The sequence below is a fragment of the Callorhinus ursinus genome, unplaced genomic scaffold (assembly GCF_003265705.2).
Source record: "Callorhinus ursinus isolate GAN/ISIS: 27379988/994484 unplaced genomic scaffold, GSC_fseal_2.0 scaffold1, whole genome shotgun sequence".
In the NCBI taxonomy this organism is placed as follows: Eukaryota; Metazoa; Chordata; class Mammalia; order Carnivora; family Otariidae; genus Callorhinus; species Callorhinus ursinus.
The window spans coordinates 5172228-5315713 of record NW_027397063.1 but is presented as its reverse complement, the minus strand read 5'-3'; the positions used below and the strand labels follow the sequence as shown (position 1 = coordinate 5315713).

General features: G+C 47.2%; 1 protein-coding gene across 4 annotated transcripts; it reads left to right on the top strand.

Annotated features, from left to right (window-relative positions):
* The first annotated feature begins 26002 nt into the window (after nt 1-26002).
* HUNK (hormonally up-regulated Neu-associated kinase) lies at nt 26003-127050 on the top strand. 4 transcript variants are annotated; one of them, XM_025872169.2, is made up of 11 exons: nt 26003-26297; nt 66945-67237; nt 79118-79173; nt 84205-84340; nt 97023-97150; nt 103089-103224; nt 107893-108055; nt 112001-112084; nt 117167-117214; nt 120993-121173; nt 123852-127050. In XM_025872169.2, the coding sequence occupies exons 1-11, from the start codon at nt 26037-26039 to the stop codon at nt 124508-124510; spliced, it is 2145 nt and encodes a 714-aa protein (XP_025727954.1). In that variant the 5' UTR covers nt 26003-26036; the 3' UTR covers nt 124511-127050. The 4 variants fall into 4 exon arrangements, with proteins under 4 accessions (XP_025727954.1, XP_073747340.1, XP_073747337.1 ...); XM_073891239.1 differs by lacking the exon at nt 112001-112084; XM_073891236.1 differs by lacking the exon at nt 117167-117214.
* Nucleotides 127051-143486: the final 16436 nt, after the last annotated feature.

Sequence of the window (143486 nt, the reverse complement as noted above, 5' to 3'; positions counted from 1 at the left end):
CCCCACTCCTCATCTCGCCCAGGGACTCAGCACCTATCCCCCCATGAACACTGAAACCCAAGTCCCTTGGTCATGTGGACCAACAACTACCTTCCATTCTGCTACAGTGTCAGTTCCCCGGGCAGTTTTCAGCTCTGTCTTCTATGTGGCCCACTGGGATTTCTACTTTCTTGTGAGCACAACTATAAATTTTTAAAAGAGTTTTACAAAACCGGTTTTATTTATTTTTTTAAAGATTTTATTTATTTATTTGAGAGAGAGCATGAGATGGAGGAAGGTCAGAGGGAGAAGCAGACTTCCCGCCGAGCAGGGAGCCCGATGCGGGACTCGATCCCGGGACTCCAGGATCATGACCTGAGCCGAAGGCAGTCGCTTAACCAACTGAGCCACCCAGGCGCCCAACAAAACCGGTTTTAAAAAGGCAGTGTATCTAGGATTTTACTGAGGGAGGTTTGCGTTATTTTAGCTTGCCATCTTGCCCCTCCCCACCATTGTTTTTAAAAAACTTTTTGCTAACAGACCACTGTTACTGGAATAATATAAGCATTAGGCTTACCATGTCTAGCAGGCAACCCTTATGGAGGGAGAGAGAGAGAGAGAGAGAGAGAGATCGTAAGGAGGAGAATTCTTGTTACTTGATTCAAGTAGCCAGCAGGGCTGTTCTGATTGAAAGAGTGAGGGCCGGAAACTTATTATAAAATATAAGTATATAATATAATTATACTTGAAGGTATAATTTGAGCTAGTTCACTAGGGCTTATTGCTTTTTTAGTCTTCCCAAACATACAGTCTGAACACAGGGGGTTGAATTATTGTCTTAGGACTAATCACTTGATGGGTGAATTATTAGATCTTTTGTCTTCATTCCTCTTCTCTATTTAGCGTCTCTACTGTTAGCGTCTCTACTGTTGGCTGGACCATGGAAAAAGGAGTCTTTGGGAACATTTAACAAAACTATTTAATAACAATTATTAACATTAAAAAATCATTTTATTTTAATTCCAGTGTAGTTAACATACAGCATCGTATTAGTTTCAGGTCAATCATTAAGATCTTTTTGTTGTTGTTGTTGTTTTTATTTATTTATTTTTTAAGATTTTATTTATTTATTTATTTTGTTGACAGAGAGAGAGACAGCATGAGAGGGAACGCAAGCAGGGGGAGTGGGGGAGGGAGAAGCAGGCTCTCCACCAAGCAGGGAGCCCGATGCGGGGCTCGATCCCAAGACCCTGGGATCGTGACCTGAGCCGAAGGCAGTCGCTTAACCAACTGAGCCACTCAGGCGCCCCGTGTTCTTTTTGTTTTTAAAGATTTATTATTTGAGAGAGCAAGCACACAAGCAGGGGGAGGAGCAAGGGGAGAGGGAGAGAGTCTCAAGCAGGCTCCAACTCCCCGCTGAGATCATGACCTGAGCCGAACTCACAGGCGCCCCATCATGAAGATCTTTTATGGAACCGTAATTGGAAAGACACAGGAACGATGGGCTAAAATAGGATCTGAATCTTCACCATCTCTGCTCTTGTCCTGTTAGTCTATATATGTGGATTTGATAACTGAACCTGAAACCTCCTACAGGACTATACTATTACTATGGGAATTTTAAACTCTGTTCTATGGAACTACAGAGCTCTCCAGAGAGTCCTTAAAGAATCCTGCAGGAAATAATCTGTTTATTTATTCAACAAATATTCACTGAGTGCTGGCCAGATGTCTGGCGCTGGGTTGAATATGGTCTTTGGGGAGATAGAACCGCCAAGTTTCTGGCCCTCACTCTTTCAATCAGAGCAGCCCTGCTGGTATCTGTTTCTGGGTAAGGTGTTCAAAGAAAGTTCGAAATCTTCTGTGACATAGTACACTTATTTAAAAGAAATTTCTAGTAAGCAAAGCTATTTTGGGACTATGGCCTAATAGTTACATGTATAAACAAATTGTACATCCAGCACAGTGATGAGCACATTGTGGGTGTGGGTGTTATTCGGGGTGGCTATCTTCAACTGCTATAAAAGTGACCCCAAACACAAAAGGTTTATTACTTGTTGATATTAAATGTCCCTTGTACATCTGTGGCTTTGTTTCATATGTCATCCTCCTTTGGGACTCAAGCTGACAGAGCAGTCTCTATCTGGAACTTGCTGGCTCATGGCAGGGGGGAAAGGACATGGTAGAACTTACATTGGCTCGTGAAGCTTCTGCCTGAAACCACACATGCCACTGCTATGGGTTCTTCATTGGCTAAAGCAGGTTGTACGGCTTTGCCTGATGTCATTGGCACAGGGAAATATAATCTTCCCATAGGGAGGGGCAGCTGGTATTTGAGAGTGATAATGCAAAGTGTCATAGTACTCAGTAAATATTTGTTGGTTAAACAGCTCAATGCAGTAAATAATCATGTACCAATGCAGTCTCAAATCCCAGCCATAGAAGTCAGTCTCTTTGAGTAGAAGTCCATGATTGTGCGCTTTTGTGAATTGTGAGAAGAGATGAAATTAGGTTAAAAATCATCTCAAGATTTTCATGAACACAACACAGTAACAACTACTCTTCCACACTGGGTAACAAAACCATAACATCCATTCGCCCAACCCCACATCCCTTCTGCCTTTTCTAAATGAGTTCTGCATATGAGGAGGAAAATGGTCTGGAACTTCTAAGGATCAAGAAGAAATTTGCAGCAGCAGAAGGTCAGCCTGTAAGCCCCAAGGAGTTGAAGAGCTTAGTTCGAGAGCCAGATTGTATAAGACAGGGCTTAAAAAGTAATCTGGAGCCATCCTATGTAAAACAAATCGTCCGCCAAGAGGAAGCCTCAAAGAGTTGCAAAGTATGAAGGAATGAAATGATTTCCAGACTACCACGAGGATTTTCTTGATTGAACCAAGACCAATTTATGAAATCATGTTCTCTGTGAATCTATGATTTTCCCCTTTTGTGCAAAAATATGAAGGAAAGCATCTAGAAAATTTTAGTGTAACCTGGACTACATAGAGGAAACATGCTTCTCTGTGCAAAGAGATACCGTGAAGGAAAGCTATGGTTGGACTCGGTAGGTGCAAGTGATTGAAATTTGACTCATGATATCTTTAGCAAAGGGGACTAATAGTGGTTCTCAAAGCTGAAAAGCGCAGAGGTGGATTTGGCCTTAGGTACAGCTGGATGCAGGAGCTCATGCAATGATGTGTGGTCTTTGTCTCTGTCTCCCTATCTTCTTTGTTTCTGTTTGGCTTTATTCTGCAGGCTGGGTTGCATCCATCCAGGTTTTCCTCACCTGGGCCTTGATCTTTGCAGAACACACCTGTCTCAGCTGAGCATTCAAACATATCTGGAGCTAGTTGCAACAGAATTAGGTCTTAGCCTGCTGGCTTGTCTCTGTCCTTCCTTCGCAGCATATCTGGACCTCTTTGTGAGCTCCCACCAAAGCCCTCTGGCTCTTGCCATCTGCCATTTGCTGCAGGTGACCAGCTATCCTATTTCCTATTTCTTATTGTCTCCTATCTCCTTCGGTGGGGCGCTAGCATGACTTAGTATCACCCAGCCAATGCTGCCCTCTCTGTAGGCTTTGTCCCCCAGATTTTTTAAAAAAGATTTTATTTATTTATTTATTTGGAGGGGAAGGGCAGAGGGAGAGAGAGAATCTTAAGCAGACTCCACTCTCAGTATGAAGCCCGACTCAGGGCTCGATCTCACGACCCTGAGATCATGAACTGAGCCAAAACCAAGAAGTGGAGGCTTAACCAACTGAGCTATCCAGGCACTCCTGTCCCCCAGATTTTTAAAATGCCCACATCATGGCACCTGTCACAAAGCTCCCTTCCACTGGGACATTTTCCCGGGCCACCACTCGTGATATCTAGCAATTGAGCTGCTAACTTGTGACAGGGCTGTCCTTCCCCCACCTACCAACCCAGATAGCATCCTCTCTGCCCACCAAGGGGGAAGTTGAGGGAGTCACAGATTCCCACTTTCCATCTGTATTGTCTGACCTCTCTGGGCACCACTGAAGCTAGCTTTGGTCTTCCAAGAAGTAGACATTGAAATGGGTTTAACATGCAAAGATTTTATTAGAGCAAATGCCTATGGGAAAAATGAGGAGAGAGATCAGGGAAAATTTGGGAGAGCTTGCAGACCTTGAGAAAAAGGAGGAAAGATTGGGTGGAAGTGTCCCAGACTGACTTGCAGCTTAAGGAATGTTCTGCAAGGATGCCTGGTAGTTCTCGAGCCCATATGAGAGTTGTCAGTCTCCTAGGCAGGAACAGCTAAGTGATTTGTGGGGCCCATTATGAAATGAATACACAGGACCTGTTGCGGAAAGTTGTTAACAGTGGGACGCTTAACCAAGCACAGGACCCTTCTGAGTGTGGGCTCCCAGGGGACAGCACGAGTCTTGTGGCCATGAAGCCAGCCCTGCTCCCGGGAATTTTCTCTTAAGAGCGCTGAGGATGAACATATTATCCTCCCTTTCCAGCTAATACTTTAAAAATAGGGCTTTAATCCTGACACAATTTATTTGTATTAATGGTGTGAAGTGGGGATTTAATTTTTTCCCTTAGGTGATAACCATATGTCCCACGACCATTTCTTGAATGGCTGGTCTTTCCCCTTCTGATTTAAACACTCATTGTGTCAAATATTAAATTTCCAACCGTACGTAGGTGACAGGAAGTGATAATGGAGCTCTTTTGTCTTATTTTAGCCGCTCAAGAGAGCAGATGCCATGTTTCCTGTACCACGTAGGAACGCCATGAAGGGCAGGCAGAAGGGTGACTCGAGATAGGTTTGTGACCCTTAGCCTCTCAACAATATAGGGTGGAGAAAGAAGGAAGATCGCAGCTCGGAGAGGATTTTCCGAGAGAAGTTTGGTGAATTTGGAGTCTCTCTACCCTACAAAGGTGGTGGGATGCTTGCTCCTCTTGCTAAGGCTAGGGAAAGGGGCTCCCGTGGGACCCCTCAGAGAGCTTGCTCTGGATATCCCACAGCTGGAGAGACACAGCAGGCTGATGCTCAAGACAGAGCAAGCTGGTCCCCCAAGAGGGCACCTCCCTGATGGGTGCTGTTGGCGGAAGGGTTGCTGGTCTCCGCCTGCGGCCACAGGGTGATAACCAGCCCCCCTTCTTGCTCCTTCAAGCCTGGGCTGAGAGCTGCCCCCACCTTCCCGAGCCCAGTGGGCTTCCCTTGCTTGTCGCTTTCCCTGCCCACACTTGTACTGGCCGGCCTCCCTTCCTGGACTTACCTTCCATTTTCCCCTCCCAGTGTGCCAACTGTTTCTAATGGGAAGGAACCTGGGTGTGATGCACTTTGATATTTTAGAAGATGATATTTATTCCTTTTCCCCCTAATTCAAACTGTAATTTATGCTGAGTGCACAAAACTTGGAAATGGGAGCCCAGTGCAGAAACGCAGGAAGGCTTGTCCTGGCTGTTCTTCCTTTCTGTGAGCTACCCTCAGTTCCTAGGGGATCCCAACTTGGCCTGGAGCTCCAAATGCATCTATGTGCTGACCCTCCAATTTACATCGTCTTCCAGTTCTTCTCTTCTGAGCTCCGGGTTTGTATGTCCAAAAGCCTATATATATCCACCTGGCATCTGATGGAGCTCCTGATCTCTGCGCCCCACTGTCTAGGCTACCCTCCACCTGACACTCTGCTCCTTACCAGGCTGACCTGTGGTGGTCAGGCACCCCGCCACTTCTCCCCCTGCTCCCTCCCTGTCTACACTGAACCTATCATGAAGTCCCGTCAGCCCAACTTCCAGAGTAGATGTCAAATCTGTCCCCCTCTCCCTGCTCTGTGGCCATGCTCTTCACCTAAGGGGCCTTTTCACTCACCTGCACAGAAATCTTTTTAGGGTCTTCCTCCTTCTGTCCTTTTCCAAAAAGTCAGACTTGCATTTATGGGCTTTGATCGTGACTCACTTTATTTGTATTAATTGTGTGCAGTGGGGATTTAATTTTTTCCCTTAGGTGATAACCCTATGTCCCATGACCATTTCTTGAATGGCTGGCCTCCTGGGTCCTTGCATAAAAATCGTCACTCTCACTGGCGCTAGGACAAAGTCCAAACTCCTTACAGTGAGCTGTAAGCTGAGCCACTGGGTACAACTGGGCGGTTTGCGTCCTGCTTGCCCTGCTTGGCCAACATGGTCAACGGGCTGACGTCCAGCCTCGTCTCAGCTTTGTGTCCTGCCACAGGGTGAACTTCTTCTCCCGAGGACAGGGTGCCTCTCTCTAGCTTGTGCCTGGTGCCCTGGCACCACGCCTTAATGGCCTGGTGTCTGCTCTCTCTCTGGCCTCATCTCTCATTGCTCTGCCCCTTGTTTCTAGGACTCCCGCCCCAGTGCTCATTCCCACCTCTGTGCTACCGCAGCTGTGGGTCTCTTTCTCTTGAATGCTCTTCACGTGACTTACTCATTCCCAGTCTTTGGGTCTTGGTCCAGATATTGCCTCCTCTGAGAGGTCTCCCCTAACCACCCTAATAAAAATGACTGCCCTAGTGTGCACACTTACTTACACCATACACTGATGTGATTCCATCAATATTTAATAGATGCCCACCATGTGCTGGGCATGTTTTATGTGTTGAAACAGTGAATCCAACAGACAAGAATTGCTGTCCGCATGCATGTTCCTTTCTAGTGGTAAGGGTCAAATAACAGATGTGACAGTTAATTTTGTGTTACCTTGGTTAGGCCGTGGTGCCCAGATTTTTGATCAAACACCAGTCTAGTTGTTGCTGGGATAATATTTTTCAGATGTGATTGGCATGGATATCTGTAGGCTTTGAGTAAAGCAGATGATCCCCCACTGTGTTGGTGGGCCTCACCCAATCAGTTGAAGACCTTAAGAGAAAAGACTGACCTCTGTCACGGAAGAAGGAATTCTGCCTCCAGCCTGCCTTAAGACTTGAGACTAGGATGTCAACTCTTCCCTGGGTCTCCAGTCCCCCGCAGATATTGGTATGCTTCCACAATCATATGAGTCAATATCTTTTCTTTTTTTTTTTTTTTTTTAAGATTTATTTATTTATTTGAGAGACAGAGAGAGAGAATGAGTGGAGGGAGAGGGAGAGAGAATCCCCAAGCAGACACCCCATCAAGCATGGAGCCCTCTTTGGGGCTCAATCCCAGGCCTTGAGATCATGACCTGAGCCAAAATCAAGAGCTGGATGCCCCACCGAATGAGCCACCCAGATGCCCATGAGAGCCAATTCTTTAAAATAAACCTCTTTCTTACACACACACACACACACACACACACACACACACACACACACACACACTGTGTTTATTCTGTTTCTCTGGAGAATCCTGATGAATACAATAGACAGGATAAATCAGTAAAATAAATGATCTAGCACACAGATCGTGATAATGCAATGGAGAACCCCCCTAACCTTCTCTGTTTCCTTCCCTGCAAGCATCTGTAACTGTCTCATTTGATGTTTTCTTTGTTCCCTACCTTGTCTACCAGGGTATCATTCACGGTTACTTGCTGTTCTGGTTATCTTCACTGCATAACAAAGTGGATTAAACAGCAATCACTTCATTGTGCTCACACATTCCACGGGTGAGGAATTTGGAAGAAAACTCCATGGGGATGAGCGTTCTCTACTCCATCAAGCATTGGCCTCAGTTGGCAAGACTCAAGGCTGTGGGCTGAAAGGGCGGAGGCTGCAGGAGACACTTCTCAAGAGGCTTCACTCATCTGCCTGGAGCCTGGGCTGGGATGGCTGAAGAATGGGTCCAACCAAGACTTTGCCAGCACCACCTATATTGCCTCCCATGTGACCTGGGTGTCTCCCAGCACAGTACTTGGGAGGGAGAGCTCTCTTTCTCTCTTTCTCTCTTTCTCTCTTTCTCTCTTTCCTTCCTTTCTTTCTTTCTCTTTCTTTCTTTCTTTCTTTCTTTCTTTCTTTCTTTCTTTCTTTCTTTCAAGATTTTATTTATTTATTTGAGAGAGAGTGAGTGAGACAGAGCATGAGCGGAGGGAAAGGCAGAGGGAGAAACAGAGACTCCCCACTGAGCAGGGAGTCCGACACGGGGCTCAATCCCAGGACCCTGGGATCACGACCTGAGCCGAAGGCAGACGCTTAACCAACAGAGTCACCCAGGCGTCGCGAGAAGGAGTTTTCAAGGGCAGGCTTTGGACAGGAAGCATTCAGAGAGAGTTAGGCAGAAGTGGCTTGGCCTTTTACGACCTAATTTCAGAAGTCACAGCGTACCACCTCTGCCATCTTCCAGTGGTGGAAGCAGTCTTCAGCCCAGATTCAAGAGGCGGGGACACAGATCTCCCAATCAGAAAAGATTTAAAAAATGGATTTAAAAAATGTGGCATATATATAACAGAATGGTATTCAGCCATAAAAAAGAAGGAAATTCTGCCATCTGGGGACTACATGGATGGACCTCGTGAGCACGATGCTAAGTGGAATAAGTCAGACGGAGAAAGAAAATACTGTATCTCACATTATGGAATCAGAAAAAAATCCAAACTCATCCAAACAGAGAGTAGATTGGTGACAATTGCCAGGGGTTTAGGGTTGGGAGAAATGGGTGGTGGTAGTCAAAGCATACAAACTTCCAGTTCTAAGAGAACTGAAAAGAAACATCAGGAGGCTTTCTAAAGAGAACAAGTTTTGGGGACCTCATGTACAGCTTGATGACTAGAGTTAACAATACTGTACCGTATACTTGAAAGTTGCTGAAAGAATCCATCTTAAGTGTTCTCACCACACACACACACACACACACACACACACACACACTCAAGGTAACTATGTGAGATGATAGAGGTGTTAACCAACATTATTGTGGTCATTATTTCACTGTTATACGTATACCAAATCATCATGTTGTACGCCTTAAACTTGCACAGTGTTACACGTCCAGTGTACAAAGCTGGAAAAAAAGTTTCAGGTGATGTTTTTCAGACTATCTCATGTGCTCGGCACCTACCCCAGTTCCTAGCGCATAGAAGATACTCAACATATATTTGTTGATTGCACACACAGAAAAACCCAAGCCAAACAAAATAAATGTTACTTATTCTCCTCTATAGAGATAGCCACTATTAAAATATGATTCTATTATTTTTTCAACATATGGACCGTATCTGCATATATTCTTTTTGCTCAGTGACTGCTTCTATAAATACCACTGACATTATAATATTTTCCACTTAATATTATGACTTTCCCATGGCCACAAATTTTCTTCTACCCCACAATAGGGCTGTGTAGTTAGTTGCACATTTTTGGAGGTACCATATTTTATTTATTTGATCTGCTGGTGTGAGGCAATTGGATTTTTCCCAGTATTTCACAATTAGTAAATACTACAATGAACATATTTGTTGCATGGCTTTGAATACTTTTCCTGGAAATCTTTTAAAGATAAATTCCTAGAGGTAAGATTCCTGGGTCAAAAGGCATGTATGTTTCCAAGATTTCTGACATATATTCATACAATATGATTTTCTCATTTTTGAGGAATCAAAGCTGAACATTCAACAAAAGTCATGTTGCATGTTTTGAAGTAGATTTATTTTCTTTAAAACAGTAAAGCATAAATGTATTTTCATCTATTCTAAGTGTTTATGGCTTTTGCTTTTTTTATAGTCGGTGTTGCAATAAATTCAGAAGTGCTTCTGAAAAGAAATATCAGGAGGCTTTCTAAAAATATCACATCTTTGCAAAAATGCTCAAATTAAAAATGGAGTGTGTCTCGAGCAATTGAATCCCACTGCAAACCAATTCATCTCCATTCTAAGGAGCAAAGAAAATTGCGTGGTGAGAGGCGTGACTGTAGCACATTACACATAGCTTGCAAACTTGTTTGAACAACACCCCAGAGTCTAGATGTACATGAAGAGAAAATTCAAGTTTTTAGTTTCATGACAGTGCTATGACACTCTATCCCTTAGAACGTGATAGCAGTCCATGAGTTTTAATCTTGTCAGGGATTATCCAATTTCTTTCATTTGTGCGCACCTTTAGTTATATTAATGATGGGTGTTATACTGATGCATAATCTAACTTTTATAGTCTCACTAAAGTTGCAGAGTAAAGAACCATGCCTTCAAATATTGTATCGTATCATATGTTATATATCATATCACGCAGCTGTACTTGCATTTACAATTTGTGATCTATGTGTAATCAAGTTCTCCTTAAACTTATAAATTCTACATGCTTAAAATTTGCACATTCTATTAATCAATTGGTTTCACAGTATGTCATATTTAACTTAGCTAGTGTGATGTCTAACTTCTTTAATGTATCAGGAGGATGGCCTCTAAAACATACATCTATCTGTTTCTATGTCTATCTCCTTTTGAGCAAACGATACTAGTGGAATAAAATACTAAAGGCTCCAAGCTTTATATTAAAAATAAAATGATTTATAGTAATTTTCCTTTTCCCAAGTTCTAGTAAAAGGTAATTGACATACAACGTTGTATTAGTTTAAGGTGTACAACGTAATGATTTGACATATGTATGTATTGTGAAGTGGTTACTACAATGAGTTTAGTTAATATCCAGTACTTCATATATGTATAGTGACTTCTTTTTCTAGTGATGAGAATTTTTAAGAGCTTCTGTCTTAGCAACTTTCAAATATACAATATAGTCCTATTAACTGTAGTCAATGTGGTACATTATATCCCCGGGACTTATTTATCTTATAACTGGAAGTTTATACTTTTGATCACCTTCAGCCATCTCCCACCAACAGTCCCTCTCCCTGCCTCTGGCAACCACCAATCTCTTTGTTTCTATGAGTTTGTTTGGTTTTTTTTTTTTTTTAGATCTCACATAAGTGAAATCATATAGTATTTGTCTTTCTCTGTCTGACTTATTTCACTTAGCATAGTGTCCTCAAGGTCCATCCATATTGTCCCAAATGGCAGGATTTTCTTCTCCTTTTCTCCTTCTCCTTCTCCTTCTCTCCTCCTCCTCCTCCTCCTCCTCCTTCTCCTTCTCCTTTTAAAAGGTTTTACTTATTTATTTGACAGAGAGAGACCGAGCACAAGTAGGGGGAGCAGCATGCAGAGGGAGAGGGAGAAGTAGGCTCCCGGCTAAGCAGGGAGCCCAACATGGGGCTCGATCCCAGGACCCTGAGATCATGACCTGAGCCAAAGGCAGATGCTTAATGACTGAGCCACCCAGGTGCCCCAATTTTCTTCTTCTTTTTATGGTGAATAATATCATATATTATTATATAAGGATTATATAGTACATAATCTCATTTTTATTCATTCATCTATTAATAAACACTTAGGTTGTTTCCATGTCTTAGGTATTATAGATAATGCTGCAATGAACATGGGAGTTCAGATATCTCTTAAGATAGTCATTTCATTTCCTTCAGATATAGAGCCAGAAGTGGATTTGCTGGATCATAGGGTGGTTCTAGTTTTCATTTTTTGAGGAGCCCCCATACTGTTTTCCAGAGTGGCTGCACCAGTTTGCATTCCCACCAACAGCATGCAAGGCTCCTTTTTCTCCACATCTTTGTCAGCATTTATCGTCTCTTGTCTTTTTGATGATAACCATTTCTAACAGGTGTGAGGTGATATCTCACTGTGGTTTTGATTTGCATTTCCTGATGATGAGTGATGCTGAGCATCGTTTCAGGTACCTGTTGGCCATTTGTATATCTTCTTTGGAAAAATGTCTGCCCAGTTTCTCTGCTCATTTTCAAGTCAGTTGTGTTTTTTATTGTGTTTTGTTTTGCTATTCAGTTGTATGAGTTCTTTCCATATTTTGTATATTAGCCCCCATCAGTTATATTGTTTGCAAATATTTTCTCCCATTCTTTAGGTTGTCTTTTCATTTTGTTGCTGGTTTCCTTTGCTATACAAAAACTTCTTTTAGTTTGATGTAGTCCTATTTATCTATGGTTGCTTTTGTTGCCTTTGGTGCCTTTGCTTTTGGTATCAAATCCAAAAAAATCATTGCCAAGACTCTTGTCAAGGAGCTTACTGCCTGTCTTTTCTTCCAGGATTTTTATGGTTTCTTATCTTCAAGTCTTTAATCCATCTTGAGTTGATTTTTGTGTATGGTGTAAGATAATGGTCCAGTTGCATTCTTTGTGTGTGGCTATACAGAACACCCAACACCATTTGTTGAAGAACCTATCCTTTCCCCATTATATATTTTCTCCTTTGTCATAAATTAATTGATCATATATGTGTGGGTTTAAGTCTGGGCTCTGTTCTGTTCCATGGATCTATGTGTCCGTTTTTATGCCAATACCATACTGTTTTGATTACAAGAGCCTTGCAATATACTTTGAAATCAGAGAGCGTGATTCTTCTAGCTTTGTTCTTCTTTGTCAAGATTACTTTAGCTATTTAGGGTCTCTTTGCAGTTCCATACAAATTTTAGAATTGTTTTTTCTATTTTTGTGACAATTAGCCTTGGAATTTTGAACGGGCTTGTATTGAATCTGTAGATTGTGTGGGGTGTACACACATTTTAACAATATTAATTCTTCCAATTCATGAGCATGGAATATCTTTCCATTTATTTATGTCTTCTTCAATTTCTTTTGTCAATACCTTTTTTTTGTCAATATCTTTTTTTAAAAACCAACTTTGTGATTTTCACTGATGGGCAACGACTTCCGTACTCCTAGAGATCACTAAACTGTGTACAATTAGAGATGCACCGTTATAGAAAAGCAGACAGCAGAATTAAATAGAGCAACTTAGGGAAATATTAATCTTCATTATTTTGCCCATTTTTCATTATGTGTACACAGAAGCATGAATGCAATTAGAAATCTTTTAATGGCAATAAAGTTTGCAACCACCCATCTATGTGCATCTTTCATCAATACCTTAAGGTTTCCATTGTACAAATCTTTCACCTCTGCTTAAATGTATTCCTAGGTATTTTTTTTATGCAATTGTAAATGGGATTATTTTCTTAATTTCTCTTTCTGACAGTTTGTTGTTAGTGTATAAAAGCACAACTGATTTTTATACATTAATTTTGCATCCTATGGCTTTATTGAATATTTTTTAGTTCTAAAGTTTTTGGTGGAGCCTTTAGGGTTTTCCATATATGAATATATCATCTATATATAGTCATCTGCAAATAAACACAGTTTTACTTCTTCCTTTCTGGTTTGGATGCCTCTTATTTCTTTTTTCTTTTTCTTTCTTTTCTTTCTTTCTTTCTTTTTTTTGCTTATTGCTCAGTCTAGTACTATGGTGTGTGGATATTTTTGTCTTGTTCCTGATCTTAAAGTAAAAGCTTTCAGTTTTTCATTGTTGAGTATGCTGTCAGTTGTGGGCTTGTCATACACGGTCTTTATTATGTGGAGATATGTTCCCTCTATACCCACTTTGTTGGAAGCTTTTGTCATGAATGGATGTTGAATTGTGTCAGATGCTCTTTCTGCGTTCATCGAGATGATCTATAGTCATTTTCTTTGGCAGGATCATTGCAGCAGCAGATGACTATTCTGTAGCGGGGTTCGTTTTCAATGGTATTGTCACCATTCCTGATGCCCGCCTCTAATGAACAGCATTGAGATCTTTGTTGAGTAGGGGTTTCCTGCCATGTCTTTCTAAGTTCTTGCCCTTTTAACGTGTCTTCTTTCTGTGTCAGTTATGTGATTCTTGGCATCGTGAGGAATCCTTTGACATAGTTTGAACATGGGTTCAGCTACAGCTGTCCATGATTGCGGTTGTGACTACGGGCTCAAGTCTTGCTTTCTCATTTTCCTCCCCAGTACCTGAGGGAAACTGGCACTTTCTCCCAGTTACTTCTCTGAAAATTTGTGCACAAAGGGGGTATAACTTGAGCTTAAAAAGGTAAAATAATTAATGATTGAAGATTTTTTTGGGAATCTCTAAATTATACCTCTGAAACTAATAAAAATATATTATTTAACTAGCATAAATCTATAAATAAGATTAATAAAGATTTGAAACATAAGAACAGAGATAAAAATTGATATGATCTTTTTGTAAGTTAATACAATCATTAATAAAATAGGTCCATGAAAGAAAAAATAAATAAAAAATTTAAAAATAAACTTTTTTTTTCAGATTAGTTCAAACTAGTTCATTTACATTCATTCAACAGTTCCAGGCAACAATTTTTTTTGTTTTGTTTTTGTTAGACCAAGCAAATTTCTGTTATACCAAGGTATTTGTACTTTGTATCAGTGAGGACTTTGGGACTAGAATAATTCAACAAGTACGCATTTGAAACAAGGTGTCCTAGCTGGGTGAAGTCACCAGGGTTTCTGGGATGATGTTTGGGCTCTGAAGGATAACCTTGGACACTTAAGAGTGTCTGTATTATTTCCTGTCATTTTTATAGGATCCAAAAGTCCCTTGGCAAAGAAGTTTCCCTATGTAGTGATAATGGCTTATATCCATAACTCATGATGCCATGCAACACTGCAACTGAGTGTGTCTCCTGCCACTTGTGATGAGTTCCACACGTTTCCAGGGTCCCCATACCAAGTTTCAGGCCCATGTCATAGTTGTCTGATGCTATTTAGGGCTTGCAAAAATTGTGAAAAATACTTCCAAAATGTCTTTATTCTTTCTTTTTTAAAAAAGATTTTATTTATTTATTTGGCAGAGAGAGAGAGAGACAGTGAGAGCAGAAACACAAGCAGGGGAGAAGGAGGCTTCCCTGATGCAGGACTCGATCCCAGGACCCTGGGATCATGACCTGAGCCGAAGGCAGACGCTTAACCGACTGAGCCACCCAGGCACCCCCAAGATATCTTTATTCTTGACTAAAATTCCAGGAAGCCCAGAAACTCATGGATGGCATAAATATATTGAAATAGAAGTACTCCACTGTCTCAACTCATGAATGACAACTCCTTCTCACATTTCTTTTACCTGAGGATTAAATTGGGGAAAAGTGCCCAGCATTTCCTCTCAGCATATTTCCATTGAGTTTTTGCTTTAACCTTGGTGCTTGGGTATTTATTTCTCCCTCGGTAATCTTCAGCATTCTCTGAGAGGCAAATGCACAGCATTGGTAAAGTCACCAAAGCTTTATTTTATGTCTATTTTCGTTTGTACTGTGTACTGTATCACCAAAAAGTTATAATTTTGACTTTAAGCAAGGTAGACCTCATTTAAATCTTTAATACATTTTTTTTTTTGCTACAAGTCTGGACTCTGAACTGGCTATTGTGCATTTAGATTTGTTTGTATAACCATCTGTGTACCTATTTTTATTGCTTCTCTTTTGAGATTGGTTGTTACGTTGAATTTTATGCTTTTGATCTAAAAACGGCTTTCAGATTTCTGGTTTTCAGATTTCTTTTACTTTTCATGTCCATCTTGGCACTAGAGAACTCATTTATCTTTACTATTGTAATCACATCTCCCTGTTAAGGGCTAGCACCTCCCTCTTGCTTGAGGATGACACAGAGCCTTGGTCCAATCTCCCCTCCTCACCAAGCAGCCAGTAGCTAGGGATAAGTCACAGCATGATGACTGGTGAAGTGCCGTTCTGAATAAGGGAGCAATATGACCATATGTTGAAGAAGCTGTAGGACCTAGCCAATGTGTGCTGGCAGAAGCCAACAAAGAATGGAAGGTCTGGATTTGCAGGTGCTGGATCAAGGGGAGTGGAACAGAAAGTTGGATAAGGAAGAACTCATCAATTTGGGAGCACTCTCCTGGGATATTGGGTCTAACAAGTTGGGCAATGATTTTTTTTTTTGGATCTGACATCAAAGGCATAGGCAACCGAAGGACAAATAGGCAGATGGGACTGCATCAAACTAAAAAGCTTCAGCACAGCAAAAGAAACAATCAACAAAATGCGAAGGCGACCTACGGAATGGGAGAAAATATGCTTTGTGTATCTAATAAGGGGTGAACCTTCAAAATATTAAGGAACTATGCAACCCAATAGCAAAGAAACAGATAACCTGATTTAAAAATGAGCAAAGGTAGCAGTGCCTGGGTGGCTCAGTAGGTTGAGCATCTGACTTTTAGTTTCAGCTCAGGTCATGATCTCAGGGTAGTGAGATCAAGTCCCACATCGGGCTCTGGGCTCAGCACAGAGTCTGCTCAAGGTTCTCTCTCCCTCTCCCTCTATCCCTCTCCCGACTTGTGCTGGAGCTCTCTCTCTTTCAAATAAATAAATAAATAAATCTTTAAAAAATGAGCAAAGGACCTGAATAGACATTTCTCAAAAGAAGATGTACAAATGGCCAACGGGTACATGAAAAAGTGCTGTTGCACTCATCACCAGGGAAATGCAACTTGAAATCACAATGAGATACCATCTTACACCTGTTAGAATGGCTATTTTCGGAAAGACAAAAGATAACAAATACTGGGGAGGATGTGGAGAAAAGGGAACCTGGTGCAGTGTTGGTGGGAATGTAAATTGGTGCAGCCACTGTGGAAAACAGTGTGGGGGCTCCTGAAAAAATAAAAAAATAGAAGTACCTTATGATCCAGCAATACCACTTCTGGTTATATATCTGAAGGAAATGAAATGATGATCTTGAAGTGATACCTGCACGCCCATGTTCATTTCAACAATACTCACAATAGCCAAGATATGGAAACAACCCATGGATGAATAAAGAAAGTAAAGTGTATGTATGCAATGGAACATTGCAAAAAAAAAAAAAAAAAAGGAAATCCTGGCATTTGCAACAACATAGGTGAACCTGGAAGACATCGTGTTAAGGAAAATAAGCTAGATGCAAAAAGACAAATATTGCATGTTGTCATTTATAATGTGAAATCTAAAACTGCCAATGTCATAGAAACAGAGAGTGGAATGGTAGTTACCAGGGGCTGGGGAGGGGAATATGGGGGGAAATTGGTCAAGGGGTACAAAATTTCAATTATGCAAGATAAATAAGTTCTGAAGATCTAATGGATCACAATGTGACTATAGCTAACAATGTTGTAAACTTGAAATTTGCTGAAAGGGAATATCTTCACACACACACACACACACGCACAAAAGGCAAGTATGTGTGATCATGGGTGTGTTCATTAACTCGATTGTGATGAACATTTCAGTGTTTAATATATAAAACCATCAAGTTGTATTCCTTAAATAGATACAGTTTTAAATTGTTAACTAAAACAATAAAATAGAGGAAAAAAGATATTAAGGTTTCCACCTTGCCCTTTCTTAAATATCACTGCATTTGGGGGAAGCCAACTGCCTTGGCAGGTGGATAGTCAAACTACCCTTTGGAGAAGTCCTACGTGACCAGGAACTGAAGTCTCCTGCCAACCATCGGCATGAACTTCCCAGCCATGCATCTTGGAATTGGATCTTCCAGCCTCAGTCAAGCCTTCAGCTGACTGCAGCCCCAGCCCACATCTTTCCTGCAACCTAAAGAGAAACCCTGAGCCAGAATCTCCCAGGTAAGTCACTCCCAAATTCCTTATCCGCAGAAACTCTGAAAGATAAGGAATACTTATTGCCGTTTTAAGCCACTAAGTTTGGGGGGCAGTTTGTTACACAGTAATGGATAGTTAATATAGGGAAATGCCCAAATATTTCAGTGACTCTTTAGGTCTGAATTGATCTCCAGACACCTAGAGCCTCATCATGGGTCCTCTGTTAGAGTGGAGGCGTATGGGAGTAAGATCATAAATGGAGTCTTGGCCCAGCTCCAGCTCGCAGTGGGTCCACCACATCCGTGGACTCATGTGGTGATGCTTCCAGTTTCCAAATGTACAGCTAGAGTGGGCATATGTGGTAATTGCCACAACCACTGCCTTGGTTATTTGGCCTGTGGGGTAAGAGATATTGTAGTGGGGAAGGCCAAGATAGTTGTGCCTCCCAAGAAGGATACGAGAGATTAGTTCCAATTTAAGGACTTGAAGGATGCAGATATGATGGCCCCAACATATCTCATTTAATTCACTAGCCTGGCCCCAGCAAGAACCACTGGATCCTGGACCATGACAGTGGATCACTGTAGACCGAGCCAGAAGTAGCACAAATTGGTGTTACTATGTCTGGTATGGTATTTTTTACTAAAGCAGATGAGCATAGTCTTTAATGCATAGTATGTGGCCCTTGTTCTGGTGAATGTATTCTTTTCCATCACTACAGGAAAGGAGGAGAAAAACACCCAATTTTTATTCATTTAGAACAGATAATAGTATATATTTATAGTTTTCCTTTGGGCCAAGCTAACTGTCCCGCTCCCTGTCATATATGGTCTGAACAGGACACCCTGAAGAGGACTATATCAACGCCTCAGGCCAATCAAATAGATGAGCAAGAAGCAGCAAGTGTAGTGGAAGCATTGATCAGTCACATGGGCTCCAGATCATGGAAAGTAAACTCCACATTTCAGGGGACTGCTACATCACTGTAGGAATCTAGTGGTCTGAGGACTACTGGAATGTGCCCTCCATGATAAAGGACACATGATTGCATCTCCCGTCTCCCATCACAGAGAAGGAAGCACAATGCTTATAGGTCCTATAATTCCTGGAGGTGGCATTTTCCATGTCTGGGAATACTCTTCTGACCCTTAGGCTGGGTTACACGGAAGACTGCCAGCTGCCAGGCCCAGGGGGAGGGCTCTGGAGGAGATCCAGGATATAGGGCAAGTGTGCCAACTTGCTTGGGCTGTAGGAGCCCGCAGACCCTAGGTTACTAGAGACGTCAGTGGTGGGAAAAGACCACCATGAGCAGTTGACAATAAGTCCCAGTGGGAGAATCCTAAAGTAGACCCCTCGGATTCTGGAGTGAGGCCATGCCATTGTAGTGGGGAGTTTCGCATTCTTTCGAAAAGAGCTCGTGGTGCGTTGCTCCTGGACCCCGATGAAGATAGAGCATCTGGACCTGGGACATCCACTGACCATACCTCCTGAGCTGCTCCTTACGGGCTGGATTCTGTCAGAGTCATCAGGTTAGAAGACTGCCTGAACTCAGCAGCCTCCACGGCGAGATAGAAATGCTGCCTCCGGAAGCGACCGTGAGCAGGGTGAGGGCCAACGCAAGCTACGTAAGCACGCAGCTCAGACCTCCACACCCTGCCCCATTGTCTCTGCCACCAGCTCTCCACCAGCTCACACCCGTGGCTACATTGGGAAGGGAGATCCCCTTATGACACACTGACGGAGGAAAAAGCAGGAGCTTTGTTCTTGGATGGTGTGTGGGTGGGGACATGGCAAAAATAGTCAGCTCTGGCTGCCCACGGGTTGGCCTTAAAGACACCAGTGAAGGGAATTCCTTCCAATGGGTGGAGCTTCCATGGTGCAGCTGGTTAGCTCCCTGGTCTAGATGGAGAATATCTACCATCTATCTCTGTACGCGCACAGACCCATCGGCAGTAAGAAATGACTTGGCCGGTCGATCAGATGCCTGGGAGGAGAAAAGCTGGAAGATCAGGGTTAAGGGTGGTCTGAGGTAAGGGCAGGTGGATGGACCTAAGACAGTGGGCACAAAGTGTAAAGACATTGATAGCCGTGCCAATGTCACCAGCAAACTACCCCCTTGAACAGAAGAGGGGCTAAACGACCCCATCTCTTCAACTGTTTTTATTTATTTGTTTGCTTGTTTATTTATGAATTCGTTGTTTTCTAATCTATGTTCCAGACACTTTCCATGTTGACTTATGACAACAATAACCAAGACCATCTTTATTTTTGCGGCACCTTCACTTATGTTTGCCTTATTTTAGCCCTGCACCTGTCCTGTGAGCTCGGAATGACAGAGAGGAGCTACTCCCTTTAGAGATGGAGAAAAACTGATGATCACAGGTGGTAAGTGCCCTGCTCAGGGTCACAGAGCCAGCCGGTGAAGAAGGTTCTGGTTTCCACACTCCTGTTCTGTTTGCTTTGGGCCTGGCCTCCGGCCGTGGAAGGAAACCAAAGCTGAGTCAACCAGCAGGGGGCGCCTGCCTCTTCTCGGCCGCAATCAGCCTGCCAGAATGCCCCCCTCTGGTGACCAGGGACTCCGCTCAGTTCCAGACTGCCCTTCCTCCCCACCCGCTGGTCACAGTTTAGAGTTGTCCCATTGAGTGTGCTTTCTCTCCAGGTCCCGCTGCAGACCCGGTGATGCAGCCCGGTTCTGCCCGGTGCCCAGCAAGAAATGGATAGGCAGGAGCACCCGTAAACTGAGGCCATACATTTCAAGCCTTTAGTGCTAATAATAGCCTTTCCCTTCGGGCCATAATACAAATGTGGAGCTTGGTATGGAGGTTTATCTTTGTGGCATGAATATTGATTTTTTTTCCAAATATGTCTTTATGACGCATGCTTTCTTCAACACAACTCTGTGTTTTTTGTTTTTTTCCCCCTACTTTCCCATGTATTATGGTCTCTTCTTCTGCAGCGGGAGACCCTGTGAATTACAAATTCATTCAACCACAACAAATTTGTATGGAGTTCTTCCTAAGTGCATACAGCATGTCACAAAAAGCCCAGCCTTGATGGAGCCTCCATCCTATGGGAAGGGAGGTAGAGAGCAAACAAAATAAATAAGGGAGACATAGGTTTTGTCACGTGGTGTTAAGGGCCACGGAGAAAAATCAAGCAGAGAAGGGAAAAGAGGGAGTTGGGGGAAATTCGCATTGTGAATGAGGAGGTCAGCCGTAGGTTTGCAGAGTAGGTGACACTTGAGCAAAGACCCAAAGATGGTGAGGGAGCCAGCTCTGCAGGTGTTTGGGAGAATGGATATTCCAGGGAGCGGGCTGGTGCGTGTGGGGAGCAGTGTCTAGGAGGGTGTGGCTGGGTATCGTGAACAGAGAAACTGAGGTCAGAGACGTGAAGAGACAAGGGAAGGAGAACGGGGCGCTCATAGGGCAGGATGCTTCACAGGTCATGGGAATGATGCTGCTGTTGACCCGACGTAAGCTGGGAAGCCACTTCCAAATATAGAGAAATTCATGCAAGGAGAACCGGTCCAGAGGATTCTGTGTGAGGGCCTCTTCCTACAGAAAATTTTAACTTCCATTCCTTCTCGATAGCCTCTTTCTGAAGTTTGGGGGAAGGAGGCAAACTTTCACATGTGGAGTCCTGAAGCCTTGGGCTCCCCTCTGGCTGGGAGGTGGGGGATACTGTTTTCTTACTGAAATAGCCGGGACATTTTCCTCGTGAGGACTGATGGAAATCAATCGTGGTCACAGCCCGGCTCTTGTAGGGGCAGCCATCAGCATTTTGCTCAAACAATAGACTTTTCTGGTCCGGAACATCAGCACAGTGCTGCTGGGGGGCTGTCGCAGGAGGGCGGGCTTGGTGCTACCACGCATGCCCCACCACCCTCCAGGTGCCATGCCAACCAAAGTCCAGGGCTCTCTCCTTTCCTGCAGGCAAATCAAGAGTTACAGGAGGTTCCACAGGTGTTGCTGAGCAGGCGTGCATGGGGGTTGGGAGACAGAAAAGTCCTTGCTTCATGGATCTGAAATTCTCGAGGGACTGAGAGACAGTAAACACATAAGCTAATGTGTGCTCTTCTGTCAGCTCCTGATGAATGGCATGAGGAAATACTGAGCAGGGTGGGGGGCGGTTGGAGGATGGCTCTCTGATGAGACAGCAGAGCCCTGAATGAAGTGAAGGACAGACCATTGCAAGTTGTAGAAGCAATGTGTTGCTGGTGCAGGGAGCAGCAAGGGCAAAGGCTCTGGCGTGGAAAAGAGCTCAGTGGCTTGAAGGAAGAGCAAGAGAGAGGTACAGCTGGACTCAGGAGGCCAGGTGCTGAAGAGGGAGGCACCACCAGGATGAGTCACTTGGGGTATCTTTTCGTGGTGGTGGCCCATTAAAGGGTTTGCAGTGGGGAAGGGATGTGAGCTGATTCCCATTTTTAAGAGATGGTTTTGGCTTGGATGTGGAAGCTACACAACTCTGGATTCAGGGAAGAAATCCAACCTGGAGGAAATGCTTTGAGTTCCTCAGCAACAGGGACAACTGGGTTGGGGGAGTTCTGGGGCATTCTCGAATGACTTCTCTCAGTGTTGTGATGAGGGTATAGAAAGAAGTATTGATCAAGGTCACGCTCTGCTGATAAATGCCAGGCACCAGGCTGAATGCCTTGTGTGCATCACCTCATTTAATCTTCGTGCTTCCTTAATGTTCACAGCTGAAGGAAACCAAGGCACAGAGAGGTGGTGAGTCACGATTCGTTTTCATTGCCGGGTGTTGCCGGCAGCCTGCTCACCAGCACCACACCAGGCTGCTTCCACACACGCCTTTCCTTCGGGGGAATCCTTCCTTCCTCAGCCTTGCACTGTGCCATTCAACAGCGGGGTGTCGTGAAAGAAGAGTGGCGAACGTGAACTCTGGGGACATGGGTCCAAGTCCTGCCTCGAGTGTGTATTGGAAGCTTTGTCTGGGGAGAAGTAATGAGAGCAGAGTTCACAAAACGTCTTCCTGGCAGCGTGTATTCATGCCTGCTGTCTTCGCTTTGCTCTCTGTCCCTTCCCCGAGTCACCAGCCACGGTCTTCCTGTCTCCCCCGCCAACTTCCATTTCCTGCCCATGCCAGCCTGATTACTTCTAATTGTCTCTGACTGCTTCCAGCTGGGTCTCCCGAGCTGGCTGTTCTGTGGCCGCACAGAGATAGTTGCTAGCCATCTGGAGGGAGGAGATGGGACAAGAAGATGGGAAGGAAGTGGCTGGGACAAGTCAACGGACAAAGCTCTCTGTGGCTTTCCAGCCCGCCATAGCTGGTCATGTTTTTTTAAAGGGTTAACTCATCCAAGGTAGACAAGAGCTCATCTTGGGCACGACAGAAAGGTTGTTTTTTTTGCCCCCCCCCCCCCCCCCCCCCCCGCCAAAGACAACCAACGATATAACGGCAAAGGCTTTTGGAAGCTTATTAGAAATGTTCTTCCCCAGGACAGATGGAGTCTTGCAGTCAGGAGCCATGAAACTCTACTCACTGGAGAATCAGCAAACTCTTACTTTCATTCATTTAATCAACAAATATTTATTGGATGAAGACCATGTCTTGGGCACTGTATTAGGTGTCCCGGGGCAAATAAAATGTAAAATAAGACACAGCTCCTGTTTTCAGTGAGTCTAACAGAAGAAAGACCCTCATGGTAAGTAATGTAGGACACAAGGAGAATGTGAAGTGAATGATCCATAGTAAGAGAGAGTGGAGGTGAGCGATGAGGTGAGGAAGCCGGATCCTGGATGAAGACAACTGAAATGTAGTGCCCAAGGAGATCCCACAGGAGGATGAGAAATCTAGTTTAGGACAATTCATAGCGAATCTTGAATGCTGGACTACTGCTTTTCAACCAGATGTTTTCTGCATTATCTATTATGAGGGCAATCGATTTTTTTGGGTACTAATTTGTCTTACATAAAGGAACTTCTGGGGTTATTCCTTCTTAAACAAGACCATTTCAAAGAACAGGACTGGTGTAGTTCAAACACCAGTTCCTAAGCCCAGGCAAGCATAGGATTTGGACTTTTCTTTGGCATCCATCCCAGCTGATGGAATTAACAGTGAACTTGAATCAAACCCAGGCATCAGGCTTGAAAAAGATTTAATGGGCCTGGATTTTCTCTCTTCTTCACCCCTTTTCTGACCTCTACCCTGAGAGGATAATTAAAAGGAAAGAAAAATCTCTATTTTATTGTAAACATCTTCCACCATTTTTGTGCCTGAAGCTAACTTTTTTCCCCCTTAGGCCATAAAGAGACTTTGATGAAACCGACTCAGAAATTTGCCATATACCATAAAAAAAGGAACTTCCAAGTTTTCAGATAGAGCCAATGTCCTAAATTTTTTTTTTAAATCACACTCTATTAAAACAACATTGGGGAAACTCCCAAATATTTTCTGAAAGAAGATTCAGTGTGGTTATGACCCCAAAGTGAGTTCCATATTTCTCGTTCACCAGATATTTGTTGACCATTTTACTTTGCAGACACCAGCCCTGGTCATTCAGCTCCCGCCTTCCCTCTACCCGGTGTTACTGTCCTCAGATCTGATTGTTGAATCAGACCCATTAAAGCGTTTGGACTGGCCTTGCAGAAACTGTGAGAGTGGGCTGTCGGTACAGCCCCTCAGCACAGTAAGAAAAATATTTGAAAAACATGTCATGTTGGGGGGCGCCTTGCGGGGGCGCAGTGGCTTAAAGTGTTCCACTCTTAGTTTGGGCTCAGGTATGATCTCAGGTTGTGGGATAGAGCCCCTGGGCAGCACACCCCTCAGCCAGGAGCCTGCCTGCTTAAGACTGTCTCCCTCTCCCTCTGCCCCTCCCCTCTGTGCTCTCTCTCTCTCTCAAAATAAATCTTAAAAAAAAAAAAAACCACACATGTAATATTGGAAAACAGGGACAATAAGACTGACAGAAAACACAAGCTTAGTCATAACGAGGCTGGTGACTCCTAACTTGTGAGTAGTTGACTATAGCATATTTAACATTTGATCTATTTAAGAGAGACATTTCTCTGGGTCGCTTTTCAGATGGGTCAGAGAGCCCCCAACTGGATTAGTGACAGCTGTGTACCCCCCGCTCCCCCCCCCCGCCCCCATCTCAGAGCACTGACGGGGATCGTGCCACACTCGTTCACCGAGGAGTCAATAAAGAAAGGAACTAGGTTAGGACCGAATCCTCCTTCGACTCGGATGTAATACCAGGGGTTAAGTACGCATTAAACGCTGGCGCCTTTCATCTGGCTGCTCAACAGGTAGTATTTTGTAAATGCTTTCCCCTTACCTACCCCCCTCCCCCCAAAATCTTCTGCCTCCCGCGATTCCTCATTCTGGGTTCGGGAAGACGTTGGGGATCCTGGGGAAGAGCAGAGTCGTGAGAGCAGCCGCGCTTGTTTCTGCGGGATGAGCACAGTCACGGCGCGCTCAGAACAAAAGCCCCGACGAGCAGGGAGCGCGGATCGACCCCCTCCCGCCACCGCGCGCCGTGTTCCAATGGAAAGCGGAGGTGTGAACCTCCGAGCGGAGACAGCGGGCGCCCTGGTTCCTACGGTGCTGCCGCCACTACTATTGTTGCGGGGCTCCTCCTCCAGCACCGCCACCGGGGCTGCGTGCGAGCCGGGACAGACGCCCCGCCACCTCCCCGTCCTTCCTTCCACGCAGCGTCTCCCCATCCACCCAGGCTCCACAGGGCCCTACTGTGTGCCGGGCCCTGGACTGGACACCCACCGCCTAAACCCCCATCCACCGGGTTCGAGAGCCCTCGCTCCGCCCTCCCTTCGTCCTGCCCCGGGTGGGTGCGGCCGGGGGTGCATTTCAGCGCCGAAAGGTCCAGAAAGCCCGAGCCCGGAATCCGGGCGAGAGGCGCCGCGGGGGGCAGCCCGACTGGGGCGGCCCGGGAGCGCGCGTCTCCGAGGCCGCGCGGGGTACCCCTGTCTGGCGCTCAGGTGACTCCGCCGCCCACGCCGCCGCTCCCCTCCCCGGGCCCTCCCCTCTCCCGCGAGGGGCGAGTTCGGCTGTTGCGCGCGGCGAAGGAGGGGCTACGAGGGATTTGAAAGTGCACAGACTGCGGAGTGGAGCTCGCATCTGTTCCCGCCGCCCGCGACCGGATTGAATTTCTGCGAATTCAAACTGAATGGGGCTTTCTTCTGCTGCCTTCCAGAGGGCGCCTGCAGCCCGCCGCGCGCCGCTCTCGGGCGGGAGCCGTCCCCCGGCGCGCAGCTAGGACGAGCGAGCCGGCTCCGAGCCCGTGCGGGCCAGCCGGCGGCGGCAGAGCGGAGGCTGCGGACGCGCCGGGGCTCCGGGACCCGGCACCCGACACCCGACCGCGCCCCCTCCCCCCCCCCCGCCACCCCCCGGCTCCCCGCGCCCGCTAGCGGGGCGCGACTGTCATCAGCCGCCGGACGGGACCCGGTCGGGGTCCCCGGGGTGCTGGCAGGGGCCCGGGCGACCCTCTGAAGAAGAACTTCTTGGGGGCGGGTCCCCGGTCCCCGGTCGCCCGCTATTGTCTGCGCTCGGCGCTCGGCGCTCGGCGGCGGCCCGGGGGCGCGGGAGACGCGGCCCGGGCGGGGCCGGGCCCAGGGCGGCGGCGGGAGGAGCCCGGACAGCCGGAGGCGGCGGCCGAGGAGCTGCGAGCGCGGGAGCCGAGCGGAGCCGGCGGGCCGCGGTCGAGCGCGATGCCGGCGGCGGCCGGGGACGGGCTGCTGGGCGAGCCGGCGGCGCCCGGGGGCGGCGGCGGCGCCGAGGACGCGGCCAGGCCGGCGGCGGCCTGCGAGGGAAGTTTCCTGCCGGCCTGGGTGAGCGGCGTGCCCCGCGAGCGGCTCCGCGACTTCCAGCACCACAAGCGAGTGGGCAACTACCTCATCGGCAGCAGGAAGCTGGGCGAGGGCTCCTTCGCCAAGGTGCGCGAGGGGCTGCACGTGCTGACCGGAGAGAAGGTGAGCCGCCCGGGGCGCGGGGTCCCCGGCCCTCGGGGCGGGAGGAGCGGCGGGGGACCCTGCCGGGAGCACTGCACCGGGAGTCCGGCTGCGTCGTCCCGGCCCTGCACGTCCCCTCCACCTGCCTTTCCTTGCGGGTTGAAAGAGGGGACGAGGCCAACGCGCGCGCACGCCCCCGCGGCCGGCTTACTGGCTTGGCCCGAGGGGCGGTCTGGGGTCGGCTGCCCTGGGGGGGCGGCTGGTTTACCCACTAAGCCAGCCGCCGCCTTTTTGCTCCTCGAAGAGCGCCGCCTGGTGGACACCAGCGCGGGGGATGGTGGAGGTGCTCTGTTCTTGGGGCCCATAGGAGCCCCACGTCAGTCGAGGGGCTGGAGCCAGACCATTGTGTTGCGTGGGCCATTACGTTTTGGGTGGGGGAGCCGGTTAGCCAGCCCTTGGGGAAGCTTAGAATCTGATTCCTCTCCCGGGCTTAGGAGGTGGGGGAAGGCCGAGACCCCGGGGACATTTTCCACCTGTAGGCTGGGGCAGCTAGGGAAGTTTTTCGTGCTCAGGTGAGGGTTTTCCGGCCCCTCTTCCACCCACGCATTCCCTCCCACCCCTGCTTTCCGATCTCACCCACCTCTCCATTCCCTACCCATTCCCGTCTCCTCCCCTCCATCCCTCCTCCACTCTCTTCAGCCACTGGGTAGGAGCTGCAGTAAGGCCCCTGCTCAGGCCGGTAGAGAACTACACACTGATATCCCCAAGCTTCAGGGTTGGGAGGTGCCTTCATATCTTCCTGGAAGAAGGGAAAGCAAAGGAAGATCCCCAGAGACCCAAAGGGGCACCCTCTCCAGACTTGTGAGAAGTTAGATGGTTGTGAACCCTTGCCAGGCGTTGCTGAGGGAGATCTAAGTTGTAACTTGGATCTGTGAGAAGAAACTCAAGATAGGATGACTTATTTTTGCAGGGGAGTGGCCCAGACACTGGGTCATCCCAAGTGGTGAGGCTGCCTGGCAGCTGCCCAAGTTTGGGGCAAACTTCTGGTCATCTCAGACTCAAGGCTCCCCCTCCTCCCCTGCCCCCCCCCACCTCCAAGGCTTGGAGTCTCTCGGCACTGGCCAGGGAGTAGCCCCTTTTGGTGACTCATTCATCAGGGAGGCATCAGCACATCCGGGGAGAGGGGACTGTAGGCTTCCTACCTACCCTTCTGCCCACTGACCTGAGATCCTCTACCCAGCCTGGGAGTTCCTGGGAGTGCCGTACTGTGGAGCTCTGATTCTGGGGCGAGCTGCCCTGCCCTCCCGTCCCCAGCCTCACCTAACTTTGGTTTCCCTCCTCCTTTCCCTACTGGGTCCTGAAGCCCCTCGCATTTGAGTGCAGGTCCCTATCACCTTGTCATTTGTCCTCTATTCCTAAGCTGCTCATGCTCCAGTGGGGTACCTTTGTTTAGGTAGGTGGAATTAGAGCGAGTAGTTTAAAAAGTGCCTCTTGCTTGAATTTCCATGTAAAAAGGGAGTGTGCAGAATGAACTCACTGAATTAAGTCTTCAAAGAAGAAGGAAAAACACTCCTAACCTCATTCTAGTCCAAAGAGAGCAAGCACAGCATACTTTCCAATCCTTTGGTTTTGCAGTGGGCTGGCCAACTTACACATCCGGCCGGGGTGCACGGCCGAGGTCCCCCTCGCTAACTACAGTGGGCTCACTTCCCCATGCCTGGGTAAATTCCTGTTGGCATGGGTAGTAGAACTTTGTTTTCCTTTGAAACGTATAGGGTTCAGTCTGGTTGTGCATGTTCCCGCTTGAAACTTAGCAAAAAAGAGACGAGACTTTATACTGACGGCATATGGCCAACATTACGAGCGCATGCATCTCGCCTGCCCCGCCGCTCAGCCTCTCCTGTCTTCTCTCCACTTTCCCATGCCCTGTTGGGTCTCTGGCTCCTCACCGGTGCAGTTTGGCTTCATAACACAAGGCTGTTGGCCTTGGCTGAACTGGGCGAGGATGCGCTCCGAGCTCAGGCCCTACTTGGGGCTTCTAGAGCTCTGTGCTGGGCCCACAGGACTACCTGGAGAGCAGGGAGTTCTTGCCCAAACGGGGTCCAAATGAGGAGCCTTTTGCATCCCTAGGTGTCCATGTCCTTTCTCTCTCGTCTTATCTTTCTTTCTTTCTTTTTTGAAGACTTTATTTTAGAAAGAAAGAGAGTGCAAGTAAGCTGGGGGGAGGGGCAGAGGGAGGAGGAGAGAGAGAATCTCAAGCGGACTCCCTGCTATGCAGAGCCCACGGGAGGCTTGAACCCATGACCCTGGGATCATGACCGGAGCTGAAATCAAGAGTCAGACACCCAACTGACTGAGCCACCCCAGGCGCCCCTTGTCTTATCTTTCTTAAATGAATCTCACCTCATCTCAGCCAGGGGAGGGGACCATTAACTGCCTGTCAGGTTGTCATTCTCAACTACTCGATTGGCTCTAGCCATGAGAATCAGTGCTTTAGGGAGTACAAGCATCACGAGAAACCTGGATTTTAGTTCACTTAATTGCCAGCTTTAAGGAAACAATGGGTGTCATTCATAGCTTTTATCTCCCAAATCCAACACCTTTAACGCTTAACCTAGTAGATTAGGGTTTTGGCAGAGCACAGAGATTAAAATGTGCGTGTGCGTGTGAGCGCGCGTGCACTGCATGCATGACTTTGGGAAGGATGACCGAGTTCATGAGCCCCCATCCACACTTGTGTTCTGGATATTGTCTTACTGAACCCAAACAGAGGTGAAGTCAATCTTCTGCTATATGCAGCCCTCTTTTTACAAGGGGAGCTGGTAAGAGGGTTTTCAGGCTGGCGAAGGGGTACTTATGTGAACCTAGCAAGGGGAGACCTTGAGGTGACAGTACCCCGGGGGAGGGGAAGTGAGGTGTCCCTCCCAGTGGGTGATATGAAGGGCCCGGGAGAGCCTCTCCCCCCAGTAGTGCCCCCTTTTTTGGGGTGCATACTTTAGATAGAGCCCTTCACTTTGATCCTTGTCTTCCTTTTTTAAAGGACAGAGACCACAGCGGGAGGGAAATTAAGTCACGGACACTGTAGTAAGAAGTGAATGCATGGCCCTGTACCATCCCCCAAGTGGCAGGATCCGGGGCAGCTTGTGGTGGGGAATCAGTTCATGCAAAAGCTGAAAGGTGGGATGGAGAAAGGGAAGAAGAGAGGGTCCCCATGTTTGGCCTGCCTCACAGCTGCAGTCTCAAACTATGCAAATTTGGGTGATTTGTGCCCAAATCTAGAGTACCGCTGGTTTAGGACACTGGGTGTGTGTGTGTGTTACATTTCGACTCAGTGCACATTTCCAAAAAGATCTGGACCACATCCTCCACGGCTTGCTGGGAATTGCAGTTGGAGATGACAGAAAACCACTTTTTCCTGACTTTCATCTCAGGCTTCAATCCTACCTCATCAAGAAGCTTCCTTCGGTCACCGCTGTCTGCTGGACAGTATTTTCGCCTGCCTGCCCTCTGAAGTTGCTTGTTTGAAAGTCATTTGGATCTAGATGGTCCTGTTGCTGCTTGAAAAGAGAGAATGGATTTGGGTGACACCTATTTTTGTCCTCCTTTAGCTTTGAGTGGATGTCGTCTCTGTTAATATGGCTTTAAAAATAAATAATTCCCTCGGTCATGTGAGACTCTTAACGGGTATGTTCTTAGGTCAGAGTGTCTGCGACTACAGGAAACTGATGATTGGAGGAGGAAAAGGCACCACAAAATCAGATTTTGAAGAGTATTCACTGTGGCTTTGAGACAAAGAGCAAAGTTGCTGAATGGGGATATTGAGTGATGACTTTGAAAGACCCAGAGAGGTTGTGCTTGCTGCCCCTGAAATTGGTCCATGATACCTATGAAATGCATCGTTTATGGCACATAATTGGTTATTGTTACATTTTTAAAAAAAAAAACGTGCTAAAAGAAAGTTGGAAAGGCTGACAGTGAAAAGCAAGGTACATCTCAGGTAGGGGGCTGGTTTCAGAGGCAAAGCTGCAAAAAAAGGGGCAGGGGTTGATGCCACAAAGGACCTCCTTTTGTGATTAAGTCTTTCTGAGATGCAAAGTTGGGTACATAAATGATTGGTTAAGAGGTTTAAATATCTTGTTCTAACCCTTGGTTTAAAAAAAATAAGCCTGTTTATCACTTTTGTTGGAGCTATTTTGGGGCTAAAAATAAGGGTTGCCTGCTTAGTAAGTTGCCAATAATTATGCTTGGAGCACGACAGTGCCAGATACCTGGAGTGAAGGAGTTACTAAAAATACGATTTACTATGTTTTGCAGAACAGGAAATATGACTAATTTTAGAGATGGCCTTTTGGCAGATCTGTTTTTAGAAAGTATTTCTGAAACAAACAGGTGCTAAATCCTGTGTGTATATATGTATATATATATATATATATATATAAATTTTTTTTGAAGTGCTAGAAATGTTGGGGTGATAGCTCCAAGGAACAAGAAATGATTAGAGAACTGGAAATTCCTATTAATCCGCAGCAGGAATTTCTTGGCAAGAAGGAGGCGTTTGGCAAAAGCACCTGCTCAGTGTGGCGTGCGTGACAAGGCAGTGCCTATAATTTCTGAGATTGCATGCTGCAGTTGCGGGCACATCCTTTTTGAACTTCCTGCCCCGTCTCATCTTTTTGAAGTACGTGTGAATGGTGGAAATTGGCACGTAGGGCTCAGTTCTTAGTGTTCACCGATGCACAGGTCCCGTGGACTTCAAAGGGAGCTTAGGAATCGGCACAACAGGGCTGCGCGGGGCCCACGAAGAGCCGTACAACCCTAAATTTTCTCTGCAGGTGTTGACTCACCATACAGGCTGGGTTCGACGACAGCGTTCTGCTCCAGGGAGGCATGGCAGTCAGCCATCCTGGTGGGGATCTTCCAGAAGGTGGGGGGAGGGGGAGGACGGCGGCAGCTGCATCTGCCTGGAGAGATGGGCAGGCCAAGTGCCTTCGGTGACCAGGTGGTTTGGGCACAAACTATCGTTTCCCTTGGGACATAACACCCCTGTCTCAATTATTCATGGTAACCCAGTGACCTGCTCTCTTGGCTGATGGAAATGCATAGAGAAGTGTGCAAGCCTTATTTTTAGCAAACTGGTGCGAGCTCTTTAAAGATGCTCTCAAAAAGATGACCAGTAGGAAGGAGGTGAGCCCCGGGGCCTGAATAGGACCCGAGGAGGCTGATAACCTGTACAGAGGGAGGGAGGGCTACTGCCTCTCCTTGATCACAAGGACCAGCTCTCAGGGGGGTGGTGTAGTGTGTTTTGTGGTTTATCCGGGGTCCTCCCTGCATTTTCTTACTACAGGCTTGCAGTGGCGCTGGGCAGGTGAGAACCCACTTGCTGGGGTTCTTACCTGTAGGGATGACGTAGAGGAGTGCCTTGGTAGATTTTCCTCTCTGACCTTTACTTCTCTCCTGTTAGAGCTGCGTCACAAATAACCATAAACTGGGTGGCTATTCCCTCCCAGTTCTGAAGGCCAGGAGTCCCAACTCCAGGTGTCAGCAGGGCCGTGCTCCCTCTGGAGACTCTAGGGGAGGATCCTTCCTTGTCGCTTCTGGTTTCTGGTGCTTACCGCCAGTCCTTGGCATTCCTTGGCTTGTGGCTGCACCGCTCCAGGCTCTGCCTGCATCTTCACGTGGCCTCCATCCTTCTGTGTGTCCCCTCTGTCTCCAAATCTCCCTCTCCTCATAAGAACACCAGTCATTGGATTTAGGGTTGACCATAATCCAGTAGGACCTCATCTTCACTTGATTACATATGCAAAGGTGCCATTTCCAATAAGGTGCCACTCACAAGTACCGGGGGTAGGACTCGAACATGTGTTTTGTGGGACACGGTGCCGCTCGCAGCGCCTCTGAAGACTGTTAGGCTTGTGTTGCTTGCGGTTTCCTGGGAAGCAGGCCTTGAGCCGGAGAAGAATATGGTCTCGGGGAGTATACTCACACCGGTACTTGGGAGGGGAGGGGTGGGGAGGGGCACAGCAGACCCTGCCGCTGAGATGGTCCTACACAGGGGTCCAGGTTGGAGTGAGGGGACCCGTCATTGGATGGGGGCTGCCCTGGGAAGGGGGCACGACCTTGGGCACTTGCTGAGGGCCGTTAGGGGCGGGGCCGTTGCTTGCAGCTAGAAGCTGGAAGCTGGGAGGCAGCCTCGGGTCTGCAGCTCACTGGCTTTACTGGGGGAGACAGGACCAGGGCCCAGCTGGGAGGGAGTCTTAATCTGAGTCCAGGCTGCTTCCATAAAGAAAGTGGGCAGCTTCCCCGCCCCACCTGGCTGACCCAGTTGTGATCCCTCTCACCCTGAAATGAGGGTGCATCAGCAAGGTCTACACACCAAACTCCGTGTCCTGGGAAATATTCTGGCCTCATGTTTCTCTTCGGTTGGAATTCTTGGGGGCTCTGATGTGTGTGGGGGGTACTTTTAGGATACTTTTATGTGTTGTTTTCTCTGGAGAACTTGGTGTCAGCGGAGTTTGACTAACTTGTTGACCAGTGCGCCTAGTTCAGAGACAGTAGGAGGGACCCTCCCTCCCCTGGGTCGTGGGAAAAGTTCTTGAAGCAGTTGTGGGAAACTGGGCTATTGTCGGTTAGAGTTAATGATTCGGGACATTCCGGTGGACAAAAGACTACTTGGGTCAGAGCTGTTTCTTAACATGTTTTGTGTTTTTTTTTTTAAAGATTTTATTTATTTGACAGAGAGAGACATGGTGAGAGAGGGAACACAAGCAGGGGGAGTGGGAGAGGGAGAAGCAGGCTTCCCGCCGAGCCGGGAGCCCGATGCGGGGCTCGATCCCAGGACCCTGGGACCATGAGCTGAGCTGAAGGCAGACGCTCAACGACTGAGCCACCCAGGCGCCCTGTTTCTTAACGTCTTACTACCTCACCCTGCTGGCCCTGCCCTCCTTAGCTATGCACTTCCTAATTACTGGCTTCCTTTTGGTTTTTAATAATTTTTGTGTGTTTTAGGATTCGTTTGGTTAAGTTTTGGTGTAGTTCATACAGACCCAGGTTCTTAAATTCAAAGGTTTCGAGAGGGTATGTAGTAAGAGGTCATTCTGCCCCTCACCGGTGTGCCTCAGCAGCTGGTTCCTTTCTCTCCCCGGAGGCACCCCTGTTTCTAGTTTCCTGTGTATCCTTCCGAAGATGCTCTCTGTGCCTGAAAGTATTCATACACATTTGTAAATGTAGGTATAGAGAGGGGTACACCGTACATGCTGTTGAGTGTCTTGCTTTTTTTCACTTAGTAATATATGTGTTGTGCATCCTTCCCCCAAAACTATATAGGATTGCCTCATTTTTTTTTAAAAGATTTTATTCACTTATTTGAGAGAGAGAGATAGCAAAAGAGAGCACAAGTGGAGGAGAGAGGCAGGGAGAAGCAGGCTTTCCGCTGAGCAGGGAGCCTGATGTGGGGCTCGTGGAGCTCCATCCGAAGACCCCGGGATCATGACCTGAGTGGAAGGCAGATGCTCAACCGACTGAGCCACCCAGGCGTGCCTCATTGTTTTTAATTACTGCATTTTATTCATCAGATGGAGCTAACATATTTGCTGTATCATTCCTTGTTGGTTAACTCAGAGGATGTTATTTAAAGAATTAAAGACATTTAAAGAAGGGACATTTAGGTTGTATGGAATTTTTTGTCATTCTCAAACTGCAGCAGTAAACATCTGTGCCCGTTGGTTATTTTGTAAATGTCTCAGGCATATCTGAGGGATCAATTCCTAGCCTTAGGTAAAAGGGTATGATTGTTTTAACTATCAATAACTGTTGTCAAATTGCCTTCCATAGAGGTTATCCCAGTTTCTGTACACGTTAACCTGCTGTGGGGGTATCTTTCCATAGCTTTGTCAATACAAGGCCCTCTTTAAACGTTTGGATCTTTGCTGGTCTTGTAGGTTAAACATGGGTATCCAGTTTTATTTATAGCTCCTCTTATTTACAAGTGAGTTGAGTATGTTTTCATGTTTGACAACAATTTGCATATATTTCTGTTCATTGATCCTGTCTGTTCACCATTTTCCCCTGGTCTTTGTGTCTTTTTCTTATTGATTTCTAGGTACATATTATATATTAAGGAGATCAGTCCTCTTTCAGTGATCTGTTTTGCAGCCTTGTCCATCTTCTCCTGCTCCCTGTTTATTCTTTGTCTTTGTTTCTTGGTGATTCTTGCCACTGCAGAAGTTATTTCCCTGGATCCCACTAATTAGAGAGGGACCATAGATGAACTTTGTAGGTCCATGACCCCTTACAAATTGTATGTGGATAATTATATATTTCTGGGGAGAGGGTCCTTGGCTTTCATTGGATTCTAAAAGGAGTTTTTTTACCCCCAGAATGTTAAGAGCCACTGCTTTGTTTGCTCTGCATTGTTGGGATGAGGATTTGGGCTGCCTTGGTTTGCTAGCACCTGTGCTGATTGGGCTAAAATTGCAGATTACACTCAGATCAGGCAGGCTGGTTCTACAACCATGACCTTCGACTGGGCGTGGCATTCTGACATCCGGCTCCTACTATGCTTGGGTCATGGGCATCGGGCATGATAGAGTGTGGACGGATCTTTGGAAAACCTTGACTCTTGCCCGGACAACTCTGAATCCATGTCCCATAATCTCAAAGGGAGTAGATAGAATTTATGGTGGGTGGTTGAGAAGAAGAGGAAAGGGGGAATATCGAGGGAAATGAAAATCTTTAAAGGAGCAATATAGTCCGCCACTTGACTTGGACATAAAATGCACTAAGTGTAAGCACCTGTGTAAAAATATGCCTTGGGACCCTCGGGATCTTTTGTCTTCCCTCAAAGTGCTTCTCATCACCTCGATTAGTTTGTGGGGCTGTTGTAACAAAGTACCAGCAACTGGGTAGCTTCAACAGAAATGTATTGAGCACAGAGACTGGAAGACTGGAGACTGGAAGTCCAAGATCAAGGTGCCGGCAGGGTTGGTTCTTCCTGAGGGCCGTGAGGGGGAGTCTGCTCCGGGCCTCTCTCCTTGCCTCGCAGATGACTGTCTCCTCCCTGTGACTCTTCTGTCATCTTTCTTGTATGTGTGTCTGTCCCTGTGTCTGTACTTCCCCTTTTTAGAAGGACACTGGCCATATTAGATTAGGGCCCATCCTAACGACCTTACTTTAACTTGATTACTCCTGTAAAGACCATATGTCCAAATAAGGTCACATTCTGAGGTCCTGGGGCTTAGCACTTGCTATGGTCTGAATGCTTGTATCCCCCTGGGATTCATATGTTGACACCTAAGCCCCAGTGGGATCCTGTTTGGGGGGTGGGGCCTTTGGGAGGTGATTAGGCCCGAGGGCAGAGGGCCCATGAATAAGACTCGTGGTCTTATAAAAGAGACCCCAGAAAGCTCCGTTGACCCCCGCAAGAACACAGCAGGTAGACATAGCACCAGACCCCAAATCTGCCAGCGCCTTGCTCTTGGACTTCCAGCCTCCAAAACTGTGAGAAGTAAATTTCTGTTGGGTGGATTAGGACAAGACTTAAACATATGAATTTGGAAGGGGGGAATGAAATTCAACCCATAATGTCACCTGACCGCATGGTATATATTTATGTATATTTATATGTATTTATGGGTTGACGTGTTGTCTGTCTCCCCACTGGACTGTAGACCCCATGAGGAAGGGCTCACTGCTCTCTCCCTGGTGTCTGGAATAGTTCCTGGAACAGAGAAGGTGCATCAAAGAAAGCTTTGACGTTCCCAGGACAGGAGGGCAGCCTCAGAGCTACAGTGTCCAAGTTAGCAGGGACTGGTTCTGCAGGCACTGTGTCTCCCCTCCTTGCAGCTCCTGGGTATGCCTGTGTGAGTGACGTGTAGAGGGAACAGGTTGTCCAGGTGGCGTTCTTTGGGAAAAATCTCAGCCCCGAAACAGCTGTGCCTTCTGCAGGGATTTGCTAAGGAAGGCATCTAGGTATCAGAGTGAAAGGTGGCCGGCCAGAAGCAGACAAATATTTTGCAGTGTCATGGGACTTTTAATGGACCCTCAGCTCTTTCCTGAGAAAATGTACCAACACTGCAACAGATGGGTGAAGTTGCTATTTGCAAACATACATTTTTTTGGATGTTTCCCATGGAGATATATGGAGGTTTGGATCTGTCTCTTTGACTATAATTTTTTAATAAGTTTATCAGTCTCCTAAGCCAAATGGCTGCCAAAACATTTGGCAATCCTGCTTGCTTCTCTCGCCTGTTCTCTGAGCCATTTGATTCTTTCTCATCTCCCTGTTTGCATTATTTCTGCTGTTTTTATCCCGTAGTGAGTTCGTGTTGTCTTACATCCCATCCCATGGCTTTTTGGTGAGGTGTCTGGCTTTCTTTCTGCCTCTGTTTAGCTACTCTTGTTCCGTGATGCTCCTCTCTTGGTCACTTCCTGCCCTTTGCTGGAGCTCTGTGAATAGAACATGGGAGAATGGACAGCAGTGATGGGCACCCCGGAGCACGGAGCGTGGTGCTGAGGGACAGAGGGAGCACCTGCCCTCAGGGAGTCTTGCTATTTCTGTGGAGGGATGCTAGGATGAAATTACACTCCCAGCGAATCCTTTGTCTACCTAGAGCAACACGAGGGATTTCATGAGCTCCTGAATCACCGAAACCCAACAGGAAAGAAATGAGTGCCTGCTCTTTGCTTTCCCCATGTGGATGTAATACTGATAACAATAATAATCACGAACATTTATGGATCTCATACAGTCTGCTAGGCTGTGTCCTGGGTGCTTTGCTGCAAAATGGAATTTCTTCCTTACAGTGGCCTTTTGTGGTAGGTCCTGTTGTGTTACCTTTGCAGAGCCACCAGCCATCCGGTTGTGCCCAGGACTCTCAGGCTTAGCAGTGAAAATCCCACGTTTTGGGAAACCCCTCAGATAGTGGCAAAACCAGATTCGCTCAAGAGAACATTTCGTCAGAGTGGAATCCTACCGAGGGTTTTCAAATAAAAGTTTTAGTGAGCAGCTAATCGGGTCATGAATCAGCAAGGAATAAACCAAAGCCCAAAGTCCTGGGCATGGCTGGGGTGCTTGTTGTGATGACAATCTCTGTGTGTGGTCCCGGGGAGTGAAGGGTGCCTTTCCCACCTCCACCACGCTCCACCATGCCAGGTTCAGTGGTCTGCCGCCTTTTATGAGTTCACTAGAGATGAGGACCTTGAGCCTTGTGTGCATGCGTGTGTATACGATACACACATAAATGTATTATGTATATACATATACACAAACGCGTGTGTATCTATATTAAATAGAAATCATATCATATTATGCTAAACATAAATGCATAACTTTTTGGCAGCAGATTTTGTTTTTCAGATTTTATTTATTTCTGAGAGAGAGAGAGAGAGAGCGCTTACGTGTGCATGGGAGGGGGCAGAGGAAGAAACAGACTCCCCACTGAGCAGAGAGCCTGATGCTGGACTGCATCCCAGGACCCTGGGATCATGACCTGAGTCAAAGGCAGATGCTTAACCGACTGAGCCACCCAGGCGCCCAGCAGCGAATTTTCTTAATGAAGGAAGTGGTGGGGACTGGTAGCTATGTTGAGTAGGTCTGGTTAGCATTAGTCTTAGTTTTGTTTTGTTTTTTTTTTAAGATTTTATTTATTTGTTTGAGAGGGAGAGAGCATGAGAGGGGGGAGGGTCAGAGGGAGAAGCAGACTCCCCACTGAGCAGGGAGCCTGTTGTGGGACTCGATCCCGGGAGTCCAGGATCATGACCTGAGCCGAAGGCAGTCGCTCAACCAGCTGAGCCCCCCAGGTGCCCTAGTCTTAGTTTTGGTAATTTTCTTTTGTGTTGGAGAGAGAAAAATCTCTATGAGGGGAGAGAGAAGTTGGAATCAAAGCGTAGGACTGCATGTAAGTCCATGTCTTCTGTAGCCCACCAAACAGTCCCGTAGAGTCTTCTTGTTAAACTGCCCTCCTGCAAGAATGAACACAGATTATTTATTAAAAACAAAGCAAAACACCAAGTGCCTTCACCTTACTTATTATGCAGACTAGCTGGAGCTTGACCAGTTTTTCCAAGCTCCATTTGGGCTGAGAAGGGGCATGGGAGGCAAATGGAATGAGGAAGTGCCCAGGTGAAGAGAGGTGTCAGAGAAAGCTGGCTGTCGAGTCTGGGATCAGAATATTCTAGCATTTTATCTGAGCCTTATGTTAGTGGAACCAAATGGATAAAGATAAGTGTTATCACTGATGTAACCTGGTTTTCAGTTGGAATTACTGCTGCTCCGATTAGAAGTCTTGCTTTCTAAGTCTAGTCTTTATTCCGGGATAAAAATTTAATTAGAGAATGTAGTCTCTGACTCAGTTCTCAGATGAACATTTATATTTAGTAATACTAATAAAAAAAAAACAAACCTTGTTTTGAAAACACTTCTCCAGGTTTGTAGAGTGTCATTCCCACAAGATGACATTTTATTCTATTAAAAACTAACATTTGTGAGCAGTAGTTGCAATTTCAAGCCCAATTTGATGTAATGAAACTTGAATTTCCCTCTGGAGGGAATGGCCATATGACTGTTGTACTCTCACCTAATTCATCACTCTGAGATGCTCTTTTCCTAGATCAAGGATGCGCTTTTTTTTTCTTTCTTTTTTGTCATAGAAGGCCATTAAATTAAAGCACCTGAGAGTGTGTGGAGTAATAGTTTCTTTCTAATCAGACTTAGAGTAATGTCTTACAGATTTCAAAGGGGCATATTTATTTAAAAATAAATACAAATCATCTAATATAAACCAGTTTCTTCAGATGACCGACTATACATATTTTTAAAATAATTTTTAAAAGCATTTTTAGGGGCGCCTGGGTGGTGCAGTTCGTTAAGCATCTGACTCTTGGTTTCGGCTCAGGTTATGATCTCAGGGTTGTGAGATGGAGCCTTGGAGTTGAGCTTCCATGCTCAGCGCAGAGTCGGCTTGAGATTCTTTCTCCGCCCCCCCCATCTCTGCCCCTCCCTCAGCTCGCGTGCACGCATGCGGGCACACACACACACACACACTCTCTCTCTCTCTCTCTCAATAAACAAACAAACAAATAAAAACTTTAAAGATAAATAAATAAAACCATTTTTGACCAGGTATTTAAGTGTTTTAAAATTCTTTAAACCAGGCCAGTTTCAGGTGTGTTCCAGAACATCTGAGGTTATTAATCAATTAGGTTAAGTCCCGGGCTAATATTTGTTCATTGCCATGCCTTTTTTCTTGCATAGCTACTTACATACACTCTCTTCATCATTAACTCAGCCACTTGCTACCACACTTCACTAATCACACTTCATTGTCTACTTCCATTTTGTTTTAGATACCTTAAGACAATTGTCCCTTTTTTTGAATAATTAAACATGAGTTTTTATCTGTGGTTCCTTGTGGAAAAAAAAAAAGAAACACAAAGAGGAAAATAAAAATCACCTGTAATCACACAATCCAGCAATAACCACTGTGAACATTTTTAGGTGTTTGGGCTGGGTTGGTCTGCGTACACATGATTCAGAGATATGTATACAGATACATATGCACATCATTGATTTTTCCCCCTTTGAACCCATTTGCTAAAAAATTGAGATTCCAACCTTCTTAATACTTCCCCCCCACCTTAATATATAGAGAACATTTTCCCATGTTGTTAAATAGTCTTTTAAAATGATTTTTGGTGATAAATAGCCTTCCATTATTTAGAGTTACTGTAATTTTACAAATTCGTTCCCAATTGTTGGCCATTGAGATTATTTTTAACATTTCTCTACCTAAATGATATTGCTGTTACTATCCTTGTATGTACATCAGGAAGCCATTCCTTAGGACAAATACTTAGAAGCCCTTTGACATATTGCCAAATTACACTTTAGAGAGATTATGCCAAGTGATACAACGTATGGAAGTGACTTTTAAAAAGTGCATTTTGGTAATTAGTAGGGGTAAACATAATTTGTGTACTTGATTGAAAATTTGTATTTCTTCTACTAACTGTTAATGATTTTTCCCCATTTTTTTCCTGTTTGTCTTACTGATTTGTACACACTTTTTACATGTTAAGGATATTAGTTGTTTATTTTTGATACATTGCAAATATTTTCTTCCAATTGGTCATTTGTCTTTTGATTTATTTTGTGTCTCCTTTTTTGAGGGGGGCAGGTAAAAATTTTAATTTTGTGTAGTCCAACCAATTAGTCTTTTTTCCCCCTAGTTTTCTCTTATTTTTTGTGCTTAAGTAAATTAGAGGGTTTGTTACTAGTTTTGTTTTATAAATTTATTATTGCTAAATAGAGTATGAATCTTGCCAGTGTTTCACTGTTGTCTGCAGAAAACTCTTTGTGTTGTTGGGTGGCAATTTTTGACTGTATTTTTTTACCCGGTTGCTGTTGAATCTAATGGTATCATGTGCTCAAGCACAGGCTTTAGGGGATGACAGTCTTGGGTTCCTATCACCTTTCTGCTACTTATTAGCCATGTGATCTTGGGCAAGGTATTCAAACCCTCCAAACTTCAGTTTCTGTGTCTATAAAATGATAATAGCTCATGGGTATTCAGTGGGGGTTTGATATTTTTTATATATATATATAATATATAAAATATTTTAATACTTATATATTATATCATATATCATATATAATATAATATTTATATTTTTATGTATAATATATAATATAAATAATATTATGTGGTATATAAAATATGCAAATATATGTGTAATATATATAAATGCCAAAATATATATAAATTTGATATTTTATATATAAAATATATATATATGCACCTGTGCATAAGAACATATATATATACACATATGTACATATAATGTACATACATATACATGTATGTGATATACATGTATATAATGTATGTATATATAATATACATATATATAGTGTACACATATATATTTTATATATATGTGTAAAGTACATATTTATCCTGAAAATATATTCAATATTGTGTTAGTGAACAAGTAGCAGCTGGTTATTCTCTTCTGTTAGACTTTCACGTTTATATTTAACTCTTAAGGTAGGTGCGAATGAGGCTTCTTCAGATGATGAGAAATAGATACTCACTGAGTTTATCATGGGTGATGGAGTTTTATTTTAGGCATAAAGGGAAGTGAGGAAGATTAGGGCTGCACCTCTCAGCCCTGCAGTTAACACCTCCCTGAGGACCTCAAGGGGCACTTGGCACCCCAGGGGGCCTAGATGCCTGCATTCCTAGAATCCCACTCCCCTCCTCTCTCCTCTGCCTGGAGCTTCCAGCAGCTTCTGTGGCTCATCGGGAATATTCCTTCATCCGCCCTCTGCTCTGGCTCACAGCTTCGTACTTTTGGTGGCTTCTCTGCTGACTGATTTTTACTTTCAGCTCTTTCTAAGTATTAATGGCTCCCTTACATTTCCTAGATTGGTGACAGAGTGCTAGGAAGGTTTGATCATTGAGTCCTTCCTGGCCTCACCTTCTGGTCACCTTCTCGGCATGGAGCATCCTTTAACAGTAGGAAGTTGTTTTAATGGCGAAAGAAAGAGGAAATCTAGCGATAATTCCCCACCGAGTTACCAGATCAGTACGGTGTGGAAAAATTTATTGGACAACTTAATTCCCCATGTTTTGGTTTGGTAGCCAACTCTTTACTCAACACTCAACAAAACATTTTCCTGTCTTTGGGGGTTATGATTTCTTCTACATTTGTGGTTTTGGAGATACGGTGCTACATTTGTTCACTGGCTCTCTGCTAGAAGTCCCCATTATTTCCACTGTGATCTAAGACCTCTTTAGATTCCAGGACTGGGTTGAGGATTTTGTCTTGGACTATTATCGCCCAAATTTCTGTGTTTCCGGCTCTTATAGTGTCCCCCAAACCTCCCCCCACCCAAAGGCTACTTTATTCATGTACCTTTTCAGCTACATTTGGCTGCCGGTTTTGTCCCAGGATGTGAGAATAGACTACTGATTGTTTCCTGCTGCCTTTGGGACAGGAGTACTTCTTGAATTAGGGCTAATTTTGGAGTTTAAGTATTAAATGTCAAATTTTGAAGAAAGCATGTCTGAGATCTCTTTGTTGTGGAAGAGAAGGTCATGTAAGGCTTAGGGGAAGGGAGAGGAAAACAGAAACAAGCTGATGACTTCTTTGCTTTTCGAAATCATGCCCTCTATACCCGTGGAAAACCCTTCCCATTTTCAGAATGTCCTTTAATCTAAAGCCATTTGCTAGGTGTACGGTGAAGTCAGAATGGCCACTCCTGGAGAAATTTTCCAGTTGTAACCAGTTTTTTAAAAACGTGTTATCTCGGGGCGCCTGAGTGGCTCAGTCGTTAAGTGTCTGCCTTCAGCTCAGGTCATGATCCCAGGGTCCTGGGATGGAGCCCCGCATCGGGCTCCCTGCTCCGTGGGAAGCCTGCTTCTCCCTCTCCCACTCCCCCTGCTTGTGTTCCCTCTTTCGCTCTGTCTCTCTCTGTCAAATAAATAAATAAAATCTTTAAAAAAAAAAAAAAAGAAAGAAAAACTTAAAAAAAAAAAAAGTGTTATCTCCGGGCACTCCGTGGCTCAGTCAGTTGAGCATGCCACTGTTGGTTTCAGCTCATGATCTCAGGGTCTTAGGATCGAGCCCCATGTCAGGCTCCGTGCTTAGCGGGAAATCTGTTTGAGATTCTCTCTCTCCCTCTGCCCCTCGCCCCACTTGTGTGCATGCTCTCTCTCTCAAAGAAATACATCGTTAAAAAAATTAAAAAAGCATTATCTTGGGGCGCCTGGGTGGCTCATTCGGTTGAGCAACGAACTCTTGATTTTGGCTCAGGTCATGATCTCAGAGTCGTGAGATGAAGCCCCATGTAGGGCTCTGTGCTGGGTGTGGAGCCTGCTTAAGATTCTCCCTCTCCCTCTCCCTCTCCCTCTGCACCCACCCCCCTCAAGCTCTCTTGCGTGCTCTCTCTCAAATAAATAAAGTAAATCTTTTTTTAAAAAAAGCATGATCTTTACTTGGCTATTGGAGATGATCATGTGTCTTTTCATTCAAACATTTACTGATTGCCTTCTTTATGCAGAGCTGCTGGTAACCTGTATGGGCTTTTGTATGAATTAGAAAAAGGTATGACTAGGCAGACCGTTTAGAAAAAGGCATCCCCTCTGGGTAGACCGGTTGGAAAAAGGGGCTCCCTCTGAGTGGCTACAGCTCCATGATGCATGATTTGGTGAGCAGAGCATTTCAGGGAAAAAAAAAAGTACACACACACACACACACACACACACACACACACACACACCCCTTTCCTCCAGAGCGCACAGGATGGCAAGCCAAGTGAGGCCTGGGTTTCTGTCCCAAACATCGCCCTCCAATGGATGTTTTTGTGTGAGGCACCAAATGCACTGTGAACAGGCACCAGAATCAGATCTGCCCTCAAAGAAAGCCAGGTCCCAGAATCAGAATCGAGCTGTGAACCACAAACAGAACTTACGGCGTTACAGTGAGAATTTTTCCTTAAAGAGTGACAGATTAAGTGTCCTAGGGGGTTTTAGAGGATCTCAAGTAAAACTCTGCAGCCTCAGTCCTGGTTCCTGTCTGGAAAAGTCCACTTGGTTGTTTTGCTGGAGAAGAGAAAGATAAGCAACACAAGAAATAAATTTAGGTCTGTTTGTGTCACTCCCTGCCCAGGAGACACAAGACGTACTCCAGCATATGTAACGATTAAGATCTTGGGGGAAATGCCCTTCACTGGAGCCTTAAGACCTGTGACCCCTCTGTCTCCTGAGTTATCATTCAGCCTGTTGGAGGGGCCCAGGGCTGAGACTTCCTGTGTGTCAGGAGCCTACAGCAGCTGTTCAGCTGGGGTCTGAGAGCCCCCTCTCTGGGAGCTCAAAGAGAAAAATCCCCCCACAATGTGCTGATTGCTCATCAGTCCCCTCTGCACAATTCCTTCCTTGGAAGGGTAAATAGTGTGACAGTTTAATAAGGGGTCGGTGACCATTACTTGCAAATGGAGAGAATCAAAAGCAAGTGTCTTTGAAAAGAGGTGTCTCCCCCCCCCCCCGCCCTGGGAAAGGAATGTGATGGTTTTGGGTTTCTCTGTGTGTAATCTGAGAGACTCATCCATCTCGGTGTGACAGAGGAAAATTTCAGCATTAGGAAAGTAACTTCTGATTTATCACAAACAGCTGGGTGGGCCATGCCTCACTGATGCACAGGCAGAAGCAACCTTTTAAATATCGTTGCTCAGCGTGGCTTCTGCCTCCAAAAGGGCTCGTGAGCTGGTGCCTGGTGTTTTGCAGTGTTTGTCAAACCACTGTTGTCCTGAGCATCCTCACGTGGAGGCTCATGGCTTGTGTTCTGTGTAGGCATTTGTTTAGGCTGAATTGGGTCCCCCCCCAAATTCCTGTGTTGGAGTCCTAACTCCCAGTTGCTCAGAATGTGACTGTATTTGGGGCTTTTAAAGAGGTGATTATGGTAAAATGAGGTCAATCTGACTGGTGTCCGTCTAAGAGGAAGAGATCAGGACGCAGACACACGCAGAGGGAAGACCATGTGAGGGCACAAGGACAAGACAGCCATCCACAAGCCAGGGCGAGAGACCTCAGGAGAAACCAATCCTGCTGACACCTCGATCGTGGACTTCCAGTCTCCACAACTGTGAGGACACGAGTTCTGTTGTTTAAGCTCCCCAGTCTGTGGCATTTTGTCACGGCGTCCCCAGCAAACCAACACAGTGTTTGTATATCCGTATATATGGTGTCCTGAGAGCTAGGGCCAGCCTCAGGAATCACGCTGGGCAACTTCGCTGTAGTGAATTGCGTTATATCCAGAGAGTATAATACCTGCGAACAGCCCCCTCTCTCAGTAGGGAAATTAATATTGCTGATTGAACCCCGGATTTGTGTTTGTTGAATGATGCTGCCTGCTGATTCCATGTAGGAACAGTTCAATCAGTCAGTCAACCAACCAACCAACCAACCAGCTAACCAACCCTCTGAAAATATTCAATGCTGACAGAATTTCTATTTTCCTGATATATTTACTTTCTGTCGCCTTCAGAAGAATAAAGTGTTTTAAGTTTCTACTGGAATTTCTTTTTTTTTTGAGAACGAGAAAGATCACAGTGGGGAGGGGCAGAGGGAGAGAGACAGACAGTGTGGAGGTAGAGCTCACAGGAGCTGCAAATGACCCGGAGGGGCTGAGGAAGACGGAGGACACAAGCTGGCGCTAAGACTGGACAGGAGCAGCAGGGAAGGACGGAGAGGGCAATCAGGAGGCACCGTGCGCAGTGGCTCCAAACTGAGCGTGGAGCCTGCTCAGACACTTGGGATTCTCTCTCTCTCTCTCTCTCTCGCTGTGTCTCAAACAAACCAAATTTATTTGGTTCTGTCGGCTGGAAGTCTAAATCAAGCTGCAGCAGGTTCGGTTCTGTCCGAAGGCTGTGAGGGAGAATCTGTTCTAGGTCTTTCTCCTAGCTTCTGGTAGTCTTAGCTATCCCTTGGCTTGTAGATGGCATTTTCCCTGCATCTTCCCTCTGTGTGTGCGCCTGTCTCTGTGTCCAAACGTCCCCTTTTTATAAGGACACAGTCATATTGGGTTAGGGCCCTCTCTACTGACCTCCTCTTAACTTCATTATCTGCACGGACCCTAGTTCCAAATAAGGTCACATATCCATAAGTGCTGGGGGTTAGGACTTCAGCATGTTTTGGGGAGACACGATTCAACCCATAACATCCTGCTAGGATTTTTCTCCTTATCCTTAGTCATTCACTAGCCCCGAATGGCCTCTGGACTCTCCAAGCAAAGAGCAAGAGACAAAGTCAAGGGCACAGTGAAGGAGGTGGAGCGGTTGGGACCCAAACACCCGGGCACTGGTGTTCCCTGGGCTTTGGGTGGAGAGGGCTGCCTGCACCTTCCATGGGGCTTCATCGCCTCTGCTCCCCATCTTCCAGCTTTCTGGGACACTGAGCTTGCTAGGGGTGCTTGGGGCTCATCCCAGAGCGACAGTTCACTTGGGGAGAGAAACGTGGGAGGCCAGGTGGAATAGAGAGGTGTTGTAGAAATGCAGATGGTTACGCTGATGTTCCATTGAGGAAACACCGGGCCCTGGACACAGACTTGAGCCCTGAGCCCTCCAGGGGGGCTGGCTTCCATGGGAAGGCAAAGGAGGTGAGTAACATAGGGCCTCACTGTTTACCCACCTGGCCGTGGTAACACCTGGCACCCTCATTTTATGTTTTGTGGTTATTATATTTCAGGGTGTTATTAGGGCAAAGGTAGGTGTGTTGAATATGTGTCTTGTGAGCTCTCTTTTCTTCAGGACTCTCAAGGCCTGTCTTGGTCGCCCCCACGGAGAAGTCCAGCATTGAATTTTGCTGTGCGGTGGGATAGAGGCTTCCGGAAAGTGTGAAGAGAGGCGGCTTGTCAGAGTAGCTTGGTGTGCAGCAATGAATTTGGGAAGGCTGAGAGCAAGGGAGGTGTCTGCCCGTCTTGAAAGGCTGGTTTGAAAGCGAAGCCCTTAATATCCACACAGCGTTCAATCAGTATGCCTCGTTAGTTTGTCAGGAGCCTTGTGAGGAATACCGTTTGTGAACTGACTGTCTTTTATGGCTTAATGTTACACACATTTATAATGTATGTTATAGTGGAGACAGTTTTAATGATTGTAAATTGCTCTGAAGTTATCAGCCCCCTCCCACTGCTCTATAGGTATGTGAGCCTAGGGGGAGAAGCTTTTTCCGAACTTGCTGGTATGGGGAAGTGATTTGGAGGCTGACAGCAATTTCCTGGTGAACCAACCTTACTTAGATCTTCTGTTCTTACACTCTGTGTTACTTTCCTGGGCTATAACAAAGCGCCACAAACCAGATGGCTTAGAATACTAGTAATTCCTGGTCTCACAGCTCTGGAGGCTAGAGGTCTGAATGGGCCACACTTAGGCTCCTTCCATCTTCCCAAGGCCTTCTCCTTGTGTCTTTTTTTTTTTTTTTAACATTTTATTTATTTTATTTGAGAGAGAGCGAGCATAAGAGAGGGGAGGTCAGAGGGAGAAGCAGACTCCCCACCGAGCAGGGAGCCCGATGCAGGACTCGATCCCGGGACTCCAGGATCATGACCTGAGCCGAAGGCAGTCACCCAACCAACTGAGCCACCCAGGCGCCCCTCCTTGTGTCTCTTCTTACAAGGACACTGGCCATACTGGGTTAGGGACCCTTCCTACTCCTTTCTGATCTCACCTTGCTGCAACTATGACACCGGCAATGAGCCTGTTTCCAAATCAGGTCCCGTTTAGAGGGACGGAGACTTAGGACATTCACGTATCTTTTTGCAGGGACCTAATTCGACCCCTAGTACATTGCAGACCTAATTCATTGTCTGCCACCACTGAGCATCCTCTCCATCCTCCCCTGCTCCTGTCCAGCCTTAGCACCAACTTGTGTGCTCCGTCTTCCTCAGCCCCTCTCGGGTCCTCTGCGGCTGTGAGCTCTACCTCCACGTTGCTGTTTGATTTCATCTCCTGCTGACCCGTCCCTTGGCCACTTTCAGGCTGAGTCCTTGTTAATCCCCCGCATCTCCAGTGGCTTGCGGCCGTAATACATCTTAACCACTTCGAAATGAACTTGAATCATGCTACAGCCCTGCTTAAAAAAAAGGAAAAAAAAAAGGCCCTAGACTGCTTGGTTCCCTTCTTAACAACAAAGTGAATTCCCCCTTCCAGCGCCTGTGTTCAGGGCTGTCAGCTCAGTCCTCGGATGGTGTTCTTGTTTCTGGCCCCCTTCGTGTTGGTCCAGGTAAGGCGGGTTCTCTGTCCTCTGAGTGTCTTCTTCGGGGTTCCGCCGGCCCCCTCCTGGCTGCCTGTCCTTCGAGCCCCACCGAAATACCCCCTTCTTCCACGGGGCCGGCCCTGGCTCTGCCCAGCCTGAAGCATTTTCTCCTGCCTTCTGTCTCACCTGCCGCACGTCACCTCTGACGTTCGCCGTGACGTTGGGGACATTAAGCAAGCAGGCGTTTGCTTCCTCGCCAGTTTGATTATTTAGGTAGAACCAGGTTCGAGGCATGAAAAAGCAAACATTCTCATCGGTGCCTGTCCTGATGTTTCGCCAAGGGTGGCCCTTGGGCAGCTCAGTAGAACAGAGGTCTTCCTGTAGAAGTTCTGGCTCCATTTCTAAGGCTTTGTCACGGTCCAAAGGTTTCCTCCGGACAACATCCCTCTGCCGAGCCCTGCGCGACACCTAAGTTAATCAGTATTCTGGAAATACGCCTTTATCCAAAGTCAGCCGCCAGTTTATGTGGTTTATGTGGTTTATGTCTAACTTCCTGACGGATTAGATGCAGAGTGGCTGGAAAGAATTTCCCAGGTGTCAGAAGAGAGGGGATCCAGGTAACCTCAGAGTCCTGTGTTTGTTTTCCTGGGGCTGCCTAACAAAGGACCACAGCCCGGGTAGCTTAGAGCAACAGAAACGTCTTCTTGAACAGCCCTGGAGGCCAGAAGTCTGAGCTCAAGGTGTGGGCGACGGGGGCGCACTCTCTCCGAAGGCTCTAGAAAGGGTCTGTTTTCCAGGCCTTTCTCCCAGCTTCCAGTAGTTCCTTGGCTTGTGACAGCATCGCTGTAACCGTCATCTTCTCCCTGCCTGTGTGCCTCTGTGTCTCCATTTCCCCCTTTTAAGGACACCGGTCATATTGGATTGCCCCCCCCCCCCATGTCCTCCTTTTGCCTGATTCCATCTGCAGCAACTCTATTTCCAAAGAAGGTCACATTCTGAGGTACTGGGGGTTAGGACTTCATCATGGAATTTTGGGAGGGGGGATGGGATACAATTCGACCCGTAAGTACTGAGTGTCAGCTCTCTTGTAGAGCCTGGGGCCTGTCTGACTTGGGTGAGGCGCTGAAGCTTGCCAGGTCAGGGGGGTTGTTTCTTCAGAGAAGATGGAGGTGAGAAGAAGGGGTTGACCGTTCTGTCCACACTGTTTCCCTCCTGTCCCCAGGAAAACCATCCTGGGTGTGCTGATGATGGGGTCCCAGCTGTTCTGCCCCGTAGGGGCGTCAGGCTGCCGGTAAGAGTGACTGGCCTGGCCTGGGGAGACAGGCAGGGGTCAGGCCTGCTCGCCTGGTCAGAAGGGATTGTTAGGACCTCTCGGGGAGAGCTTTTGAGATCTCAGAGATAAGGGCCTACCATCAGTCACATCTGTGTTTAACTAACGTTTAAATTTGTAACTCACTCTTCTCAGTTTACACTGTCCCCCCTGGGCTGTTTCTTCCTCTCTTCACCAAGTTCTGATAATCGGTGTGATTGAGCTACGTCCTTGATGCCAAGCAGGTCTCATGAGGCAGTGGAAGGATGTAGAGATTTGGGAATTATGCTTTTATATAGTGATCAATGTAGATAGTAAGATCAGTTTTTGTTTTTCTTGGTGACGCAGAATTTCCTGATGGAGCTGTTTACATTAATCAGCCCACTGGGTTAGCCCAGCTTGGGCCCCAACCCCCATCACCTGGTCCCCTCTACACAGCAAGAAGCAGCTTCGCTGTGGATTGGGAGTCAAATCCAGGCTGTACCATGGCCCGGCTGGGCGACCTATGTGCAGATTTCTTAATCTGTGTGAACCAAGAGCTTTCCCTCCTGTAAAAAGGGAAAACAAGAGGATCTTCTTCATAAGGTTGTGGGAATTTCAAGGGACGATGTATGTAATATGTCTTGCAGAGTCTTGCTTGTCAAGTGCTTACTATAAATGGGAGTAGTCCCAAGTTGAGATTTATATGGCTTGGTGACTGTGGCCCATATGTGTGCCTTTTTATTTGTTTTCACACTATGCAGTTGACAGAGAAATGGCAATTGTCCAAATAGCTCATTAATTTTATGCTTATAGGTAACTAAACTGTAATTTAGATCGCTAAATGGATCCCCGGTCGCCTTGATTATTTATGTAACTTAAGTTATTCAGACAGTTGTCTACCTTGATTGTTTGATTGATCTGGATCATGGAGACCTGTGCCTAATTACAACATGAATTTTTAATACTATTCCTACTATTAATCTTTTCTTTATGTAATGAGAAAAATGTGTTCAGTATGAGATTATCACTATTGATCTACTTTAAAAAGCTATGGTGGCAATCAAAGTGTCTAGCTTTTTGTTTGCTTGTTTTGTTTTTTTGATGGAGGGGAAGAGGTGAGCTTTGCAACCAGTCTATCTTGTCTCCTATAAAAGACACTATTAAAGTCTTTCCAGCCTGATTTTGACATAACAAAGCTCGATTAATTTTGATGGAAGAAGTAGATAACTGGCACTTGACCCAAAATCGCAGTAGGGACCCAGTAGCGTAGGAAATCACAAACTGATAATAATCCCCCCAATCCCAGGAACCTGTCCGTGAAAAATTGAAAAAGGTACCTCAGAATTTAAAATGTATTTTCAGAGTTAGCAATCACATACTTTTAAGTGGGAAACATCCTTTTGAAGTCAGTGATTGCTCTCTTGAAATGATTTTTTTTTACTTGACTATATAAATATTCATGTTACTGTACGTGTATATTTAATATTGTTTCATTAGTTACTTTTTTTTGCCATTGGAATAGGGAAAAAATGGGAGGTACTGGAAATACTGTTAAATTGAAAATAATTTTAATTCTTGGCCGAACAGATGAACTTATTCTTGCCAAAAAAAAAAAAAAACCCACAAAAACCTTTTATAGCAGGCAGTTGACTAAATGATGAATAAAATGTCTATATTTTACAAGAATTCTGAACATCGATGTCCTGGATAGAATCAGAATGATTGTCCCAGTCTGGGAATTGCCATACTGTGTCACCCCAGGCAAGTCCCAAAGCCTCTGTTAAATACAGTTAACCCCCTCTTGTTAATGGAAACAAAATGGAACTCCCAATCCTTTCTTGAATGGTCACATCTTCAGAGGGATTGGCTAAGAAAAATGTACTTTCACAAATGAGGGGTTTTAGAGAAACTAAGAGAAAGGTTTTAAGTAAACTCTTTAATTTTTTTAAAATTTTATTTTATTATCTTAATCACCATACATTACATCATTAGTTTTTGATGTAGCGTTCCATGATTCGTTGTTTGCATGTAACACCCAGTGTTCCATGCAGTACGTGTCCTCCTTAATACCCATCACCAGGCTAACCCATCCCCCCACCCACCTCCCCTCTAGAAACCTGTTTGTTTTTCAGAGTCCATAGTCTCTCATGGTTCGTCTCCGCCTCCGATTCCCCCCCCTTCATTTTTCCCTTCCTATTATCTTCTTCCTTTTTTTTTTTTTTTTACATATAATGTATTATTTGTTTCAGAGGTACAGGTCTGTGATTCAACAGTCTTATACAATTCACAGCATTCACCATAGCACATACCCTCCCCAATGTCTATCACCCAGCCACCCCATCCCTCCCAGCCCCCACCACTTTCTAAAACACACTGGCATTTAAGGAAACTCAACAATAGCAACAGAAACTACAGCCCCTTTGGGGATGGGTGTGACTTTCTCAGCAGATACTTGCAGTCACTACTAGAGGCTTGAAGACCTCTTTAAGGAGGATGGAGCCAAAAACCAGTTCTGTTTCTTCCTAGAACCATCTCAAGTCCCCCCATTCCCGTAAGCTAAGCACTTAATCACGGCTCTCTAGTCGAGTATTCAAGTTGTGACTATACCCTACAAAGGACTTTTTTTTTTTTATGGTCAAAGATTGAAATTCTGGCAGATTTTTGACAGGGATCTGCTTCAGGAAATCTTTTTGGCTTTACTTTTGTTGCCATTTTCTGTCTCTGCTTACTTTTTTTTTTTTTTTTTTGCTAAACCTTAAGTGGACAAATGGTGAAGAGTAGAAAGCATATTTATCTGATGTTTCCTAAACTTCATGTATCCCTAAAAGCAGCCAAAAAAGAAAAGAGAAGAAAAGGAAAAAAATCCACTGTGACAAATGCAAATAAAAAGGTGGCGGCCTCCTTTTCCAAAGATAAGCAGGAGGTAGATGTCCAAAGTTAAGACCTAAAGGATGTGCTTATTTGTGGAAAAGTTAATGACCCAGAGTAGTATTTTGAAACTCATAAGCAGGGAAAACAGGTGACAGAGATAAAAAGAAACTCAGAGCACTATGATGATTCAAACTGAGTTTCCTTAGATCACATTGCCTCCCACTGGGAAGTGTTGGCAAGCTTCCTTTGGATTCGTTGCTCCTTCTCTTAATACTACAATTTGTGAGAAGTTTTGGTGGGGGTTATGGGCTGAGTTGTCTCGCCGCAGAATTCGTATGTTGAAGTCCTAACCCCCAGTAGCGCAGAATGTGACTGTATTTGGATTTGGATCTTTAAAGAGGTAATTACTTTTAAACGAGGTCATTAGGATGGGCCCTAATCCAGTCTGACTGGTGTCCTTCTAAGAGGAAATTAGGACACACACAGGCACAGAGGGAAGCCCATGGGAAGATGGAGGTAGAAGGCAGCCATCTATAAGCTGAGGAAGGCCTCAGAGGAGACCAACCCTGCTGACACTTTAATCTCAGACTTCTAGCCTCCAGGACTGTGAAAAAATAAATTTCTGTTGTTTAAGCAGTTATGCTGTGGCAGCCTTTGCAAATGAATACGCTGGGAGAGATTTATTATAATGATGGAAAGAACAATCCGTATTTAAAGAAAGAAGAAAGAATCAAGTGCTCGGGGGTTCGGGTTTCACCCAGGCCTTCTCCCTGCAACCCCCACCCTGTGCACACATGTGTGCAAACATGCACACACCTCCCACCAAGTTCCCTTGTTATCTTCTTGTGAATTCCTTGCCCTTCCTAAGAGCCATTATCTGCTGTCAGTGGAAGCAGAACATTCAATATTCCCAGTGAGTGGAAGGGAGGCCAGGAGGATTTATGGTGTCATTGCAGGAACACAAATTCTGCTTTTATACAGACTGACACCATAAATGTCTGTGTATAAATCAGATCAGAGTGGAAAAAAGACCTGGCTTTCTCTTTCTGATGAACACAGGCACTGGGGCTGGCCCTGACATTGAGTGTGTGATTGAAGTGGAGGGGAAGGAAGCCATGTGCGCACGTGGCATGGGGAAGCCATCTGCAGACGTTTATTGAGGACCTCATGTGAAAGGGTCACCAACAGTCCCAAGGGCAGGAGATGGGAGGGCTGATAAGGATTCCTGGGCTCAGTTAATGCACAACTATTATTTCCATGAAATAGCCCCCTTTCCCAGAGCAGTCCTGACTTTTGTTTTCTCCCCCATTAGCGCTATCTGCAGAGATCAATCTTACCTTGTCCCACTGGCTTGTCACTGTGTTTGCTCAGTTGTAACTACAGCTAATAAATGGTTACTGTGTACCAAGCACTTTGCGCGATGTACTTTGGCCGCCATTACCCCCTCAGATGAATAATCTCAGGCTTATTGGGGTTAGGTTTTTTTGTCCAGGATTTCTTAGTTCTGGAACTCCTCCCTTGGTTTTGTTCTAAAAGGCGTGTGGTAGTAGAGAGGGAGACAAACTATGAGAGACTCTTTAACTGTAGGAAACAAGCTGAGGGTTGCTGGAGGGGAGGTGGGTGGGGGAACGGGGTAACTAGGTGATGGGCATTAAGGAGGGCACATGATGTGATGAGCACTGGGTGTTGTACGCAACTGATAAATTCTTGAACTCTACATCTGAAACTAATGATGCACTTACTGTATGTTGGCTAGTTGAATTTAAATAAAAAAATAATAAAAGGTGCGATTTCATCCTCACTACAAATTTGTGTGATGGGTAATCTACACAGCTTGTAGACGAGACAGGGGAGCATTTCTTTACACATTCATTCATTCATTCATTCAGACTTTTCTGTTGAGTGCTCTGTCTCAGGAAGGTAGTGTGCTGTGTCCAGGGCTCAGAGGGTAAGGGACTTGGCCAGAACCATCAAGCCTGGACAGCGCTCTCCCCACACCCTGGTCACTCGCCGCATGTGGCTGTTGAACGCTGGAAACATACCTGATCCAAATTGACATGTGCTCTAAGTGTAAAAAATACATGTCAGACGTCGCAAAGTATGAAAAAAAATGTAACATATCTCATTAATAGTCACTCACGATAATAGCCAAGATCAGTGTGTTCTCTGCATTGAAGAGTCTTTTGGTTTGTCTTTTTTTTTCTTTGTTCATTTGTTTTGTTTCTTAAATTCCACATATGAGTAAGATCATAAGGTATTTGTCTTTTTGCTGACTTACTTCACTTTACATTATACCCTCTACATCCATCCATGTCTTTGCAAATGGCAAGATTTCATTCTTTTTTTTATGGCTGAATAATATTCCAGTGTGTGTGTGTGTGTGTGTGTGTGTGTGTGTGTGTGTGTGTGTGTATACACACATACCACATCTTCTTTATCCATTCATCTGTCGAGGGACGCTTAGGTTGCTTCCATAATTTAGCTATTGTAAATAATACTGCACCAAATATAGAGGTGCATATATCCTTTTGAATTAGTGTTTTTGCATTCTTTGGGTCAACACTCAGTAGTGGAATTACTGGATCATAGGGTAGTTCTATTTTTAACTTTTTGAGGAACCTCCATACTGTTTTCCAGAGTGGCTGCTACCAGTTTGCATTCCTACCAGCAGTGCACAAAGGTTCCTTTTTCTCCACATCCTCACCAACACTTGTTGTTTCTTGCATTTTTTATTTTAGCCATTCTGACAGGCATGTGGTGGTAGCTCATTGTGGTTTTGATTTGCCGTTCCCTGATGATCAGTGATGTTGAGCACCTTTTCATGTATCTGCTGGCCATCTGGATGTCTTCTTTGGAGAAATGTCTGTTCATGTCTTCTGCCCAAATTTTAATTGGATTATATTTGGGGTTTTTTTGGGCATTGAGTTGTATCAGTTCTTTATACATTTGGGATACTAACCCTTTATCGGGTATGTCATTTGCAAATATGTTCTCTCATGCAGTAGGTTGTCTTTTAGATTTGTTGATTTTTTCCTTTGCTGTGCAGAAGATTGTGTTTTGATGCAGTCCTAAGAGTTTACTTTTGCTTTTGTTTCCCTTGCTTCAGGAGACCTATCTAGAAAAATGTTGCTATGGCCGATGTCAGAGAAATTACTGCTTCTGCTCTCTTCTGGGCTCTTATGGTTTTAGGTCTCACATTTAGGTCCTTAATCCATTTTGAGTTTATTTTTGTGTATGGTGTAGAAAAATGGTCCTGTTTCATTCTTCGCATGTAGCTATCCAGTTCTCCCAGCACCATTTGTTGAAGAGACTGACAGAGCTTCAGTTTGGCAAGATGAAAAGTGTTCTGGAGATAGAGGATGGTAATGGCTGCACAACAGATATGAACATACTTAATAATGGTTTATTTTATGGTAGGTGTCCTATCAAAGGAAATAACAAAAAAGAACAACCAAGACCCTAAGGACCACATGTCTCACTGTGACTATTATGTGCAAATATTTGACCAGAAACAGCTGGGTCAATGAAAGTTGATAGGATGGAAGCTATTCAGAATAAAATGTTCCAAAAAAAAAAAAAAAAAAAGCAGAGGGGGAGGTCAGGGGGGCTGGTGTGCCAGATCAAGAAGGATTTTTTAATTTCTCATTAAGGAATCAAGTTTATTTTAAAGGATGATCATAACTATCCTTAGAAGGACAACTCTAATGTCTCAGTGTGGAGGCGGGGGGGAGACCTGAAGGAGTGCAGGGAAGCCCTTAGAAGGCTGGCCAGAGCAATAAACATGGCAAGAAAGGAACCTTCTGGAGACTTTTGATAGGACACCTACCATAAAATAAACCATTATTAAGTACATGGCTTGCTAGGGAGGGTTGGGGTACAGCCCGTCCACATGGGCAGTGGGGAAGCTCCTCTTTTCAGCAAGTTGATAGTGATGGATGGCCAGGGGTAGTCATGCCCAACCAACCCATTTTGTTTTGGATTCATCCATCTATTGGCTTTCAGATGATGTCATTTGAGGCTTCCTCTCCATTGTCACCAAGTGATATTCTGGGTAATTGAAAACGGGTCCAAACTGGAAGAAAAATGGAGCAGGAAGGGGTTGCTGGGGGATCGGAGTTGGAGACAACTGGGTATTCAGTTTTTTAACCTAGGTATTTATGGATTCAATATATTTGTCACTTCAGGAGCCAAGCATGGTGGGGAGTACCAAGATTAATTCTATGCGGTGTAAAAAAACAAACAAACAAACTTGTCATCTGTTGCCAAACTGGGCCTCCTGACTCTTTTCCAAAGCCAAAGAGAAATGATTTTAGCACTACCTGTTTTAATTCGAACTTCATCTCCCCTTAAGATTCCCGAGTTGTGGAGAACTTTGGGCCCCAGAATTTGGGGTTACTTTTTATCCTGCGGATAATAAATACATTTTGACAACCAGAGGCGTGCATATTCTATCTAAGCAGATGGGCTCTGGATAAGAATTCCAGTTTGCGTATCTACTGCCCTTGGTATGCGGCCCCCACCAGTGCACCTTGCCTTCTGAAAATTCTCCAGTTTGCATTTTTCCTTGCTTGCAGGAAGCAGTTTCTGGTTTCCCACCAGCAGGATGTTTCCAGGGTGTCAGGACGTGATTTGCTTTCCGAGCTGGAGCTGGAGCCTGGGCACAGAGAATCCCCAGCGACCGAGGTTTCAGAACGCCACGGGGTGGGCTTACCTTGCGAGCCGGCTTTTTTTTTTTTTTTTTTTTCCCTTCCAACGGAGTCGAGTTCTTTGCTTTTACCCAGCGCTGGGTTCTGTTATCGTTGCCAAATCATGTCCTAATGAGCTCTGTTGTTTAAATTGGGGAAGGAGACTTTTCCCCCTCATTTACAGGAAGACAGATTTTAGTGCACAGCAGCGGGAGGGTGGCCATGGGGAGCCAGGGGTCAGAAGCCGTCGCGCTCCGCTGCATAAAAAGCAGCAATTAATGGACCCCTATAAAAGACAGCGATGTGTGTTTGCTGTCTAGCATCGTCTCTCTGTGAATCAGAGCAACCTTGAAATTAATTATAAAGCCAGCAAAGGATATTTTCTGCTTTCTGTGAAATAAGTATCCTGCACGCAGGCACACGTTCCACTCGGGTGCATTTACACATAACGTTTCTTGGAAAGAAGGCGTGAAACCAGTTTATTTTCAGAATTCCCCACTGGGTCATGCTAATCGACACAGTTTTCAGCCCTTGTACACCAGCTCAGACTTGGGCTGGAGCCCGGAGCCTCAGAGCCCTCAGCCCCTTGTCATTTTCTTCCTGGCTTTAGCTCACCCCTTGCCTGATTCATTTCGTCCAGCATTGTTCTCCAGACTTTATTGTTAGAATGCGATTTACAGAGTAAGCCATTCTAGTATTCCTGATAACTTTCCTAGAGGTTCTGCATTAGGCTGCTAGAGCTGCCATCACACAATGCCACAACCAGGTGGCTTAAACCACAGACACTTATTTCTTAACAGCTCTGGAGGCTGGAAGTCCAAGATCCAGGTGTCGGCAGGTTTGGTTTCTCCTGAGGCCTCTCTCGTTGGCTTGCAGATGGCTGCCTTCTTTTCTCTATGCTCATGAACCCCTGGTGTCTCTTCCTCTCTGTATAAGGAGACCTGTCCCATTGGATAAGGGAACCCCCCTGTTTTCTTGTTTACTTGTAATCACCCCTTTAAAGGCCCTGTCTCCACATAGTCACGTGAGAGGTTAGGTGTTCAACATATAAATTGGACGGGGAGATGCAATTCAGTCTATAACAGATTCTGATGTAGTTAATAGAATCTTTTTCTTCCAGCAACACTTGTACTCATTCATTCATTCCTTCAAGAAATACCGGAGTGTTGTCTATGTGCCAGAGACTCTTCTGGATGCTGAGAGCATGGGAAGGTGCCTTGGCTTCTTGAGTATCCGAGGGTGAGGCAGATTCCATACCCAATCAATGAGCTGTGTACGATTTAAGAAGTGACCAGTGCCAAGGTGGGGGAGAACAGGCTAGAGTAATTGTATTAAGTGCTGGGTGGTTATAGCTATAAATAGGTGACTCAGAGAAGCCTCTCTGAGAGGTGACATCTCAGTAAAGTCTTGGAGGTGAGGGAGTAAGTGTGCGGCCCCATCCCCCAGGTGGGATATACCTGTCACATCCGAGGAACGGTAAGGAGGCAGTGGGTGAGCTGAGGGAACGGGAGGGGGACCAGAGGGCGACGGAGTCAGAGAGCGAGCTGGCTGCGTGTTGGGGAGCTGTGGGCGTCGTCAGCACTTTGGCTCTTCCTCTGGGAGAAATGGGGGTTGGTCCTTGCTTTTGGAGAGCTTTCCTGTCCCCTCCCCCTCCCCGATTAGTTGCTCTCGAGAAGGTGACAGGTGGGTCAGACAAGTTTGGGAGGGAGAAGGGCTCTCCTGCAGATGCATAGTCCCGAGTTAGATGCGGCGGTGAGAGGGACTTAGGGTGGCACCAGGGGGTGGCTGGTGAAGAGTGACGGATCTTCTGCACTGGAATGCCAGGGTGCCATACACACGCTTTAACGCTGGTCATGGCGCCTCTCTCCCTGGTGACTTCTCCCATACTCAGCCGGATGCTTAGGAAGCACGAAACGGCTTTATGTGGGAGGATGGCGGGACGGTTCCAGTACATGTGTGGTGAGCAGGGGACATCAGCCCACTGCCTTTAGCTTGGCAGTGACCCCCAATTTCTTTCTCTCTCTGACTCACCCAGAGAGGGCCACCAGGGAGACACTTTGTGCAGTGTCCTCCGATCTGCTTCCGCTAGCATTCAGTCTAAGTTGTATGGCTTCTGTGCAGGCTGAAGTGGCATCCAGAAGGCACACAGGTGGTGGCTGTAGGCATCCGTCCTCCCTCCTTTTCTCCCGCTTTCCTTAACTTGCCTCTCGTACATGTTTATTGAGCTCCTCTGTTCCTGACACTGTGCCAGGCACTGGGCATGCAAGGGTAAGCCACCATTTGGAGTGACAGTGGGGCTCATGCCAAGAAGGGGGTTCTAGAAGAGGGTTCTAGGAAAAGGACGAGGCTTGAAATAAGCTGGGAGGGGTCCAGCGGGGCCGATCCCAGAGTCTGGAAGGGGGTGTGGAGGTGAGCGAATGTAGTGCCGGGAAGGAGGGTCAGCCTGTTATAGCCCAGTAAGAACACAGGATAGAGTGAGGGATGGTGAGTGCCATGGTGGGGGCACAGGGCATGGGCGCAGCTGGAGTTGGCGGGTCTGGGAAGCCTCTCACGGAAGGTGACATTTCTCAAAGTGGGAGCGTCTGTGTCTCTGCATCATAATCCCACACAGACTGAAACACGTCCATAGGTGGCACCACATTTTATCATTTTAATGGTCGAAGGGAAGGATTTTGGTCTGCCTGTCTTATAGCAGAGGATGGGGAGGGCTTTAGTGGTTAGACCTACCCAAGGCAGGAGTAGAGGTTACCAGGAAGCCACCATACCCACCACCTGTGGCACACTGGCGGGACCATCTGTCCTCCCGTCTTTCCTTCCTTCTCTCCCTCCCTCCCTTTCTCTCCCCCAGTAGCTCCCCAATGGCCAAGCACTGAGCTAGAAGCTGGGAACCCAAAAGAGAGGAGGCCAGACACTGGAGGTTTCAGTGAAGGTGTCCCAAACCGTTAAGCGTGTGTGGTGGGTGTGAGAGCTGGGGAAGCGTCGGTGACCTGAGGCAGTCCGGGGTGGAGAAGTAAGCTGTTGTCCGAGGTCAGAAGGGAGTGGGGCCTGGCCCGGGTGGGGGGCAGGACTGGGGCGGCAGCCCCGAGGGGATGGTGGAGACAGAGCTCAGAGAAGAGGTATGAGCAGTGCTCTGACCGCCTGACCGGGGGGGGGGGGTCTGAGGGCCCCAGACCTGCTTGTGAGGACGATGGGGAGCAGTGGAGATGGGAGTCTGGGGGCGGGGCTTCCTGGCTCTGTGTCCACTCCTCTTGCACAAAACATGCAGCTCCCAGCAGTGAACACTTCTTGAGGGCTTCCATGAATGCTCCTGGTGCTGAGCACCCTTCTTGGGTGCCCTCGTTTATTTCTCCCCTATGAGGTATGCACTATTATCCTTCCCTGCGTTTTTGTTTTTTTTTTTTTTTCTTTAAGCGAAGGCTTAGAAGGGTCCGGGCTATGAAGTGGCAGAGACAGGCTTGGGAGTCAAGGCTCTGGAACCTCAGAGCCTGAAGGCCCAGCTGCCATGCTGTACCACCCCCTCACCTGCCGGAGTGTGGAAAGCAGGTGAGATCAGGAAAGAAACAGGTCCGGCCCCAGCCCTTGGTGAAGGGATATGAGCCCTTGGCTCTTACTTGGTTTTCATTCTTCTGCAGGATAAGGGAATCCCATGGAATTGTATGATGCTGGGATGATCTTGTGGTCTGCTTGGGCGGCCATAACCACAGACTACAGATTGGGGGTGTACGCAACAGACACTTATTTTCTTACAGCTCTGGAGGCTGGACGTCCAAGATCAAGGTGTAGGGTTGGTTTCTGGTGAGGCCTCCTTACTTGTTTGTAGATGGCTGTCCTCTTGCTGTGTTCTCACGTGGCCTTTCCTCTGTGCTTGAGCAGAGAGAGAGAGAGAGAGAGATCTGTGGTAGCTCTTCCTCTTCTTATACGGACACCAAGTCTTATCAGATTAGGGCCTCACCCTTATTATCTCCTTTAATCTTAAATACCTCCTAAAGGCTCTTTTCTCCAAATACAGTCACCTTGGGGGTTCGGCTTCAACATACAAATTTTGCGGCAGGAAGACGCACTTCAGTCCATAACAGATGGTAAACTTGAACCACAACAGAGGATCTGAGTTCTCCCCATGAGAGAGCCTGAAGATCCATGTCTCTTCCATAGTGTATACTTGGCGTGTGGAACAGTGTCAGGTGTGTTTTAGGTGCTTAATAGATGTTCGCTGAAGAAGAAAAGAGTCATTTGAGTTTAACATACATTATTCATTAAGAAACCAAAGCATTCTGGGGGCGCCTGGGTGGCTCAGTCCGTTAAGTGCCCAACTCTTGATTTCAACTCAGGTCATGATCGCAGAGTCCTGGGATGGAGCCCCAAATCAGGCTCTGCGCTCAGCAGGGAGTCTGCTTGAGGATTCTTCCTCTCCCTCTGCCCCTCCCCTGCTCATGTGTGCACGCATGCACTCTCTCTCTCAAATAAATAAATCTTAAAAAAAAAAAAAAAAAAAAGAAAAGAAACCAAAGCATTCTGGAAGAAAGCTCCTTTTTTGGCTAATTTCCACGTAATAAGAAAATTCAGTTGGTCATGGCCTCTTACTCCCTGTGCCTTCTGATTATTTAAAACACGGTATGAAAGCGCTTAGATTAAAGAAAGACTCTAAACTTTCCAAAAACACAGCACACATTGTAGAAGGGGTAAAACATACGTGTATGTTTTTGTGATATTAAGGAGTAGGTCTTTGGTCAGCATTCTTTTTCTTAGTCGTATGGAAGATCCATTTTGCATCTGTCTTTTCATTTTAGAGATTGGACACATCTACAATTCTTGATGTGTTTGAGAGTAATGAATTTTAAAGGCAGTGGAGGTGATCGAGGATGAAGGGATGAATTTTAAATCCTGTTAACTCTGATCCTATGTAGACAGTCTCAACTAAGTCAATATTTAAAGAAGATGAGAGACTAGGCTGATATTAAATCATTGCCTTGGGATTTAAAAGCAACTCTATTCCAGAGAGTTTGGGATGCCGAAATGCGGTCCAGGTTTCCTTTTTAATCTGCCGGGGGAAGGAAGCGCACATTTTTTTTTTTTTTCTTAGCTGAACTAAGCTGGAGTGCTTTTTCACCCTCTCTATAGGTTGCTTCAGTAAAGTAACATGGTAATGATAGTAAGAGCATCAATTTAAGGAGCACTTACTATGGGCCCGACATCGTACTAAGTGCTTTATGCACATTATCTTAGGTACGAGTGTGTGCCATGATGGGGTCAGATGATTTTGTGCATCCCTCCTTCTGAAATACAATTCAGTGTTGGAATTTTTCCTCCTAATACAGGCCATTAAGCACGATTTCTTTTCTGCAACTCATCTTTCTCCTGTCAAATTGGGATCCAAGCACTTGAGCTCCTCCCCCTTCCCTGTGTTGCTCCTCCCCTTCCATGCGGAGCCGACTCCTCCACCTTTTCCTTTTCATCCTTAGGATCTTCTTACCTGCAGATACACCTTCTCTCCTACATCTCCCCCCCCCAAATATTTATTTATTTATTTTAGAGAGAGAGAGAGAGAGAGAGAGAGAGAGCGTGCACAAGCGGGAGGGGTAGAGGGAGAGGGAGAGAGAATCTCAAGCAGACACCACAGTGATTAGAGCCTGAGTCAGGGTCGATCTCACAACCCTGAGATCAGGACCTGAGCCAAAGCCAAGAGTGGGACATTTAACCCACCATGCCACCCAGGTGCCCATCTCCTGTATCTTTACATAGCTGCCATCCAGTTATCTTAGATACACTCATTATTTTGGTCTTGGGGGGATTTCCTTTCCTTTCTTAGGAGCTTAGCTATTTAAATTTGCTGATCTTATCCATCATTGGCAGGCTTTTTTTTTTTGGTGGGAGCAGGGGGGATGGTGGAGGACGGTAGGAGTTGCCAGGTTGTGAGAAATGCAGTTTCTTACTTAATGAGAGAAGTTGGTGAATAATCCGTTTCACTGTGGTCCACTGGAGCCGTGTTATTCTCTCTCTGTTCATTTTCCACCACTCCCGAAAGACTTGGCAACTCCTCTTAGGAACATGGGGGCAGTCTTTGGAAACGGATCCCTTTGTAAGATTTTGGGAGACTTTGCAACTTGAGTCTGTTGACGAGCTGGAGTCGTTGGATTCGCCTTCTACAGCAAGATTGTTTCTCCTGATGTGCCGAGGATGGCATCCAGGCTTCCCTACTCCCTTGACACCCCCCACCACCCGCCCCTCCCTAAACACACGCTTTCAGTTGGGTCCTCGGCCTTGGTCCTCAGCTTGAGTCTGCACCCATTTAATTTTTACTTTGTACAACTCCCCTGACTCAAGCAGTTTCTCTTTCCGGCGAGAGACCCATCAGCATGCTGAGATTCCACCTTGTAGAATCAGTGTTGGATCTACTCTGCCTGCAAATCTCTGATTACTGTCAAATTAAATTAGATGCCTCCCTTTGCTGATCATTGACTGCCTTTCCCTTAATTTCCCGCTCAGTGTTTCCCATTTCAGTTGTTAGAGATGACGCTGATGTAATCAAGAACGGCATTCCGTTTTTCAGTATTACTAAGGCAGAGGTGATAAGTGTCGGGGGTGAAGTAAAAAGCCTGGGGCCGGGATGGTGCGTGGAAATGGAGGGGGTGGTTAATGGGGTGACTTGGGGGGCTCAGGCTCTTCACCTGGGGGGTTTCTCAGAACCAGCAGAAGGTGGGAACCCAGGTACCCAATGACAGGGGAGCACATCTGGTGTGCTAGTTTCCTGGGGCTACATGACAGAGCCCTGCACACTTGGTGGCTTAAAGCAACAGGAATGTATTCTCTCGCAGTTCTGGAGGCCAGAAGTCCAAAGTCGATGTCACTGGCCCAAACTCAAGGTGTTGCCAGGGACGTGCTCCCTCCGATGGTTCTGGTAGCTGCGGGACCTGGCTTGTGGGCCGCCGTCTCTCTCCTCCTTCCCACAGCCTGCTCCTCTGGGTATTTGTGCGAAATCTCCCCTGGCCTCTATTTCATAAAGACACTTGAGCTGACATTCAGGGCCCACGTGGAGGGTCCCGGTTAATCTCATCTCAAAATCCTTCGCTAGGCCCCATTCACACGGTCCAGGAAATAGGACTGAGAGTCCTTGGGTGGCCCTTATAGAACTTACGACAGACAATTGAAGAGCTAAATAAATTATCCTAATAATTATTGTGTGCTCTGTCGAAAAAGGCAGATCGTATTACTGCCAGGCTTTCAGACTATTGTTTGTTCATAGGACTTTTAAGAATTTCGTAGCCGGAGGGTGTATTTTTAAAACATTGTAACACAGACTCAAGCAGAGACAGAATCTAATTGTACTTTTCAGCATCCCTCTTTCTCTCCACCCTCACGAGACAGTGGATATATACGTACGGGTATGTGCACGCGTGTTTATGCACGTGCACACCCATGTGTGTGTATATGTGGCTGTAGAGGTCTGTGTATGTCTATGGGCATGTGCATGTGTGTGTATATATGTGTGTATATATATTTTTTGGGGGCGGAGGGTCACAAATGAGTACAGTTTTTAAAGCTTTTAGTCTAGCATTTCCTGACCTTGTCAGGGCCAAACTATAGCCAGAGCCTAACTTTAACTTCTGTGGGGGGACAACCTCAGCCTCAGCCTGACTTGGGCTACAGCAGACCCCCAGCTTGTCTGGTCCGTTGGCTGATGGTCCCCTCTTAGTCATATCTTTGGATTGAGGACCTGAAAATCCCCCATTAAAATGGGTGAAGGGGTTCAAAAGGCACAAACTTCCAGTTATAAGATAAGTAAGTGCTAGTAACACACAGCGTGATGACTATAGTTAACAATACTGTCTTGTATATTTGAAAGTTGCTGAGGCAGAACATCTTAAAAGTTCCTGTCACACACACACACACACACACACACACACACGCGCGCGCAAGTTATAACTATGTGTAGTGATGGATGTTAACTCAATGTATTGTGGTAATCCATTTGGAGGATCTACACCATTTCAAATCAGTATGTTGTCTACCTAAAACTACTGTACTGTTATATGTCAATTTAAAAATTAAAAAAAAAGTAAGTGAGACTCTGCTCTCCAGAAGAGATAATAAATTAAGCTATTCACAGCTATTTTTGCATCAATGGTTAAAAATAAAAAGGTTCAGTGATTCGCTCGGGTGGTAACCTGTTGGTCCCTTACTGTTTATGCAGAGCTGCGCGTGATGAAGAGGAGAGTGGTCCCTGCTTCAAGGGCTGAGTGCTCAGGGGGACCGCAGCTGGTGGCTGTGGTGGGCCCTAGGGAAAAGGAGAGAAAGCACCCTCTGGGAGGGAGGTGGGACTTGAGTTAGCAGCTTCAGGACTGGGGTGTGCGGATGGGTTGGGGGTGGGGGCACGAGCCCAAGCTTGGAGGGTAACCCAGTGTGTATTCAGGAGGGAGAGGAGACCAGCTCCCAGGGCAGCTGGGGTTGGCCTGGTTGGAGGAGCCTGAGTGCTGGGCCAGGGAGTGTGGACCTTGCCTTGTAGACAGCGGTGAGTCCCAAAGAGCTTTAAGCGAGAAATCAGAGTTCCAGACCCAGTGATTTCGAGGCAGAGTATAAAGTGACTTCAAGGGCAGCCAAGACGAGCACTAGGGAGAAGGGGTAGGGCATTGATGTCGTAGTCCAGGCTAGTGGTGGCCAGACTTAATTATTATTATTATTATTAAGGATTTTATTTATTTATTTGAAAGAGCGAGAGTGAGAGAGAGCGAGTGAGCATGAGCAGGGGTGGGGGCAGAGGGAGAAGGAGACTCCTCCCTAAGCAGGGAGCCTGACACAGGGCTCGATCCCAGGACCCTGAGATCATGACCTGAGCCAGAGGCAGACGCTTAACTGACTGAGCCACCCAGGCGCCCCCAAGACTGAATTCATTTTTTAATCACAAACCTATGTCAGGAAAATAATGTGTGAACTCCTCACTGCAAATATTGTCTATCAGTCATCTACCAATCATTTATTTTTTGATCTGTATCATAACTCTGTACTAATATGTTGAGTATATTATGAAAGTTATAAAATATAATCACACAAAAAGGAAATACATAGAGGTGGAAGAACCACTCTTTGGGTTCCACACCCTGTGGCTCAGGAGCCTTCCATGCATATGGCTCTTGGGTTGTTCGAGTCCCAGGGATGGTGCGTCTGGGTGCTGGAGGCATAGTCCTAAATAAGCCGGATCGGCGGCATGGGAACAGAGAGGAAGGAAAGGTGAGGAGGCATCAGTAGAAGGAGTCGACATGATGTCAGCGGCTGGTCCCATAGCAAGAGGAGCGAAATCGTAAAGGGCAAAAACAGTGGTGTGTTTTAGGGCCTGGTGAGCAGGGAGGTGAATGCCACCAAAGGGAAGGGGTGCAGACCTGGCCGGAAAAGACAAAATCCCCCTCCTCCCTCTTTCCCTGCCTTTGTACAAAGCTGGAGGGTCTGTGCATGTGACATGTTGATTGTGAGGGCAGTGACCCAGGAGGGGTGTTCTGTGGGTAGCTGGGATACAGCCCTGGAGCAGCAACCACCAGGATCCTGATGTAGGGCCAAGAGCTAACTTGCACTATAACTCACCAAGGGGAAGAGGAGAATGCTGGAGGCCAGAGGGCCTGGTGCAGGGCAGGGAAAGGGGGGGAGAAAGGAGAGGGCATGGCATCCCCCAGGTCCCCAGCCACACCCTAGAACTGAAGATGGGGACAGATTTAGCTCTTTCAGAAATGGAGGCCCTGGGGATCCCAGCCCCTGGATGGATGATGGCTCAGCCTGAGAGGGAGCCAGGAGAGGCCCTTGGCTGGAGTAGAAGTTGGCGTTTCAGGCTGTGGAAAACCAAGTTCAACACTGACTCTTCACCGCGCCTTCCAGATGACCATTCAAGTTTGCCTTTTTACTCTCTTTCTTAATAATTGGATCTGGTTCCTGATGTTACACTTTTCCTTTTTCCCCCTGATGCTTATTTTATAAGCGTTTTCTCCTGGTACAGAGAAGTAGCTATGTACTTTCCTAGGGTTTTTGTGAATGATGAGGGAATAACCTTTGCTTGCGATGTCTGACAACAGCCACGTTCTCGGTGTTTCCTCAGGTGGCCATAAAAGTCATTGACAAGAAGAGAGCCAAAAAGGACACTTATGTCACCAAGAACCTTCGGCGAGAGGGGCAGATTCAGCAGATGATCCGCCACCCCAACATCACCCAGCTCCTTGATATCTTAGAGACGGAGAATAGCTATTACCTGGTCATGGAGCTATGTCCTGGGGGCAACCTGATGCACAAGATCTATGAGAAGAAGCGGCTGGAGGAGTCTGAAGCCCGCAGATACATCAGGCAGCTCATCTCTGCCGTGGAGCACCTGCACCGGGCTGGGGTGGTCCACAGGTAAGGACCCTGCCCTGCTGCTGATGACCGACTCTGTGCTGAATGGCCCGACAGTGCTTCCGTGTGCTCTACGTAAGGCTGAATGGTTGCAGCGTGCTTTACAGTTCTTCTGCATGTGTCATGGAATTATTTTGTGAGCTGGGTTAATGCCATCGTGGGGTTAAGAGAGTGACATCAGAAGCCAGATTGCCTGGGTTTGCATCCTGGCTCTACCCTTTCATTGTTGTGTGACCCTGGGCAAATTACTTAGCCACTCTGAACCTCAATCTCTTCTGTAAAATGAGAATAATAACGATACTTGTCTTGTAGTTGGTGTAAGGGTTAATAGATAGAATGCTATGAGTGAATATATGAAAAGTGCTTGGAACCGGGCTTGGTACATAATATGGGCCATGTTAAGTGCTGGCTGCTCGTCTTTATTTGCAAAGTATAATGAGACCAGTTGCTCAGGAGCCTGAAAGAAGAATCAATGTTAAGATGGCATGAGATTGTTTTTCAGCTAGTGCTAGGGATGGTGTTTTCACTGTATTTGCCTTATATGTGGTGGTTGTTCAATAGCTGTTTTATTCATCTGAATTGAATCACCATTTAAATTGTGAACTTGCTCTTGCAAGGGAGGGGTGGTTCCCATAAGCCAGACCCACCTTGCGAATGCTTATGAAAATCAAACAAAAGTTTGATTGACCAGTCTGTTCCCTCCTGAGGAGGAGCTCCACGAGGAGAAGGGAATGGGAATAGCATTTTTAGCAATGTTGTCATTTTTAGTTCTGTATTAAAAGAAAATGGAAAAAAAAGAGAAAAATATATAAAAATGGTCCTCTTTTCCTCCTAAGGAAATGTGAACTTCACCAATAAATGCATAGTTCTTCCTTCTTGAAATTACGATTAATAATCACTCTAGGTTGTTGAGAAAAATTAGGGGTCATGTTTCATTGATTATCATTTTAAAAAGAAAGATCAAGTCATGAAATGCGTTATGTGCATGTGTGGGGGTATATATATGTGTACATACACACACATGCATGCATATGTTTGACATTTTTTTGTATTGAGGTACAATTCACATACCATGAAATTCATTTTAAAGTGTACGATTCAGCTGTTTTAACATATTGACAGAGTTGTGCAACTCTTACCACTATCTAATTTTGGAATATTTTCATCACTCCAAAAAAGAAGCCCTGTACCCATCAACAGTCATTCTCCATCCCCCCCCACCTCCTCCCAGTGCCTGGCAACTGCTAATCTGCTTTCTGTCTGTGGATTTGCCTGTTCTAGACATTTCATATAAAAGGAAACAAACAGTATGCGGTCTTTTAGGATTGACTTCTTTTTATGTAGCATCATGTTTTCAAGATTCATCCCCAGTGTGCCATCCATCAGTACGTCACTCCTTTTTATGGCTGAGTACTAGTCCGTTGCAGGGAGAGACCACATTTTGTTTACCCATTCATCAGTTTATGGACATTTGGGCTGTTTACAACCTTTTGGCTACTGTGAACAATGCTGCTCTGAACCTTCGTATAGAGGTTATAGCATGAACATGTGTTTTCACTTTTGTAGAATTCTACCTTTAGGAGTGGAACTGCTAGGTCACATGGCAACTCTGTGTTTGACCTTTGGACCAGACACATATTTTTAAAAATTCAGCTTCTCACGGTGTGTGTTACGTGTTTGAAAGCCACTCAGATTGTGATCAGTGAAGAAAGCAGCTCTAGGCCTTTCATTAACAGAACTTGTACTCATGGGATTGGATGCTCTGCCCCCTTGTGCATAAGCCTAGGGCCACCGTCGGGGTGGTTCCCTGGCTCAGTCCCTGCAGGTGGATCGTTTCCTCACTGAGGTGAGAGAATCTCTCCGTGTCGTCATGAAATCTCGGTTCATTAGAACTCTTTGAGTTTATATCAGCAAGGAAGGGAACATTCAGAAATTTGAGGTGAATAGCACTATTTTTGGCTCTTTCCCACAATACCCTTGTGAAGCCTGTTGTGTCACGGCTCTGCCACGATTAGGAGAACAACGGTGGTGAGTGTGCCTGGTTCTATCTTTGTTTATGGCCATGACAAAGGCAGAAACCTCAGGAATGAATCAGCCAGGATAACGGAGTCTGCTGGTCCCAGCGGACCCTGGACGAGCAAGGGAAAACCAGCGAGGGCTGTGCGTGGTTCCCTGGCCTCTCCCACAGGAAACTCTCAACAACGCTTTTAAAGTAATTTTAACAAATTCCAATCGCTCTCAGCGCAATTACTGTCAGAATGTCAAAGGAATGAATTTAATAATGTTTTGATAGCAAAGACGGTGCGCTCTTCCTCTGATCTCTGGCATTCTACTTCTTCCTCTCTCCTTGGAAAGAGATTCGTCAGCCCGAAATGGCAGAGGCTCAGATCTTTTAAAGTTAGGGAAGATGGGAAACCTGGAGGAGTTCTTCATGTTTCTGTCTAGCAATCACGTTAATGAATGCCAGTGCGCGGGACGTCGGGGGTTAGGTGGGGGAGAATGTCACATGAGGATGTTTGTTAGGAAGAGACTCATGGGTGACTTTAGCTGAATGACTTGTCTTTTTCCCAGATTCTATCCTGCCAATTTATAGCATACTTGACCCAGCTTACCGCTGGAATACTCTTCACTGTAGCCCCTCTCCGTGGTGGAAACGTTTCTCTTATATGCTGCAGAGATGGAATGGACTTTCATAATTATTTTGAAGTTAGATTTTGCAAATGAATAAGAGAGTATAGTATTTCAGAGGTGGCCCGGAGTCACTCGTTGGGAAGATTTCTGAGCAAATAGATTGGATCATCCAAAAGGATTTAGGGTGAGTTTTGGTGGCTGTGTATATACGATGATTTAAAGGGCTTTTGGTTATGTGTGTCAGAGGATGCTCTAAATGCGAAGTTCCTGATTAGGCTGATACTATATCCTTGTGTTCTCATCGGCTTAATTCTTGGCAAAGCCTTCATTTCCTGTGACACGAAATCTAAGTATTTAATTATCTACTTAGAACTACTGAAATATCATTTAAAGGAAGCAAATCTCAAAAAATCATGTAAATATTGTAAGTGGAAAGAGAAAAAAGGAAACCAAAGCTCTACCTAGCAGATTCCCTGAGCTGGCAGAGAAATTCATCTTAAACAGGACCTGCCAGGACCTTTGTGTCTTTTGCTCTAACAGGGCTGTGGCTAGCTTTTACGAAAGTAGAGTATGGTCTCGTTTCTTCATTACCCCGTGTTAGGATTGCCTGAGATACTCCACGTTTAAGATACGAGTTTTTTTTCTTTCTTTCTTCTTTCTCTCAAACGTGCTCATCCAGCACGATGCCAAAACCTGATGATTTGCCTGTTGTCAATGGAGCATTGACTCTTAACATCGATCAGTGAAAAGTGTGATTATACCGAGAGGCTAATTTGAGATTCATCTGTTCATTCAAAGTAACAAAGGCCAGTCAAACTGTACAGACAAAACATCACAGGGTAATACAATACCGCCCTCCCTAAGCAGGAAGAGACAAGCCTTGGGGCCCTGCGGGACCAGGATGGAGAGACACATGATCAAAGGGAGCGCGAGCCTGTATTTGGACAGACGTCCACGCCACCGCTCCCAAGGCCATGACCTTACTCATTTATCAATATTGGGAAAGGGCCTTCTGTGCTCAAGAGGAATGCAGTGGACGAGAAGGGGGCTCTTCTTTGTTCTCTTGGGCCTGACAAGAAGCACTGGTAGGGTCTTAAGTTCTTTTAACTCTTAGGTTTTCTTGGAGAGGGGAGGGAGGAGAAGGTGCATGAGAAGGGGGTAACTTCTGCTCACATCCAGGAACTGTTTGGGATCCCAGGGCCTTCTGCTGAGAGAGAGCACCTATCTGGAGGCGCCGGTGATATACATCAAAGGTTTTGTGTTTCAGCTGGATTTAGAAAATACGATTGGAAATAAGAGATTTCACAAAGCTCTAACGTAGCAGCTTTGTGGAGTGGGTATCCGGCAGTCAGCGGTGTTGATTCTGAAGTTAGACCGCCCGCACCCACATGCTGGTTCTGCCACTTAAAAGCTGCATCAGGCAAATCACTCAGGCTTTCGTGCCTCCCTACACAATAGGAATAATGGATAATCCACTTCACGCGGTTGTTGTGAAGATTGAATGAGTCAATTTGTGTAAAGTGTCAAAACTGAGACAGTAAGTACTGAGTGCGTGTTTGCTCTCGTTAGTTCTGAGCCCACCTCATTCATTCTGTGCCTGGGAAACCGAAGCTCAGCGTTCTGTGTGCTGAAGGCCTCATGGATGTCCTGGGCTTACACTCATCCCGCTTTTCCGTCAGGTCCTGGCTCTAAGCTCACCTCCTCCAGGCGGCTCTCCAGGCTAGGCCCCCCGGTCATAGACTCACACTGCATTTCTGCTCTGCTTTCCAAACACTTTTCGAACGATAACTGACTTTGTTTGGTATGTTTTCTGCACAGGCCGCAAGCGAGCTCAGCATCGAGCCTGGTGGGCACACAGCAAGACGGTTGAATGCATGAAGGGGAAGTTGAATGAGCACAGCTAGTGTCAGGGTTGGCCCTCGGATGGAAGCATTCTGGTAGCCAGCTCCGTGTTCGTTCTGGTATATTCCATTCTGTCCCTGGAATTTCAAGGGAGTTTCTTCATTGACTTAGTACCAATTTGTTTATTTTTCAGGTCACAATCTATAGAGTGGCATCTTTTTAGTGACTGAACAGCTCTTTCATTTTATTTTATTTTATTTTTTTTTAAAGATTTTTTATTTATTTATTTGAGACAGAGAATGAGCTAGAGAGAGAGAGAGCATGAGAGGGGGGAGGGTCAGAGGGAGAAGCAGACTCCCTGCTGAGCAGGGAGCCCGACATGGGACTCGATCCAGGGACTCCAGGATCATGACCTGAGCCGAAGGCAGTCGCCTAACCAACTGAGCCACCCAGGCACCCTCTTTCATTTTATAAACAGTTCATTTCTGGAGCACTGTAGGAACTCAATAAAAGGTTTCATTTGGAATGTATGAATCAGGTACATGCTTAACAAATTATTCTTGTGTTTTATCAAAATGCCCATATTGTAAGTAAATCAGTGATTAAAAAAATCATTTGCTTTTCATACAATGCTTTTGGAGATAAACCTAACCCAAAAAAACCCTCTTGTTTCCTGCAAAATGCTGATGGCCTTGGGGAGTTATGTGCTTTTCTTGGATGCTTTATTCTTAGCTTATTGCTAAAATCCATCTCCACAGGCCCAAATTTCTCCTCCAGACCTAATCCTGTCTGAGTTTGCTCTGGACACCCCCTGGGCTCCTGCTTCCTGATCTTTCATATGAGGGCTAATGGCCCCCAATGCTATTTGCTTATCACCTGATTAATCACCCTTTCAAGTCTTTTCTGGGCTCTGCAATGCACTTGTCTTATTATTATCCTCGGCTCCAGCCTCTCACCTCATCTCTGCTAGCAGTTGGTTAGCCTCCTGGTTAGCCTCCGAGCGGCCACCAAATGCTTGGGCACATTTTCCCACTTCCTCCTGCTCAGGGCCTGCCAGGCAGCCACTCTTGGGACGCCGTTTTTCGGACCAGAATCAGGCGCACGATGTTTAAATGACTTGCCCAGGGCCACAGGCTGGTCAGTTAGAGAGCTGTCTGTCCTTGTCCCCAGCTGCTGGGTCTTGCCCTGAGACTGTGCTCAGTGCCTCTGCCCCCAGTCTTCCTGGCTCCTCCGTGGCTCACACTGCCTGCTTTCCGCAGCCTTGAACCCCGGCTGGGCCTTGCGCTCAGTTCTTCGCTCTCATCTTCCGTCTCCACCTGAGAGGCATGCACTCCGGGGTCCCTTCGTCTAGGCCTGAGGTTTGTTAGGGGCCCGACCTTTCCTTCACTCCCATCCCAGTGTTCACATGCACACTCACACACACACACACACACACACACACGTGTGCCCGCACACACACATGTACACATGTGCAGCCCCACCCCACCCATATACACACATGCGTACACACGCATGCACGTGCTGCCCACCCACGCACACGCATGCAAGCACACACTCCCGCATACATGCATGCACACGCAGGTATGCACGCACGCACATGCACACTCACGCTCTACGCTTCCCCAATACTGCTCCCGGCTGCCGTTGGTTTGAAGGTGTCCAGCAGCTGCTTCCCCTCCCCTCACCCCCTGAGCACCAGGGCCCTGTATGTTTGTTATGGCAGCGGGGTCCTCCCTGACACACACCCCTCTGTCTGGGGGGGGCTGTGACTGGAGTTCTTGGTGGCTAGCCTCCAAATCTTAGAGATTCCATCGTTCAAGAAACACAAGGAGAGTGTGGGTGAATGAGTAGGTGCAGGGGGAGCGGAGGGGTGTGCTTGGTAGCCTGTGGGTGAACCTTTAATTGTTAGTCCTGTTGGAGCTTGTTCTTTTGAAATAAACTAGAACAAAGGGCTGGTGCTTAGGGCTTTCCCCCCTGGGTCCTCTCAGTCTCTGGAGAAACACCCACCAGCGTCGCCCAGTCTCCCCCTTCCCGAAGCACAATACACCCGGATACCCAAGGTCAGATCTGCAGAGCACTGTGAAGAGAGACCCTTGGGCATTTCTCCCAGAACTGCCCAATTTCCAGAGAAGGCTCTGTGCCTGCACTCTGGGAGGCCTTTTCTGGTCTGGGCTCCCTCCTTTGTTCCCAAGACACATGGTAATTTCCTTTAGTAAATTCCCAAGACACATGCACCCCCCCCCCCCCCCCCCCAGCATTGTCCAGGTAACCCGATCCTCTGGTGCGCCCTTATATTAGGGCATGCCCTGTCCCTTTCTTGCTTGTCCTGACTCCTCTTTGAAGCTCCTTTGGCCAAGGAAAAAGCTGTTTCCCCCCATCCGGGGGCCTTTTTCTTCCCTTCCCTTTTTTTCCTGTGTTACAAGTTTACTCTGACCTTCCAGTCTGCCTGCCACAAGGAGAAACTCCTCACACTGCAGGACCGTGGGAAGAGCCCCCTACTTCTCTCTCCCCTCCATAAAGTGATTAATCTGATCCAGGAGCATTACTGTGAAATTGAGCATTGCCTCCATCAAGTGCGAACCAGTCAGCTGTCCAGAACCTTCCCCTATGTCAAATCTGACACTTAACAGAGCCAAATATTTTGTTCTTGGTGGTGAAACTAGTGTAAGTACAATGCTTTTCACATGGACCACGGGGAGGTTTTCTGGATAACAGAGGCCTACCAGTATTTTCTTTTAAAGACACATTGTGATACGCTCACACTAAAACCTTGTGAATAGATTCATCCCTCTTATTATTCAAAGAGGTGTCTCTCAGTTCTGTGGTCTCTCACACTAAAACCTTGTGAATAGATTCATCCCTCTTATTATTCAGAGAGGTGTCTCTCAGTTCTGTGGTCTCTCGGGAATATTTTGTGGCCTCTTTGGTCATTGTCGATTAGCTGGGCAGAGGCTCCGAGTGGCCCACTGTGCTGAATGGGACTCATAATTAATTTCAGGGGGGTAAGGATGCTCCCTCTGCAGTGAACATCAAGTGAGGCCACTTGATTGTAGCCATAACATTCCTAGGACTTATCTCCTAGGAAGGGGAAAAAATCCCAAAAGCTACTTTTAAAGAATTAATAGACTCTATTTTTTAGAGCCATTTTAGGGGTTACAGAAAAATGTGCTGAAACTGTCGAGTTCCCACATACCTTCCCATCCCCCCTTCCACATTGTTTTCCCTGTTAATGTCTTGTTAATAGCACAGGACATTTGTTAGGATTGATGAACCAATACTGATACATCATTAGTGACTAAGGTCCACAGCTTACATTAGGGCTCACTCTGTGGTCTGTAGTTCTGTGGGTTTTGACAAATGCATGATGTCAGTATCATAAAGAATGATTTCACCACCTATATGAAAAAAATATGCAAAAAAATATGCACCTATATGAAAAAAATACCTATTCACCCTCCTCCTCCTCCTTCAGGCAGTCAGGGATCTTGTTCCTGTCTCCAGAGTTTTGTCTTTTCCAGAGGATCTATGGTTGGAAACACACAGTGTGTACCCTTTTCAGGCCAGCTTCTTTCACTCAGAAACATGCATTTGGGGCGCCTGGGTGGCTCAGTCTGTTAAGCGTCTGCCTTCGGCTCAGGTCATGATCCCAGGGTCTTGGGATCGAGCCCCGCATCGGGCTCCCTGCTCAGTGGGGAGCCTGCTTCTCCCTCTGCCCTTGCTCCTCCCTCCCTGCTCATGCGCGCTCTCTCTCTCTCTCTCTCTCTCTGTCAAAAAAAAACCAAAAAACAACAACAACAACCATGCATTTGGCTTCCTCCTTGGCTTTTCATGACTTGATAGCTCATTTCTTCTCATTGCTGAAAAATATTCCATTGTCTGGGTGGACCACCGTTTGTTTATCCGTTCACCTACTGGACGGGTTGGTTGCTTCCAAGTTTTGGCAATTATGAATAAAGCTGCTAGGAACATTTATGTCCACACATTTTTGACTCTTTTGAGCAAATACCTAGGCAAAAAAGACTTCTAAAAATATGATTTTAAAGCCTTTCTTCCTAACGAGTCAGAAGGAAAATGTTGTCCCCCTCCTTCTAGATATCTTTTGAAAGACAAGGCAGGAGGTAGAACTAGATGAAGCCAAAAGCGGTCAAATGTTCCTTTAATTTGGGCGGATTGGGTTCGCTCATCTCCTGGACAGAGACTAATGGAGCTCACCTTTAACTAGTCATGGAATCTTTAGGCAGTTAGATTGGTTATTGCTGAAATCTTTTAGACACATTGACAAATGGGTCATATAGGGGCAAACAACCGGTGAACAGGTTTGTTCTGAGCATTTGCCTCGGGGGCTGGAGTAGGTTACTATGGGATGCGGTGGGTAAAAATGAAAACCTATTTCATTTTTTTTCATTTTGCCTGATAATTACATTTTATACTTCCTCCCCTGGTTTTATGACATTTTCCCGATTTCCCAAAAGTGGGCATTTTTTTTTCTTTTGCATTTTTTCTTATTTTTAGTCTCCCATTTATATCATTCTTCTAATCATTGTGGTTGTTCTCTAAGGCTTTTATGGTCCCAAAACTATCCAGCTTAGCTTTATAATTTTTGGCAATTGCTTTCTTACACCCCACCTCTTTAAATTGTTTTTCTCCATAGTGTATGTTCTGAACCAAATTTCTCCTTCATTGCCTTAGTGTGGCTTCCATTCTTTCCAGGGAAGGAGGTTTAATTTCACTAGAAACAAACTGTGGCCTTCCTTTAGATTTAAATAGCACTGCTGCTTTATAATCAGTTTTCACAGGATAACAGTTTGGGCTATTGCTGGCCCACTGTTTTGTGTGCGCATGCAGGTTTTTTGGAATTACCGTATATGCTTGAATATAAGGTCAAATTAGAGCATGTCCTGGTTCTCCTCCAAAAAGAGGAAGTGTCTCACCTGGACTCACTTATGACTCAGGGAGCTCGAGAAACCTCCCAAGGAAATGGATAGAAAGGGAGGCCAGGATGTTTTACATGGCTTTAATAATAACTTCTAGCGAAATGACCTCCCCATTGTGAGGGTTTGGGAGACAACTCTAAAAACAATTCACTGAGTGGTTAATTTATAGAGATTTTAAATGGGCGCTTATTATTTACATGGCTTGTGATAAGATTACCAGCAAGCGATTTAAAAAGTGCTTTGTGACAAACATCCAGTCAACTTTAAGATCATGCTACTCTGGTAATACGGCACGAAGACTGTCAGCTTCGTCCTGGCTGTGGCAAGTTTCAATGACACTGTTTCATGAACTGTGAGGGTGTGGGAATAATATTTCTAAAGTTAATGTTATGGCATATGCTCTTAAACACGATAGTGCAGCTTTGTAGATAGTCGTTTGGTAGTTCCATTGCATTTTAAAAATGTTTATACGTTTGTTTTCCAAAAAGCCTTTACTGAGGGACAGAGTTTTCCCATTGGAAAAATGAGGAGAAGATTATTGTATATTTGGGGTCATCCTGCATTTGGACATACATGATACCCTTTAAAGGCTGATACAGTTTTTATATAGTCTGTGTACTGTTTCAGCTGGATCCAAGTGAAAGGATCCAATTCTTCCTCCCACCTCCCAGTTGGTGGGTGCATGTGGATTGGGGGATATCCATATTCCCTAGCTGCAAGTTTCAACTCAGACCTCCTTGCTCATCCAAGTGTCCAGCCCTAACGCTACCAGCCGCCTTCCAATTTTGAAAGATATTGGATGCTTTTTAGAGCTCACCCTTTTCTGCACTTGACTTCTTCCTATCTTGAAATGCTTCCCAATGCTTCCCTTCCTTGTTCCTGGGACAGCAGTGTCCCCGACTTCCCTCCTCTCCCCCACATTCTCTCCCTGGGCAATCTCATGTCCTTTCCAGACTCAGCTTCCCGTCCCCGCCATACTGAGGTTGAAAATTGGTAGTTTGCAGGCCATGTCTTGCCGGCAAGGTTGCCCCCTGCAGCGTGGTTGTTACTGTTTTGAAATGTGAATTTGTTGCCAGCATTTAAAAATGGGGATAAAATCCAGATTTCTAGTTCCTCTTGGAGAAGAGGATGAGCTGGTACGGCTGGGACCGAGCTGTGAGCATCTGTCTCCATGAAATGGGACACTGCTCTCCGTTTACTAAAAGCCTTAGCAACTGCTCCCTTTTGTCTCACGACTTTGATGTAGTGTTGTTTGCTTATCATGATTACACTATTCTGTTCTCTTCAGTAGAGCTATGAGGAAAAAGGATTTCTTTTGCCTATGCCTCTGTTCAAAAGTGGGAAAAATAAAAAAACTGGACCAAAAATGCCATGTGTTTCAAAACCGTGGAAGGGAACATGGTGTGTGTGTGTGTGTGTTTGTAAGAGAAGAATGTTCTTATAGATCTAATACTCAAGGTGTGTCTGAGTTGACAGCTTAAAGATGCTTATCCTGTAATCATCAACTTAGATGGTTTTGATGACCAAATGAATACTTTAGCCCATGTTTTTTTCTTCTGAAATCCAGAACAATCTCTTTGGTAATGTAGATTCATTTGTATTTACTGAGTACCTGGGATGTGCAAAGGTCCTGGGGGTGCAGTGGTAAGCAGGGCTGCCATGTTTCCTGCCAGCTAGGAGCTTACAGTCGGCTTGCACAGATCCTACAGGCACCCCACATTCAGCATGAGCCTGAGTACGATTCTCCCTTCCACTCTTCAAGTCCCCTCAGTGTCAATGATCAGAGTCACCCACAGATTGATTAACAATCTTCATTCCATCTGCAAACTTAATTCCTTTTGGGTATGTAATGTTAACATTCACTTGGTTGTAATACCAGGCATTAGGAGCCAACATCTTTGGAGTCTGTTTTTCTGCCCACCATGATATCTGCTTGCTTAAATGGATGATCATCTGCCAATTTGTGGATGACACTCGGGCTCCATGCGTGGAGTTTGAAGGACTGATACATTATGTTAGCTTTCAATTTTTTTTTTTTTTTTTTTTTGGGCTGCTTCCTCGAGTCTGTTCCTTCCCCTGGCTGGTGTTGCTCACCAGCTCACATACACGTGGCCACATTTGTATTTCCCCACCTGTTTGGGCAGCGCCTGTCTTGAATGATTCTTCCATTCTCTCCCAACCCCGTTTATTTAAATTCCAAGTTTCCGCTTTGATCCTGCTCCTTCTGGAAACTTCTCATGATGTGTTCTGCCCTCAATGCTCTCTGCGTTTCTGAAATCCTTTGGCTTTTTCAGTCTGCAGCAATTAATTGTATCATATTTATAAATATTTACTTATTGATTGTGGAGTTTTGACAGGGAGCTTTTTGGGTTGGTTCAAAGTAGCTCTCAAACAGTTCGTTTGCCTTCAGAAGCAAAATGTCATTCCACGATTTCAAATGCCTATCTGAAATATCCTGTGGTTTTGTTTATTTCAGGGACTTGAAGATAGAAAATTTGCTACTAGATGAAGACAATAATATCAAGCTGATTGGTATGACTTTTTTTTTTTAAACAAGACTATCCTTTAAGTGTTGTGTTGTCAATTCTCAGTTATTATTGACTTTGAAAATTATTCATCGTCTATTTCTAATCCCAGACAATACTCTAGGCCACCTCCTTTTACCTCCAATATTTAATAATGGTTTTGAAAATGAAAATTAATTTTAATAATAAACATAATTAGGAAGGTAGAAATACTATAAAGGGACCATAAAATTAATTTCACAGCTATAAATAAGTATCGGTTGGTTACATACATGTTCTGTGGATTATTCAAACTTTAGCTTTGCATAAACTCAAGTGGATCCGAATTTTTATGGGTGTTATTTTTATTTTGGTTAACCGTAAAACTTCTTAAAAATAGTGAAAAATAGTTTAGTTCAAAAGTCCTACTCTTAGCTTAGCCATGGTTTAATTCCCTTTCCATGAATATCAGAGCACTGAAGTCAAAGGGAACCCAGCTAACCTTCCGTTTTTATTATAATCTTTATCGAAGCCCCATCGTACAATTGTGCACAGAGAAATCCCCACAGAGGGATAATTTAGAAGGAAGGTAATCAGAAGGAAGTTCCAGGATAGAGTGAGTCATAATTGGTTCATAATTCAGGGTCCATAAGCGAGTTCACTCCATGACTCATTTTCTAGAAGAATTCCTTTTTGTTTGCCTGTATGATTGCTCTTGGCAAAAGTCTCACGGCATCATTTTTACACCCAGATGTGAGCACCATCATTGGTTCCTCTCTTTTCTTTCTTTTTCCCACCTCAGGTGCAAGTAATTTTTTCCATCTCAATGGCTTGAAAAAGGCTTTCTATTAGGAGAAAAGAGAAGGATCAATAGAATGTTGTGAATTTAACTCTCGTACCCGGGAAGGAAATTTTGTTTGGCAACTACTAAAAACCATCTCTAGACTCTCTGAAACATGTCATTCGAATAACCAATTAGATTCTCTGGCTCCCAAAACGAGACTGCTTGGCTGGCTGAATAAGCACCGCTGACAGGTGTTAATGAATGAACATACCGATCCTTAGAAAACTAACAAGAGGAAACCATTTTTTTTTTTTTTAAATTTCCCTCAAAAGATTTTAAAGATCAGATGCTTTAAAATGGACAATTCAAAGAATTTTCTTTTTATCCTGTCGTTTCACTATCGTGTTTCGGTTGTCCCAAGGGCCAAATACAGAAGCATAAAACAAGACAGACGTTGAAATGCCCTTAGGATGTCTTACTGGTCCTGGTTTCCGGGATCTGTGTCGTCGAACAAAGGCCCGTCCCGGTGGGGGGCGAGGAATGGAGGAAGGAAGATTGTTGAGGCTCTCTGGCAGGCTGACCTGTAACTTGTCTTCAGAAAATGTGGAGGTGACAGAGACAGGGTTGCCCTAACGGCAACCGATTGTAAGAAAACAGGCCACGTGAAGGCCAGATGTCCGTTATAGTAAAAGTTAAAATAATTCAATTATTTGAATTAATTCCCTCGTGCACCGTCCAGACTGAGGCTGAAGCAGGTCACCAGGGCATGGTTTCCGTCTCCTAACCTGGTACTGCTCCTGTTGCCCCTTGCCTTCCCTCTTACCTCCCTTCCCCTCAGGCCTTGCTCTCTCTTTCCTCCCAAGCGATAGCCCTAGATGATCACGTATGACACTAGAAGTGTACTGTGGAATGAACAGTGTTGAAAAGCCACAGCTTTTTGCATTGGTTAGAAGTGTGCTCAGAAGATTCTGGAAGAACCAATCTCTGTAAATAGTGGATGCGTTTCTAAGTAGCTCACAGATTGGCCGCCTGACAATCCCTCTTAGAGAGGACCCGTGCCAATAAGAGGAGGACATGCTCTCCGTACGTGAGAGCCCACGGTTCCCCTTGAGGAGAGCGGGCTGGTGGCTCTTTGGATTCACACGCCTCGGAGTCTCCTCTGCTCAACATGGCGGCCACTGGATTGGCACCCAAGCCCGGGACTCCAAGTGGGTTCTGTCAGAAATGAGGTATTAGAGACCACAGTTTCCAAGACTGCTGGCAAGGAGGCTCTGATCATTGGATTTCCCGTTATTTGAACTTTTTATGTGGCTCCCAGTTCCCTCATGACCAGCATAAACCAAAAGGCCTACCTCACACCTGAAATCCAAAGAGACATTATAGTACCAGATAGGACAACTGGGAATTGCCTTGTGTTTACCAATATCCGATTTTCCCCATTTTTTCCAGTGGGTCAGTCACGAAGCTAGTGGTGGGCGCTGGAGGGAGGGAAGACCCAGGGTCTTGTGCGTTTTCTTGCCTCTGGGTCGGGCCATTTGGATCCAATGTTTCTATGACTGTCTTTTTGCAACCTGAAAGCTCTTTGAACCTTTTCTTCAAAGGAATTACCTAGTTATTTTTCAAAGATGGATTATAGCTATTTCCATTTCCTCCTATAATAGTTTTCCTTCTTTGGAATAATTTGATTTAAGTGAATTTACTTAAGCCCGATCCGCCATGTTTCAAATAAACTAGAGCTAACTGGGAATAAGATCTGATTTAATCAAGATTCCCCCCCCCCCCTTTCAGAAAAAGCGGTCTGACGTTTGATCGTTTAGAACAGTTTTGTACTTCAGTTTCCCACAGCAGTGTTCCCTGGGGCATTTTGTGAGATTCATTTTGCGGCTCTCTGAGGATGGTGGGCTTCTCTATTTACCAGATCTAATTGGGGCAGACCTGGGAGACACTCTCTCTAGTTTCACCGTTCTAATTATAGGCACGTGTGTAAAATTTTAATAATTACCCTTATGGGTGTGAAAAGGACCGGTTATTTCTCTACAGTATATTTTAAATGAAGCCCTTCTGGCGAGGTCAACATTAAGTCATTTAAAATGCAGATCTTCTCTCCTCCCTCACCAGATCAGCTGCTAATTTAACTTCTTGAACCTGTGCTTGAGACAAGGCAAGGCATTGTGTTCCCCAGCTTGCCTGGAAGCAGGGAGGGGCGGGGCGGGTGGTGGTGGCAGGATAGAGGGTGGGGGGTGACCTGGTCTCTTATCTCACCGTGCCCTCTTGGTGTCCAGCAGTTCTTAACAGACCCCAGTCCACGAGTGGAGGGAGCGACCTGAAGGAGGCAGTCCTTTGCTGTGAATGGCACCCTGCTGAGATTAGACACAGAGTCTTTATTTAATGTCAGAAATCTAGAGAGAAACTTTATGGGACTCCTAGGAGATCAGGCCTCTAAAGTGACTGCGAAACTTCCCTTAAAATGTTGCCCCCCAAACAACGTAATCTTTATTCCATGGTGCTCTTTATGCATTTGTTGTTTTATTAAAATTCCTTTAGGATGATTTGCAGACCCAAACACTTAAGCAACCATCCAATTTCAAGCACGCTATGATTTTTCCTCTTACAAAAATATTTGCCCTCCCCCTTTTTTCCTGTGTCAGCAGTACTACAGGGGTCTGAGAGGTCTGAGAACAGGGGCCCTCGGATACTTTGGCACAGAGATCTCCTCTTAAGATGGGAAGCCGGGGGCCCTGTGGCTCCTGTAGGGACCTTCTTGGGCAGGTTATGTGGGACCTACTAGTGGGGACTGGGGGGGGGGGGGGGGGGGGGGGGAAGGAAAAGGGGGGGGGGGGGGGGGGAAGAGTAGGGAGCAAAGGGAAGTTACGAGAAAAAAAACATGGAATCATAAAAAAAACAGAAGCAAAGGAAGAGTTACATGTGTCCACATGCAGCATCCCCCAGTGGTTTGCCAATCCCTAGGGTAGGTTCTGGTTCTCCATCTCCAAGCCCAGTGCCTTGACTAGTTTTTGGAGCTCTGTCTTGGGGAGGGGGCTCTGTTTGGGAAAGCTCCTACATGACACAGTCTCAGCCAGCAACTGTGGGGAGAATTTCTAGTGGTGCATCTTGACCCGTGGTGTGAGTCACTTGATGGACTTAGTGTCACTTCACGCCCCATCCTGTGTTTTTCTGTTCCTGAGCGTTCCTGAGCAGTTATAGCAGTCAGGCGCTTGCAAGTGGAGGCACATTAGTCAAGGAGAAGACACAGTAATGAAAGCAGGTATAAATCCTACCGGTTGAGAAAGGACAAGGGTTTTGTTCAAGACATGGAGCCAGTCTCTGGCCACTGAGCCCTGGGGGCAGAGTCTCCTGTTTGGGGGCCGAGAACCATAATACTCACGTTGAAGTTCAAAGGAGAAGCGATGATCTGAATTCTGGGGTCAGCAAAGATTGAGGAAAGATATCAGATGGGGACAGAACGCTGACAACTCTGATTACCTGTCAGTTGCAGTATCCTGAGGATCAAAAAGGTAAACACAAAAGAAAAGGTGTACTATACCCAGCGAGCTTTGGATGCGTCGGGCTCTTCTTTGCTTTTCCCATTTGCCTTCATCATCCAAGAACAAGGCAACACTAGGAGGTCGCTTAGTCCAGTTCTCATTGCTGTCTTCCTGATGTTAGAGTTCCAGCCAACATTCAGCGTTGTCTAAATGGTCGGGGGTATAGTTTTCCCTCTTCCAATCCCCACACATCGCTACATGCACCGGGAGCATTTTTAAAAGACTTGCATGAAATTAAAACACTGAGCTGGAAAATGTCAAGTCTACATGGGGGGATCGCATGTCACCCGGGGTGACGCTGACCCCAGCCAGAGGAAACGGATCTTCCATCAGTGTTTCCCCACATGACCCCTTGGAAGCCAGATTGCTGACTCCGAGGCCTCTGCTCGTTCTCTCTTCCTGCCTGTAGTCCTAGAAAGCAAAGCCTCTCTTTTTCCTGGATGACTCATTTGCAAGGTTTGATGAAAATATGTTTTGGTTCAACATACTTTTAGCTCTAGCTGGATTTTACAGTGAGGACTGATATAAAATGTTTCCAGGCTCGAGACCCCATATCCAGAGGTTATGGTCTGCAGCTGCTTGGTGCTCCTTTGGGATGCTAAATGATGTGTCAGCCCGAGAGAACGTTTTCTTTCCTACTGCCGTCTGGTTGTTTTTTTTTTTTTTTTTTTCCTTCTTCTGTTTCACAATTTTCTAATTCGGAGCCGGTTTTGTCTTCCCCTGTTTGCAGACTTTGGTTTGAGCAACTGCGCGGGGATCCTGGGCCACTCCGACCCGTTCAGCACACAGTGTGGCAGCCCGGCCTACGCCGCACCTGAACTTCTCGCCAGGAAGAAATATGGCCCCAAAATCGATGTCTGGTCCATGTGAGTGATGGAGCTTATGAAAGGGGACTGTCATGTCCGCCCTCCCTCTCTTATGAAATAACCTTTGAGTATTTGATGACAAGCGTGTTGTATTACCGGCTCTGGGATAGATAACCGGTGATTCTTTGGGGCCTGGCTTTCCACCTCTGTTCCTTCTGGTCAGTTCTCCACAGACCACCAGAGAGGCTTTTGCCAAAATACCTTCCGTTGCTGGGGAGACAAGAAAACAAAGTTCTGAGCTCACAGAACTCACGTTCTGGTTTCACGAGTCACTCCTGTGGTTCCCCTGCTTAAAATCGTCCCGCAGCTTTCCTTTGTTCCAGAAGAAAGCCGCATGTGTCTCCTACCCCACCCTCTGCTCTCGATTCCTCAGGCACGTTGGCCTCTGTTTCATCTTTCCCACCTCTGGGCTTTGCACCTGCTCTTTCCTGGGTCTGGAATGCCATTTCCCGGTTCTTCAGGTGGCCTGTCCACTCCCACATTCCAGTTTTAATCCAGTGCTCCCCCTGCAGAATGCATCACTGAGTTCCCTGTCAGAAAGGCCCCCACGATTCTGTCTCCTCACCCTTGCAAACCCCATGGCGGCCTGGCATTTTATGGCTTGTGAATCCATTTAGTGTGTGTCTCCCTAGTTGGGAAGGATGCTGCGGGAGGATGGGGACCTTATGGGTCTGCTTCACCAGTGTCCCGCACAGGGTGGGCCACCAGTCACCCCTGAAGGGGTGGGTCAGGGGTCGCTGCCGTGTTCCTGAGTCTGGGTCCCCACGGTCCCCACACTGAGTAAGCCCCTCAGCATCAGGTGTGAATGGTACGGGGAGCCGTGCAGGGTCCTGGATTCTGGGGTAGGGACTAAGTTCCTCACCAAGGGGAAGTGGGCTGTCGCCGGAGAGTGGGCTCCTGATTAAGATGGAATTTGGCGATGAGGACGGCTCATTTGAGCCCAGGATATGTTGATCCGGTACATTTCTGGAATTCCCCTACTTCTCTCCCTTCTCGCTACATATCCCTTGTCCAGATTGGAGAAAAGCTAACATTTGCCGCATGCTTGGTGTATGGCATGCACCATGGCACTTAATTTTCACGGTAACCCAGTGAAACTTTTACTCTCTGGTACCCCCATTTTATGGGAGAAGAAACCCATCGCAAGAGACATTAAGAAAATTTCTTAAGGTCACGGGGCTACTAACTGGTGGAGCTGGGGTTTGAACCAGGCAGACTCCAGGGTCTCAAGATAAAGGACTGAATCCTGAGCCTGGCCCCATTGCCTCGTGGGAAGCCATTCTCCACATCCGTTCTCTAGCGGGCTCCGTGTTGTCTCCTATCCCTTGCACGTGCTGTTCCCTCACCCAGGGATTCTTGTCCCTGCTCCTGTACACCTTCTCTTTCCCTCTTCTTTTCTGGGATTCCACTTCCCCTGGGCAACCCTCCGTGCCTCCTACAGGCTGACTTGGAGCCTCTGGTGTCTCATCTGTTTCCTATGCCCTGCTCCGCGGGCTCTCACCCCAGGGTCCCGGCTCCCCTGCCCGAAGCCCTGCTCTGCAGGCCAATGGGGCAGGACAGTGGGCACGGAGCCAGGGCTAGAGAAAGGAGGGAGGGGAGGGAGGGACAGAAGCTCTAGGGTCAGGGGCTACCATTGGCAGAGGAAGCAGACAGAGCCAGGGAACCCCGAGGGAGGGTCTAGAAGGGAAGGGAGCTCAGGAGGTTCCAGTGGGAGGTGAGGGGAACTGGAGCCCAGCATGAGATGCTGAGGACAAGAGAATTCCCGGGACTTGGGTGCAGCTGGTCACAGGTTAGTGGGGAGTCGGCTTCCGTTCCTGGGAGGGCTGAGTGCTCTGCGTTAATTATCCCCTTTGATCCGCAGGACAGCCGGTGAGGCGCTCTCGTGCCCATTTTACAGAGTAAGTGGTGGAGATACACTTTGCACTCACGGCTCTTCGGCCGAAAGCCTGAGCTCCCAGGGACTTTCCTGACGCCTCAAGAGGAGGTGTGGTTAGCGCTGTAGCTGGAGTGCTTATGGCCCCCAGGGAGGAGGGTGCTGGGGGGCCGCCAGAGTGAGTGGGAGTGCTAGCAGGAAGCCCCGGCAGAGGAAGCCTGCTCATCGAGGTTCCCTGGGTTGTTTGGCCGGCATTGCTGATTCACAGGCTCTTTATTCTGGGCCCAGAAGGGCCTCAGAATCCTTCTTAACACAGCCATCAGAAAGCACTGCCAATGGATCAGAGTCGATACTTGAGGTGAAGTCCATTCTTGGTCCCTTTCAATGCTTAAGAATTCTCACACATGTCTGGCACATGTAAATATTTATTGAGGGATGAATATAAATGTTAAAGTCTATAATCACCTTCTCTCCTTAACAGTTAGGGAACTCACTTATGCTAAATGGAGAGCTATACAAGGGACCATTTGTGCACCAATCAATCAATCAATCAATCAATCAATAAAAAATAATTAATTAATTAATTAATTAATTAATTAATAAGAAGGCTATGGAGCATAGAGAGCCTGAAAAGCCAAGAGGTTCAGAAGCGTGATGTAACTGGTGGCGTGGGAGGCGTAATGACCATGGGGAAGAGAAGCCAGCAGCTGGAGAGCAGGTGACAGTATCCTCCTCCGGCCCTGCTCTCCCAGGGACTGAAGGGTAAGTGTCATCACGAGTTGTCATGGTGACAAGGCTCAGCCTACAAAGGGGGACCTTTCCACTCCATGGCTGCCAACACAGGCAGCTCCTCACCACCTAGAAATGTTGGTAGAAGGGAAGAGCCTTGTGGATTGTCAGAGAGGCGGGGGAACTCCTGGGCATGTTTCACCTGCGTGGACCCTCTCTCTCGTCCCCTCGTGCTGACTGTAGGATGGGAAGAAATCATTTCTCCTCTTTGGGGAAATCCAAGGGGAAATGGAAAGCACCAGCTGCAAAAGGCAGCACCGTCTGAGGGTCAGGTGTAAGCTCACACTTTGTCCCTGGCCCTCCTGCCAAGCCCCTGGGTTTGGGAAAGAAATCCACAGTTAGGGACCCCAGGTGCTCTATTTCTCAGTTTTGGGGACCCCATGATTCAAATAAAGGGGCCTGGTCTCCTGCCACCTGTTGTGTCCCCACGCGTCAGCCAGAAGCAGTGGCTCCACCGGGAAGGTGGCTTCAGAGGAGGGAAGATGGAGGGGAGCTGCGGGAGGGAAGGGGGTGACCCAGAACCCTCGCTTCCCTCCTCCGCCCTGGCTTCTGCCACCGCTGGGCCCTCTGGAGCTGCTGGACGTTTCTTCGCTCACCTCCCACTTAGTTGCCTTTTTTTCCCCCAAGAAGGTGATATGCAGCTTCCGGTTTTCTGAAAAGCTCTCGTCAGGCCTCATTCTTAGTCCTGGTGCCAGAGAGTAATGTATGGGTAAGTCTTTGACAACTGGTAACACACCATACACACCTTGGTCTTTTCAGTTGATTGTGGCATTGCTCCGGAGGCTGATGGGGGATCTCTAGGTAGACTAGAAACTCTGTGTGCTAGTGCCCCGTGGTGGGGCATTGTGGTAGAGATACTCACCCTGTTTAGCCATGAAGGACCCTGTTTTATTCTAATAAATGAAGTTTCCCTGGAGCAAGATTGGTTAGCTGACCCTGGAACATTCTCTAGGGGATGAGGCCACAGGACCCATGCCTAATTCACAGGGATGGCATCAATTGGGCCCCTTTTAGAAGCTGCTGTTGATAAAGCTTAAAAAGCAAAAAGAGGCCACGTGAGGAACAGATAGCTTACCAGCAATTTGTTCATTCGGCAGTTACGTGTTGAGCCAGGCGCTGTGCCGAATTCTGAGTGCACAGCGGGGAGTCAGCCAGGAAGCCTTGGTCAATCCTTGGTTCCACAAAGATTGTTATTAACGCTCACATACCTTGGACTGAGTGACAGGCAGTGTTCCAGGGGCTTTGCAAGTATTAACTCATCTTGTCTGCCTAACAACCCTTCAAGGGAGTGCTCTGTGATCCCACTTTACAGATAAGGAAACTGAGGCCCTAAGAGTCTTGGGCCCTCACCCAAGTGGCACTGATAGGGCGTATAGAGCTAGGATTTGACCAAGCTGGCTTGACTCTAGAGTGTGTCTTAAATCGTCACTCTTTACTGCTTCTACTTCTACTATGTTGTGCTTCCTCTCCTGGGATTTCCATTCTAGTGGGGCAGACGGTTTTTAAACAAGCTGTAAGCTGGGTGTGGTAACGGCTATGGAGGAAATGGGTGAGATGCAGGGAATGAGGATGGGGGGTGGCCTCCAGGGGAGGAAACCTCAAAGCCAGATCCTTAGGATGAGGAGAACTGAACTCTGGGGAGAGGGAGGTGTCAGGAAGGAGGGCCTGAGACACAGGGAACAGGATGTGGCAAGACTGGGGTGGGGGTGGGGTGGGGTGGGGAGGTTTGGGAAGGGGTTTGGGTTTCACCCTAAAGGTTATGAGAAGCCACTGGAAAATTATAAGCAGGTGGGTAAGAACATGTTATGGATTGAATTGGGTTCTCCTCCCGAATGATATGCCGGAGTCCTAACCTCCAGTGTCTCAGAATGTGATGTTATTTGGAGAGAAGGTCTTTACAGGGGTAACCCAGTGCAAACGAGGCCATAAAATCCAGTATGACAGATGTCTTTATAAAGGGGAGAAATTGGGACACAGAGAGACGCAGGGAGAACGCCATGTGGGGCTGAAGGCAGAGCTCTTAGTGCTGTATCTCCGAGGTAAGGAACACCAGATAGCCACAAACCACCAGCAGCTCTGGGAGCAGCATGGAACAGGTTCTCCCTCCCAGCCCTCAGGAAGAACCAACCCTGCTGACTCTCTCGGCTTGGACTTCGAGCCTCCAGAACTGTGAGAAAATCAATTTCTGTTGTTTAAGCTCTGGAATCTCGGGAAAGGCCAAAAGTAAACTGATGAGTAAAAACTCTCCACTCCAGATCCCAAGAGCCATTCTCCTTCCCAGGAAGTACGAAGTATGAAGTGATACCTGTCCTGAATCAAGTTCACTAACAGACGAATAAAGTAGACTAACGGAATTCTTGGTCATCACTTACCCAACGGAGCGTAAGCCTCCATCAGCCACCCAATCACCATGGTTCGATGTAAATCCAAATTGCTGCTACCTGTAGGTAAGAAGTTACTGGCTGTATGAAAACCAGAAACAAAGAAAGCCACAAAATATGCAGAATTTCGTTCACGCAGTGGTGGAAGAGTCTCCTGGGAGTAAGAGAGGGCGAGCCCTAGTGCATAAACACTTTTCGAGAAGCGTCTGCATCATGTTTACTAACCTTTCAGTGGGCAAAGCAGGCTGCATGGCCAACCCAGAATCGGGGAGAGAAAGAAATTTCCACCCTGTGATGGGGGGGAGTGGAAAGGAATGTGTGGGCTTTGAGTTTTTGTTTTGTTTTGTCTTGCAATCGAACACACTTACCTACTGCTATGGACTGAACTGAAGCCCCCCAAAATCCATACATTGAAGCCCTAATTCCCCAGCATGACAGAATTGGAAGTGGCGCCTTTGTGAGGTCATGAGGGTGGAGTGCCCATAATGGGATAAGGGTCCTTCTAAGGAGAGATTCCAGAGAGCTTGCTTGCTCTCCGACAGTGAGGAGAAAGCCAGAAGGTGACTGTCTGCAAACCAGGAAGAGAGCTTACCACACACAGCCCGGCCATGTTGGCACCCTGCTCTCAGACCCCGGGCTCCAGAACCGTGAGAAAATGTCTGTTGGCTGCGCCACCCCATCTGTGGTATTCTGTCATGGTGGCCTGAGCCAACTAAGACACCTACTTACCTACGCGTGTTACCTGTAAATAATTTCGACGTGTCAGGAGGCACAGCTGCAGAGCCGGGTCATTTCAAGAAGCCATCAGAGGAGAGTTTAATCTGCTTCTGAGGCATAAAGTGGAGTTTGCCAGGTGGAGGAGAGGAGAGGAAAATTTCCAGGCAGAGGGAACAGCATATGCATAGTCTTGAACTTATGAAAACCTGATTACTATCATTCTTGATCTGGAGAAAATGAAAACTTCAGAACCTTCTTTAAGAGATTAATTTTCCACTGCTTTGGGGTGTTGTGTCTGAGATACTGGTTAGGTTTCTGTTTGGTGCCCACGACTTTGCTGGCAGAACTGGAAATGGAAAACCCAAAGAGAATTTAATTTAAAAGGCCGTTTAAGAAAGAGCGAAAATGGAACAAATTTTCTTTCGGGGTCAGACACTGTTATTATAAAACATCCCTTTTTGTCGTTCTGAAACAACAGAATGAAGAATTCACTTCTCAAATCAAAAGGAAACTTCTGCCTCCAGAGGTTTGGACCTTGAGGGATGGATGGGGCCTTTCTCCAAGACTTCTGGGACTGACTTGGGAAGAAAACCAGCTTGTCACTCACGGAAACCTTTGGAAGGAGAGCTCTTTCCACGAATGGGGCCCCCAGGACCCTCCTTCTCTAGTGAATCAGGCATTAACAATGTCAGTAGGAAATGGTGTATGCTGTCTTGGGACTTTTCCACTATTTTCAGTGGTCTTCATTTTCATATACGAATATCTTTCAAATCATTCGCGTCCTACCTTTAATCGAGATGACTGGAGTATGTTGATCTCCAGTGACCTTTGAGATATCAGACATGAAACCAAAAATGTTCGTTCCGTGGTAGTGAACCGTTTTTATGGTTAACTGACTTTTCCTCAGAGTGGAATATATGCTGATTATAAAAACAAACAAACAAACACTAACGCAGATGTACTTTTTAAATGAAAAGAATAAAAATTAACTTTATTTTCAGAATATTACTGTGCTCTTTTGAGAACTTTGGTGAATCTCTACGAGTAAGGAAAATAGAAATTGAGAGTCCTATCCCCAAAACATTGGAAATGCTATATCGTTTCAACCAAAGCTGCTCTTTGTTCTCCTGGGAGTACCTGGGGTGGGCGAAGCATTTATGTGAAGACCTGGTGCCTAGTGGAGGGTCGTGTGCAACACACCCAGACCACCATCCCAGTCTCACTGAATCTCTTTTCACTTAGTGGGAAAAAAATCTCTCCCCAGTGCTGTCCCTTTGGGTAGACAAGTTGGCTGAGGGGAGCCAACTTGTTTGCAGCCCTGCTCAGGCATTTAGACCTTACACTCTGTTTTGTAAAAATACTACCAGATACCACCAGCTACTGCCAGTGGTCAAATGGGGAAGAATAACATTTTCTCTCCATTTATACCCCCTCAAAATGGCAGGAGAAGGAGGTGGAAACAGGAGACCTATGATTTCTTTTGGGTAGCTTAGGGCTTTTGACTTTTACCAGAGAAATTTCCTTTAGCTTCTGAGATTTAAAATCTCAGACTTTTTTTTTTTTTTTTGTAGCTAGCCTGTGCATTTAAAAATAGAAGAGGGGAAGGAGGAAGGGAAAAGGAAGGAAAAGTCTTAAAATCCACAAGAAGGTAATTTCGTGTGGAACGCAGTCCATTTTAAGAAGTGGTTATGAAGTTTGAGATTTTTCAAATGGACAGATCTGTTCCCACTCTACTTTCAAGACTTTATTTATTTTATTTTTTAAGATTTTATGTATTTATTTGACACAGAGAAAGAGAGAGAGAGCGAGCACAAGCAGCAAGAGCGGCAGGCGGAGGGAGAGGGAAAAGCAGGCTCCCTGCTGAGCAAGGAGCCCGACTTGGGACTCGATCCCAGGACCCTGGGTTCATGACCTGAGCTGAAGGCAGATGCTTAATAACTGATTGGGCCACCCAGGCGCCCCTCCTTTCAAGACTTTAAATCAGAAGTTGTATTGAAAGTTGGTGCTGAAAGATAGAAAGATGTTGCTTTTAGGCAGAGAGTTATTTTTAATTTTTTGGAGGCAGTTCCTTTCTTGAAGAATCATACAGAAGCCAGGTGTGTCAGCTGGAGGTTCTGTCAGCTTCACTCTGGTATAAACTGGGCAGTTCTCGAGGATGCTGCCCACCTGCTCTGTGGGAACAGTAGCCAGACACCCCCAGGGACCAGCACAGCTCTGTCCCTTACTTTGTCCCTTGTGTCCTGCTAAAGGTGCTGCCTGACTTCTCCAGGATGGTCCGACCCTCTGTTTTTCCTCTCTTGGATGATAGGTGACGCTCCAGCTTTTCCTCCAGGGAGTATCTCTATCTGACAAAACATGACAACCATCACTGGGCTTCCTGACGTAATCCCAAAGATTCCACATTTATATTTCATGGGGCCCCATCCGCTCATCTTCCTGCTTTTCTTCGTTGTCACCTTATCTTTCCCTTTTGACGCCAGCATATTCCACACTGGCCGGTACCTTTGGGTTTTCTATCATCCAGTAATTGACTGAGCCTTCTTTCTTTCTGTTTGGAAAAACCCCCGTCATGTTTGTTTGTTGCATCCTTCATTCCAGTCTCTCATACCTTTTTTTCTCTATTTGTGATTCGGGGCGCCTGGGTGGCTCCGTTGGTTAAGCGTCTGACTCTTGGTTTCGGCTCAGGTCATGATCTCGAGGTCACGGGATTGAGCCTCATGTAGGGCTCTGCACTCAGGGTGGAGTGCGCTTGAGATTCTCTCTTCCTCCCCCTCTGCCCCTCCCCGCTCGTGCTCTCTAATACATAAATTAAAAGATCTTAAACAGAAAAACTATTTGTGATTCCTGGGGGCCCCATGGCTGCCATGGAGATGTTAGAAAGCCCCTGGACCATATTTCAATAGACACATCAGGAAATTCTGAACATATCTTGAGACTCCTACTAATTCTATGGGATTACCGAGGTTTATAAACTGCATTCCACATTTTTCCCTTGGTATTCTCACATACTTCTGAAATGTCAGAGGGATGGGATTTCTCTTTATCCCGATATTAAGCATGTTTGAAAAGCCTGGGGAGAGGAATGAAGACACTCGATCTGGTTTCTTCATAAAATCTCTTGGAACAGGATGACTCTTCACGTAGATTTCCATTATTTTTTGGTAACAGGATACAGTTGTTGTATAATAATTGTAGCTTTGTATCTGTGGTTTTTAAAAGTTCAGTGATGAAGCAGATCACATTTATCAGGCACTGAGTCTGTACCAGACCCAGGATCTAGTACTGTCTGTGGCTTAGTTCATTTGACTCTCATATACCTGAGAGGTAGGTACTGTTGTTACCCATGTTTTGTAGAGGAGAGACCCTGGATGAGACAGCAGGGTCCTCTTTAACGACTTGTGACTGTTTTTGCTGATGATAAACCTCTCCAAGCGAAATGAAATTCTGGAGTCAGTTTGGTAAAATAATCGGTTTTTATAAAAACCACTCGCTCCATCCTGGTTGGAGTACTCTGCACAGGATCACCAGCACTGTCTTTAAAACAAGCATCTGTTACATTTATCTGTGGTCCCAGACAGATAATGGAGAAAGGCAGTGATTAGAATGTCATCTTTTGAAGCCAGCTGGTGGCGAGGAGATGTCTCAAAGACACCCTGAAGAAAGAAACTTTCATAAAGGTTTTAGAGTTGGTCCTCCGGCCTCATATTACATGTTACGTTCATATTACATGTTACATCCTTCAGCTGGATTTCCTGTCGTGACTGTAATGTCCTACCTCCTATAGCATGTGGCACGATTTTATGCATCCCACCAGTGACAGGAAGCTCTGTGTCCCCTGAAGACAAAGGGAAATAGAAAAGGTCATAGGGCAGTATTCTTCAAACTGAAGTATTATATACTCTTCTTGAAAAGGAAGAACATAATTGGTAACCCCTGGTTTTGACTTTAGTTATTTTTATTTAAATTTTGCTTAATGTACGTGAATGTAAAATTAAACTTTTATGTATGGCCCTGTACAAATTAAAACCCAAAACTAATTTACAAGTTAAATATAACCAAGACTAAAAGAATCCCCAAATATTCAGATTAGCAGCATTAGTTGGGTGCCGTGGCTTCTGCTTTTTGAGAATGGAATTGCTCTAAGGGGTCTAGGCATACTTCTTCCTAGGCACAGGCGCTCTGAGCTGGTCGGCCCAATGCCATGTGATCACTTAATTCTCCCCCCCCATTTTCACCCTCCAGTGGCTTTCAGACCTGACCTTGCATCTGAACCACCTGGACAGCTTGTGAAAACCCAGATCCTGGAGCCCTACCCCCAGAGATTCGGATTCTGTGAGTTTGGGGTAGGGCCCAAGAATTTGCAGATCCAACATTTCCAGGTGATGCTGCATACTTTGGGAACCACCCCAAAGTCCATTTCTGTTCCTTTCTTATTAGCCTGTGACAATAAGAGTGCTATATTTTGGGAAAGGTTGTGTGTTGGTAAACACAAATGCAAAAGCAAGCACCGAAATCCAGTGTGTGCTTGGTTATATGGTGGCTGTCCAATGGCCCTGGTTGCGGCTTGTAGGATGTTTTAGTATATCACCAAAAGAAACTCAAAAATAGAACTGCTGAACCTCTGAAGATGTGTCCTGTGTACCCCAGTTTGAGAAACAGTGTATGGTTGGATATTATGAAACATTTACGTGTGGGGGGGGAAATGATACTGTGTAAGAACGAGGCTCCTCCGCTGTAGGTATGAATGCTATGACCAAGACAGAGGTGCCCAGAAGCAAGCAGGGACAGAGAAGACTGGTCTTGTTCCACAACCAAAGGGGAGAAGAGAGAGACCATGGCATAGTACAGGGATGCCTTCCTTGTGCCTAGAGTTGCCCTAGATGGAATGAGCTGCATTGGGGAGGTTGGTAACCGTTGTCTCGAAGGTGGTTCAGGGGCCCCCAAGAACTTTGTGGATGTTCTGGGAGGGTTTCCTATTACAAAAGCCACGTGTCCAAGACCCCTTTGAATGCAGAAATTCTACAACTGGGAGGGTGTGGGGGGCTTCTTAGTTTTCTCTCTGATTGGTCTCCAAGAACCCTCCCAGCCAGGATGTTTAGCTCTGGCTCAAACATATCCACAGTGCAGCCTCGCATGGTAGGTTCCCAAACGCGTTACCAGCCCTAGTGCTCCATCTCTCCGCCCCTCCCGGCTTCTTCAGTTCTGTCACTATTCCCGCCATTCGTCCTGCTTTTCAGGTTTGTGGACAACTTGGCACAACTCCTTCCGATGTCTGTTACTTACTAGCCTGTCTCTCTCTGGCCTGCCGTCCCTCTCACTCAGCCTCCAATAGCAGTGTGCCGATTTACCACCCCAGGCTCCTGCTCCCCAAATTTTTTGGCTGCGGAACTTGTATTCACCCAACATCTGTTCTTGTCCTGGGGAATGCGTTCTGCCAAACACCCAGGGAAATGGCTCTGCGTATGCCTGGTTCATTCTTGTCTCCATCTCGTCTGCCCAGCTTATCATCCCCATTCCAAAGACATAGAAGCTTGCACTTAGATACTCGCCCCTCCCCCCCAGAGGCCACCTGTCTACAAGTACTTACTATAGACCTTTTTCTCCCTTAATTGAACGCCTCTGTGGTCGGAAGCAGCCAAGTTCATTTCTTAAACCCCCTGCGTTCGTCACTACTTGAAAAGATTGTGCTTCGTCATCTGTTGACTTGTTGACTGTCTGTCCCCACAATCCAAGATGGCCGGGCTTCGTCTGGTTCACCCCTACCCAGCACCTATACCACTGCCCGGGGTGGGAGCGAGCCAGCAAGTGTCTATGGCCTGAATGTTTAGGTATCTGTCCCCATAACTCCACTGTGAGTTACAGAGGAGGCACCGGATCTTAGAGTTATGTCTGCAATTTGAGACTGATTTCTGGCTGGAGTCCGTGGACTCTGTACCTGTCGTGATCCGGGGCACTGTAATTCAGAGGCGCCTCGGTGGAACTGGGCCCCAAGGGTCTTTATTTCAGTCAGTCTCACTGGATTTGTTTTGACTGGAAATCCTATTGCCTGTTTTTTAAAACATATTCCCTCAGGCACTTTTGAACACTTGAGACCTCTTGGCAGACAGGCATTTCATCCCCATCAGGAAATCTCATCAAGATGATAAACTAGGTTTGCGTATCAGGAAAATAAAAGTCCTCCAAGAAGATGTTGCCGTTCGCTAGGCTGGCTTTGGGTATAAGCAGTTAAGCCCATTCAGAGGTATTTCGACCACATCTGAGCTACGGGGCCAGGGCTGGGGGAGGCGGAATCTTACAATGAGCAACAATATAAAAAATAAGAGTGGGAAGGAGACACCTCCCCCAACCGCCACCCGGGAAATTCTCTAGTTATAGGCACGAACAGAATTCAAGGGAAAAGCAACAGGACAGTTTTGGGAATGTGACTTTTGTTTCGAAGGACTGACAGGTAATCAGACCTGCCAGCCAGACTGTGGCTTGCCTCCCTGTGCAGGGTCTTGCCCTTTATTTTTTTGTCTAGCTTCCTCCAGGTTCCACCTTATAAGTCATCCTTGGAAGACCACATAATGGCAAGACTTCTTTTACTCAAGGCTCCTAGCATGCTCCTGGTATTTTTCACAGAATTACGTCTGGACTTCCTTCTAGAAGGAAGGACATGGTTTCCCTTCTTTAGGGGGTAGCTCTCGAAGTTCCTTAGACTCCTTTGATCTCCACAGTCCATTGTCCAAGTCTTCACAGGCAAGCTTTTACCCATGCCTTTCACTTTTGCTCCTTCACTGTGGTGGTGAGTTTTCTAGAAAGAAGGCCTCCTGAGGTCAGCATGAAAGTGCCAGGGCTGAAGCTTCGCCAAGCCCATGCCCTATTTGTCTTCCTCTCCCGGGGGCCCCATTCTGGGCTCATGCTTTGGTGTGTCTCTTTTCAGAGGTGTGAACATGTATGCCATGTTGACTGGGACCCTGCCTTTCACGGTGGAGCCTTTTAGCCTGAGGGCTTTGTACCAGAAGATGGTGGACAAGGAAATGAACCCCCTCCCCACCCAGCTCTCCACAGGTAAGGTGCCCGCCGCTCTGGATTCTGGGTTCTAGGACTTGTATGCCTACCAGGTTTGGTCCATCCATGAAGCAGTATTTGCTTTGCAGAAATGGTATTAGGCCTTGTCCTAGGATTAAACTATGACTCAGGGGTGGTTGAGTTTCCCATGGCTAAGCAACCATTCATCTCACCTTGGTCCTTTTCTTCTTCATTATAACTCTGAACCCCTAACTTCCTCCTTCCACACAAAACACACACATCAAAAGGATCTTGGAAAAATAATTGCAGTCTTGATTGTTTTAAAGCTCACCATATTATAATGTTGACTTTGAAAAAAGCATTTATAATCACATTTCTATTGTGCTTTCCTCAGTCAATTCACTGTAAAGAAATATTACTTTTGTTCAGGTTTGGTCTGTGATCTGTTTTGCTATTTGAGGTTTTGAGCCTGTTCAAAAGCTTTTAAATATATGTAGTTTCAGTTACTTGATTAGACTGAATCATCAGGTGTGTTTGGCAAGTATTCTCAAACTTCAGGTGGTTCACGTTTCAGTAAACAGGTCACAGTAAGATTTGGTTTCAGACCCAGTAAATTAGCACAATTTGTTCTTTTGTTTGGGTCACAATTCATTTCAAGTTCCTGGCTTCAGGTTGACCCTGGCAATCATTTAATTGGCTCCTTAGAATAAACTCAGCTTCAGCTTCACTGAGATAAGGCATGCAACCCAAAAAAAAAAGTAATTATTTAATTTCAACTTACAATACATGGTTTAAAATACAGCATTTTTATTTTACTACTGTTATGTATTTTTTCTCTTGAGTTTATAAAGCATCCACGAAGCCTGCCAAATGGAATTCAAGCTGAAATGCATTCTTATATGTCATGATCTAATTTGGTCTGTACTTTGCTAGGGAGGGTAGAATCTCTTGTACCCTCATGCCTACAAAAGGCAGACAGGGCTCACTTTGAATACCACTGAGACCCTGAGGAGCTGGAGAAATGCTTCTCATCATTTTAGTCATGATAGGCCAGGCTATGCTACAGTAACAAATAGCCCCCAAATCTCAGTGGCTTAAGACAACAAAGACTTATTTCTCATTCATGCCACAGATCTGTGGAGAACTGGATCAAGGGTTGGAGGATTCTGCCCCTTCTAGTCAGTCAGAGTCCTAGACTGATGGAGCAGCTACCATTTCAAACATACCTGGTCCATGTGGAGGAAAAGAAAAGTCTAGAACATCTCTCATTTAGCAATTAAGTCTCCCACCAATGTTCTATTCATAACTCCTAACTTTCTAAAGTGTGTCACATGGCTTCACCCAACTAAAGGGGAATGGGGAAATACAACCTTGCTGTGTGTCTAAAAGGCAGAAAACCAGTAACATCTATTGAACAGCATGAGTGTGAGCCACAGGTTGTGGGAGGAAGAACAGGTGGTTCAACCCGGGGTAGTCCCCAGGGTGGGTTGCGCATCAGGGTAAGGGCAGGGAGATTAGCAGCCCAAGAAGTCAGTCTCATTACTTCAGAACTGACATTGTTTTGGGGCACCTGGGTGGTGCAGTCGGGTAAGCTTCCAGCTCTTAGTTTTGGCTCAGGTCATGATCTCAGGGTCCTGGGATGGAGCCCCGCATCGGGCTCCCTACTCAGTGGGGAGTCTGCTTCTCTGCCTCTCTCTCTCCTTCTCTTTCCACCCCTCCGCACCACTTGTGCCCTCAAGAGAGAGAAGGACAAGCACACTCCCTGCTGAGTGTGGAGCCCCACACGGTGCTCAGTTTCACGACCCCAAGGTCATGACCCAGACCTAAACCAAGAGTCAGTTGCTCAACCGACTGAGCCACCCAGGCACCCCAAGAATTGCATTTCTATGTTTGATTTTCCAATTCAGGAATCTGGACTCCTCCCCTAACCTTTTTTTTTTTTTTTTAAACTATTGGGATATATAAGTATTTCTCCTATTTCTCCTCAATGAGGGTTTCATGCCAGGTATCAAGCATGGTGTTTTCACAGAATAGATTCTTGGGGAATCTAGGTTGCTGCCAGAAGGCAGCCCACAGATCCTCCTGCCTGCTCAGGGACAGGATTTGACCCGATGCGCTGGGGTCCTGAGCTGCGTTCTGGCTACTGGAGGGGTACAGGTCATCTTATCTTGTTTACACAGTGAATGACCTCGGTTTCAGAGGTGAGCCCCTGGCCTTCTGATGGCCATTTTCATTAAGCCTCTCACCAGCACATCTTTATTTTTTTTTAAATTTTATTTATTTATTTATTTGAGAGAGAGAGAGAGAGAGAGAGAGAGAGAGAGAGAGAGAACACGCACAGCAGGGAAAGGGGCAGAAGGAGAGGGAGAAGCAGACTCCCTGTTGAGCAGGGAGCCAGATGTGGGGCTTGTTCCCAGGACCCTGGGATCATGACCTGAGCCAAAGGCAGATGCTTCACTGACTGAGCCACCCAGGCGCCCCTCACCAACACATCTTTAATTTCATGATTCTGTCACTCATATTTGCAGTGATCTCTATACATCTATTGTATAATAGTACTCTTTTTTTAGATTAAGTTGGGAGAATTTTTGCCGAGCTGACAAAAAAGGACAGCCCTTGTGAGTCCTTTGTGCATGCTTTTGAAGAATTGCCCCTCATCTCTACCACGTGGTTTGAAAACTTAAGCTTCTGGGCCCTTTCCAATTCTCGCTTCTAGACAGTCTCTTTCTGCTTGTTGGCACTTGCGAATCGCAGAGTTGGGAATGCCTTTCATGGTTTACACATTTTTCAGACAGCTTATCTTTACATCTCTACTTCTCAGTGATGGTGCTTTCATATTCCAGTCACTTCCGAGCCAGGAGGGTTTTGTACCATGAAGTCATGAAAGTGAAGCCAAAGGCGCAAGGGTAGAGCCAGTGCCAACGGGAATCTCTGAGAAGGTTCAACTGTCAAATAATTGTCGTTACTGCTTTTGCCTCGGAGGTGATAAGGAAGGAGACTCGGGTGGGGATAGGACTCCCATTTGCATCTGCTGGGCTACACATCCGATTGGCTTTGTCTGTGTCCTGTAGCCTTTTCCTTAGGCACGGCGTCAAGGTGCTCACACAAACCAGTCCAGACTATGGAAAGCAGACTCCGCATGGAGGGAAGTGAGTTTCGCACTGGAGAAGTGCGTGCCACGTGCGATGTGGAGCAAGGAGGGGGAGCTCTCTGTGCGGGTCATCCCTACCCTGGGGCCTGAACGGAGACCCCAGTTACGACCTTAGAGAGGCCGGGCCCACCATGGCTTTCTAGGACATTGGAGAGTTTTAATCCCTTTTGCTCATGAAACCTAGGAATTTTCAGGATCCTAAGACAAACCTCAAAGAACTCTCCCGATATTTTCAAAGTCCTTTGTGGATAGGAATGCCATGTTGGTGATGTCCAAAGAGATAAAATTCTTCAGTAGAGATTAGAACTAAAATTGCTTGTGCTCATCAGCAATTTGTGAAGATGCCGAGTGCGTGGTTCTGAAAATAGAACAGAAACGCACATCCAGTCTGTTCTTAGTTCTTTGGGTTAATCATACTCTGAAAAAGCCTGGCAGTAGCCTGGGTTGTACAGGTCCTTTGAGGGTAAGCGAGATGTCTCAGAAACGTCATGAACTCACAGCCTCCACATTTCAACAGGGGAAGCCCATATCTTTTTTATTTGACCCAATAGATGGCCCTGATTAGGCATCCAGATGACTCTTGCAATGTAGGGGAGTCGAGAGAAGGGAGGTAGAGGTTCCAGAAAGAGGAACTTCTTCTTCGTCGTCTTTTTTTTTTTGGAGAAAATTTTATTTGGAGACCCAGCTATAAAACTCAGAGTATTAAATGTACTTCATGAGTGAGCTGGTGTCTGCACGTATATTTTTACCCACTCCATTCTTAATGAGAATGGAGACTTTCTGGTGACCACACCAACTGGATGGGAACCCACTGGGGGAGTTACCCGGTGGCATGAGCAAATAAAAATTGTTTCTTTTGGGTGGATTCTGCCATCACCATCAGCCCCTCTTTTGAGCGCTTGATTTCTACACTGAAGAAAATGGGTTGACAGAAAACACCTACCATTCTATAAGAACAGTATTAGAATGACAACTAAAAGCTTGTGAGAAAGTGACTTTTCTTCGAGAGGTTAGATTATGTTAGAAAACTGAAAGATAACTTTGAAGAGAAGGATAGAAAAGTTTGGGAACTGGGGCTCCTGGGTGGCTCAGTCGGTTGAGTGTCCAACTCTCGGTTTCAGCTCAGGTCTTGACCTCATGGGTCGTGGGATCAAGCCCCACATCAGGCTCCATGCTCAGCCGGAGTCTGCTTGGATATTCTCTCTCCCTCTGCCCCTTCTCCAGCACACGCTCTCTCTCTCAAATAAATAAAATCTTAAAAAAAAAAAAGAAAAGAAAAGAATGGGAAACAAGCAAATTAGGACTCTGTTCTGGAGTCTATGACTTGGTCTACTGGAAATTGGATATCATGGACACAGCTACATAAAAGGATATTTTTTATAGTGCCAAGATGATATGAACGTGCTCCGTAAGAGAAGGAGCATAGAATAAAAAGAAAGTCATAATTGCACAACTCAAGCAAGACAGACCATCTTCATTTTGAAGTAATCCCTGGCATTCTTTGTCCATATGTGTTCATGCGTATTCTCCTGCTAGCAATTTTGGAGCCTGTGACCTTCCTGTGCATTATACACATGTTTTCCCATGTCATGCAGTTGTCTTACATTGTTATAATCTTCAGGGATGCAAATATCTACTTAGAGATGAACCAGCTTCCTATCCTTAGTGCCCGGATGGACAGCAGGTGCTTTGTTAAATATTCGTCTAATGAAAGGAGACCCAGGGCATTTTTTGCCTGGGATGGAAAGGAAAGGGGGCTGGAGGGATTTTATAGTTTGTCAGTTGCTTCTCATATTCTTTCCTACATACCATGCTCAGCATAACTGATATGACCACAGCAAACTTCGGTCAGCTGCAAAATAAGGACAAACTTGATTGGCATACATTCTGCCCAAGCAGCCCCTTCATTTTGAGGGAGAGCACAAAAGGAAAGGGCCTATCAAGTAGACGTGGGTTTATAGTGTGGTGCTTACTGGAACTTGGTACGCAAACTAGGCATTTAAAACTTGGGTGGCTGTTACAGAGTTGACTTACACTTTTGCTGAAGCTGGCTCTCTGATGGGCTTGGCTGCATGGGCGTGGGCTCTGGCTGGTCTGGGCACTGTTTTGTCCGTTCAGAGTCTGGGGACTAAGTGGACGGCCATGCAAAATGGCTTTAAAAGAAAGAACAAGGGGTGCCCGGGTGGTTCATTCAGTTAAACGCCTGACTCTCGATTTCAGCTCAGGTTGTGATCTCAGGGTTGTGAGATGGAGCCCCATGTCAGGCTCCGTGCTGGGCATGGACCCTGCTTAGGATTCTCTCTCCCTTTCCCTCTGCCCCTCCCCACCCCTCTCCCCAATTCTTTAAAAAAAAAAAAGACCAGAAAGAAAGCAGGACCTCCCTTGGTCTCTTGAGACTCTGTGTGTCACATGGTGAGAGGCAAGTTAGAAGGTATAATTCAGAGTGCCTTTACCCTCTGGTTCCTTTCTGAGTACTTCCTCAAAAACCCACCTTGAGAACAAGCATTTTCTCTTTACTTTCTTTTATCCCTTCAAGCATGGAAATAGAACAGCTCTTGGGCTCACCTTTAGAGATGGGCTGCAAGATCAGACCACAGGTTGTCCTGGGAAGTGCAGGGCATGGGGAGACCCGAATTGGGTCTTGCTTCACCGATATCTGCCCTTGGACAGATATCTTAAACTCTTTGGACTTGAGGCACCCGGAGATCTGGGGAATAGACCAGTGCTGGCCATGACTCAGGAGCAGGGGTGGACCACCTGCCTTGAGTCTCGGTGGCATCTGCATTCGGTCTGTGACATAGGTATGTTTGCCTAATGTCTTCCCAGGTGCCATCAACTTCCTGCGCTCTCTCCTGGAACCAGATCCTGTGAAGAGGCCCAATATTCAGCAAGCACTGGCGAATCGTTGGCTTAATGAGAATTACACGGGCAAAGTGCCGTGTAATGTCACCTATCCCAACAGGTAAGTACACACAGAGGGACCCCTTCTCAGGCCAGATGGGGCTGCCTCCTGAGCCCTGAATACTTCTGGACAGGAAGTGGTACATGATTCAAGGAAAAGCTGCGTTTTCTCTTCGCTGCCCATCCCCCACTCTGTGCCCACACATCCAGGGACAGGCCCACCTCAGTGCACAAGAGGAAGGGTAGAGGGGGCTATCCCATGTGGTTGTGCAGACTGTGCCCTGCACAGGGCACCCAGCAGAGGGTGGGTGGAGCCTGGAATCCACGCCACATTCCCCTTGTCATTCTTGCTCCAGGGGCTTACATCTTCACAGAGTGGCACCTCTTTCTAATTCACACAAAGGGACCGTTCAGACTAGCTGTGGCCTGAGTGTGTGTGTGCGTGTGTGTGTGTGTGTTTGAGTGTGTCTGTGATGGTATCTGGTTGTATTTGAGTGTGTGTGAGATCCATTCCTGGGCTCTCCCACCAGCCTCAGGCAGAATCCAGTGGGATTGGCCCTCTCCCCATTCAAACCACCCCTCGGGCCCCTCTTCTGCATCTTTGCTCCGATGTTTAGTTTAGCCCCGAGTCCCCTGCTCGGAATGGTGGGGTCAAGAAGAAAAGGCGGTAGAAGGAGACGGTTGCTTCAGGCTGTGTTTCCCTGTGGACTTCCTGTGAAGGCTTCACCTTAGCAGCTTCCAAGAGGAGAATGCTTCAGGCAAGGCTCGCAGGCGGGGATCCACACTGTGGAAACCCTGAGGGGCACCTCGTGGTGGCCCACATGTCGCCATTGCTGCCGTACTGACTACAGATTTGAAAACAAGTATAAGAAAACATTCCCTTGTACTTTCTTCCTACTCATTTGACATATTGTTAACTGCCCCCAGTGAAGGCATGAGGCCCCTCCCCTTGGTTCCTTTACAGCAAACATGAAGACCACATGGGTCAAATACCTTCCAGTTCTGGGACCCACACTCTAGGGCCTGGGCCTACTCACTGTAATCTGAAGCCCAGATGAGAACAAGGACCACTGATGAGGGGGACAGATATTTTTCAGAATGTCCAGGAAGGTCTGGAAACATCCACCAAGCCGTAGGAAAGCTGTCACACAGAGTTCTCCAAATAGGATGGGCAGGCAGGGCTCTGTCTTGGGGAGAAAGTTCTAGAAGAACTTTAAGAGGCCACAGATGGAGTTTGCATCCATGCTACTGAGCCAAATTTACACTCACTGTGAGTATAGATGAGGTAGTTTCACTCCATTGCCATCTAGAATTCTAGCATTTGACTCTTGAGAAGTAATTTAAACCAAGTCTAGGTTACTCAGGTTACCGGGGGAACCTGGAAATATACTGCTGGTTTCCACCACTGGCTCCACTTGGCCCGTGTCTGAAACAGACACCAGAAATATTACCTCAACGTGAGATGGAAAGCAAAGCCGAGGAGCCATGGCTCATTACCAATGCTCACGAAGGACGGCAGCACACAGGTATGCTTTCCACTAGAGGAGGGGCTGCTGGTGGCGGCCACGTGAGTCATTAAGCTAACGTAATCACTGCCTAAATGAGCATAATCAATCCACCCAGGGTGGCAGCTGTTGGAAGGAAGCGGAGCTGGCATTAGAAATAGTCTCCCCCTCCTTGTTGGCCACATCCTCATGCACAAAGAATCCTACCGTGGCGCCTCATTCGGGAGCTTTTCCACAGGTGGTCGTCAGGCATTTGTAGATTAAACCAAATTCAAGGGTCCTGTACTGGATTTTGCCAGATTAGCAATTTTTTTTTGCCTTTGGACTTGGTCAGAAGCGTAAAGGCTGCACATGAACTAGCCGGGTTGTGAAAATGGTTAAGATCATGTCTGTTAAAGGAAACAGCCGCTTACTATCTTCTGTTTATACAAGGCCCACTGCTCATTTTGTACCGGAGGCAAATCACTGTTCTGTTTTAAAGTACCAAAACCAGAAATCTGAACTCTTGCGGGAGGTAGGTTTTTTACAGTCTTGATTTTGAAAAATGTGTAAGGCAAAAAAAGAAAGAAAGAAACAGTGCTTTTGATAGTTATTTTTCTGGTTTGACCAGAGCACAGATAAATGGAGTCAGAGCATGTGATCAGGGAAAGGAATATGGACTGTATTAAAGTATATTTTATAGCTTCCCAACAAACCTAGCCTCAGATTTCATTATTTTAGATGTTGTTAAAAATGTTTTACTTTGGGGAAAGAACAAAAATACAGGGCTTATGTTTTGTATCACTCTTCTGTAAAGCCTTCTGTTAAGTCATTTGGGCTTCCAAGTTGATCTCCAAAAGGCAAGAGGAAAATATCTTTAAAAGTCAACTTTTTATAATAAATATTCATGCCAGTCAGTCAACAGTTTGCTGTGCAGGGGCCAGCCTCCCTGTGTGCTAGAAGCAGATATTTTTAGGGAGATAACCTTGGCTGCCTTCCTCCATCGCCCTGCTCGAGCCTGGACGGTCTCCCGCCCTCCAGTTAGCTCTGGAGGTGGGCGGGAGGGAAAGGAGGTCATTGGCAACAGGGTGAAATTAGGCCAAAGTGGTATAATAGGTTATTTAATGCAGATTTACTTAGAATTATACCTGGTGTTCTGGAACGTTTTACTAGTGTCCAAACGTGGGGAGATAGTCAAAATTAAGTAACCGATTGCAGACTTCCAAATATACACGTTGCTTATTGAAAATGTTTGGTACTCTCAGTCAACAGAGTCGACAGTGTCTTTGGGCAGAGCTCTCGTGTTTCTGAAGAAAGTGGCTATAGAAGGGCAGAGATGGGGTGCCTGCCCCTGCTTACTGCCCCCTTCTCACCGCCACCCCCGAGCCCCACCCTGGTGGCACCCCTCTTCCGGGGCCTGCTGCGGGTAGGGGGGGCGGGCTGCTGAGGGTGGCGGCCGGTTGATTGGCCAGGGGCGGCTCACGCAGCTGTGATCTGATTGGCCAGGGGTGAGGCCATGGGGCCGTGGTCTGATTGGCCAAGGACAAGACACAGGGCCATGGTCTGATTGGCCAGGGGCAGGGCCACGCCCACACAGTCATTACTGGATAGTTTCCAAAATCGAGCTTTCTGCTTTAGTAAGTGCTTTGGCAAACTTCAAGTAATTGTATTCTTTTTTAAGAAACATTGTTTTTACCGCTAGTCATTCCAAACCACCCCCCATCAGTTATCTAGAATTTGATTTTATGGCCAACAAGGAGGAGAAGGCGGATTTTGAGTTTCCTTGGGTGCATTTTCTTTGGATGGCACTCCCTCTAACGAGGGAGTGCTGCTGTAGGTTATACCGATGGGTGGTGGAAGATGGTCCGCAAACCTAGGTCTGCCCTTGCTGCCCTTTTCAGCTGGCCTGTAAATTTGGCAAGTCAGTTTCCTCTTCTGTATCATTATGGACTTGTCCTGTGTGGTTTCTCAGGGCATTATGGTCCGAGGTCCCATAAAAAATGTCCTCGGACCCTTGGTGGAGGGTGGGCTACAGAGCTCTCTGGCCGGATGTGCTTGCATTCCCCTCAGAGTGCCCTATTTATATCTCTCTTAAGGGATTTAGAATGTTCTGTTTGATGATGTACCATCGCACGCACACTCTATACTCCTCAGACTGCTTTCTTGTTCTCCCTAGCCCTTCCTCGTGTCTATTTGAGAGCTGCTGAGTGTAGAGGTTTAGCATCTTAGACTCTGAGCCAGGCTGCCAGGGTTTGAATTCTGGGGCTCCTCCTTCCTGCCTATGGGACCCCCAAGGCAAGTCACTTCACAGGTGTGGGCCTCAGTTTCTTCCATCTGTAACATGGGGATACTAATAGTACCTACTCATAAGATTTTCATGAAGGCTAAATGAATTTATTTCATCTGTTCCCCACTGCAATGTCGACTCCACAAAACAGGGACTTGTTGAAGGAATGAATAAACGAACGAGTGGATGAGTAGATAAATGAATAGCAGGCATTCATTTCTAACCAAGGAATTTATCTTCATAAGAAGCTTTAATCTGTCCTCTGAGAGCACCCTACTTTATGGCCGAGCCCCCAGTTCCCTTTTGTGAACGCGGGATCCCACACTGTTCCTTTAACACAGTCTGGGTTGGCTCCTGAATGTGCTCCTTTCCCAGCCCAACTTACATCCAACTCAAGTGTGGGCTCTACCCACGTCCAATAAACACATTTTTAGAAAAGAGTGCCAGATTGTAAAGCAATTCAGGGATAATTGGGGGAAATTTGAATATAGTCTAGATATTAGAGAATACTAAGAAATTATTACAAATTATTAAATTATTGAGTATGTGGATGGTATTGTGATTCTGTAGGAGATGTCCTTGGATCTTAAAGGTACACACTGGGGTGTGTAAGAATGAAAGGTCATGATGCCTGTGATTTAAAATACTTGAGCACTAAATAAACAAATAAATAAATGAAGAAAATAGGGCAAAGTGTTAACAGTGGTGTATTCTGGTGTTGGGTACACAAAGGGTATTTATACTCTTCTCACTAGTTCTCTGTCTGTGTGACATTGTTCATAATAAAAAAGTCAAGTGAATGAATGAATGGATGGTTGGACACGATTGTTCATAGGGGCCCTGATTGGTGGGGGGCGGTGGGATGCTTTGTGCCGCCATGTTTGTGAGCATCACTGAGGAGGCCCTGGAGCCCCTCAGTGGAGGTGGAGAGGTGACCGGTGCTCTCTCTGCTGGGCAGGATTTCCCTGGAGGACCTGAGCCCAAGTGTGGTGCTTCACATGACGGAGAAGCTGGGTTACAAGAACAGCGACGTGATCAACACTGTGCTCTCCAACCGCGCCTGCCACATCCTCGCCATCTACTTCCTCTTAAACAAGAAACTTGAGCGCTATTTGTCAGGGGTGAGTGGGGCCCTAGTGGCAGTTTTCTCTGCTCTCCATGGAAAAAGGAGCTCTTACACCTAGAGTGTTTCTCAGTTGCTGACACTTGATCTGAGCTGTTAATTTAAACTAAATGGGAGGCTGAGTTTCTGAATGTGGGATAAAATAGTAGCAAAACCTGCTTCTCAGGTAGCTAGCGCTTTTTACCTGAGGTGTTTTTCAAATATCCTCCCACAGAGGTAAGCCCTGGGCGGCACTGTGGGAGATTCAAGCCACTTTCCCCTTCAGTTTCTCTCTTGCGTTTTCTGTCTGCCTCTGAGCTCCTTGGGTTCCCATGTTAAAGGCATTAGGACTTCTGTGGTCATAAAAGTTGGGGAGCAATGCCTCTCAGGCATTCATCTCTAAAGCATGATTTATGAGGAAGCCATTATTTATATTTACTTCTCTGGAAAGTAAAATGAAACTGAGCTTTACTAGCTTGACCCTGGTGCCTTCAGTCTGGGCGTCAGAGAGTAGGTGTCCTGTGCAACAGGTGAGGTACCCTCATGCCTTGGTCACCTTTGTCCTTCTGCCACAAGCAGTTCACCTATGCCTGGGGAAGGAATGTACATGCTTCGGTGTCTAGTTTTGACTAAATCATCTCTCTCTGCTTAATAATTCTGCATGGAAAACTTGATCAAAGGCAGTATGGTTCTGCATACCACTCCTGTTTCTCCTCCTCGGAATGGTGGAGGCTGACGGGTTCTGATAGGAAGTCAGCCTGTTAGAGAGATTCAGAATTGTCAGGAAGCCCATTGGAAATTTGATTGCAAATCCACTGTCACGAAGGGCGACCCTCACCCTGTGTACATGGCACCTTGGGATCTGATGGTGTGGGACTGTCATGGTTAGGAAGACATTTAGAAAACAGAACATGAAGAGCTTCTAGAGCTTTTTCAGTGCGCTATTTTTTTTTCAGTGCAATTTAAAGTCATGTGATAGCCAACTCAGTGTTTCGCAAAATTCCACTAAACAATAGGCTTAGAAACCTTTTGTGAGGTTTCTCTGTTAGCGCTAAAGATGAAAATCCACCTACAGTTGGGGAAATGATATTCTCCCTGTCATGGCAGAAAGGACCACACAATAATGCCCAGAAGACAAGATGGTCAGAGTGTGTCTCTTTAGCAAATAGATTTGGGAGATGTCTAGAAAACGTGCTGAATAGACCAAGAAGCTCATTGGGAGGTTTGTTAACAGTTGGACGAGAGTGCAGATGTTTCTAAGCTGACTCAGCTTAGGGAATTTGTTCAATTTTGCTCCAGTGGGAAATTATCCACAGAAGTACTTTTTGGGTGAACCACCAAAAGAAAGATGTACATGAGGAGAAGCATTCTCAACAGTAAAAGGCTTTTAAAAATAAGATCAGTGTTTTATGGGGGGGTGGGGCGCGGGAACATGCCCTGCGTCCGCAGTGATGGGATGACGCTTCTGATGGGGACAAATACGCAGCTTTGAGATGGTGTCACAGTTGCAGGAAAGCTACTGTAGGAGAGAAGTTGAGACCAGAAAGACAGGACCCTTGACAGTTTTTTTTTTTAAGATTATTTATTTGGGAGAGAGAAAGCGCGTGCGTGCGCGGGTACAAGTGCTGGGGGGAAGGGGCAGAGGGAGAGATTCTTAAGCAGATTCCATGCTGAGCTCAGAGCCTGTTGCAGGGCTTGACCTCATGACCCTGAGATCAGGACCCTGAGATCAGGACCTGAACCAAAACCAAGAATTGAACGCTTAAGCGACTGCGCCACCTAGGTGCTGTGACACAGTATATTTTTTATATCATTTTATTATGTGATAAGGAGTAAGAAAATCTCTTGTACTGTGCCCAGGTTCTCTGTTCTCTCGTGATAATGAACTTAAAAGATACTGGACTTGAAGCTGCTTCCCGTTTCCTTTTTGTGAGACCACATGCCCCATGTTTCTTTCTTATCTTATCCTTTTAAATTCTATTTGATATGTATTTTATCATGTATGTGACCTGTTAGTACAGTGGTACATGCTTATAGTTGTAAATAAATATGCATATATTATAGGTGCCTTCCTATACGTTTTTCACTTATATGGGTTCAAGGTCATACCATTTGGGGACCACTGTGGTAGAAGATAGTAGTTAAGAATTTAAATAGCTGTCAAGCAAAAGGAAGAAAAGAGGATCAACACACTGATTTTTTTTTCAAATGATGACTGTTGTCCAAAAATTAGTTTTTAGAAAGTGTCTCCATGAAGCTGACTATCAAATTCACAATTCCATATTTAAAGGGTGAAATTGCTACTTTCCTAAATAAGCTAGCCGATTCAAACATTCTTTTGGCAGAACTTCTTTGGATGCCGATCGATAAGATGGAGGGACTTTTGGGGTTTTTTGTTTTGTTGTTTTTTTAAGATTTTATTTTTAAGTAATCTCTACACCCAACGTGGGGCTTGAACTCACAACCCAGAGATCAATAGTCACACACTCTACTGACTGAGCCAGCAAGGCACCCCAAGGGACTTTATTTATTTATTTATTTATTTATTTATTTATTATGATTCATTTATTTATTTTTAGACAGAGCGAGTGAGCGAGCATGCACATGAGCAGGGGGAGGGGCAGAGGGAGAAGGAGAGAGAGAATCTCAAGCAGACTCCACACTGAGTGCATAGTCCGACATGGGGCTTGATCTCACGACCCTGAGATCACGACCTGAGCCAAAACCAAGAGCCTGAAGCTCAACCGACTGAGCCACCAGGCGCCCCAGGACTTTAGTTTTTAAAATATTTTCTTTCCTCTGTCTCCACATGTACAGATACACATTTTGGTTACTCACACTCTTCCTAAACAATCACTAAAGCTCTTAGGCTGTGTCTTGATTTGTCTTTGTTTCTTGCCATCTGCTTGTTTCTGTTCCTGCGCTCTGCCCAGCATTGGGGTGGCATGCAAGTGTTGCAAAGCCGAGCCGGTCTTTGTCTACCGAGAACGTTCCCTGGAAACTCAGCTAATGTGGTTCTCGCTGGAGAAGGTTTTTATTGTGTTGTGTCTGTTTTGCACTTAACCCTTCAATCATAGGACATACCTGGTCTGAGAACCAGCGTCTAGGCGTGGGGCTGCTTTTAACTAGAGTGAATTAATCCCCACGGAAAGCTACAGCTGGTCTGCTCCATAATTTCCACACACGGGTAATTTAATTGCATGGTATGCACTGTCCCAGCTATTAATCTCATCAACCAATTACTAACAACCCAAGTATAATTTTAAAACTGAAACTAGTGAACTAAAAAGTAAAATACATACCTTAACAATTCCTTAATTATTTGTCATTTCTCCTTTTCTCTCTTGGTTGTCATTTCTTCTTCCTAAAACCAAGAAGCGTGGACTTTATGTTGGGGCCTTATGTAAGGCCATTCCGTGAATATTTGTTGGTTGGCAAACTAATTAGTCATTTAATTCACCCGTCTCCAGACAGGATTGCATGTCAATCATGCACCTAGATCATCTTAGATACAGTTTGCCATCATCTTTAAGCTGTATTATGAATTGCTGTGACTCACTGGGGGGTGGGGCAGATGAGGCTTATTGTTTTTCAATAAGCCAATAAGCAAGGTCCATATCCGGTTTAATAGGTCAATAAAATAAGTTATTCTTTCTAGCTCACGTATTTGGTTTCTGCTTTCACATCTTAGAGTAGCCTTTATTGCACTGATGAAAAATCTGAGACCAGCAAGGAGAGGTGATGTGCCCAGGGTCAACAGTAGGAGGTTGCCTGACTCTGGGTCCGGGGCTCCCCCACTTACCGCATCCCGCCTGCAGGCCATCCTCAGATGAGGCTTTGCATCGCAATTAACTGGCTTGCCAACCACTTTTGACAGTGCTGCTTTAAAAATGAACGACTACTTAATGGACATTTCTGCTTCCTGTGAGTTAAGCCATGCTTTCCCCCCCTTCTTCTCTGATAGAAATCTGACATCCAGGACAGCATTTGCTACAAGACCCAGCTCTACCAGATAGAAAAGTGCAGGCCCACCAAGGAGCCCTACGAGGTGAGTGACCCCCAAAGCAAAACCCAGGGTCGCTTAGGAAGAGTGGATTCCCATTTGGAGAGCAGAATGGACAGGAAACCAATGATGGTGGGACACAGAAGCAGCAAAAGACAAATACTTACTGGCTTAACTGAGCCCCGAAAGATGGTTTCCAGTCGAGCCACGATCTCTCAGTCGTCAGACTGTGTGGTTCTCAGCTGTGGCCACACATTAGAATCACCCGGGAGCATTTAAATATGTGGGTGCACAGATGCACCTCAGACCAATTCCACTGAATCTCATGGGGCAGGAATCGGGGGCAGAGGGTGGTGGTGGGGGGCTCAGTATTTTTTAAAGGTCCCTGGCTGATGCCATTGAGTGTCCAAGGTTGGAAACCATTGTGAGGTCTTCAAAAGGCAAAAATGAGATACTCAAAAATATACATGAGTGTAACGCTTGGCATCAGAAGGAAAAAGTAAAATGAGGGACAGGAAAAAGTGCTGGATGAAAGCAAGCTTTTCCGGGCACCTGTCCTTGACAACTTGATGCTACCTAGTACATACGTAAGAGAAGATACCAAGATTCTTTGATTTCAGAGTAAAAACTAGTATCGTATGGCAAGTTGTACCAATTTTGGACCCCACATGCGTGCTTGGGAAGAGACTGTGCCTGGGAAGCCAGATCCGGGGCCCGGGGTGAGGCCGCCCCCACCCACCCACCCACCCACCCACCCCGGACTCCTCACTCCGTGCTTTGTCAGATGTGGCTTCTCTGCCTTCTCACTAATTTTCCTGGGAATCTGCTTGACTTCCCCTCCCAAGCCTCCAGAATGTTTTCGTTTGAGGAGAGATCAAAAGGGGAGCCCTCCTTCCTCCCTGCCCTGCTTGAGGTCGACGGGCCTGCCCGCTTCCCTCCTCCCTTTTCGGACTCCGTTTTCATCCTGATTATCGCACAAGCCGGGCCTGTCACCAGAGAAGGAAGTTCTCCCGGCTTTTTCTTGCGCGAAGGCTGCAGTGAGGGTGGGTGGTGACTGAGCATCATGCCAGGCTCCTTGGCAGCGACAGCACGTGCGGCATGGCCCAAGCCAGTCCAGTAACACAGGTGACACAGAGCTTGTCACGTGTAAAGGTGACAGGAGCCCAGGGAAGGCCACCGCTGAGCGTCAAGGCGGGGCAGAATGGCACGGCTGTCCCATCTAGGCACAGCCTAGGGGACAGTGAGATTGAAGGAGGTGGGGATGAGGAGGACGGTGGCAAGGATGACCGGGGTGGCCAGGGAGCGTGCCGGAGACCCTGCTGGGAATGGCACCAGGGAGACCATGGGAGAGGCCGAGTGTAAAATGGTCAGCGGTGTCGGCTGAGCAGTTAGTTAGACCCTGGGGGCTCCTACAGAGACCCGCTCGTGGAAGTGGCCAAGGCAGAAAGAGCTTGCATGGGCTTCAGAAGGGGACGAAGGGAGGTGGAGACAGTGAGCGTAGACCTCTCTGTCGGTGGCACTGGCAGTGAAGGGAAGGAAGAGGCCGTGCCCCCCCCACCCCCTGCTTGAAGGATACGGGGTTGGGAGGAGTGAGGGCAGAGGAAGTTGGGAGGGACTCCAGGGATGGCTGGGGGTGGTGACCCCAGACCGGAGGCCTCCTTCCTCTGAGACAGGCTGCAGCACCAGCATGATGAGGATGCGCATCAGCTTTTGGGGGGGCCGGGTGTGCGCTGGGGCTGAGCAGCAAGCCCACGCATGGCTTTCAGGCTGAGGGCAGGAGGGCGGAAGTAGTGTAGGGGCCAGACTCCCCTGAGCTCCAGACCCCTCCGGCCGGTTGCTTGCTAAACCTCTTCCTGCATGAGCGAAGGTGTCCCCAAACCAGTGTGCCTGGACCCGGCCCACCCCCAGGGTCTCTGCAGATGGCAGCCCCACCCCCAAGTACAGGGCAGAAACCCGGGAGTTACTTTCCCTCAGCCTCAGATCCTGTCAGCAGGATCTGCCAGCTTGACGCCTAAACCTCTCAAACCCCAACACCCCCTCCATCTCTGCCCTCCCACCCCATCCCAGACAGCACCGCCTCCGGCCTGGATGTTGGCCACAGCCCTAACTGGTCGCCCCCCCTTCCCCATGAACCCCTGGCCCTCCCTTTTTTGCACACCAGCCAGAGCCGAGCCATCCACACTCAGATGGGATCACGTCACTTCCCTGCTGCAAGCCTTCGAAGGCTTCCTTAACCTGGAAGGCAAAGTCGGTGACATGGCCGCCATATCGCGGATTAGACTGGCGTCTGCTTGCCTCTCCAGCCTTGTCCCCCGGACCCACACACACAGCCCTGCTTCTTGCTGTGGGCTCAGACCCACGGGGCCTTTCAGACTTCTGTGCTCTCTTGGCTCCCGGCGCTGTGTACACCCTGTTCCCTCTTCCAGAATGTTCCCCTCACCTCTCTTTGCTGATTGGTATCTTCTGTCTTCAGATTCCAACCCCTGCCATTCTCTGACCTCTGCCATTGGGTCCCATCTCTCTACAGGCTGTCACACCCCATTCTGCATCCTGGAGCTCGTCCCATTTGCACGTTCTGTTTGCTCAGGGAGTGTTTGACTCAGATCTCTCTCCCACTCTGGACCGTGAGTTCCATAAGAGCAGGGAGTGTGTCCCTTTTGCTCCTCACAGTATCCCTAGAGTCCCACACAATGCTCTGGCATGCAGCAGGCGCTCAGCAAATATTTGCTAAATGAACAAATGGAAGAATCGGGTGGATCTTGCCCCGGGTCGCAGGCAGAATTGGGACCACAAGGGAAGAAGGCGGAATGATCCAGGCGGGACACCTAGCTTGACTGCAGTGGCAGACCCACCTGCAGCCTAGCACCTAAGTCTCACTGTCATTACCAGGTGCCCAAGCCCTAAGGCAGGGAGGGACATCTCCTGGTCACTTGCTCAGAGGGTTGTCACCTCACCTGGGGTGCAGAGGATGCAGAATTCACCGTGATGCTCTCTTGCCTCTTGGTCTGCATTTGACTCTTGAGGGCCTCAAGTAACAATGCACCCAGTGCCCCATGCGTGTGCCCGCAATGGCCTCCGAGCCACCTTGCTGACGTCTGTGTCCTCGGTTGCCCTCGAACCTGACCCCTGCGATTGTTTGTTTGAAAGCGTCTGTCATGGGAAAGGGGCCGTTTTTTTTTCCCCCCACCCAGATTATTTTTCTCTGATGATTATCTCATTTGGCCTGAAAACACATGGCGAGTGTTTTAAACATTTGTTGAAATATTTAACAGGGTTTAAATAGGAACGCTAATGGGAAAAGAGCATTTCAATTTTCTATGATCCGTTTGTTTTCTCCAAATGGCAGCGATACTTGTACTAATTAAATTATGAGCCGTTACTAGATTATCTAACCTGCCTCTGTTGGAGCCCAGAGAGTGAATGGGGCCAGTTAGAAAACATGTTCAGAGGAGCTGAAAGGGCCCAGGGTTTCTAGGTGAAGCCGCCTCCTCAGAGCCTCCGTGCGCCTCCTTCCAATCGCCAGGCGCTGGTCCAGGAGAAGCCGCAGGGAGGGGGATGGGTTTCAGGTCACCCGCATGCGGGCTGGCTGGGGGGGTGGAGGGGGGCTCGGGGCCCACGTCCTGGCCCCGGGAGCGCGCGTGGCCTCTTTGTTCTTCTCAGTTCCAGTTCTTTTTCTCCTCGGAGACAAAAGAGCTGAATTAAGTTGAGAAAATGTCCCCCTTGGGATTACAGGACTGTTCTTGGACGACTTCTTTCCTCCTGTTCCTTTCTCCTCCTCGTCTTTCTCCTCTTCTTCCTTTAAAAGGTGGCATATATGTCTGTAAAAGTGGGACACATGTCTCATCTGAGAACGCCTCGAGCATGTGCCCCCAGGGACTCCTCTTCCTTAAGAAAAAAAAAAAAGAGGCCCTCGAGGATGGGGGAGGTCGAGGAGGGGCAGTCGTCATTTTGAAACTGGCTTCTGAGAGCCACATAGAGCCGGAGGTCATGTTTGTTAAAGTCCACTAAGGTGCGGGGAGCAATGTCAGCTCGGCCTCGGAGGGCTTCTCGGCAGCACAGTCACGGGGCAGCGTGGGAAGGACGCTGTGCGGGGGGTGGTGGCAGAGGGACCGGATCCGTGTGCAGGGGCTGCCGTAACAAAGGGTCACACACAGGGTGCCGAGCAGCAGGGATTCGCTGTCCCTCAGTTCCGGAGGCCACAAGTCCGAGCTCAAGGCTGGTTCCCTTCAAGGGCAGCGAGGGGAGAAGCTGTCCTGTGCCTCCTAGCTACTGGGGGTTACCGGGATCTTGGGGGTTCCTCGGGTTTGGGGTTCCTTGGCTTATAGCACCACTGATCTCTGCCTGCAGCTCTTCTCTGCAGGTGCGTCTCTATGTCCAGTTTCCCCCCTTTTATGAGAATCTCAGTCCCACTGCATTGGGGCTGGATGACCTCCGTAAAGGTGACTCCCCAGCAGGCCCCCTCCTCAAAGGCGAAGGCGAGTGCGCTTTCGCACTCCCCTTTCCCCCAAGCATCAAAGGGGACAGGATCCGCTGCCCATCCTGACTGTCTTCCAAGAAGGTCACATTCTGAGGTCCTGGGGGTGAGGACTCCGATATAGGAACTTGGGGGGAATGCAGTTCAACCCATCGCAGGGGCAGTAAGTTTAAAGGGAAAATACTAAAATGTTTGCTTTTGGTGTGTTTCAAATCTATGCAACTTGTAAAAATAAAGTCTGGAATCAGATCAGACAATCTGTGCTGTTGGAAATCGGAATGGTGGTTACCTTTGGGGGCTGGGAGAGGACACCGGTGGGGGTACCAGTTGGGTTCTGTATCTTGATCTGGGTGCTGCTTCCGTGCATGCTTTTGCTCTTGGAGAAAATGCATTGGTTGAACCGCTTCCTTGCCAGGAGAGCACTCCTCCATTAGGTGTCTTAGACTTAATAAAAACTAACCTAGAAAATCTCTTCAGTGCATGAAGTAGAATATCTGCTGCCTAGGTGCATGATGGTTTAGGAGTTTGGCTTCTTGTCTCTAAACATTGAAATGAATAATTCTCAGCCAGAGCTGCAAGTGGTAGGGGATAGAGTTTAGGGGATAAACGGCAGGTACAGCTTCTTAAATTGTTGAAAATGTTGCTTTTCATAGGCCTCCCTGGACACCTGGACAAGAGACCTTGAATTCCATGCTGTGCAAGTAAGAACCTGGGGGTTATGATGGATTAGTTCGAGTTCTCCAGGAAGAACCAACAGAGAGAGAGAGAGAGAGAGAGAGAGAGAGAGAGAGAGTGTGTGTGTGTGTGTGTGTGTGTGTGTGTGTGTGTGATGCCTGGATACCCAGGGAAAAGTGGATGTTTCAGCTCAGTCCCAAGGCCTTCTGGAAGCAGAATTCCTTCTTCCTCAGGACACTTCAGTCTTTTCCTCTTACTGCCTTCAACTGATTGCATGAGGCCCACCCACACTGTGGGGGTTCCTCTGCTTTACTCAAAGCCTACTGAGTTAATTGCATCTAAAAAATACCTTCACAACATCTAGACTGCTGTTTGACCAAACACTGGGTACCATGGCCTAGCCAAGTTGACACTTGAAATTAACCATCACATATGACCCTGAAGGTTGGTGGGTCTTTGCTCAGGGCTCTCTGGATTCTACGTACCCCCATCCCGGTCTGGAATTAAAATGCAGAATCCGATTGGAAGTGGGTTTATTGGAATCCCCTCAGATCAGACTGGTGCTTTCTATGTTTAGTTGACCATTTTTTATTGTCTTGTTGTAACTATACACTTGGCTATGCATTCATGTTTCTACCTATATGAGAAGTGGGCTGTGCAACAGTCCAGAGCTTCTGTGGCCTAATTTATGAACCAGGCCCTCTTTTTCTCAACTCTGTTGTGTTTTTCCTGTGGCAAAATCAGATCTCTGTGGCTTTCCCAAAGGAACCAGCAACCAACACCTGGACCCCTAGGCCATCCCAGTGGAAGGTCACCCTGTTACACTCACAGATGCAAAGCTGGGGAGGAAGGCAGAGGGGGCCCACTCTTTGGAACACAGGAGACTAGAGTCACAGGGATGAGTCTCAAGGGACCAGCCCTGGGGCTCAGATCTCAGAGGCCGAGGACCTGCTTTTCCTCCTCCCACTGCCTGTTGGGCTTGCAGACCGATCCTTCCAGAAGCCCAGTGCACCATCACTCACTAGCTTCTTCCTCTTTCCTCTCAAACAATCATGACACTGGAAGAGTCTTGGGTAGACAGTCCTTTATGAGGCTACATTTTCAAAGTGTCCAGTTTTGTCAATGTCCACGCACTTGTGCAGTGGGCGGAATGTGGTTTATAGGGAACTGGAAGCTGTTTTGTGTGGGGCTTGCTTCTGGGGCCTCACGGGGTCCCCTCTCTCATCTGCCTTGGGGAGTTTGGTTGGGGGTGTTGCGGGTGTGGGGAGTCTGTGAGAATCAGAAGAAAGCCAAAGAGAGGCTTCACTGGGAGGGGAGTGGGTGTGGGCATGTCGAAGGGGAAAATAATGAGTCCCTCTGAAGAGCTGTTTCTTTTACATAAAGCACTTTTGCATCCTGTTCCCTAGATCTCTTGTGGAGAAAATAGGGCATGCAAATGAAGAGATATAATTGGATGATTGGTTGCATTTGGTCACCTGTGCTTGGAGGGCGCTGAGATTGGCTGGTGGTACACAAAACGCGTTTCTTGTGTGTGCTGTCGACCCGTCCACAGGCAGTGTATGCCCGGCAGGGATCTGTTGGGTGGTGAATTCTTCGTCTCCCCCTAAGAAACTGGTCACCGTGAAATCACCCATTCTTTTGGGCTGGAGAAGGGCGTCCTGGGGGCTTTTGGAGAAAAACACAAGGGTGCGGGATCCTGGGATTAAGTTCAACAGAGTGGCCCGAGCAGGTGTCCTCATTCCATCCCCCCCCCGCCCATAGGGGCTTTCTGTTTGGTGCCAAATATCCCTTTGTCAGTTACCGAAGAGATTTCTAGAGCCAACCTTGGGCTCTTTCTACAGAAAATTCATGCGTAGTACACCTCTCAGTGCTAATGGACTCTAGTTAGGTGGTGGTGCTGGCCCCCAGAAACTTTGCATCTTGACCCTTTGGCTTTTGAGAAGCCAGAGAGAGTTGGGGAGGAGCCAAGATGAAGCCATGAAGCCAGGCAGCGCTCTGAAGAGTAGGGATCCCAGAGCAGGCCAAAGGAAGATGTACTCATTGTTCTAGAACACAGTCCTGAAAAGGAGGGAGCTGCACTCTTGTCTTTCCTTCCAGTACTGTTTTATGGTGTTTCATAGAAGTGCATTTGATTGCCTTTTTGCCGTTTAGAGTGTAAACAGTGGACCTGGTGATTTTTCTCATAAAAACAGAGGTAGAAAGAACAGCATGAGAGGAGGAAATTTTGCCAGACTTTTCAGGACAAGCCTGTCATGTGCCCTTTGATGCTTGGGGGCACAGGGGAGTGAGAAAGCTCGCTCCCCTTTGTGTTAGAGAAGGGGGTGTTTCATTGAAACATGGAGAGGGAAGCAGTGGAGGATCGTGGCCTTGACTGAGATGGACTGGAGCAGGCAGCTGCCCCTTTCCCCTCGGTAACATCCTACACCATGACCTGGAGCACAAGTGTTCTCTGTGGCATCCCCAGTGCCGACCTGGAGCCCAGGGACCACAACCTGGTCCCCGTCCCTCGCCAGCCCTGTGTCCCCTGGGTCCGCCTTTCGCCTGGCCCTGCCCCAGGCTTCCAGAGGGCGTGCGGCAGCAAGGATGGAGAACACCCACTTTCCGGGCTTCGCCTCTCCTTCCTTCCCGCCTCAGCCCTCCACTGGGGACAGCCACAGCGTCCCCCAGGGGCTGTGGCCCCCACGGTGACCCTCAGGCTCAGCACGGCACCCCCACTTCCAGTTCCTTCCCTCCCATTTTCTCCCACCCGCCAACTGGGCAGCCTAACGAACCCCACTCTGGAAAGGCTTTGAAAATCCCCCTTGGAAAGGGCCCTACAAGCACAAGGAGAGGCTTCCTTAAGAAGCTTTTCAACAACATCCATGAAAAATGGATGAGCTCTCCTGAATTGCAAATGCTCTTAACATTGAAGGCAAAAATGTGAAACTGTCTTTTTTTTCCCCCCTCACTGGCAGTGAGGTCAGGGACACTGTTAAACAGTAAACATCAAACACTCTTTAGGGCCAGAGAAGGAACTTTGGAGCGGTATCACCCTTCCCAGAAGCTTGAACTCGATTTTAATTCAGTTTGGTTTTCACTGGCTTTTTTTTTTTTTCTTTAACATTTCAGTAACTATTTATTAAGCCTTCTCTATGTGCCTGGCTTTATGCCAGAGGCTGTGGGGTGGAACATATAGAAAATAGTAAAATTCACTCCTGTCAGAGGGATTATAACAGAGTTCAGGAAAGGCAAGACTTAGAGCAAAAATGGCTAAATAGTGCCGGTGTTAAGCGCGCAGGCGAGGGCCTGCGTGACCGAGGGTGGGCAAGGCTCAGAAATGCCCAGGATGGCGCAGGGTTCCGACCTCCTTGGCTTGACTGAACACACATGAGTACACAAGGAGATGGAAGTGGTTGCATTTCATTTGCAAAGTTGCCTTTGCAAAACCACTGCCATGAGCAGAATCTGAGGGCCCTGCTTTAGAGAAGACTACAGATTTCCGGAAGTCCTCATGTGCTTTGCCTTAGCTCCTCCAGCATGTTCTGGAACAACTGACCTCCTCGGAGTGACCTTGCCCTTGCTGGAACACCTTGAAACAGTGCCGTGCAGGGAGCCGAGGGTGACGGGAGCCAGCCTATGGCCTAGGGAGGGGGGCTCCCTGGAGCGTCCGCGGGGCCCTGGCTCTTCCGTTGCTCAACGTGCAATTGAGAACAGAGTTTTGAGAGGCTGGGCTTTCTCAAATCTCCTTGGATAACTCTTCAAAGGGGAGTCACATTGTGTATTTGTGTGTGTGTCTGAGTACATGTGTTTACTTCTGACTTGAAGGACGAAAAGCCCAAAGAACAAGAAAAAAGAGGAGATTTTCTTCATCGGCCGTTTTCCAAGAAGCTGGACAAGAATGTGCCCTCGCACAAACAGCCCTCTGCCTCTCTCATCACACAGATTCAGAACACTAAAGCTCTGCTGAAGGACCGGAAGGCCCCCAAGTCCGGCTTCCCCGACAAAGGTGGGTCAGCTCAGGCTACCGATTAGGCCCCTTGTGTTGAGATGCATGGTCACTGCGTCCCCCTCATGGGTGGCTGTGTGGGCCCCTGGGACACACACGAATCTTGTGCCCATGGGAGAGTGGTGAGCACACCCAAGGGAACCCGAGAACCGTCAAGGTCCAGACCGTGTGGTTTTGGCCACCCGTGCCGGCAGGCTTTGAGACAGCAGGGGCGGGGTGCACTGTCTTGTGGGAGCAGAGACGGGGTACATGGCATTGTGGGAGGGAGCAGAGATCAGGGTACAAAATATTTCAGGAGTGGCGATTGGGATGCAGGAATAGAGACGGGGGTTGTGGGATAAGGCACTGAAGCATGGTCGAAGAGTCTGGGCTCTGGGCTGGGGGTGGGGGGCTCAGACCCCGCTCTGTTGGCTTGTTGTGAGCTAAGTTCCTGACCCTCAGAGGATCCAAAGTTGTTCCCTTACTGGCGCAAGGAAACCCACCTGTCAGAGCTACTGTGTGGATTAAATGAGGTACATACGTGGGCTTGTCCGCCCCTTTCAGAGTCCAGCACATCAGGTAACTGATAAATACGAGGCTCCGTCCTCCGGGACAGTGGTGAGCAGCGTGGAAAGCAGGCAGGCGAAGCAGGAAAGTGTTGGGCAGATTCAAACAGTGGGGCTGTTCCCCAAAGAGAAACCTGGTTCTCAGCCAGAGAGGAAAATTCCATTGGATTCACTTTCATTCTTGAGCTTTCCCGAAAGGCAGTGGGTCTCACAGGAGGAGCTCTGCTTATCCCCCAACTTAGTGCTTCTGCCTTCTGGCTTTGTCGGCAGCAGCGAATTCGGGCCCTTGACGGTGCCGTCCCGTGGATGTCCCCGAGAAAGTCTACGTCAGGGCTGATACTTTGGATAACTTTGCTACACTCGAGGTGGATTCCACGCCTGGTAGTTTTCCTGGGCCTGTTACCATTTGTTTCTTTGCGTTTTTTCCTTCACCTTGGCATCTGAGAGCATGATAGGTCAGAACTTACCTAGTCTCTAGCACTGAGCACTCACTGTGTGGCAGACCCTGTTTCAAGCTTTTAGCTCACCCCACCCCCACTTCCAGAGCAGAGGAAGTAGGCACAGGGAACCCTACAAAGTCAGAGAGCTGGTGAGTTGACAGAGTCTAGATTTCCAGTTGGGCTGCCTGGCTCTAGAGCTTTCTCTCCTGACCCGTGTGGCCTCCTGCTTCCTGATAAGGATGGATGAAGAGGAGCCAGCCAGGGTGCTCACGGGGTGGGGGGCTGGTGAGCAGGCCCTTTCTGCGGGGGGTGATGCAGTGTGCGGGCCAGTGACTCTGGGCTGGGAAGCTTCCTCGCAGGCTCTCCATCTCCGGGGAAGTGAAGGATGCAGGACTGGGCAGAGGGGAACGTTAGGCCACCAATTGGGAGCACACGGCCATGGCGGGGAGGGGAGGGAAGGGGAGGCTTGTGTGCCAGCTGGAGCACTGGACACATCAGCCCTTCAGTGAAATTTTGCGTCTCTCTGCCGGTGAACCTTAGGCATCTGTGGTGGCCTGAGGAGGAGATTATTCTGGAATCTGTGGATTTATTTATGTGAGGCCAAGCGGATGCCCTGCGCCCTGGGCTCTCGTGAATCACTCTGCTTATTTCTGCAGCTGAGGCTCAACGGGGGGACGGGGGCCTAAAACGTGGGCCGGTAGAAAAGGGAAGTGAAGACAGGGCTTGTTCCGCAGGACCTGGCTTTATTTCCCTCTGCTGCAGGTTGCTGGGGGTTTCCCTTTCTTTTCTGGCGCCGCCTGCAAACCTGCATTCCAGGCGGTGCCAACCTGATGGGGAAACCATGGGGACGGGCTCATGGCCTTCTGTGTAGAGATGAGGAGTGTGTCACCCCCGTCAGAGTCGGGTGAGGCTCCGGTCAGTCGGGCGTCGTGAGGGCGGAAATTCGGACACTTACGACAACACGGATGAGCCTTGAGGACGTTCTGCTCAGTGAGACAAGCCAGTCCCAGAAGGACAAATACCAGAGATTCCACTCATGTGAGGCACCCGGCGTAGTCAGAGTCACAGACAGAAAGGAGGATGGTGGGTGCCAGGGGCCGGGAACTGGGGTTACTATTGAGTGGGGAGAGTTTTAGATTTCCACCATGAAGAGTTTTGTTTCCCAGCACCGCGGATGTATTTGACACTACTGAACTGTTACACCAGAAAACGGTTAAGATGAGAACTTTATGTTATGTTATGTTACGTTATTTATTTATTTATTTTAACCACAATTAAAAAAAAAGTCACAAGGGAAGCACTCCTTCCAGTGTTGCTTGTCTGAGCACCAAATTCACGGGTCCACAGCCCGTGGGCTGGGTGTGTGTGCTTCTGGTTCTGCTGATTCAAAGACTCATTGGCAGGGTCCGGAATGTTAAGCAGCCAAAAGGAGAGCAGATGTCAAGGTGGTGCCATGGGCAAACCGGAACGCAGGAGGCCTCCTGTCACCAGCCTGCTGTCCCCTCCAACCTAGGAAGAGCATCTGGTTCCCTGTGGGGAGCGCCGGACGCTGGGGCCCTTTGCTTCTTGGTTCCTTCTGGTGTCCCCGGGGAAGGGTCGTCTCAGTCAAGAGGCTGAAGCAGGCAGGGGAGGGCCGTTCCCATCCCCGTTCACGCGACTGTCCTCATGATGTCCTTTGCTTTCTTGGGTGCAGATTCCTTCGGCTGCCGCAATATTTTCCGCAAAACCTCAGACTCCAACTGTGTGGCTTCTTCTTCCATGGAGTTCATTCCCGTCCCACCCCCCAGGACCCCCAGGATTGTCAAGAGACCAGAGCCCCCTCAGCAGGGCCCTGGGGGCCCTGGCATCCCCCCCAAGGAAGACCCCCTGGTGCTGGATATGGTACGCTCCTTCGAGTCCGTGGATCGCGAGGACCACCCCGAACCACTGTCCCCGTCTCATCACTATAGGGCTCTAGGCTCACCCGGGGGCTTGGCCCGTGGGAATCCCGGCGAGCGGACGCTCTCCCCGGCCCTGCTGCCTGGAAGCCTGTCCCCTCTGCAAACTCCTTTGCATCCCACTCTGGTCTCCTTTGCTCACGAAGAAAAGAACAGCCCCCCAAAGGAAGAGGGCGTGTGTTCCCCATCTCCGGCTCCCAGTAATGGCACCACGCAGCCCCTGGGGAGCCCAAATTGCGTGAAAAGCCGGGGCAGGTTCCCCATGATGGGCATCGGACAGATGTTGCGGAAACGCCAGCAGAGCCTGCAGCCCTCCGCAGACAGGCCTCTGGAGGCCAGCCTGCCCCCGCTGCAGCCCATGGCCCCCGTGAGCCTCTCCTTCGATGTGCCCGATGGGCTCAAAGGCCAGTGCTGACCTGGGCCAGGGGCAGGGTTCTGGGTATTTCTTAGGAAAGTAACGGAACAGAGCTCCCCACGTGCATCGGGTTGTGAAGATTGGAAGGCCTCGTGGGAGCCTCCTTTAGGGCCTCTCCTCTCCCCCTGCCGGGCCATGTCCCAACTGTGAGCGGCTCACACCCACAGACCCAAAGCCTGCACCACCCGGGCTTGTGCAGGGACCCCAGAGATGCTGGAATTTACTAGGAGGTGTGGCTAGAGGGGCAGCGTCCTGTTCTCCTCCCAGCCCGCCCACTCCCCCCCCACTTGCCCACCTCCCTCTGCTGGGCCGCTGGGGGGCATCGGCCTCTGGGCTGCTCACATCCCAGCCTGTTTTGGATCTTTGCTCACTTTGTGCTCTGTGGCTGCCTCTCAGGACTGTGACTTCTCCCCACGTGACTGGCGGTGTCCCAGGGTGGTTCCCCTTCCTCTCGTAGAGGTGAATCCCTGCCCGCCCGAGGAGCCCCTGACTCAACTGCCAGGCCCGGGGCACTGCCAGCAGGACACCCCCTCCCTCTGTGTGGGAAGGGGCACCGGGGCAAGGACAGAGCCAAAGCGTGGGCACCCCAATGAAAGGAAGAGGCCAAAGGGGACACACATTTGCCATCTTCTGTTTTGGTTGAACCTTGCTAAGCATCGGCGTATCTTTTCCAAAGATGATTTTTTCCTTAGGGGATGTCAGATCAAAGTAACAGAATTTAAAAAAAAACCTGGGTGGGGAGATGAGAAGCGATCCTACCAAACTCGTGTTTTCACGAGAGGATATGCACGGAGGGCACCGGCACTCTCCCACGTGATGTTTCCAGTGGCCACTGGCCCTCCCATGGCCTGCAGGAGGGCATGATCGTGGCGGGCCCTATGTTCTTCCTGCTGTGCCAACACAACCTGAACCTTCTGGAAGGCATGGGACATACTTACAGTTAATGATTGAGAAAGAGAGAAGATGTTAAGGTTGAATGTAGATGCATCTGGAAGGCATCGCTCATTACCTCTGCTCAATGCAGTCTTCGAGCTGCCAAGAAACCAAGTGTGGTTTCGGTGGGACAAGTTTGCTGTAAGCTCTGAGCAGCCTCACGCGGCGGGGATCACGTTCAGAATGCAGTTCCATGTCTTCTCTGAGGAAAGCAGCATTCCTCAAACGTGCTTTGAGTCCACGTTCTGTGTTCATACCTTTTGCCAAGGTTCGAACCAAAGATGCATCTCCGGTTCTGTGTCCGTGCCATCCCGTGTGGTTTTGTGGATCTCGGTGTTGTCTGACCGTGTCTCCCAGGAGCCTGCTGGGGCTGTCTCCACGTGGGGCCTGGGCCCTGGCACTTGGCGGGGGCTGCTTTGTCATGAGCAAAATTGGAAAAAAGAAGAATCACCACGGGGTTGGATAGCGGTTAGCTCAGGAGACGGGTCACACAGTGGCTTGGGGTCTTCAGCTCTTGGCTCGTGCAGGCATGAGCAGAACTCACAGCTGTGGTCACCCCAAGGCTAGTCCACAGCCCATTGAGTCTGAAACAGGCCGTGGGCTGGTTCTTATGTCTTTCCTTATTTAGCCGTCATGACCTGCATCTGCTCTACACGTTTCTGACTGAGCCAGGAAAGAGCGGATATTTGGCTGACCCTGGAAGCCACTGAGATAAGCCCAGTCTCGGCTGACCTTGACAAGACCCTGGAACTGCTCCCTGCCCCCTCGCTGGGATCCTCCCAGCTGAAGGGCTTGTTAGGAAGGAGTCAGGCTCCTGGCTGTTGGTGTTATTCCTCTGTATGGCTCCAGACCGGGTTCCAGAACTTTCCATTGAAAATGGAGCTTTTTAAGTGGAGAGAAGAAAAGCATCTGAAAAAGACCTCTCTCCGTTTGACGTGAAGTGTCTGGTTTTTGATCGGTGAAGGAACCTTTTTTGAAAGTGTGACGCTCTGCAGGTTTGCAGGCTCTGTCCCTGTGCCTTGTGAACTTCTTTCCCTCTATGTCTCGTTCTTGTATTGTGCTTTCCTTGAGAACGTGAGTGTTTTTCTGTATCGCTGTTAGCTCATTGGGACATGCATTCTGTTCCTCGACCCAGCCGCACACGGTCATACAACTAACTGACCGTGTCACCATTGGTCACTTGAACTGTGAACTCAGGTTTATTCCAGAACCCAGTGAGAGGTGAGGGGGGAGTTAAGAAGGGGGGGGGGCAACTGTATTTTTTGTATGTGAGCACCTGACAAATTTATGAAACCAAGTGAAAGAAGAAATGTTAAATTCTTTATTATTTTATTATATTTATATGGGAAATTTGACTGTCCCTTTGGTAAGTACAAAGTGTGTTGTCTGTGCAACCCAAGACTGTCTGTCATTAGTCTGTGCCCATGACCTCAGTCAGCCTGTAGTTAACTGACGGACATGACCAACCTGTCACCGTGTGAAGTCCAGGAGGAAGAGTCAACTGTAATTGTACGATTTGGTCGTAAGTAAGGACTGTATTTATGTCACCATTATTAAATATATGTACTTTTATAATGACTGTGAAATACACTTTTCCCTCACTCTGACTGCCTCCTTTATTTGCATTTGGTAAATCTTAACACACTGAGTACGTTGCAGTAGTTGGTTGTCTTCTACATGAAGTCCGTGGCCCCGCCACTGACTGGATACAAGTGGGAATCGAGCTGTAGGGTATTTGGGGGCATCTTCTGCTCCTGTATCACCACTTCATTTTGCTCGTAACAGGTGTATGATCTACAGAATTCTTATCTGACCGATGTACAGCAGACGGCGGTTCAAGACGAATCAGCATTTTTTTTCTTTTTTAGGGGGTTCAGGATCTCCCTTGGAGATTCTGAAAATGGCACATGAAGAATGACATCTGTGAACAGTACATCCAGCTTTTGTCCTTGCTTTAGGGTTGGGTGAGGGATGGGGGAAGAAGGCTGGTGAAGTGGAATGGGTGGGTTGGATTGTCCCAGTTCTGACTTCACTCATCACTGTCCACCTTGCTTAAAGCCTTGTGTCCCCCTGGATGGTGTGGCTCAGAGAATGGCATGATGTGAGTGCACCTTCCGCCACACGAAGCTCCCTGAAGCTTGATGGGCTTGCGGAGCCACAATGAGTATCTGGTTTTGGTGATGCTCTTTCCTTTTAGGAGTCCAAACATTTCAGGACAGAGAGGAACCAGAGGTTATGTGCTTCAACCCCAGCCTTTTTGAAGAAGAGAAAACTGGGGCCCTGAATGGTTTAAGGACTCCCCAGCATCCCTAAGTGAGCTGGTCCCAGAGCAGGCCTGGGAGGCAGGGCTCCTCCCTCAAAGAACACACAGAAGTCAGAGTGTGGCTGTCGTGGGGAGAGTGGAGAGTCCACATCAGGTCAAGCTGTCATTACGACGGGTATCTTTGAGGTCCTTCCCTAGACCTGGTCTTTGCAATTTCAGGTCACTATCAGAATCGTGCAGCTTCTTGAGATTCTGCACATCGTGCTCTTTCCACCATCCAACCACCGGAGAAAGACTTTTTCTTTCTCAACAGATCTTCCAAGTGAGCAGCAACCCCTGGACCTCTTTGTTATATGCATTAGCTCTTAAAAGGCTGTTGGGTTTTACTAGATGAAATCAATAAAACATTTTCTAAATAGCCATATCACGAAACGAAGTCAGAAAGAGTGCAAGACTGATATTTTTAGGGGGGTCTGGAAGCCTCTCGGTTGTTATATTTGTTTTCTTTGTAGGACCCTCTGTGAGCTCCAGGCACAGTGAGAATAATTCAGGGCAGTACTGGGAGCTGGTTCAATTTCATGTCATCACTTCTCAATGAAAGGAGCATATTTCCTGAGTAGTAAATGAGTGTATTATTTGTGGCAGCTTTTTCGTCAAGGGAGCTTTTCAGACATCTGGTTCCAAAGACAAATGGGGTATATATTTGAACTTCTTTTCTGCAGACCTGTTTTCGTGACACACCGTTATCTCTCAGATCTGATGGTTGTGGCACCAACAGACTGGGGTGGGGGAAGGGTGGGGAGTAGTTCAACATTCACAATCCCCTTCCATGGGGATATCTACGTCTGAGCTGGTACGTGGATAAGGAGCATTTGGGGCAACCGGCCCTGGCAGCCTAGAGTAGCTTGGTGTGGAGCAAACCCAGGGGTCAGCTAGAGCTTAGTGGTCTAAAACCAAACAATGGCATATTTGTAGGGAAGACAATGCCGGGACACGGCATTATTCTCAGAAATGGGTCCGACTTCAGGGCCTGAACTAGTTACACAACATATTCCCTACTCCGGAGATGACCCATTAGGTATTTTGAAAGGAAGGTCTTTGGCTGGTGTTATAAACCCTCAGGAAGAACAAAAATGTATTCGTTATAGGCCTCGTGACCGGAGCCCGCTGAAAAGGGCAGGATGTGAGCCTGTGTCACGAACACGGCTTCTCGCCCAAAGTTGGGCCGTGAATTCGTGGCAGGTCTGCGAGGAGAATGCCTTCCGTGACCCCTTCGTCAGTGTTCACTTCTTCTCTGGCAACCCAGTGTGTTAGATAGATGTGGCTTTGTGCTGATAACAAACCCCAAATCTCTGTGACTTGCCCAGTAAAGGTTTATTTCTCACACAAATTTGTATGCAGTTTGGCGGATGCCAGAGCCGCCATCTTCCATGTGGTGACTCAGGGATCCAGGCTGCTTCCCGCCCATGGCTCATCCACGGTTCTGTGGCTGGGGCAGCAGAGGAAGCATGAGCCAGAGGGCCTTCCTCTGCCCTTGAGTGTTCTCTGAGGGCTGGAACTAGTTCTGTGGCCTTCCTGTGAGCGAGAGGCTGAGAAATATGGGGCCGCATGTGGATACTTGGGGTACAGTTACTGTTTCTGTCACAGGGAAGGTGAAGATGCCTGCTGCTTAAAGGGCCCCTCAAACTGGACTGGCCTTTCCCATAGTTACACAATTATGGCACCGCTTGTATGTGCTGATTATTTGTTTTAAATAAAGGGATAAGCATTGTAATTATTAATGTTTCATTTAATTTAAGGGGGGTGTTATGGGCTGAATTGTACCCCTCCCAAATTCATATATTGAAGCCTTAACTCCCAGGACTTCAGTATGTGGTTGTCTTTGGAGATAGGGCCTTTAAAGAGCTAAAATAAGGCCACCGTTAGGGTGAGACCTAGTCCAGTCTGACTGCTGTCCTTACGAGAAGAAGAAATCTGGACACATACAGGGACACCAGACAGAGGAAAGACCATGAGAGACCCAGGGAGAAGGCAACAATCCACAAGCCAAGGAGCGAGTCCTCAGGAGAAACCAAACCCGCCAACACCTTGATCCTGGACTTCCAGCTTTTAGAACTAAAGAGAATTAACTTTCTGTTAAGCTGCCCAGTCCATGGCCCTTTGTCATGGCAGCCCTAGAGAACCAACGTAGTGGGGAGGTCAGATAGGAATATTTACATGCTCCACAAATCTGACAAATTTTCTCCCATATGCTGCATCCCATTTACATTTTCTTACAACTAAAGCACTCCCAGAATGTCCTTTTATTTTATCTTTTTGCAGTGAAATCTCACCTTTCCAAGTGTCCCCTGTTTACCAGGCCCTGTGCCAGTTAGTTTCAAGTGTATTTCTTCCTTTAATCCAGAGAGGCACAAACTTCTTCTGTAAAGGGCCAGATAGTAAATATTTTACGCTTAGCTGCCAACCGTGCGACCGTTGTATATTCTTCTTTGGGCTTGCGGTTTTGTGTTTGTTTTTTTTATGACCCTTGAAACATGTGAAAACAATTCTTACCTGGTGGGCACGTAAAAACAGGCCACCACAGACTTGGGCCCTTAGGCCTCCTGCTGTTACCTTCCCAAGAACCCTGTAAATGGCTGTGTTGTCTCTGACATGGAAGTTTAAGTAGTTTGCCCGGTTCACACAATCAGGATTTCAGTCACATGCTGAAGGTGTTCATTTTAGGAACGAGCCCCCTGTAAAAAAAGAGAAAGAGCTCCTTTTGTGCTAGCTGGGCTCCTAGGTGCTCAGAGGAGTCATCATTCATAGTAACGAACCGGCGAAGGGTCTGGGGCAAAGGGAATTGGGAGGTGGGGAGAGACTCTGGCCTTGCTCTTTGCTGTCCCTCCCTGTATCGCTTTGAGTGGATTTCCAGGGTTGGTTGCTATCTGCAGGCCTAGCGGTGCTTCGGGAGAGCTGTCCCTGTCACGAGCCTGCCCCTGCCATGGAGTCCCCACCCTCAGATTCATCCCTGCCTTCATCTGCATGGAATGGAGCCTGGCTCTGGGGCGCAAATCATTTTCCATTCAAGCCATGTCCCTTTTCTCTCTGTGAATGGCCTCTCAAAAATGGGTTCTTACGGCTTATAAAGAAAGAGCTTGCTGAAAGTCTCAGGGAACAAGTCTAAATCTAGAGCAGACGTGAAGCCGGATGATGCCTCATAGACGAATCATCGCCATTACTCACACCTGAATGATGCCGTGTCACCGCAGGTTGGACACGTGTCCCCTTTCCTGAGAGATGAGTTGTGTCATCTGAATCAGCTCCAAAGAGCCCATTCAGAGTCCTTCCCACCCATGACCACTTCAATTATATGAACCCTTCTCACTTTCAGAACATTCGGGCCCAAGCCACAGAATCACAGGGACATGGGGGGTCACCCAGCCCTAGGCTCAGTCCCCTGGAATTTGGGGCAGTCCTCGAAGAGCACCAAGAAATGTGGGTTCTTAGAATAAGCACAAAGCAACCCCATGGAGCAGAGTTTTTATAACCCTCTGCTAATTTAAATTAAAAAAAATTTTTTTAACTTAAAACTAATGTGTCATGTATTCAGGTGCAAAATCAGTGTGAGTCTTGTGAGTCCAACCCTCCTCGTCCTCTCTGCTTTGGGTAGTTCCGGGAACAATTTTGAAAGGTAGAAGTCAGAGCCAACCTCCCTCTTTTACATTGATTTACATGATGTATTTGACACCAAAATGGAGAAATGATGCATTGAAGAGCTCCCAATTTGTCAGTGGCAATGTCTGCCTCCATGATCAGTTTTCTTCCCACTATCCCTGGCAAAGAGCCCAGAGTTAAAGGAAGGCTGAGGATGCTTAGGGGTGTCACGAAGTTGGGTCTGCTTGCTCCCCTTTCAGATTTTTGGTCCCCAGAGTGGATGATCATAATAGAAAGAAGGAAATTAATTTGTGAAGAGGGGATATATATATATCCACTCCCTTTTATTTAAAAGGGAGTGGATATATATAAGTGCTCTCTCCACTTTCCCAAGCCTAATTTGTCTTGCCTTCCTTTGAGTACTCCTAGGTATACATGTTGCAGCACTGACTGTGATAATTGTTAACACATTGCTCTGTCCTCCAGGGCTCTAGGACACTGTCTCTCTCATCTTTATATCTATACCCAGTGATCTAAACACATGGATGAATGGATTAATGGATGAATAGGTGGGTGGATGGGTGGGTAGATAATGGATGGATGGATGGTAGATGGGTAGTGGTGGGTGGGTGGGTGGATGGTTAGATGGACGGGAGGGTGGGTCAATGGGGAGATGAATTGATGAATGGGTGGATGATAGATGGATAATGGGAGATGGATGGTTGGTTGGATGGATGGTAAATAGATGGGTGTGTGGATGGTAGATAGTAGATGGATGGATGGGTGGGTGGTAGGTAGTGGATGGATAGGTGGGTGGGTGGGGAGATGAATGGATGAGTAAGTGGATGATGGATGGTGGTAGGTGGATGGGTGGTTGGATAGATAGTAAATAGATGGGTGGGTAGATGGCAGATAGTGGATGGATGGGTGGGTGGGTGGGGAGATGAATGAATGAGTGGAGTGGATGATAGATGGATGGTGGTAGACGGATACATGGTTGGATGGATAGAAAATAGATGGGTGGGTAGATGGTAGATAATGGATGGATGGGTAGGTAGCGAATGGATGCATGTGGATGGTAGATGGATAGTGGTAAATGGGTGGGAGGTTGGATGGATGGGTGGTGGATAGAATGATGAATGAATAGGATTGAGAGTAAATGCCAAGAGGAGTTAAATGACTTAGTGGATGGCTGCAGGGCACTTAAGAGAAAGGGAAGCACTCCCCTAATTCAGGGTATAAGCCCTCAAATACTTTCTAAACATAAAAATGAAGGACCTGGAAAATAAACAGGGCATGAACTTTGGATACCAACATCCTTCACACATGGTGGCCAGTGCACTGCCTCCTCCTACTCTAAGTCCATTCGCCACCCTGGAAACAAGTAATCATGGACCTTGGTTGTGTGGCGAAGCCCTTGTCCTCATCTGTCAAATGCATGTACAGCCATTTGACTGTTTTCCTTTGGTGACCTTAGAGAGATTTGGCAAGAATGCGAGGCAACTATGTGAGAAGCGGAGCCTGCTCCCTGGCCCAGCTCTTCTACTCACACAGTTGTTTACTGGGCCAGGACACTGAGGCCCAGACTCCTCTCTGTATCCTAACGCTGACTTTGAACTACTGGCATCCTCACTCATGTCTTGTCGCCCCAAGCTTCCAGCCTCATTGTGCGCAAACCATCTAAACGCTACACACAGATAATGCATTTTTTATGAGGCAGGTATATGGCTGACCGGGTGGCATTCACACACCTCTGTCTCACTCCAGCTGACCTTCTCCACCCTTGTGGGCTGAGCTGTGTTCTCCCAAAGTCCATACATTGAGGCCCGAACCCCCAGGACTGCAGGATCTGAATGTATTCAGAGACAGCGCCTTTCGAAAACGTGATTAAGTTAAAAACAAGACTGCTGGGAGGGTGGGCCCTAACCTAATTTGATGGTGTCCTTATAAGAAGGGGAGATTTGATGACACAGAGAGACTCCAGGGATGCAAGAACGCAGAGGAAAGGCCACGTGAGGACAGCGAGAAGGCTGCCATCTGCCAGCCCAAGAGAGGGTCCCAAAATTTGATCTTCAGCCTCCTGAACGGTGAGAGAATAAGTTTCTGTGGTTTAAACCACCAAGGCTGTGATATTTTATCATGGCCTGCCATGGCAAACTAACACACCCACAAATCGCAGATTGTGGAAATAATGAGGACCATCCGATGAGAACAAACAAAGGCAATTAATCAGAGCTGGCTGTCGCAAAAGGGTCAGAATCATCACTTGCGTACGACAGAGACTCAGTGGTGGGCAGAGGAGCAGGAAAAGTTTACAGTGGAATAAAGGGAAGGTTTCAGGTGTGCCCTGCTGGGTGGCTATGGGGAAGCCGGAAGCAGGCTAACTAGAAGGGGGGCATATTTGGCTTTTTCTGGTTGGTTCTGAGTTGGATGGAGGGGCAAAACTGGGGAAGTCGGGAGTCACTGACCAAGTCCTAACCGTGCAGGCTGATTGTGGCAGAGGCTGTGGTTTGGCTTCAGAGGCTGGTTACCGGAGAGGTGGTGGGTCAGAGTTGGAGCCATTGTCCATTTGTTTATCTGTATCGCACAGGGTGGTAGGATGTCTTCTTACCCCGTTGATCTGGCTTAGTTTCTTAGGACTGCTGCAAAAAATCGCCATGAACTTGGTGCCTTCAAACAACAGAAATTAATTCCCTCAGGGTTCTGGAGAAGGGAAGTTTGAAATCAAGGTGTAGCAGCGCCATACTCTCTCTGAAGGTTTAGGGGGAGGATCCTTCCTTGCCTCTTCCAGCTTCTGCTGGTTCTAGGCAGTGCCCGGCATTCTTCAGCTCGTGTCCAATTCTCCTTCAATGTCTGCTCCATCTTCACGTGCCCTTTTTCCCTGTTTCTTCACATGGCCTGCTTATGTTAAGATACCAGTCACTGAATTTAGAGCCATCTTAAATTAATTACGTCTACAAAACTCCACATCAGGTCACATTCTGAGGTTCCAGGTGGATGTGAATTTTGGAGGAGATTCTATTCAACACTCTACTGGTTAAGGGCCCTACTCTCTGTCACCAGGGCCGGAAGCCTGGCAAATCTGGACTTGACATGAGGCCTTGGGCACAACAGGGGAGTCGACTCTGCAAAGTCTTGTGATGTCCAGAATTGAGGATGTTAGGAAATGACATTTTGGGTGGAAACTTTGGGATGCTTCGAGGCGGAGAGGAGAGGACTCCATATGTGACCACATGAAGTGACTGGCATGCCCATCAAGAAGGCAGACACTGAAGCAGTTAGATGTTCTAGTCTCCTCCTGACATAGACTTTCACAGAGGGACAGCTGGGGGGCAGGGCGCTCAATTTGGGAACGCTATGCCCAGGGGTTTATGGAATCTCGACGTGACCTGTGATTCCCCACAAATCCAGATCAACTCTATCAACTCATCGACTCTATCTTTAGAACAGAATATTCTCTGGAGTTTTAGGCATGTTTATCAAGCTCCACACTAACCCATTGTATTCAAAACACATAATCTCATGCCCCAAACCAGCTTCTCCTGTGCTCCCGCTCATAGTAAAGGGCATCTCAGGTGCTCCAACCTGAGCATCATCCTGGACCACACTCTCCCCTCACTTCCCACATCTGGTCCATTCACAAAGTACCTGTTAATTCCATCCTCCAAAGATGAAGGGCTAGCCAGGGTCATCAGTACAAACTCCACATGGGAGGCATGAAACACACTCTTTTTCCACTCTTGCCATTTAGCATGGTGCAATGGAAGACACATCAAATTCAGACCCATCTGCAAAATAGGAATTTGGGGGTAATAGGGTAAATGAGATTAATCTATACAATTAATATATACAAGACACCTCGTATACTCTGGTACAAAGTATGTGCAATGGAAGCATTAACTGTTGTGTGCGGTTTATGCATACAAAAAAATCTGGTCAACTCTTGCGAGCATGAACCATATCACCGATGTTAAAGAAACAAACGAGTCCTTTCTTCACTTTTGCTTTTGAAATGGGTGTTTCTTCTAAGTCTTAAGGATGTCGAAGTGTTTTAGCACAAACATTGAGGCTTTGCTTCTGGATCATAACAGAAACACCATGTTCAGTGATCGGTTACTATTTTTCTCAAAAATGTGTGCCTTTTAAATTTTTTCAAACCCCACCCCCCTCCCCGAACAATCAGAGCAAACACCAAGGCTTTTCAGTTTTAAGTTCATCATTCAGAATCCTTGGCAAGTTTTCACAGAAATTCCCCTGGTGGTCAAGTTCTCTTCCAAGTGAATGTAACACGTCAGCCAGCACGGCTCACGATCCACTGTCCCACATGCTGACCTTTCGGCATTTCCACTGCTCTTGTGAGTGACAAAGCCACTCCTTTGTGCTCCATCACTGAACCGGCTCCTGCCTTCCTTAAACTTTCCGGGACAACCAAAAACCTCTCTTCTTTGCCATCTTTCTTGGCTTCTTCTCCAAATGCTTCTTTTGAATCTGTCAAATGTCCAGCTTGCCCATTGTTTTACTTTATACAAACTTTGAGATCCTTTGCTCTTAAAATTGCAACCATTTTCACTCGGGCATGAAGCAACACGCACGTCTTCTTCAACCCTCTGGCCCAGACCTGTCTGCTAGGTGCGGGGGGGTCCTGCCGCTGCCAGGCATAGACGGGTTGGAGCGAATTCCTTTTAAGATTAGTCATTGACTTCCCTCGGCCTCGCAGGCCCCCTCTTTGGGCGCGCAGAAATCCACTTCAGTGGACAGACAGATACATTCATGGTGCAGAGTTAAAATGTGTATCCCGTCCGTCATGAGGAATTTTACCCGTCAACTTGACTAGCCATGGAGCGCTAGTCAGATTACATGTTATACCTGCCTGCATCTGTGAGCACCTTCTCCGATGCGATTAGCATTACCCTATTGGAGGACACAGTATGTAGATTGCCCTCCCCAGTGTAGACGGGCATCACCCGATCCCTTGAGGGTCCGAATAGAACAAAACGCAGACAAAGAAGTTCTCCCCTTTTTTCCCGCCTCACTGATGGATCTGGGACATCTCATCTCATCCTCTGTGGCCTTTGACCTGGGATTTACACCAGATGCTTCCCTGGTTCTCATGTCTTTGAACTCGGACTAAAATATAACACCAGTTTTCCCCAGCCTTCAGCTTACAGTGGGCAGATTGTGGGGCTTTTCAGCCTCCTTCATCACATGAGCCAATTCCTCAATAAATCTGTCTCTTTCATAGACATATATATTGCGTATATACACACATATAGGTATAATATGTATATATATTCGATTGGTTCTGTTTCTCTAGAGAACCCCCCTAACATACTGACCTCAGAAGGGCCACGTGCCATTTGGCTAGGAGGCACCCCCCAGATTCCCCACAAAGCTTTATTCTGTAGAGCCGCATAAATGACAGTAAGCCGCCAGGACTACCCTGTCTTGACCCAACACAATTCCAGCTTGAATCTGTTTTCTTTTCTCCCCTTCTCATCCCAAAGTATCCACGCTCATTAAAGATGTCCTCATGGGGCGCCTGGGTGGCTCGGTCGGGTAAGCGACTGACTCTTGATTTTCGCTCAGGTCATGACCTCAGGGTCGTGAGATGGAGCCCCAGGGTGGAGCCAGCTTAAGAGTCTCTCTTCCCTCCCCCCCCCCCCCCCCCCCCCTTCCCCTTCCATCAAAAGATGTCTTCACGTTTGCTGCCTCTGTCTCTTCACGTTGTTCCATTCACCTTGCTGGACCACTGCATTCTGGCATCTTCTCCCACTGCCTCACTGAAATTGTTCTCCAGCAGCATGAGGACTTTTCTCGTTGTCAAATATATTAGACGTTTTGGGTTTTCTTTTTTGTCCCCCACGTCCCCAGGACCTGAAACCGAGAGCCGCAAATCAGTCAGCCCCGAGCTGCGGGAGCCCGTTCGCCACAGCCAGACTGACGGGCCGCCGACCGTGCTTTATGGTGGACATTTTTCACCTATTTCCCTGGACTATCTCTGTTACCGACTGAATTCTGCCCCCCTTCCCCTGTTCATATGCTAAAACCCTAACCCCCAGTGTGACTGTATTTGGAGAGAGGGCCTTTAAGGAGGCAATTTGGGCTGAACGAGGTCATAAGGGTGGTCCCTAATGGGCGAGAACTCAGGGCCCTATAAGCAGAAGGGGACACACTGGGGATGCTCACACACAAGAGGCCACACGAAGACACAGCAAGACGACAGGCATCTACCAGGAGACACCGACCCTGCTGACACCTTGATCGGGCACTTCCAGTCTCCAGAACTGGCAGAAAAGAAACGTTTGTTGTTTAAACGCATCCTGTGGTGTTTTGTTATAGCAGCCCCAGCTAAGACCCTTTCCTTCCAGAAACTCTTTCCTACCCCATTCCATGACTCCCGTCTTCTCTATCTGATTCCTCCTTCTCTGTCTCCCTCTGGATTTCTTCTCCCCTCACCTGCTTTCTAAACGGTGGTGTCCCTCTCTCCCATCCCCAGCCATCCGGCTCCTCCTCATTGTCTCAGCTTTTATCTGCCAGCCAGAGCGACACCCTCTGTAGCTCCCTGAACCTCAAATGTGGGTGTCCATCCGTTTCTGGCGGGATGTGTGTCAGATACTCCATGGGCACCTCAAAGTCAACACTTGCAAAGCCAGACTTACCAGGGTCCCCCTCTCAATCTGCTCTCATTCCTCTGTCCTGTTGTCTTTGGCCCCCAGGCCAGAATCCTGGCTGTCGGGCCTGATCCCTGTGCTTCAGCTCCCACGTTCAACCACGTTCAGGATCTTGCTTTTTCCATCCTTCACTGAGGCCACTTCTCTTCATATACTGACCCTGATCATCTCTGATCAAGCCCCTTGCAGCAAGCATCTGGCTAACTGGTCTCCCGGAATCCACCCTGAGTCCACCTGGCCCCTGCTCTTCCTAATAGCAAACCCTGACCACATGACTCCCCTGCTTCGGGCCCTTCCCTGGCTTCCTGATGGCCATGGGTGAAAATCCCCACTCCTTAGTGAGAATGCAGGGCTCTGTGCAGTCTGGCCCCTGCCCATCCCCCAACTCACTCCTCACTGTTTCTTGCCTACAGCTTTGTGCTTTCACTGTGCTCAAGGGCTCAGACTTTCCCCTGCACATTTGCCGTCTTCTCTGCCAGGCCCCCTTTCCTGCCTGTTTTGTAAGACGAGTCAGGTATGGTCCTACCAGGAGAAATCAGTATCTGCGACCTCTGAGACTGGGTTAGCTGCCTATGGTTGCTGTCACAAATCACCGCACACTTCATGGCTTAACAACGCAAATGTATCCTCCACGTCCATGAAGACCAGAAGTCTGAAATGGATCTGATGGGGCTAAAATCAAGGTGTTGTCAGGGCTGGTCTTTTCTGGAGGCTCTGAAGGCAACTCTTGTCTCTCGGCCTCTTCAGCTTCTAGAGGCTGCCGAAATTCCTGGGCCTGTGGCCCCCTCAAAACACATCATACCCATCTTTGCTTCCTTCATCACATACCTCTTTTCTCTGGCTCGGACCCTCGTCCCTCCCTCTTTTTTTTTTTTTTTTTAAGATTTTATTTATTTATTTGAGAGAGAGAAGTCGTCCCTCCCTCTTAGAAGGCCCTTTGCAATTAGATGGGGTCCATCCGGGTAATCCAGGAAATCTCCCCCATAGCAAGACCCTTTTAATCATATCTGTGACCAAAAGTTCCTTTTGCCATAAAAAATAACACTTATAGGTGCTGGGGATTAGGATGTGACTGTCTTTCGCAGAGACGTTATTCCGTCAACCGCAATGATCCTCTCTGATTCTCCCATAACTGGTTATATGTCTCCTGATCACTTACTATCTTAGTTGACGGTTGTCTGTTTCTGCATCTGTCTCCCCCGCTCCTACCTCCAACTGCATAGGAACCCTGGCTTTCTCGTCTTGTATTCACAGTACCAGCTGTGCCTGGGACATAGGAGATGCTCAGCAAACATTTGTTGAATGATCAAATAAATAGAGACATTATTGTGGTTTTCAGATCTAACTTTTGGCTGGACTTGGTGTGTGCTGAGATCACCCAAGAATGTAGCTAGCTCAGAGAAGAAAGGACGCAGCAAGTTGTTGGCTCTCTTTGAACCCCTGCCCCCCCTTACTAAGCCCAGGGGAGCCACTTTCAGGGAGCTGCAGGTCAGGGATGCTCAGCCAGGGAGGCCCTGCAGAATTGGGGTGAGGAAAGCTCTCTGAGGGTCCTTCCTCCCCACACAGAGGAGGTTTGAGGTTTGAAGAGGTTAGTATTCCTGGGTTTTCATGTTGCCAAACCACACAGAGTTGGAGCTGGTGACTCCTTTTGAACTCAGCAACCACCCTCCCCACTGTGGCGTGTGGGCTGTTGCATTTCCTTCATTCTGGGCTAAGCCACAAGCTGTGGGATTGGAGCTACCATGCACTCCTCACGGGCTGGGAAACGCACCCCGATCTGGGGCTGTGCCCATTCGCTTTGTCGACCTGGGACTTGCAAGGCTGTGTAACCGGCTGGTTGGAACCCATTGTCCTTCTGCCCTTCGGGCTCCCAGGGTTAGTTGGTGTCTTGGGCGCCAAAGGTCATTAGGTCCTGAGTCCCTGTTCCAGGGTGTATTGAGGCAGAACTGAGAGAGGGGGTCTTCTGGATGGGCTAGGAGCCAGTTTGTCAGGCAGCCTACCAGACTTGAAAATAACAGGGCCAAGGGGCGCCTGGGTGGCTCAGTCGTTAAGCGTCTGCCTTCAGCTCAGGTCATGATCCCAGGGTCCTGGGATCGAGCCCCGCATCCGGCTCCCTGCTCATCCGGGAGCCTGCTTCTCCCTCTCCCACTCCCCCTGCTTCTGTTCCCTCTCTCGCTGTGTCTCTCTCTGTCAAATAAATAAAATCTTAAAAAAAAAAAAATAACAGGGCCAAAGATGACGAGCTTGTACCTTTTGGGTACAAACGGGAAAACAGCCGCGTCTTGAGAGGGGTGGGTCTGGAAAGAGGGGCTCGAACCAGCAAGGACTGAATCCAGAGGGAGAGCCCCACCACCTCCCCGTCAGTGGCCCGAGACTGGGCTTGTCGGGAAGGCAGCAGGCTTGGAAGTGCAGTGAAGGCCAGTGTTTGTGAGACCTGCCATAACGAAGGCACAGGCAGGAGGCTTAAACATCAGAAACATATGGTCTCACAGTTCTGGAGCCTCCAAGTCCAAGATCAAGGCTTTGGCAGGTTGGGGTCCTTCCGAGGGCTGTGAAGGAGACTGTTCCAGGCCTTTCTCTAGTCTCTGGGCGCCTCGCTTGTTCCGTGGCTTGGAGGCAGCTGTCTTCCCCCCGTGTCTACACGTTTTCCTCCCTCCGTGCGTGTCGGCCTCTGTGTCCCTGCTTCTCATATGGACACCAGTTATACCGATTTAGGGCCACCCTAATGACCACCTCTTAACTTCATTATCTCTGCAGACACCCTGTCTCTAAATAAGATCACATTCTAGGTACTGGGGGTTAGGATTCCAATGTATCTTTTGGGGGGGGGCTGTGGAGGGACACACAATTTAACCTATAACAGCCTGTCAGCTAGGAGGTGAGAAGTTTTGCTCAAATTTTCCCAAGAAAACTTTTCTCTGCCCTTTGTGTGGTGGGTTGCAGTGGAGGAGGGGGTGGGAAGGGACAGGGACGGAGGGGCCTGATGAAAGACACTGGGGTCCCTATGTCCCTATGTCATGATGGAGCTTCATAGAAACGTTTCCTGATTGCCACTGACAAGACCACTAGCCTGTCTTTCCCATTCAGAATATAGCATCTGGCCTTTAGCCTCGGCTGTGGCCGATGCCTGTTTTCTGTATTTAGCAGCTGGTCTGTCTTATTTTCATCTCACTGCTGATTGGAGGGATGGTGGCCGTAATTCCTTCAACAAAAATTTACTTGCTACTATAAATATAGATTTACAAATCTATAAATATTTGTTTATAAATAAATTTTGCGAGGGACTGGAGATCTTAAAATAAGACCCTGTTTCAGCCCTGGATGTCAAAAGAGACATTTCTGTGTTTAACTAGAAAAGTATCAGAGGACTTTTTAAAAGTAGGGTTTCTTCTCCCCTCTAATTGTAATAATACCGTTGCATTTTAGCAAGTCTAGAAAATTTTAAAAGGGGGAAAAATGTTTCCCCCCAAATCCCATGACCTAAAAACAACATTTGGTATGTACTCAGAACTTTTTCCTGTGCATTTATAAACACATCTTTACCCTTTAAATAATTAATTTTTTTTAACTTTTTATTTTGAAATAGTTTTGGGCCCACTGTAGTTGCAAAAGTAGCATAGAGAGTTCCTGCGTCCCCTTCGCCTGGTTTCCTCAGAGATATTATCTTTTTCATTATTTAAAAGTGTGGAAAAACTTTTAAAAAAAGTGGGGGGTGCCTGGGTGGCTCAGTTGGTTAAACCGCTGCCTTTAGCTCAGGTCATGATCCCAGGGTCCTGGGATCGAGCCCCACATCGGGCTCCCTGCTCATGCAGGAAGCCTGCTTCTCCCTCTGCCTGCCGCTCCTCCTGCTTGTGCTCTCTCCCTCTCTCTCTCTCTCTCTCTCTCGCCATCTCTCTGTGCGTGTCAAATAAATAAATAAAATTTTTTAAAAAAAAGTGTGGAAAAATATACATCACATAAAATTTACCATTTCAACTGTTTTTCAGTGCGCAGTTCAGTGGCCTAAGTACCTTCACATCACTGTGCGCCCGTCGCCACCATCCACCTCCAGAACTTTTTTTCATTTTGCAAAACTAAAGCTCTGTGCTCATTACCCATTAACTCCCTACTTCCCCTCCATTAACCCACCAGTCTACCTTCCGTCTCTGAATCGGACTCCTCTAAGTACCTCCTGGAAGTGGAATCACGCAGTATTTCTCCTTTTGTGACTGGCTTATTTCACTTAACGTGATGCCCTGAAGGTTCTTCCCTATCATAGCAGGTGTCAGAATTCCCTTCCTTTCTGAGACTGACTCATAGTCCTTTGTATGAATACACCCCATCTGCTTCACCCATTCATTTGTCGATGCATACACAGGTTGCTTCTGTCTCTTGGCTATGGTGAATGAAGCTACTATGAACATGGGTGTACCATGAAATGGGTTCAAGACCCTACTGTCACTTTTTCTAGATACACACCCAGAAGTGGAATTGCTGGATCATATGAGAACTTTATGCTTATTTTTTTGAGGAATCGCCCTACAGTTCTCCAGGCAGGCTGCACCATTTTACATTCCCGCCAGCAAAGCACAGGGCTTCCGAGTTTCTCCGCGTCGTCGCCAACACTTGGCTGGGTTTGTTTTCTTTCTGAGGATAGCCATCCTAAGGACAGTGCCCAGGGATAAGATCTTATGCCACCATAGTACCATTATCAAGAATAGAGGAGTCTTTAAGCCTTTTTTTCTATTTAAGTGCATATGCGGTCTTTCTTTTATTTACTTAACAAAATGCAAATACAGAACAAAAACAATTGGTCCAGCAAGGAAAACCTCTCCCTAAATGTCGTTTTCTTTGGCAGCTTCCTAGTCTACCTGAGGGCCACAGCCTCCGTGCCCTGCGAGGATTCACCCGGAGCAGGGAGGAGGGCTAGAGCAGCCTGGTGGTGCTCCCTGCTCCCAGGCTGCGAGGCCGGCGGGTCACTGGGTGGGTCCCTTGTGTCCCGGGTGACGCCCTGAGCCTGAGGACCCTCAGTGTCCGCGATGCCGAGTGGGAGAACGGACACTCCCCGGTGTGGGCTTGGCTCCTTTTCAGCTTTTTCGGCGCAGGAAACCACCAGCCTTGGAAATACCACGGTAGGAGGTCCGCAGGGAACTCTTGATTTCTAACACGTGTTCTTGAGGCTCAGAAAAGAAAACAGCAGTTTGGGATTAGCTTCGGTTTGCACGAGGAGGTTCGAGCTGACAATGGCTAATGGCAGCGACAGGCCAGGCTCTCAGGAAGCTGGGGCGGCTGGACCTCGGGATCTCACAGCTGTCCTTGCTGCGCCCACTCACTAAAACACCCGTCGGCTGCCCAGGGTCCTTACGCCCCATGCCCCTGAATCTGTGATCACAGATCTCCGACCCCCTCCCCCCGCCCCACTACCACCACCACAACCACCACTACCGGCCGCCCTCCCCCAGCTCAGTTCCCTGTAGCTGCCGTAAAAAAGTGC

Coding starts and splice junctions, on each gene's coding strand:
- HUNK (XM_025872169.2), top strand. CDS start 26,037: ATGCCGGCGGCGGCCGGGGACGGGCTGCTGGGCGAGCCGGCGGCGCCC. Junction 26,298..66,944: donor ACGTGCTGACCGGAGAGAAG/GTGAGCCGCCCG, acceptor GTGTTTCCTCAG/GTGGCCATAAAAGTCATTGA. Junction 112,085..117,166: donor CCACCAAGGAGCCCTACGAG/GTGAGTGACCCC, acceptor TGCTTTTCATAG/GCCTCCCTGGACACCTGGAC.